General features: G+C 42.9%; 1 protein-coding gene across 3 annotated transcripts; it reads right to left on the reverse strand.

Moving 5' to 3' along the window:
- Positions 1 to 3,513: 3,513 nt before the first annotated feature.
- Positions 3,514 to 92,377, reverse strand: TSPAN5 (tetraspanin 5). Of its 3 annotated transcripts, XM_026109163.2 has the most exons (9): positions 91,878 to 92,377; positions 45,784 to 45,898; positions 27,165 to 27,215; positions 17,498 to 17,644; positions 15,503 to 15,673; positions 13,401 to 13,526; positions 9,620 to 9,667; positions 9,381 to 9,497; positions 3,514 to 8,810 (listed from the first exon to the last, which is right to left on the reverse strand). In XM_026109163.2, exons 2-9 carry the CDS (start codon positions 45,784 to 45,786, stop codon positions 8,745 to 8,747), a joined length of 729 nt encoding a protein of 242 aa, XP_025964948.1. In that variant the 5' UTR covers positions 45,787 to 45,898; positions 91,878 to 92,377; the 3' UTR covers positions 3,514 to 8,744. The 3 variants fall into 3 exon arrangements, with proteins under 3 accessions (XP_025964948.1, XP_025964941.1, XP_064366579.1); XM_026109156.2 differs by lacking the exon at positions 45,784 to 45,898; XM_064510509.1 differs by lacking the exons at positions 17,498 to 17,644; positions 45,784 to 45,898.
- Positions 92,378 to 107,256: the final 14,879 nt, after the last annotated feature.

The raw sequence follows: 107,256 nt of genomic DNA on the forward strand, positions 1-107,256 counted from the left end.
TTAAAGCAAATTGAGCACTCCCAGGGCCAAGCTGTCGGCCTCCGAAGTCCCAGGCTCCTTGCTTATCAGCAGAAGAGGCATTCCCAGAAATCAAGCACCCATGCAACCCCAAGCCCCATGGTCACAAACCACTGCTGTTGACCTGATGAGCTAAGATATTCCCAGAGTCACTTCCCAGCCTCATGAAACCATGGGCTATCCCACCTGACACTCAGAGGGGAAGATGCCAGTCATGACAGAGAACAGAGGTTGCATATGAAAAGAAATTAGAGACCTTTCTCATGTAGCTGGAGTTTAAAAGCTCCTGAGACGGCACCAAAATCCAGCAGATGCTACAGAAATATTCCTACAGCAGATCAGATCCCAAGTCCATTTAATCCAGTGCCAGAAACCAACTGGCAACAGTACAGTCAGAGGAAAAAAAAAGAAGCAGCAGCCTCCAGTATTAACTGTACAATAGTCTCTTATTTAAAAAGAAATCCAAGAGATATTTGCTAATAACAGTGCAATAACGCCACAGACTGCAGAGCTGTAGATGCAGACCGGGACCTGGCAACGTTGGGTTGCGCGAGGGGGCAGAACCCCGGCCCGCTGAACGCGCCCAGCGCGCCTCAGCCACAGGTCGCACTGGGGCCACGTGAGCCCAAGTTTTCCGAAGCATGGAGATAATTTCCATCGATTTCAATAGTTTCCAAAACACATTTGAAAGACAACTGCCTGATAACTTACCTGATTCTGGAGTGAGACACTCTATTCCCTTTGACACCAGTATAAACTGCAAGTGTTGGCATGAGCTGACGGTAACGGAAAAATCATGACAATTTCTATTCATCTGGTTATCTAACTGAACCGCAGGTTAAGCATTAGGCATATCCTTATCATTAAATTTTTATTAGGGATACCACAGTCACAGCAAGCGCATACAAAGGTCAACCCTCATATCCTTTTACCTTCAGGTGGTTTATACGGGTGGAGTATCGGGTGACCTACACTTCTAGATTAAATCTGTGCTAAGCCTTTACACAGAAGGAAAGTCTGTATAGGGGTAAAGATGTTTTTTTGTCATTAGAAGGAGATAACTGAAGAGACTGAATCCATCCACACAAATGCTCTGCTGCTCTGAGGCATGCTGAAGCCTGCAGGTTGTTTCTATGCTGCTGGTAAATCTGAGCCTCTTAATGCCGTTTCTCTTATTTCTTCCACAGATCTAGGGACTTCATTATCACATGCATTTCACCATCCACTCGGCTGAAGTCAGCTGAACTGAAGTCGCTGACAATATTTCTGATTAGATGTTTAGTAGATTGATTACATCTAAGCAAAGCTTGAAATCTGCTGCTCAGGTCATTTTTGTGACCAAGATGCTAGACATCGGCCCTTCTCATTTGCCTGTTACTGCAGCAAAGCAAACCAAAACGGATTGCAGCTGCCACACTGCATTGGGCAGAAAGGGCAGGCAGTACCTGGCTGCTGTTTCATTTACTTACATCTGTATGACCTCCATGAGATCCAACATCTCACCAGTCGGGAAGAAAGCACGCACATATCTGCTTACACTTCCTAATGTGGAAATACGATGAAAAATTGCGCTTTGGATAAGGCACAAATCCCAGTACAGGTTTTGGATTCACAGGACCCAACTGGTTCAAATCAGACCACGAGACCCAGTAAGGGTCATTTATTTCACAGGTCCCCAAAACGTTAACTAGCTACAATTCCAAGAAACAATACTCAAGCTTTGTGTACAGAATACAGACAGCTGTCCCCAGTCTCCACTTCCACTGTGAAAACTGTTTATCCAAGTCTCTCACGTTTTGCATGTTAAAAAGAATTGGGCACTGCCCTACACTGTGCTTTTTGGTTGATTTTCATTCGCCTCACTCAAAAGGCCTCCACATTTGCATTCTTATTTTGCCAAAAGTCTTTTCCATATCTGGAGATAAATATACACACTTGAAATACGTGAAAGGCCTCTGACCTCTAGTTTGCATGGAGATGTGCTTTTAAGTTTGTCAAGGAGGCGTTTTGTGGACAAAAAGAGTAGCAAAAACGGAGAGGTGCAGTTAACATGAGGCTTCTAAGCAGATCTCAGCTTGAGGGGGAAAATTAGCTGTAAGCGACACAAAGTCTGCACTTTGTTTCCACAGGGAAAACAAGGGGAGGTTCAGAGTGAGAGGCAAAGCAGCATCATTCAAGTCGGCTTTTCTGCAGACTTGCATACCAACCAGACAGGCTGGAGTCTGACCAAAACCAAAACCAGCATAAGCCCAGGTTTCTGCACAATACACACTGCTCATCGGTGCCCCAGGAAGAACGGGGCACGTGTTTGCTTGCAATAGGACCAGAAAAGAGCATTTACACTTGGGCAGTATGTGACCTGTCATGCCCAGAAGTTGTCACAAGAGGAACCATCATGGTCACTTGACACAATTCACCTTGACACTCTGCTCACACCAAACTAATGAACAAAACCAGGAAAAACAGCTCACTGGCTCCCAAGAGTTCAGAAACACTATTTCTTGGTGAAACTCCTGGGAAACGGCTTTTCTGCAGCTGTGCTGGCCAGCACAGAGCTACAGGCTCGTGCTCCACACGTGCTCCTGACCAAGCTGGGTGCTTCAGGGCTGCTCCAACGGAGGTGAACTTTTCCCCTCTTCCACTGTGGGAAGGAAGGTGACAACTACTGTGGGTGGAATCAAACCAGGGCACCAACCTCCAGAAAGCATTTAAAACCCCCTTCCAAGTGGTACGGCCATCTCGCTTTTCCAAGTGCCTAATGCTAATTATGGATACTACTTAGGGCAAAATAGTGCAGACGGCTGAAATACTGTATTTTAGAAATACTGAATTGGATTGGCTCCCTCTAAAGTTTAAAATACTGAAAAACGTGCTTTTTCTCCTCTGAATAAGCAGCGCTGGACACCAGCAAGTTTACCCCATTTTTATCTGAGCAATAAAACTAGCCAGCTCACATGGTTTCTGTTTAAAGACACGTCAGCCTTAGAAAAGTGAACTTCCTACCTCCCTTTACAAAAGCTTAATTAAAGCACGGCAAATCGTTATATTCCCTTTGCGCTGCTCCCTGCAGAGAAGCAACTTCTGAACACTCGGAGGTCACTAAACTGCTGAGGCCGAGCGCTCAACAGCTGGACTACGCGGCAGCCCAAGGAGCATCGGCGACCTGTGGGAAACAAGCAGACAGAGCACGTTCGTTAGCCACGGGCTTCCCCAGCAGCTCGCAGCACGCGTGGGAGCTCCTCACACGTAGATGGACTCGTCTCATATTAGCTTATTATTTACACTTAAGGGCAGCTTCGGCAGCCTGGAAGCGCGTTTGGTGACTGAATTAGAACGCAGGTCTCTACACCGTACGCAAGAGGCTTTGGGATCTCCCTCCACCTCGCCACCACCCCGTCGTTAGCTTTTGAGGGACTTTCCGGGGAGGAATTTCACCTGCACGTAACTTTGTACCTTTAATACGAAGTGCTACATCAAGAGTACGCATTCACAAGATAATATTTCACACAATTTTATTTATAAAATTGTAATTATCTAACAAATTGCATATAAAATGATTTACTTCAAGTAAATACAGAATACTGCACAACTATTAAAACTATTGTATTGTCCATCGTAAATGTATTAAAACATTCCTAAAAAATGCATCTATTAAAAAACAAAAACCCAAGAACACAAGTAGCATGACCAAGACCACTTTCAATAGCTTAAAATGAATTACCAGGAAGTTGCATTAACTTCCCAAGTATACTCCAGTTACATCCATTGAGATCAGCATGTGATACAATACCACAGTCTAATGCTAAAGATGACACGTATAAGTAATACATATGCACCTGATCTATGCTCTTCTTCTAGATTGAAGATGACCAGTCTGAAATCAGACAACTAAAGCTCAAGTCAAACTCTACTGGCATGCAGTTCTGTTATAGCAATACTTTCAATCAGTAAGTGTAGTTGGCTTTTACAATCAATTTTACAACTGATTTAAAAAAAGGAACACAAGAGAATACATTCGTATAAAAAGGAATGATACACAAAAGGTAAATATCGACACCTTTCCTTATGCCCTGGGATGATTCAAGGACAGAGATCCGCTTGGAACGGATCTGGAGCATACTTACCGAGAGGAGTTTGAGCCGCAAAACCCAACCCCAATCTCCCCAAAGCGCAAGGTAATATCAGATCCATCTCTACTATGTACACAGTGAAGATGAACGTACGTACACATGGAGCTTATTCTTAACGGGTTCGTATTGCAGAAACACAAAAGACAACCAGTAGTGCCGCACTGCTGAGCACCTGCTTGGTGCCCACTGCCAGTCGCAACACCTATTTTTATACTGTATGTTAACTGCGAAAGATGTTATTTTCCCCCAAATGGCAAAACTGGTCGGTAACAGATCTAACTGAGGAAACAATATGAACAGGGTTTTTTGTTGTTGTTTACTTTAAACGGTTTCATGACCAAGGAGACTCAAGTACAGATAGCTGAGAAAGTTTCAGTGAGAGAAACCAAGCGGGATGGGGGAACCGGAGCCCTCACAGCTCCCGACGCTGCCGAGACCCAGTCTCCTGCCTACGCACGCGCAGGGCTGCCGTCACCGTGCGCCCAGGAGGCGCAGGCACAGCAAGAAGGGCAACGGACTTCAAAATCCGCACGAGAGTTTCTCCTGCGATCATTGTCAATGAGAAGCAATTTTACCCTGGGCACAGCTGAAGGAGTAAAAACACAGATGAACGTTCAGGACAGTAGCAATTCTTAGCACCATGTTTAGTCCTGCCGCAAGTGCTGGCAACCTCCCCTGGCAGGTAGGGAGTGCTGATGCGGGCCCTACGCTTTACAGTCCAACGCTTTTCCTAATGCTAAGTAGACAGCGAAGGAAAAGGGCAAGGGAGGTCCTGCTGCTACCCCAAGCCCCAGGGGAGAGCTGGGGTGTTACCTTCTGCAGGTGCCAGCTGTAAGTCGGCTGGGGAGACACTAGATGGCAGGCGATTAAAGCACTCCTGGCTCACCCCTGCGGCGAGGTAGAGCCCAAACGACCGGCCCGGCCCGATGAACGCTGATGGGCAAACTCTCACACTGGACGTCTTTCATATCGCTATAAACACTGTGAGGGTGAAGAGCAGTCATGTGCAAGAATCGTTTCATTTGCATGCTAGTATTTACATTTCAGACACTATTTACACACCAGAATGACAGCTAGCCCCTCTCTCCACGGGGGCAGAGGGCTTTGAGGGCAGAGCACACTTGAGCAACCATCGCCACAGCTTACAGCTCTGAGGGTCACGGTCCAAGTTAGGGATGTCGAAGCAGAGATCTCTGCTGCTACTGAAACAGACACTCGCACACAGAAATTCAAACGTTTGCCCATTAGGCTATCCCAAAAAAATAAGAAAAGGCTAACAGTAAGAAAGGCCTGCGAACACGGAGATAATTTGGAAACCGAAGCAGCAAGGACCGCGATGCTTTTCTGAAGGGCTCGGTGGGGGATTTGGAAGTGGCTTCAGGAGCATGGCCGCCACTGAAGCTTTCAGACCGCCAGTCGGCAACACCACCTCACATACATATTGCCCAGCCAATGCAGCTCTCCCGCTCCGCGACAGGCCAGGAGCCCGACGATGCATTTCTGAACAACTCCTGCACTTCAAAGATAGTTCAACCGACCTCTACATGCGTGTCTACCCTACCGCCTCCTACGGCAGGCTAGAAATCGCCCAGAAGTTACAGCGCCTGCCGTATCTTATTGCTTTAGAAAATGAGCCTGCATAGCCAGCAGTTGTGCTCTGGCTGCAGCCCATCCGAAATTTTCGCAGTTTTCTGGAAGAAAGTGTGTTTGCATTTGGTAGGCTCTGGGGATAACGCATCAACTTCCAGGGCCTCCCACGAGGAGGTGTCCAACCTGGACACCTCAGCTGCCGAGTAGATGGGGCGTTTCTAAGAGCACGTTACCCAGCCTGTCGACAAAAACGTGGGGTTGAGAGGTGCAATACAGGCAGCTAACCCTGAACATTCAGTTTGCATCCATCACAAACAATTATGAGAAATGAGAAAAATAAGAGTATCTTTGGGGAGGAGGGATATTAGCATCTGCAGCAGTGAAGACAAGCTCTAGAAAAATATAAGTCCTTATTTAGTGGTTTTCATAAGAACAGTCAGTCTTTCTGGGACTCAGCAGAAGGGTTGCACATTTGTGTGTACACCTGCAAGTAGTGAGAACAAGATTTCCTCACCTCCGAGAGCATCTGCCTTCCTATCAGCCTGACCCTGCCTACGGCGTTTCCAGCGGACTGGAACTAGAGAGCAGCGCGACAAGACAAGAGGCCGATGCAGAGCAACTGCAGAAATTCAAGTAGTAAAACAGAAGTTACCTTCAGAAGCCCATGGCAGCAACAGCAGCATTCGAGATCAGTGGCAACAAGGAAAGTTTCTGTAAAGCAGGCTTTTTCTTTTCCTCCAATTCAAAGTGCTGGGTCACAAACAAACAAGGCTCTCGGGTGGCGGGGCTGCTTCCTGAACCCTGGTTCCCTGATATCTCCCCACACCATTCATAGGAGAGCAGCGATGATCTGCCTGTCCTGCTGCTATCAGGAAAACTGCGTGCCCCCTCTGTGGGGGCGAGGGGGGAAAGCAAACACCAGCAAGTCCTCAGGCTGAGGAGTGGCTAAGAAAAACATAACACTGCGGTGAGGTGGAACCAACTTTATTAAGGACAGTGAGTTATAATTGCTTTCAAAGGCTTTTAAAAAAAAATCGCTCTGAGTCACGGCTGGCCTTTAACAGCAGATACCAAAGGATATGGAGGCTGCCTGATTCACAGGCAGCAGGGGAGTTAACCAGGGGAGGATGAGGTAACGCTCAAAGCCAGGAGGGCGATGGGACGATCTGCGGCATCCGTGGGACGCCAACACGCCTACCACCGGCCTTCGGAGGGGAAACACACGGCCGACTAGAGCACAGAAAGGCAGAACGTGGAAAGGTATACAAACTCGCGTGTTTACGAGTCAATGCATTCGTTTCCTCCACTCCACATACTTCATCTTAGGAAGCTCGACCCACAAAGACGTTAAACTTCTCACAAAAGGGTGCTACGCACCCTTTAGCCCCGTCCGACCAAAGCAGGAGCCAGCAGCTCACAGCTTTCAGGACTGGTTCGACCGACACTCAGAAGGGTCCTACGATAAGCAAGATTTATACAAAGTGCAATAAAACTACCCAAGCCACGGTTAGGTGCGTATGTTCGTTTTTTGTAAAGAAGAATGGACTGCAAACTCTAAGCTGGATGGAGTCTGATCTAATTCTTCTTCCGCTATTTGTGCTTTATTCCAAATTCTACCGTCTTTTGTCCAATTCAAAAGGGACTGTGCCTTGGTTGATCCTGATCCAAACATCTGGTTTAAAACTTTTATTCCATTGCTTCAGAAAGCTTTTTGTTGCATTTAGAGCAACGAAAGGGAGACATACACTTAGCGAGGATTTTTTCACTGAAGGTAGGTAATCATTTACTCTGGCAAAAGCTGTTCTCTCCAACTTCCAAGGGAAGGGGATATGATCTTTCCATAATCGCATGCATTAACCAATAATTAAGTTGGGATTAGACTGTTATTAAAACATATCCACAAATTTAAAGCACTGGAGTGTCACAGATTCTTACTCCACAGCTCATGCAAGTAAGAAGAATTTAAGGAAAGAAAAAAAAAGACAGACCAAAGCCTCAGCTAGGAACAGACCAAGGCAATACTTTTAAAGAAGTTTTGCACAAGTATATCAAAATACTAATATTAGTGAGATCCCCAAATACATTAGGTTACACTAAATTCCAGAGAAACCAAAGATTTAGCCATATCAGATATATATGTTTTGTTTTTGTTAAGTTAATATATAGTTCATTCTTTGAATAACATTATTCACTTGGACCCAACATCCACACTGCTTTCATACATTTTATACAGTTATATCCCATTTTTGCCTTAAGAGGCTGATACCCTAAGGTATGGCAGCAACCAAAGGCTCTGCAACCCTTGTTTGTCAAATATAAAACTCCTTTCCCTTCATACAAGGGTGGAGAAAGGAAGATGTTGATAAAATTAGGCAATTCTCCCTGCGAGTTTGCCCGTTCCAACCTCAAAGTACTACAGAGAGACGGTCGGAAGCTTGTGTAAAAAAAGTTTTCCCTTGTTTTAAAAACAATTTCATTTACTGTACAATAGATGCATAGAAAGTTGCTTCCTGCTTAATGGGTTTAGGCCAGTAGCTATCTTTAGCTGTGAAAACAAGATTGTTCCTTTACAGAGTGGTGAAGAGAGAGACCATCTCAGGAATATTTGGCAGCTATCAGGAGCTCATGACACAAAGAATAAACAGCATATCCACAAACTACAATGCAACTCTGTCCCACTGAATACACCAATTTTAAAAAGTGTCCACATGTTACTCGGGATCAAGAATACAGTAGAGATTCACAGCTCAACAGCTTTCAAACTGGTGGTTTAAAACAAAAAAATTGTCAGTGAGCAGCAGATTTTAAGAGAGCCCACTCTTCTCTCCCCCACCCCACCCAAGAAACATGAGTTCACTGCAATGTCAGGAACTTAAGACTCGAGACTACTTGGGAGAGAAGGCTTCCCTGTCACCCATGTCCATACAGCTTGGTGTCGGAGCGACACACTGGAGGTTTCAGAGGGTTTCAGTTGTCCAGTGTCTTGTTGTGGTTATTTCAGCAGTTTTACCAGCTGGCTCTGACAGCCTCAATGTCACTAACCAAATTCTGGGCTAAGCATATCCCAAATATCTGCAAGAGACAACAGTTTATTCATTTGGAGCATTGGACAAAGGCCTTTTTATACAGGCAAACTCCTTAGGTTATACAGAACTTTGATATAAAAGCCAGAAAAAGGAAGTTAAGAAATTAAATTAACAATAAGCATTAGCAAAAGAAAAAGTACAGAAATACTCCTGTAACACAGGTATTTTTCATAGTGGAACTAGGTTCCAAGAAACTGAACAGTTCTAGAATTGTTTTACGAAAGCAACCGTAGAGGCTTTTTGCTGCTCATTTATGCTCCCCAAGAAATAATAGCTCTGTTCATCCTTAAAATCCCTACCTAGCCTCAATTTAACACAGAGCATAATTTTTGACTTCTGGACAGTTGAAAAATTATCCCCTTACAGACACAATGAGATACCCTTTTAACACAAAACAAGTATCATGCGTTTAGCTCACCTCTTTAAACTCATTGACTGTATTTCTAAAGCTAAACTGACAGCGTATTTCCAAGTCTCACAGTCCCTCCCGCCACCTATGGGTTTTATCTACCTGTTGTTTGCCTATGTAACTCGTTACAGGGAACGCGAGGTTTACCTGCAGTAACGCTATCCCAATGAATATACCAGCAACTATGGTAAGATTGTCCTGCAGCCATTTCTCAAACTGTGGGACACAGCCTTTAGTGTAGATAACAATCTGCTGATCAACTTCCTGCCAGGCACAAGAGGGAAGAAAACAGAGATAATTATGTTCAACTATTCCACCAGTAGAATAACTTGCTCTTGCAAAAGGGATTCAGATCTTTAAGATATCGCATTAAAAGAAATACTTACTGGTTTTTGCCTTGCATCGTAGCCACACTGAGTGTTAATAACATCTTCCTAGGAGAGAGAGCAAGAGAGTAAGGGAGAGAGGCAGGTGAGTGAAGAGAAACATCTCCAGAACATCCTCTCCCAGCTCTCCAGGGTTGGGCTTGTGGGTTGTAGGACAATCATCCCAACTTGGGTCGCCATATTACTTTTTAGAAATTCCTCCCTCCCTCTCCCATTCGGTGCCATTGATCATTTGCAGCAAACAAAAGCACATATTCACAAAACATTCTCAGCTCTCAGGGCAGGACACCAAAAAATCCAGCCCTCCACTTGGGTAAATGCCATGTTCCAGATACAAACAGCAGGAAGCCAAAAAGGGACTAGGGAACATCTATTCTGAACAAAAGAACTTTCTGCTGAAAAGGTTTTGTCTGAGGATGCATACGCCAAGACTACCGTTAACATTTTTCAGGGTTCAGTCTGTGCAGCATGAAACAACACAAAAAGGTGAGAAAGGGCAGTTCCGCTGCAGTTCCTGTAAGTTCTTCCAGAGGATGAACACAGAAATACATACAGTACTTGGTTCCCTCCCAAAGACTAAAGAGGAAAAAGAAGAGATGGGAATACATTTTCCTACTGCCTATTCTTTCTCACAGGAGCTCGATATCTACGGGGAACGAGTTTCCTCCTACTGCTTCTGATTTAGCACTCAAAGCACAGGAAATAATACAGGCTACAGCAGATTTTCCCCAGTGAATAAGCACTACCCAACAGCAACATTTCCAGACTTTTTTTTTTTCCTGAAGCTGTTTTTATCCCATATACACAGTTATTCAGGGCAATAAAATGAAGCAACTACTTGAACGACGGCTGCCCAGCCTGCACCCCTGCAATCCTCAGGTTTCTGAGAAAGCTCGTATGAGGAGAAAAAAAAAACGCCTCCAAATTCCAACAACGCAGCCATCTTCAGACTCTCTTCTGGACATTTTAACTATGAAACACCCCCACTGGTTTCTCACAGAAAGAAAGTCAGCCTGGTCACGTATTTGAGAGTGAAAGGGGAACAATGATGGTGCACTGGCCTGCAGGAAGCATAACTGTGCCTGCTGCGTGTGCCCCACCACGTGCCCAGGCTACCACCCCAGGACTAGAGATTCATATTTTAGTTAGTCATTAATACTTCTTGACTCCTGAGAGTTTGGGTGTTGGACATAAAGGCAGCAAAATATTAAGTTACTGGCTCACATACTAGCAATGTGCAGGAGAAGGAACTACTCAAAGAAGTCAGAAAACAAGCCAATCTTAGCCAGGTGTACTGAACATTACAAATTAATCAAATTGTGAAGTGAGAAAGCCATCTAGCAGACTGATTTGAAATGGCAGCCATATGAAAAAAATATATCTCCTCCTCTCTGCAGTTAAGGTGCCCTGTTTTCCCACTTTGCAGGAAGTGCAGCAACACGTATCATGCTGCTGCGTCACCGCTTCTGCTGGCTGCATGCTGTCAGTTTCCAAAGTTGGATTCCCTCAACAGACCTTCGACATTTGAATAACTTGCATCTTTTAATGAGACAAATGCTCCTATTCCAGGATCTGGACTAGCAGAGCCACCCACTTCAAGACTGTAAAAGCAGGTAAGAGTCCAATAGATGGAGTTCGGCTTTCTCCTTTGTGCTAAATGACAACTTGCCTTATTAACAAGGCCTTCTGCTTTTAACCTTAGGATTTGTTAACTGAAAGAAAGTATGAAGAACAAAGTGGAAATAAACCAATCTTCCTACGCAAGAACCAATTTTCCTCTATGGGAGAATTTGGGACATTTTAACTTGCTAAACTACAGCAAGGTCAACTACAGGACTCCAAATTCGTTTCAAAGGAGACTTAAGCTTTTCCCTTAGTGATTTAAGTCATACTAAAAGCAAGTCCCATTCGAGAATGCATCCACATAGCTTTTTGCATCAGTCCAACACTGCATGCTAACTCAAATGGGGCAACTGCACGCAGTCTGAATCCACAGTCATCGGACAGTTACTCCTAGGGTCCACCCAGCCCACTGACAAAGGACAAACATCGTTATTGCAAAGGGACTGGTCGTGGACCTTCACTGTACCAGTGGCCCGAGTGAAAAGGTTTGTTATGTAAGTTATATTTCTAGGCCTCTCTTCCCGGTGCTAGAAGGGATCTGTGGATTGTCTGCTGCCCGTTAGCATCCAGCTACCTTTCAAAACACTGACCACACTAACTGTAGCGCTCATGTCACAGATTGGCTGGGCAGCTGCATATGTTCTGCTTTCACAGGGAAAAAACCCTGTGCATATCACTGCAATTGAACCAGATGCAGCTTGGTTACAGTTATATTCCTGACTTTTAGTATGGAGAGAGTCTTTATCTTCAAAGTGATTCAGTGTTGCATCCCTACAAGAAACAGGAATGAGATTTATCTTTCAATTTCTAGTTACTGCATCTTCCCCCAGAAAATGCATAACCATACACACACAAAGACGCAGAGATAAGTTTAGCATGGATTACATATTTATAGGATTACCTTATACTGCTGTCACTGGTTTGGTTTTATAACAAGTATATTTTTAAAACTGGGTTATGACCACCTCTCTGTGTGGGTGGGTGGGCTGATGGGCAAAAGGCGGGGGGAATCCTAAGCGCAATGTAATGCCTAGGCCTAACCTACTTTCCAGTTTGTTTTAATATCTTGTTAAAAAAAACAGCGATGTTTCTGAGGAAGATTCAAAGTGCTGTGAAGACACGTTCACTGCAGGGGAACCAGAACGCAGCTTATGGAAATGGCAGTGCTTCGTCAGGGGATGGGGAGGGGGGCAAGAATAGTGACTGACACTGGGAGCGGAGACCGAGTGGCATTAACAAGGCCAGAAGCACCTTAAGTGCAAGCTGGCAACCCGCCTAACTTGAGTCATTGCTACAGACTCGTACATTCAAAGAACCAGAAGTCACTCCAGGTAGAAAAAAGCCACAGCTGAACTACTAGATAATACAAACACTCACAGGCTGCTGCTTTTAAAGTACATGAAAGTCAAATGTATGAAGCTAGCCACATAAGTCTCTGTGCACACACCTGTCCCTATTCACTGTCAGTAAACTGCTTCCCTACACTTTACCCTTCCTTCTTGATTACTTCTGTACTAATAAGATATGACTACAGCATCTTCTGCTTGATGATCCAGAACTATAACTATTTAAAAAGATATGAAACTTGGCTTTAAAAAGCTGTTCCCTCAAATGATTTCTGAACTGTCAAGCTTGATCTCAGGTGACTGTGGAACAAGTAGCAACTTTAAAGCAGGATAAAAAATGCAACTATTTCCATACTTATCTCAAAATTCTAGTGTAAACATACATCAGGTCTTCAGGGCACAGACTCTCATTTATTACCATATCTACAACAAACTGGGTCAGCCTGGCTGCGGTCTCTGGACACCACATTAAATAATGAGTAATACCTGCTTTAGACTGTTTGATCTTGCAGTTGCTGTTCTTTAAGGCAGGGAATGAAACACCCTAATGATATCCAATTGAAAGCTCATATCCTTCAAGTCATTAAGGGCTTCTGCTTTTTATACTTGCTAGAATTAATAAATACGTTCAGCCAAGCCAGTAGCTTAAGTTGGCTCACGATTTTGGCTGACTGCAGGAAGCTGAGACGCAAGTTGAAAAAAAATAGACAGGGGAAAAGGCCAAAATCATGCATGACTTCCAGAAGATACTCTTATATAGCAATTTAGAATGAGACCAGCAGACCCATCCTATCCTCTTGACTGTCACTTACGGCAGGGTCCTTCGTGCAGCAAGAGAACGGCACACCACAGCGCTCTCGACTCGCGTTGGAATCGGTGCAGTTGAAGTAAATGTTAAGGTTCCAGTCATCAGCTCCAAAAGCCCCGCAGCACTGCCACTAGAACAAAGAAAGGAGAGCACATTGACTGCCAGGAGGAACAAATCTCAGCACCAACAACATGCATCGCTGCTGCCAGTTTGCATCTAGCTTTCCAAAAAGAACTTCAGATTCCCTCTGGTTTCATTGGAGCTATACTTTAAGAAAGGAGCACTCCAAACCTGTAAGCGGTTCTTCGATTACTAGAGTTATGTTCACACCCTGCAATGCTGCTCTTTGGAGAAAAACACATGGAGTGAGCTGATAAGCTTTAACAGCACTGCACAGAGTTGCACAGGCCCACAAGCTCAGGCTCTAGCGATAGTATACCCGGGAGTATGATATTCTGCCCAGTCTAAAGGTTCCTGGGTTCTCAACAAAGCTAAATAGCGCAGAGTGTTGCGCTGACATAGCAGTTACATTTACCATTTCAGGGGAATCTTCGCCTGTCCATGTATTATTATACAGTATGAACACTGTTTCCTGCACATCAACACATTACGCAAATAACATCTCCTTTACTGTAAGCAGGCAGGAGTCTTCAAAACTTGAAGTGAGAAGGTAAATACCCCAAGTAACTGAGTCTCCAGTAAAACATGGTGAATACAAGAAGAATGGACTGGATGTCAATGGAGCATTGGTGGTTTATACCACCTCAGGCTCCAGCCCAATGAATCCATCTATGCCAAAAAGCAAATAAACAAACCACCACCAAAAAAACCCAACATGTTTAAAAGGTGTTGCAAGGACTTGCAATCCTCTCTCTGTAGATGTAGCACTGTTTCTTCGGCAATACCTGAAACATGCTGTCTTCAAGCATTATCCCCCGCTAGCTAAAAAAGGTAGCTTGCTCTCCAGACTCGCACTGCCCCGGACTTATCTGCCAAGACTACTAATCCAGTTAGGAGAGCAAGTTTTATTATGTGGTGCCAGTCTACTACTAAATTGGATTGTGGCCTTTTGGTTACATACACATGGACCGCTACTTTCAGACTGTGGTGACCTCAGGCATTCTCCAAGATGGAACAGATCCAAACCCAGCGCAGAGATCTGCATCCTGTTATTTACTCACATTCACTGTCGTTTTTCCCCCAGGCATACAGAAGTAGATCACGCGTCAAATAAAATCAATATATTTGCAGAACGTACAAAAATTAATAGGTTTTCAACCAGGAGCACTTAGCCAGCTAGCTACACAGCGCCAAATTCAAAGAGGAGTTCACAGACACAGGCCAAAAGAGAGTACTGAAAGCAGAAAGTACTGGCAAAATAATTTGTGTATGAAAGCCTGTTTAGGACCCCTTTACCTACTGCTAAGTTAAAGATTTTCACAGGCATGCACATCTCTAGCTTCACCTTTTCTCCGCTAAAGTGCGGGCACAGTATCATTTAGAGATTTCTTATAAGAACTTGTGGCCCAGTTCCAGCTGGGTTGACTGCATTAAGTCCTCTTAAAAATCCCGCCATGCATCTCTGCCACTCTGCAGTGGGGTTTAGCACCTCACCTCTAACATTGCTAAAGAGATGTGAGCATCCATCTCAGAACTAAATAACTTTCCACCAAGCTTAGAAAAAGGTATTCTACAGATGTGATAGCTCCCGCAATAAAATATTTTGGAAGAGCCCCCTTAAAAGCCCTAAAATATCTTTAGTCATGCATATGGAATATGCGCCAACAACCTGAACACAAGACCGATGACAACAAATAGTAGATTTGACACTATCTCTAAATGCCTTCAAGAATAAGTCGGCCCTACTCTCTACTATAATTATTTCTCCCAATTATACACCAATAAATAAATGACCTGTTACAAGTACTGTGTTTGTAGAAGTTCTGTGAAAAGAAAAAAGGGTTTAGAGATATATATATATATTCTACAGTATCATGTTCTAGAATATTTCTGTTGTACCTTGAAGAAACCAGACAGATGGGAAGTAAAAATAGAGTATGTATTTCTTTAAAGCAAGCATAAAAATACACACGCTGTCCAACTTACGTATTCCTGTGTAAAGTCTATGAGGTTTTGCAAATCAATGTCATCTCGGTATGCTCTGATGTTGTTGTTTATAAAGAAATACAGTTGGTCCTTGATCCAGTCTTTGAAAACAAATGCTAAAACACCGGCAGTAAGCTCCAGGAAGAAAATAATTCCAAGGAACACAGAAAACTGAAGAAAAAGAAAAGGTTAGAATTATTTTGCTTTAAGGGCAAAGGAAATTTTAAATTAAAAAAATACACCATTTTTAACTAGACCTGTAGTACTGGATTCTTAATTTTATTCTGTCTAACAAATAATAAAAGGCCAACAAATTCAAATTTGGCACCTGCAGTAGGACACTTCACTGGAATTCCCAAAGAGGCCCAAGAGATTTCACTGTAAACTTCATTGGAGATGGCTACTTGCCATGTGGAGGGCCCTCTGAAAATCCTCGCATTTCTATATAGAGACATTTTCAAAGGCACAGAACAGCTTACAATGCCAACAAAATGCTTTAAATGACTTTTTCGTTAGCCATCCTTATTGGTAAAGCGTCGCCTGAGCATGGAAAGCAAAAATTGGTAACAGCAGAAATTAATGACCAAGTCAGAGTGGAATGTCTGTGGAATGACTCACATCCACATTAAAACCAAATGAGGTTATGATTAATGCAAATGCAATGGATGCCAAAGGCATTACTAATGATCTGCCACTTTCTCTAAGTATCTCCAGTGAGGCTACACAGCGTTTTAAAACACAGAGGGGTTCTACTATATTGGAGCTCCAGCTCTTTTGCAACTGCGCCTTTGAGTTTCATTTAATATGCTCTCTGTGTTTGTTCAGATGCATTTTTAATTTTTCTTGCAGCTGCTGTATAGGAAGCTATTTCTGGTACAGCAGATGGGTTCATTTTAGGCAAGCCGAGAGAAAGAAGGAAGAGAAGAAAAGAAGTGTTACAATAGCTTTTCTTCTTTCTCCTTTATTTTCTTTTCAAGCAAGACAAGAGCAAGCCAGAACCATCCCAAGCTGCTTTACAAATGCCTCATGAACAGTAACTATCAGTTGGCTCTTCCCCCTATACAACACTTGCCTTTGGGAGCCAAATATGTCATCTAAAGGCAATTGTTTCACTGGAAGCCTTTTTGTGTATATATTAACAGTTAATGGCTATGACGACAGGTTAACACTACCCAGGCTGTGCCCATCTCTGGAAGTGGGTGTATGAGTGGGGGGAGGAACCCTGAATTTATAATAAATCCTAAATTTATGTAAAATGGAACATGATACCGTTACTCTCAGAAGGGGTTCCACAAGATCAAGCCAGGCTGTTTAGCTAAAGGGGTTCTGGGTACTGGGGTATTTTTGTATATCAGCACTTCCTTCTTCAACTCAGCCCAGAGCTCAAGGAGACAACTCCGATCTATTTTCTCTCCCTATCCCAGGCACAGTCTGCACCCTCTCACCCATCGGTGCTGACACTAAGCAATGAAGCCTTGTTCAGTTAGCTAGAGAGGACAGAGGCGAGGACACTGGCAAGCAACCCCCTCCATAAGGCAGCCCTATCTCCTCTGTACCATGAGGGGCCCTTGCACGCTAGAAGTCACGTGCGTCACATTCAATGGTGTATTTGTATTCCTCCACATTTCACAGGCAGCTCATTACAAGCTCAAAGTTCAATACGCAGATTCTCAACAGAAGTTTCTCTCCTTCGGTGACAGGAAGGCAAAATATCAAGCTATATCCATATGAAAAGTAGTAGTTCCACATTATGATTCCTACCATAATATTATTTTTCAGCCTTAAAAACAGAACTAGTACAGCTCTTCACTGTCTCTGCTGCTTTAAGTGTCAATAGCTGAACAAAAGCGATTGAGAGAACAGTACTCTCCCATCAGATAACATCTCTCTCTCTCCCCAAAAGAGATTTTAAAGTCTTTACACAGGTAAGCAGGAACACAGGATATGATTTATGCTACATAAGCGATGAACTCCACAGTTGCAAAGGCTACTTACAAACTTGAGCAGAAAGGTATTTTCTCGCAAGGCTCCAATGCATCCTGCAAATCCCAGAATGAACATAACTCCTCCTACCACTAGGAAGAGCCAAACTGGATCAAAGCCTCCCAGGTCGGTGATGGAGGAGATATTGGACAGCACTCCCTGGGAAAGAAACAATGCCAAGGCATAACAGATGTGTCCAGCTTTCTGTTCTGCAATTCCCACTTGCATTTTTCTTTTTGAAAAGGTAGATGTCTACAGCAATAAGCACTCATCAGTACAGCAAGAAAACACAATTAATAAAATCTTGGCATCCATAAAGAGATAAAAAGGGCCATTATGTACAAAATTTGCTGAGCCAACACATGCAATGAACAACAAAACGTGCTTAGAGAGTCCTTTGCAAGAAAGCCACAGGGTGTTTTGCTGCATCTGTACTTATAAGAATTATTCTGTCAGAAAGTCAGAGTAGACATTTGAAAAAAATTTAACTCTATTTTCTTACTTATGCAGGGATATATTTTGGGTATCATATACATCGCTTATGTAAGCGCACAGTTACAAACGCTATGACAGAAAAGTCAATAGCTAGAACAGCATCTTTAATTTAGCATTTATGCTCAGTATTTACAATGACTGACAGAAATAAGCAGCAAGCTCCTAGGTTAAGAGCAGCATCTTGCAACGACAAATTTTATGTCAAATTTTGACAAATTACATACCTGGCTGACTCGAACTTCAGTCACCTACAGCGCCAACAACTCATATAAACAGGGGATAGCTACCAACTCAATAGTTAACAGGAAAAGTTTGAAAATAGTATCAAGTCTCCTAGTAGGAGAGAAGGCAGGTCAAGGCCTTATCTTGGGAGACGACTTGCCATAGCTTAGGTGAGGCCTTTCCTACGCTGCGTTTTAGACACGACAACCAGCACAGAACGCTTGTAATGCTGTTAGCCCTGTGAGGCAGAGCTTTGGTTGTGATGCCAGTAAATCCTGAGCAGCTAGTTTATTTTTGAACACATTTTAACCAGAGTTTAGCTGATGTTGAACAGATGGGTCATGGCAAGGAGCAAATACAAAGTCTTCCTTATTCCAGTGAGCTTGCACAGAACAGTTACAATTTCCCAAAGCCTATTGGCAGTAAGAAAGCTGAAGTTTCGCTGTTTCTTTATTCACTCCCCTAGTGCCATAGGTCAAAGCAAAGCACTGTAGCAGACATTTTTCCATGGGTTCCCTCAAAAAGCCTGATCCCAGACTGAGTGCATTGCGTTACTGCTTTGCCTAACTCCTGAACGAAGCTGTGGCTCCTAAAGCAACAATACAGACCTTCACCTCTACCGCTCCTTATTTGCAGATTTATTCTCACATTCTTCAGCCTTTTCTTTTTCCCTGTTCATATCCCCTTTGCTTTTTTGAAATTTTCCCCAAACAGCAATAATTTTGAAGGCAGTTACCACAGCTTCATTTCCAAAAGTTGTTACAGTCATGTTTTAACAGCTGACTCTGTTCATGACTATGGCTTTAAGAGCTGAGATTTTTTTTATATTCAATTTAGACCATCTGTAGCATGTAAATACTCACATAGTCAAAGTCTCTATTATGGCACTCCCCATAGTCAGCAATTATTTCCATGATTTCCCAAACAAAGAAAATCAACCCTGAGAAAACAGTAAATACAAAACTTGAGGAAGGTTTTCATTTCTGAGGACAACGATAGGCTGCGTAAAATGTGCACAAGTTTCTCCGAAGCACACCGCAAGGAGCCTTGGAAAAGGCCAGCACGCTAAAGGTAGGAGTTAGGAGGAATGCAACCCAAACCCAAAGTACAAACAAGAAACCAATAGCATGAATGACAGTCTCAAGCCAGATTTCCCTTCCTCCTCCTACAGGAGGCTATTGCCTGACAGATGGGCATGGGGAAAAAAATAAAAATCACATTCATCCCTTTCCTCCTACAGTACATACAGTACTAGTCTTATTGTCATTCATTAAAAAGACAAAAATAGATGAAAGGCATGATACAACAAAACGCTGCTACGAGTCAGTGCTGCTATCAAAGCAGACTGACTGGCGTGCGCCCATTTCGAAGAAACTAGTCATGGGGTGGTACAAGCCAAGCTGGAATGAAGATTTATCAGCCATTAACACTTAAATTAACTTGCGGGGAATGTTTCCACTACTTTTGCTTCACTGCATATGCCACAGAAAAGAAAGCAAAGACACAACTTTCTGGCTAAGAATGAAAAGCATCAAAATAAACAAACAAGATCTAACACACAAATCACCAAAAAAGTCACAGCCTTAGATATATGCAAGTCAGGAAACATGAGCTCTGCCCTAAGAGAAAACGGCTGCTATAACGACATCTAACCAAGTTTTGAAATCATTTCAGCGTTCTCCTTCAATGCTTACAGATGCTGTAAGATCACAGGAAATTTTGCCTTAAAGCATAAACTACTATGTCTCTTTTAACATTAGCTCATCTTAGAATTAATGTACTTTAGTGTATCAAAGCAGTCCCTGGAGAAATGATACTGCCTTTGTATTATGATTATTTTACTGAAAATAAAAATTAAAGAAAATCCAGCAGTACGAAGCGTCATTTAAGTCTCTTTCTAAGCAACTTTGTGTTGCTTAAAAAAAAAAACCCACACACACACAGTACGTTTAATCAAGTTTTTTGCAGATGGTCCAAGTCAAATTTAACTCTCACTTGTGTACATGGCTCTTAACAGAACAGTCTTAACAGAGACGAGTTCGTGAGAAGTACACTAACTCTGCACTCTGTCACACTCCCATTAAAGTCAGCGGCAAAACATTTTAGTGAACCAGTTGTATTTACACTCTCTTTCTGACCTTTACGAACATGTCTCTTCCCCACTCACTTGATTTTCTAGTACTGCCAGGCTCTTACCACCCTGGCATTGCCACCTGCTGACCAGTTACCCAGCAAGTGTCACTCACCTAATCTCTGGTCTATATAATAACATATAATATATCCTGACAGGGCAAAGCACATAGTGTTTAATTCTAGTTTGCGCTCTTCTGTGTGCTCTCTGCATATGAATCCCAACTTATCAGTATCGTGGACAGAGACATCTCAGGATATACAGTTGTCAGAGGGGCTTTGGCAATAAAATGGTAGCTAGCAGCAGGAACGACAGACACCGACAATGCTCCGCAGTTACAGCTGTAAATGCACAGAGTTATTCTGCTAGAAGATTACTGCTTACTACTGAAATATAGTCCAGTTATCTCCCAGTCTCATCTTTTTCTGGACACTTACAAATAAGCTATCTGCAGAGAAACAGCAGTGTAGTACTTTAAAGCAAAGCCTATTTTGCTTCAAGCAGCAGGGCAATTACTGAGGAATATTCTTTCATGCTATACTGCTAAACAGAACTAAATATACAGCCCTGTAGGCACATACTTTTCCTACCCAGCATGGGTTTCTAAAGTGCCTGCTACCACAGTATTCAGGCATTTTTTCAGTTGTAATGGCTTATTTCTGGGAAAAGTTTGGCAGAGACATACAGCAGCCTGGTAATGGCCCATTCTGCCTTCATCCCATCTTTAGCCAGAAGCAGAAGGGCCTGTTTCCAGGGGTGCTAGAGCAGGGGATCAGGAATCTCCCATTCTGACGTTGCCTCTTCCAGTGGCATGCTCTGAATCCTCACACCTAACACCCAGCCACATTAGATATGGTGACTCTTTGCCAACTGATCTGTCACAGGAGCACAAAACCTGAGCAAACATTTGTAGAGCCTTTAAAGTTGTGCTTTCTACAAAGCCAAAGCTACATTTCTGGGGTACCTGTGCATCCCTTGCCTGGTAATTCAGGCATATGCATAATCTTTATTTGGCAGTAAACAGTTTGTTTCTACAGGGCTACATACTCTAATACTTTTCTTCTCCTAATGGCATCGGTCCAGGGCTCTGCTGCAGTCCCACAAGGAGAGCTAGTAGGACGTGTCCCCTGGCCAGTCTCCAGCTCATCTGTTTGCTCTGTTCCCCCACACCCTCCACTGCCTGCAGTATGTTAGAGCACCCGAGTTATTATTTAAACTTTTCATCCACCCCAAGTCAAAATTTGTCTCGGGCAATGAAGGAACAAAAGCATCACCCATAACTGAACTAAAACCAATAACAGTGAAGTTGTGAAGAAAGTCCCTTTACTTTTGAAACATGCTTGATTTCCATCACAAGGATATGATGGGGTATGCATCCAAATGGAAGGGCTGACCTCATATTCCTACCCCACCCCAAATTCAGGAGAGGGAGTCAAGCGAAACAGCAGGACTCATGCTTTTCTCCAACAAATGGGTGGGGGAAGAGGCGTTGGCGGTGTCTCCCGCCACACCAAGCAGCACAGGATAACCGAGCCAGGCCCACCAGAGGTCCCACAGAACTGTAGTCTCCTCATTACAGCACGAGAGCAGAGGCAGGGAGGGGGGGAGATGGGTCAAAACAGAGGCCTGAGTCCAGCGATGGATGTTGTCACACCATTTTTTTCAGTGGCCAGAACCCTGCATACTACAAAGCTGTACTTCACGCACAGCTCAAGAGAGAGCAAGGCAACGGAAAAACACAGGTCTTCGAAAGCAGTTACTTGAGAAGGCTCCTCCTGACATTACAGCTGCACAAGTGCTTGCCTTGAGCCCATTGAGAAAGAATAAGGAAACAACAGCTATTCAGAAAAGCAAGAAAGGTGCACCGCTCATCCTCTCTCCATCCTGGGCTAAGACCAGCAGGACAATCTGTAGTGTTTTCCAAAGGCAGCTCTCTAAACTGCAGCTCCCATCTTTGGTACAGCTACATCAGCATTTCAGCTCAGATTCAGGGAGTCCTTTTGAAGGGAATTCTCTCAGTCATCCCCACAAGCTGTATTTCGGTTCACATCAGGGGACTTCGATGCCATGTCCCTCCTACCGGTTCACACTACTTGCCTTCAGCAGGCATGGCCTTTGCACACTGGGACCAGAAACTTACTGGATGCCAACATGGACATCTTCGTTGCAGCAGCACCTCAGCGTTGAGGTGAGGTGCTTATGAGGCAGGAACCCAACTGATTTGTGTAAGGAGGCCAAAGAAAAGGGAGTCACAAGTTGGTTAGCACAGTAGGGAGATTTCTGGCATAGGCAGACTGTAGTTGCAGGCAGTGCAGAAGTCACTGCCACATTCAGGTCTCAGAAACACCCCTGTAAGTCTGTCAGACTGCTGCTGGGAATGACTGACTTCATAAGCACAATAGCATACTACAAGGCAGGAGAATGGGGCTTCAAACAAAAACACTACACAGCAGCAGTTTTGAAAAGACAACCACATAGTGAAAATCCAAGGTATCTGGAGTCAGAGGCCTCCTGGGAGGACTGCTGTGGTGGGGGACACAGAGGTGATACAACTGTGGAGGCCTGGGGAGACCAACCCACAGGAGTGCAGGCAGGAGAACAGAGCCCCACTTGCCATTCTCCATGGCAAGCAATGACATCCCAAATGGCCATTAAAAAGTAAAAGAAGAAACCAGTGATAGTAGAATAGGAGAATCAGAAGAAACCAGAAGAAAAAAATCACACAAGAAAACCCCGCAATGTGAAAAACCCTCTCTGGGAGGGCCATGGGACTCTGCAGCTTCCCCATGCTGTGCATGGGAGCAAGCGCGGGGGCCAGAACAATAGTCACTGAAACATGCCAAATTACTGCCATTCCAGAATTTTGTCTCTGCAAGACAGAAACTAGGTGGGGGATGTTTACAAAACTTGCTTCCTTGATTTTTGTTGGTTTTGCATTTCCCACAGCAAACAGCAAAAGTGGCAGCAGTTTATTTTCCAAGTATCTCATAAAGGAGAAGAACTAGCCTAGCTTACTTGTTATGGGAAAGCACAGTTTAATAGCTGAACAGCTGACATAAATATAGACAAGTTATAATTACATTTCTGTATTTTTCAGGATTAATGATTACTAGGGTGCTGGAACACTGGTAACATGATTTAAAAGCCTGTTCAGACAATGTATCTTTATGCACTGAAATTTAAATTTAGTGTACTTGGCAGTATTTATACCACACTCGCTCTTCCTCAGTCCTGTAAAATCCACATGCAGGGTGCAGGGAAGAAGCTAGAGACATGCTTTGAACATCCTTTGGCTTGCAGGGACCCCCAGGATAGGCACAGCCTTCTCTTGCCAGCAATTAGTTTTTAAGAGAGCTATGCAGCAGAAATGCATGTGCATTTCTGGCATTTCGTGGTGGAGTGGCTAGGGCATAGCTCCTGCTTGATGTTTGCCACTGACAGACAGTAGAAGTAGTATGAATTCTTTCCTGGAAAAAAACCTGATAGTTTTAACTTCAGGTTGGGGCAGACAAAAACTTATAAACAAATTAAGTCTAATCAACAAATTTTGCACAGACCTGCAGATTATTTTTTCCCCACCCACCTCTGTCTTTACCTCCTACTTAAAACACTCTAAAATCCCAAGCTCTTTCCTTCTAAAACCACCCTCTCCCTGGACAGTCTTTTAGGGTCTCAGAAGACAAAACAGCAATTTATCACTTGCTGTCCCTATGCTTGCATGCAAATCTGCTGCAGTGAGTGAGAGGAACAGCAAGCCTGCAAGCCCCAAGGACCGGCTGGAGTCATACCACAAACACTCCTCCGGAGCCCTGAGACCGCATTATCTAATATACATAACCAAGGAAGGAAGTAGGCTTTTGGAGTAAATTTAGTTTATTTTTTAAAAGTCATTACAGAACTTGCTTGAAGTTGAGAAAGCCAGCAAGATATAATTACCACAAAGCTTTTGCCCCCGCCCCCCAGCTACTCAAAGGTAGCATTAGCTGCTCGGGCTTGGTCCGGCCTCTCTCCGCGTTACCAGTGCTCACTGTTAGTGCTCGCAACAATCAGCTGCTTGTTGAGGAGGTTTTCTCTGCTACGAGCCCCTTTAGTGTGCCGGAAAACACAGCCAAACTGTGAGTTATACAGTGAGCCCATGTACACATGGTTTTGTCCCTCCTCTGAGCGTGCCCCCGCCCCAGCTCCGTTTCAGGATCCTGGCAGGGAATGCTAATTCCCCAGGTTTTGTGCAGGCCTGGCTGAGCGGCTGCCAGGCCCATCCTACTGACGGGCTGACAAATGTGCTCTCCTGCCCACCCCACCCCCGAGGCCATAAGGAAGGTCACAGGACTGTATAGTGAGCTTGTTTCTTTAAAACAATGTTTAAAAGATGATGGTTCAAACTAGTCAAGAGGGGAAAAAGAGAAAAGATAAAGAGAAGCCAGCCAAACTCAAAAATCTACCCCAAACAGTTCTCCACCAGCAGCAAATGAGACTCCTGTAAAATGTGGATGACTTCAGTGCATCTTGCATTTTTTAAATTTGGTCTTACACACTGTCTTTCTATCTTTTAAAGATTCTGTGCAGCAGCAAAAATATATACAAGTTGATAGCTGGGGTATAATGCAACACAGCTGGATAAAAAGCCAAATGATTCAAGAGGGAAGTAAACTTAAGTCCTCCCCACCCCCAAATAAGGTCACAGTCAAGAACTCTCTCTGATGACCCTTTCCTGCACAAAACTCACAGAAGTCGCAGCCCTGGAGCCTCGGGCTTCCCTGGCGTGGCCCTCGCCACCCACCCAGCTGCCGCAGGGGCTGGGAGCCAGCTGCCCCCCTCCCCGACATCTGGCCGCAGAGCATCTGGGGCTCGCTCCCGCGGCCTGCGGCTTCGTGCCATTGCCTATCCCCCTCCCCGAGGGCAGAGAAAAACAAAGGTCTCTAATTAGCTTGTCACAAGTCCATGTTTCCACAATTTCTGCTACAAAAAACTAAACAAACAAAAAAGAACAAGCCTCTCTGCACTCCTGCGCTTTCTGCACTGGTGCTTTACAGCTCAGCTGTATCTACACTGCATTGTGGCTGATACACCCACAGAGTAAAATAGTCTGCACTAAGTGCCACAGGACACAACCGTTACAACACTTAAAGAAGTTAGGGAGCGATGCTTATTTCCAGGGAAGGCCCTGCACTTTAAAACAGCATTTTATTTATTTATTCCTATATAAAAACCTACTACACACAGAGCTTGAGTGAATGCATATTAATCTGTCGTAGGTGGTTTTGCCTGCTTGTCTTAAAAACAATGTTACATCTACTCCCACTTGCAGGATCCGATTAAAAATGGTTTAAGATGACATGATAACAAATGCCCAGATCTGAAGTAAAAACATGAGCTTTGGCTTCTGGCTACTAACCATTATGAACTGAATACGTTTCTCATAGGAAAGACTGGCTCCCCTTTCACATAGAGGAAATATATTAAATCCTAACAAACCATCATTCTGCCAGAACACCCATTGGCTATAGGACTGGTATATTTTAAACTTCAAACTAGACTATAGCCATCTTCCCTTTATCGACTCATTCACTCTAAAGAATTATTTGTGCTGCCTATTGAAACAATACAAAATTGTTAAAACCCTCTCTGGGAAGCCACACTGAGATGGAGTAAGTAATTATTTGGGGCTTAGGTAAAAGCTCTGCAAGTACACTCAGAAAATTAGACATGTTTTAGGTTTTTGTGATACCCAAAAAACCCACAGCACCTCCTTCCAAGCCTATTCAAGCCAATACGAGTATCATGTGGTCTGTGTACATACAGAAAAAATACATACATCTGTATGTGTGTATATATGCACAATCAATTAATATCCTTGTACTAGCACTGAGGATTACTATTTGTAATTATCCACATACAACAGTGACAGAACAGTTAGAGTGTTCTGAGCTAACAACTTACTCCTAAAACAGGAAAATTTGCCCTCAATTCAAGTGGCAACACTCCAACGCTTCCAGTGTTTTACTTTGTTCTGCTGCAAGCACCAGTTACTACGCCTGAAGCGAACATAACAGCATTTTGGAACTTGCAGAGTGTTTTCCATCAAAATGGAAAGAAACCCTTACCATTTTTCTTTTTAATAAACAACACAAAAGGAAACCCTGGCTTTCATTTTAGCTGTTGCCTTTTAGTGAGCCAAGCTTTTCATCCAGTAGCCCAACACACACTGACTTGTTTTGTATATTCCAGCTTGGTATTTTATCTTCTTCCCAACTTCTGCAGCAAGCAAACTAAAAATTAGGCTCTGGTTCACCCGGGGGGTTTTCTGCCTTCCTTTTCTTGTAATTTCTAGGTTGATTTCACAATCTCCTAACAGAGAACATTCTGGTGGACAATTTTATTTGCATAAGAAAAAGTTATTTTGTCAGCCTCAGATCTGGGGGATTTTGCGGGGGGGGGGGGGGGGGGGGGGAGATGGTATTTTAGGAGAAACAGCAATTAGCAGGCTATGTTCAGACAACCCAGCTAGGGCGGCTCGCTCCGGGGAAGCGGCCTCTGGGAGGTGGAGGCTCCCTCCCGATTCCCGGGACACGTGCGGTGGAGCCGCACCGCCAGCCCTGCCTTGGGGCAAGCAGTCTAGTGCCTGGGCTGCAGTCTGAGCGCGCACCGACGGAAATGGCTGCTTTACGTGCAAGTGTCAGCCAGGACTTCTTGCCAAAGCATTCTTGGGCAAGGCGCCAAGGATCTTCCTCGAGGTGGGCCAAGCCAAGGCTTTACTCGACAGTGAAGCCCGACTTTGTTTCGGTAGAAACTGCCTGTGCAGAGGGAGATTTTAGTGCTATATTCACTTACCTTTTCATTCCATGCCCACAATCCAATCCCAAGAAATGCTATGCCAAGGAACTGTAATAGAGAGAAAAAGAAATGAGTATGAACTATGAATTTATGGATGCAAGTGCTTTTTTTTTTCTTCCCTTCTTCCAGTTTTGGGGGGGCTTGCTGCGAGTTTGGCAATATGCACATAGCTGTTCATTTCATAATTCAATTACTAGAATTGGGGTCTTTTACAAACTTGCACAGCTCAGACTGGGATGTTCCACATACAAATACATCAATGTTGCCACCGTTCCAGCAATGATGCTGTGCGGGTGATGGATAACGTAACAGCAACACGCTGTTTTGCCGTTGTATTATCCACCACTCGCACACAACCGTCCTTGCGCCTCTCTCCTGGGCCACTCATTAAGAAAAACTGATTAAAAGAAAGTACTAAATACACATTTACTATCAGTTTGGGTAGTGTTGTCCACATGAATCAAGAAAGCTGTTTAAACATAACGTAACCCAGGAGTTCTGCAGAAAATCCTGTTTTAAAAGAATCAGTAAGAAATTTAAAAAAAAACACTAAAGCCAACATTTTATAGCTTTTTGTTCCTGAACATTTCTGTACTTCAGGAAGGATGTTACAGTCTCCAGTGCTTGCTTTCTCTGAGGTGACTGAGATGAGCATCAAACTGAAAAGACAGTGTCTCCCTGCCATGACAGAAATGGGAACGGTCCCTAGATTTTTGTTACACCCGTTTTCCTCTATTCCACTCAAAAACTGAGGTGCGTTATTCCCCCCCGGTTAGCACACGCAAGCCCATGCTAAGGGCCTGCGAAACAAGAGCAGCAGGCTGACCAAGCACCTCCTCTCCCAACGCTGCAGCACCAGGCCTGCCCAATGTTTAAAAAACCCACATACATTTTTCAGCATCTCTGTCCTACTTCAATAAAGCTTGCTTTTCTGGAATATTGTGAAAGGCTCCTCTTGAAAAAAACCTAAGCTCGGCATTTAAGGATAGCAGACACCACGGCAGCTTCCAGAGAGCTCCGTAAAGCAGACAGGGAAAAGTACAACTCTAAAGGTCCAGCTGTCCATCTTCCATGCCTGTTTTTTTAATTCCTAAGTGCTGGCTAAAAAGCCAACACACACACTCTAATTTGAGGGCATGTAATGGCATGTTGCTCAAACATCACATTCTGGTTTGCCTTGTGGTTTCTCCACAACGCAGCACACATTCGTTTTGGCACATAGCACATTTTCTTTTAAGATCTGTGTAAACAGTTAAGTATCCTAATGATTTTCTTTTGCAAAAGAGGCCAGAAGTGTTTTTCTATGGTGAGGTGGGAGGAGGAAGGAATGACAACTTAAAAAGCTTTCCCAGAAATGATTTCAGCAGCTTCAAAGCAGGATTCCTACTTCCTTTTACACATGTAGAGTGGCAATTTTAGCTTTACACCACAAGTAGTTTTATAAGCCATAGCTCAGTAATAAAAAGGAATATACAGTTCTTCACTAGGTTAAAAAAAATTGTATTATCAAATACTTCGGACGCAAACTTCATAGACTTACAATCATCAGCCAGTGCCCTCTGCTGATACCCGTATGTTGACAGGTTTTTGCTTTTCTAAAACATCTTCAGCTAAGGAAGCAGTATTGTTGGCCTTACAGACACTTGATGCTAATGAAAAAAATCAACAGGAATTGTGCATGCAGAAATCCAGGCTAAAATGGCTATACATAGTTATTTTAAAGACACATGCTTGCATTGCATTTTACAAAAATCCCACACACAAAGGAAAAGGCAGTATCATAACATGCACTTCCAGAGGGGGCACAGACAGACCCGAAGTCAGCTGGCTGTATACAATAAATACAAGCATCTTAAAAAAACACCCACAATATCCACCCCCATCACCGCCCCTCACACACACCCCAAACAAAAATGCAACTTAGAGTCTCTTGTAATACATACATCCTCTGGAAAAACAGATAGGTGGTTTTTTTCCTCCCAAGAATGCCTCCGATTAAAATAGCTAAGTTACCAACAGTGCATTTTTAGACATACTTTTTCCATTTTAACCTGAGGGAAAATGCTTTAAACATTAAGTCTTGTCTGGTTTAAAGACTGGTCCAAGTGCTCTTGAGCCCAGTAAAAATCACCAAAATAGGTCTATCACCATGAGGCAAAAAACACAGTGGCAAGACACCTACACCACAAATAATTATTACTGCTTTCTCAATATCCACTCAGAGGCCGACTCAGACAACTGAGCCAGGAGCCAAAGCTCAGACAACGCCCAGCCCTAACACACGCCTGTTGAAATGCCTCAGCACAAAGCCCAGGCCCTTCGTGGAAAGTCAGGCTGCTAGAGAGCCCTGAAGGAGCAAAGAAGTCGTCCTCCAGGAGGAAGCAGACAAGCGGCGTCTCCAACACAGGTGCCCAAAACACACCACCTCAACCCCCATGCTAGCTGCTTCCACAAAATCGATTCTGTGACCTGTAGAAGAGAGAACCATCAATGCCTAACGCAGGAGCGCCCAAAAAGGGCCAAACACGTCCCCAGCAACAAAACATTAGTCTTCAGAACACCGGCACTGGACATCGCTTCCTCCCCAGTATCACCAACACCCTGCTCTCCGCCACACCTCTTTGAAAACGAGATGTATACAGGACACACTTTTAGCAAGGTACTACTCAAAAACTTACTGAAAGCTCAAGTGACAGCATAGAGAGTGAAAGCAGAGAACACCCCCACCTCCATCTCCCACCGTCTCCTTCCCTGCACCTGCGCCCTGTTGCAGCCCAGTACCCCAAAGCTCCTCCTGTCCCTCATACCCCTGCCACTTCCTTGCATGAGGGTGCTTTCCCAGCAGAGCAAAGCACAGCACATACTGCCCAGCCAGCTCATCCAGCAGCTTAGCTGTGCTAACTGGGAAGGAAAACGTCCTTTTTGATTTGAAGAGTCATGACTGCAAATTTAAACCATATCACAAGCCCGCGTTCTTCAAAGGGAATCATCACAAGCTGGGCTGTATTATATATGAGATTCAAGCCTAGATGGAAAACCAGAACTGCTACTCAAGAAAGTCTGCTATTCCGGCAGCCTTAACTGTCCATAAATTATGAGAGATGGATTTGAAAATACAGTCTCCTGTGATACGCCAAGTAAGCCAAAAAAGGTCATCATAACTGTGTCAAGACTGCTCTTTTTCTATGGTTTTATAGCTTGCCAGAGAAGTGTGTGTAATTCTTCTGACTGGAACGACTATCTGAAACTTGAGATAAAGTTGTACGAGTTTCCAAGTCACCTTCAGATAAACGCAGTAAAGCCTTTTGCAGTAACAGGCTTTCTTCCTTTCTTAGGCAACCAAAGGCAGCAAGAAAAAAAGAACAGGAATGGGGGGGGGGGGGGGAAGCTAGATAATTATAAAAATCCATAAGCTGCATTTGAAAGTGGCAATTTTTTTTTTATTTAGAGAGAGGTATAAGACATGTTTTGTGAATAGCTTAATGTAGTTTTCAACAGAATGAGCAGGGAAAACTAGAACAAAAGTTTGAGCATGTGTACATATGTAACTTATAGCTATATACACCAGCTGCAAATCTGGCCCAAATCCATTAGCTTTATTAAATTTAATCCAGTTGAGTGTCCTGATCCTTCACCAGAAGTTGAGGCTTTGTAATGGTAAGATATTACCTCATTAGGTGTGCAAGGTGAGTTACAGTCGACCATAAGGGTATCGAGCCAGACTGAGCCCATCTCAACTTACGGATTGAGAAGTGAGATGGTAGTACACTAAACTGAAGCACCTAAACCACTGGGATTGTCAAGCTTCTAGAAAGCCTATCAAGAAAAAAAAAAAAAAAAAACAGAGCAGCATGTAATTCTTTCAGTCCTCTGAGAGGCTGAGAAAATCAGTTCTGTCTTCTCCATGCCTCAAAATGGAAAACTATCTAGTTGCCTTTCAAGCCTGAAACAGAACAAATGAATGAAACAGAATGAAGGGAATGAATTTCTGAATGAAACAGGAACAAGGAACAAGACCTATTTAGAAGAAAAGGATCAGGGTGGACTCATGAACTCTTTGCCACAGGACGCTGTGGCAATCAAAAGTTAACGGTATTCAGAAAAAGGATTAGATTAATGGAGGATCCATAGCTATTGAACAGTGATTTTGATACAACTTCTGGCTCAGGAAGCTTTTAAACCACTGATGACTGGGAGAAAATAACCAGGAGGAGATCACTCTGAATGCTTTGTTGGTTTAACTCCTCTTTCCCGAGATAACCTCTACGGGCATTAGTTGAGACAAAATACAGAGGTAGGTAGACCACCGACCTAACTCCCTACAGTCATCCTTGGCCCACACTTGGGCAAGCACAGCCTCCTGTGAGGATGAAGCACATAGGAATGCTGTAAGTAAATAATCCCCAGTGACAGAAGAGAGATGCTCACTAGGAAACATACGCTTCTCACCAGGATTAACTCTGGAATTTGCTGGCAATTATGAAAAAAACTTTCAGGGAGGCTAAAAAAGTAGAAAGCACTTTGCAGAAATCTCACTGCAGTTCTGCTACTAGAACCAAAAGTAAAACAGCATGCATACCCTGCAATTTTGCAATCCCGTGGCTATCTCCGAGAAAGTCCTGTTCTGCTTCCTTTTAACCAGAAAGAAAAACCCTTCACAGCCTAAGCACATGGGGAGAGGAGGAGATGCATACACATCTTCTCAATTAAGTCTCAGTAATTTCATTTAAACCCATTAAATTATTCCAATGAGTAATAGAAAGGTGGAAGTTTGCCTTATTTTCCACAAAACACTTCGGAGGAAGACAGGCTCAGTTCTCCACAGACATCTAGTAAGACAATTTAGCCTGACTATAGTTGGTCACTTGACTTTTTTTTTAAACAAGGTGCAGAAGAATATTTCAACATTCCTCCAGAGTATCCAGCAGCACAAAAAACTTGCATAGTAGTACTTCAACCATAAGCTTTCTGCCCATAAACAAACACGTATGTATGCAAATTCTTCTTCTGTAGAGGTCATACGTTTTTAAGAATAAAATGTGCAGTAATACTTGTATTGGTTCCTGCCTTGTAAGGGTTACACACACTTTTCAGCAGTAGATTGATCAAGAGGTGTTTCAAGCTGCACACCTCCTATCCCCAGTCTTGCTTGCAACAAGGAAAAGGATTCTTTGTTGCTGGGGATACATGGTTATACAGAATAGTATTTCATTTGAAGGGTAAATAGTAATGCAAATATTAGATACAATTTGAGAGAGACAGATAAGTTTAACTGTAGAGTTACCAGATGTTACTTCACACACTGTATTTTTCAGTTCAGCTGAAATTAAGTAACTTGACACCAGTTTTCAACGAAAAGTACGACAGCTGCAGCCAAGCAGCAAGAGGCTGGTTAACCTACTAGGCACATACACCAGGGTATGTCCATGTGGGACTACATTATTAAAGGGTTATGTGAGAAGGAACCATAGTGCAGCTGCTTAACTTTCACCTTCACTGCAGCAGTATGAACGCACCGTACCAGAAACGTGCCAAAGTTGTGAAAGGTCAGGAAAATAGCCATGGATACACAGTGTGCAAATTCCCCATCTGCCTTTGCTTTGGGCTGCTGCAGGAACTCTGTCCGGTCTTTAGCAAAGAGACCATCAGGATTACTACAGTAAGTTTAGCATTTCTTCCTTGGCAATATCCCATATGTTATTCACAGAACAAGATTTCCTTCTGCATAACTCAAACCAGCACAGAGGGAGCGAGCAAAGTATGGTATTTCACTGATAAACACCACAGTGATCAGGACAATATGAACAGCAATATTTCACGTCCTGACGTACAGTCAGGAAAACACAGGACTTCTGAGCTTTGTACATATATAAAGCAGCACTGACAAGCTCCTCATTGACTAAAACCCCAGCAATTTCTCCTCCTAAGCAGTTCCTCTGCAGCCATCTGTGCTCAGATTCACCTATAGATACGTAAAAGGCTGAGTACTAACTGCTTTCTTTAAAGTATTTTATACCAAACCAGACTTCTTGCTGTTTGACCCAGGGCGACAAGGAGGTTAACGCTTGTGTCAGAGCATTGAGTTTCTTTAAATAGCCCTGGCAGAGAAAGGATACCAAAAATGAAAATTAAACAGTCACATGCAGCTGCTTTCTTCCCTTGATGCCACCGCAGCATACCTTGCTCTAAAGCAGGCCACTTAATGTTCTTTCCAACACAAGTGAGCAGGGCACCCTCGGACAGGCCAGCTCAGCTGCCTCCTTTCTAAAGGCTAAAAGACCTCAAATCTATTCTCCTTTTATGTGTAATTTTTAAAAATATTAAAATGTGCTCTGCAGATAACTGTCTCCCTAATACCTGTTCCCTCCCAAAGAAAATGTACACATGCAGGAGAAAAAAATCCCAGTTTTCACACATTTTTTGCTCAGCTGAATCAGACCTAACTGATTTTACAGTCATCCACAGTGGAAAAACAGATCTGAGAACGCAATGAGAAAATCTGTCAGTTCCAACTTGCAGGGCTCTTAGCTTGATGCATTCAAATGAAAAAATAAGCATGTACAACCCCAATTTTCAATGTAAATGCTGTTATTGTACCTTTCCGTTTCACTAGCATGTATTTTTCTGTTCTGTTTTACAAGCTAGAGAATATACCTTTTTTCAAATGTACAGTCAGTTGCCATTATTTTTCTTATTGCCTTCTCCATTCTTTTTAATTACAAAAAGCAAGACATCTGCTTTCTGTTACAGTTGCTCTATGTATTTGTTTTATTGCTTTCTGGTGGTGCAATTGTAAGGACTGCCAACCAGTTTGGAGCAAGAGTCCCTAAAGGCTGAAGTCCCCCTCCTCTTGTCCACAGAATTTGATATATTGGAAAACAGGAAAAGGAGGATGAATTAGACCCAATTTCCCTGCTCTAACTTTTGAGTAACAACTCCTCTCAAACCTAAAGTTTAACTCTTTCCAAGTTCGCAATATTATACTCTCCAAACTCAGGTCCTACTACAGAAAATATTTTAAACGGATTTTTAGCAGGTTTATTTTTTTAAAGTACAGTACTTATACATAGCACTTGTTCCCTGTTAGCCTTCGTTTCACTGCCCTCTTGGTCTCCTCCTGAGTCCTCGACTCCATGCAGGCAGACCGAGAAACGCTGCTCCATGGGCCTTTTCCCGGCTTCCCTCCTGAGCTAGCCTAAGCGCTCAGCCTCCCTCCGCTTTTCCTCTCCCGTCTCGTTCTCCCATCAGTACCACCTCCATCTCTGGCTCAGTCCCCTCCGCTGCAGCTTCTCTGTCTGCAGTCAGCTTCTATTTTTAAAACACTCAAAAATTATGTAAGCGGTGTTCGAGCAGCATACAAACACAGCTCCGTTGACTATAGGCTTAAAACACAACCACGTGCAGCAGCAAAGTAGAAAATAAGAAAGACTGAAAACAACTCTGCACCCCATACCACTATGCCAATCATTTGTGTTTGCCCTGGCCAAACAGCTAAGACAGTAAGTCAGAACTGTAACTTCCCATTCCCACCTGCGAGGAAGAAAAAGCAGGAAGGCAAAGGAAGGATGCTCTGCTTCAAGCTGGCAGGAGACTAAAGCGTCTGGAAGCAGTGCTGCGGATGGGTAACTTTCCAGGCCTGCCTTGTTGCCTAGGGCTAGCAGGTTGCTGGCCCAGGGGACAGGACAGCAGGACCTCCTCGGGCTGCTCTTCCTGCTGCTGTCCGGCCGACTTAACTCCAGCCTGCCATGCCTGGGCTGGCGGCCGCTCGGGTACAACCCACCAGAACTCTTACTGATGCTCCTTTTGCTGGAGGTTCAAATGTTTAAAACAAGAACAAAAAACAAACAAAAAAGCCCCGAATCTGTGATCAGCAGACCATACACAAAATCCTCGATATGAAACTCATGTACAAACACGCATTCATCTCAACCTCAGGCAGAGAAGTATTAACATCTAATTCAGGTATTTGATATGGCAAATAAGGGATTGAGGTAGGGTTTTTTCCCCTTAGCAACAAGTAGGCAATTACATTGCCTATACAGCTGATTTAGATAGCAGAGGACACAAAGAGCACAGAGCTAGGAAACACAAACAGGTAGGCACTTTTCAGTACTGCGGGATACTCTGAACACTCAGCGATTCCTTTGGGAACCTGGCCTCAGGCCCCACTGTGCTAGCGGCCCAAGGAGGGGGAGTCCCAAATCCTCTATTCCCAGCCACCCCGTTGCCACATCCCCAGCTGTTGCAACAGGCAGTGCTCAAAGCCCCAACTACTAACAGGAAGCAAACGCACATTGAGGAGGAGGGAGACGAGAAGTGCCTGAAGCAATCTGGATGGCAAGGCACGCTAAGTGAACAACTCCAGCTTTACAAGTAAACTTGGGTCAAACAGTTTAATCTTGCTCTCCTTGTATTGAAAAAACAGCTAGCACAGAAAACAGCAACAGTGAACAACTAACCAACCTGCAAGCTCTTGCAGAACCTCTTCCAGCAAAGGCTGCAACAGCTTCTTACCTGAACCTAATGCTCCTTCCTAGTTCATGTTCAGGGGTCTTACTGAGGAAGATGCTCAAAGCCCTTTACAAAGAAGCTGGTGTTACACACATGAAGAAATTAAGGTAAGAAGTGAGTCACTGCAATTTAATACTGTGCCAGAAGCCAAGCACAGGCACCCAAAATCCTATGCCTATTGTGTAGCCTATCCATTGATCACATCTCTCCCCAGGTCAAATCCAACTCAGAATAGTAAATTCTAATGCCAAATACCCATATATATCGCACAGGGGAATTATGAGAAACTTCTGATACTGGCTGCGCTGCATGTTGGGGGCAGGGGGGAGGGCAAAGAGAAGGGGGTGCTAGAGGTGTTGTGGTAGATTTAATAAGATTTGTTTGACCACCTAGCAGCTGTTTACTATACAAAGATGAGGCCAAAGGCATACAGAGACCATGGCTAGTTTGTCAACCCAAACAAAAGCATAACTGCAGAAGTCATACCAGTTGTGTGTGTGAGCATGTTTGTACATCCCTCTGTTTAAGAGAAATGGGGGGGGGAAATGATTTGACAGCTATCATAAAATTACTTTGATATCCAGATGTGCAAAGTCCCATTCTGTTTTACCCCAGCCAAATTACAAGAGACATGTTCAAATCCTGGATGAATTTCTCCACTGTTCTGCACCATGTAGTCCTTGCAACAAAGAGAAACATCCTGTTGGTGGTGTTTCTAGCCTCTGTCAACCTCAGCTTTTCCTGTGTACTACGCTCACTGCACAGAAGTAAAAAGTTCAGATTTAATACAGCTTGGTGGACCATTTACTGCAGCTTTCACAGGCCCCAGATGGTCCGTGGACCAGAGCTTTGAAAAACTCGATTCTAGACAATAAGGCAATTGAACCCTGCATCTTCTCTTGCGGTGCATCACTTCTCACCAAACCTACAAGCTACTTCATGTGCCCCCAGTGCACACCATACAAGTTTTTGCAACAAAATAAGCCAAATTTTTACTTTGTGACAGCATTAAAGCAATGCTTTGTTAGCTCTTTTTATACTACAAGGTGTCTTTCTAATTGCCAGTTAAAGCAAAATTTACAGAAGCAGCCACCAATTTGTCATTTCTGCAATAGCATTACTTGGCAGGGGAGAAAGCAAACAAAATTATCATTTCTTTTCAAATAGAAGCAATGTGGTACAAAAAGGAGACAATAAATGGCCACAACACTCTTCACCTGACAGTTTATTCCCAGGCAAGAGTTCTGCAGTTTGGCAGTGAATAAAAGCAGCTATAAAACAGCTGCTTGCCTAAATGAAACAGACTGCTGACCCTTTGTCTCCTTTCTAGACAGCATCAGAAGCACCTCCGTTATCTGTCACTCTGAGCAGAGGATGCAGGGCTTCACTAAACATGGAGACAGAAACACTCCTTGCTTCCACAAAGGTGCCCCTTAATGGAATACAGCAGACTGGGGAGGTTTCACTGCTGACACCCTTGCTGGACTTGCAAGGCTATCACTACATTTAATTTGAGGAGAGTAAACTTGCTTTAAAAATAAATGCACCAAAGGAACAGAACTATGTAATATTGTACAATTTCTAGTCCACTCTGACAGAGCCTAATTTTCCTTATATAATTTCAGCTTGACCAACGGTATGAACAATATCACCTAGGTCACATAAAAGCTTCGTATGCTAAATGCAAACTTTGTTCCTAATTTATTCTCCCTCTGAACTACATATTTCAGTAAACTAATTCCTGATGATGGCATTCACTGTACCTTTGCCTACTGTTACATTTTTCCAGTTTGCACGAGCGCTAATAGCTAATCCCTCCTGCTGACACATACCACTAAAACAAGCTTTAGAAAAATCTCTATGAGGGATGTGGAAACTTAGGGGTAGCACATACAGATGGCTCACTAAGAGAAAATCTATGAAAAGGAACTGTCGCTGCCTTGCTAAGAGCCTTCTGCTGCATAGCTGTGCTCTTGCAGTCAGCCAGCGACCAAGGTGGCGTCCTGGTATTGCAAAGACAACTTGCAAGGGAGCGTGCACGTGCCAACCAGACAGCAATCTCATTTTCTCCCTTATCTGTAAAGGCAAAGCTGCTGCTGGTAACAGTATTTGCAGATAGTCATTAGCAAGGAGGACAGTACCACAAGATTATTCTCTAAGGCAGGCTTGGAAACACTGAAATGATCTTAAAAATAAAGTCATTGTATCATGCTTTAGCTTCCAAACAGGATCCCACAGAGAAAAAAATGCAGAGAGAACTGAACTGGATTTTACTCCCTGCATTCACCCACCATTCCAGCTCAGGGCCAGAGTGCAGCTCCTCCTTCTGCAGGAGAAGTATTTTCTTACTTCCTGCTCAGCCTGAGGGCTTTCAAGGTGCAAGGTATATAAGCAGCATAAAGCAGCTAGTTAAGAGTAAAAATATGAATTCTGGGTAAGTTTTTGTGCCCAGCTGGACATTGTTATAAGAGAAGAGAAAAGAAACCACTTCGTTTTTAGTGCTGGCTGTCAGCACTGGAACAGTTTTAAACGATTTTAACTGTTTCTCAGGGAAGGGCCATCCTACACAACCTCAAAGCAGGAACCTCTGCAGTCCACAGACTCTCAACACAAGCCTCCTGGGTGAACACACCGCATTTGACTTGATCAGTTCAAAGATAACATGACTATGGAGAACTGTCTAAGAGTCCTGCAGGATCTTGTTGGAATGCTGCTGCTTTGGGCACGTTACGCAACAGCGACAGGTCCGGGCACAAAACCTGAGTAGCACAGACCTCTGTCAGACAGACTCTGCCTCCTGACCACCTTCGATGGTGGCCTGCTCACCACTAACATTAAAATAAAGGGTACAAAGAGATCAAGCAAAGCATGCTCTAACTACCCGTGATGGAAGGAAAGGCACACAACATTTTCTCCTCCACGCTGTTCAAAGGTTTAACCTCCTTAAGGAGTGACTACAGACTCCTGGTAACAGGTTACTGTAATGATGCATCTACTAGACAGCAAAGCTGGTGTGCCTCAGCTGCTAACCAGACACATCCAATTCCAGCTAAAAACACCAATGTAGAAAAGGTAACCTGGTAGAAATGGGGTAAAAGCTTGAGCTCAAGCATAAAGGAGAATGCATGCAGCAGCAAACTGCCGAAGCAAGTTCAACACCTCCGGGCTTGCACTGCAGTTTGAATCCAAGTTAGCATGCATTTCGCACAACAGGGCAGGCCTAGCACTACATGGAAAAAACAGCCTATTATTTGAAACACATTACTGAAGTTTTACGCAAGGCCAATGATGTCAGAGTTTTACTTTCCAGCCACTAACCAGGACAAACACACAGCAACAGGAGAGGAGACCTGAGGTAGCGACTTACTTTCCTAGAGAAGAATTTAGAGGGGAAACTGTTCTTAACTTCTCCAGCTTTCAGCCCTGCTTCTGTTTAAGAGCAAGCATATTTGGAAGCCACTTCTAAATGCTCAAGTAGTAAATGCAAACAAAACAAAAAGTTAACGAGCAAGGAAAAGCAATCTCAAACATTTTATCTGTTTCTCAATAATTTCATCTACTGACCTCTTTCTGAAAAAGAATGGAGCTATTTGTATGATGACTAACGCACTCAGAAAAATCCAGAAAGCTCTGCTTGCCTTCCTTCAGCACAAGCATTCTGCTTCCTTTTCAAAATGGATCAGACTGGAAAGCTTCCCTGCTAATCTGTGCTGTAGCTCATCAGCTACAAGGACGTAAGAAACTTTTCAGAGCATCATTATCTTCCTTTAATTGCATTTTCATATTTTTAGATATTTCTTCACTTGAACTAAAACTCCAGACAGGAAGAAACTTGAAATTTGGTCCTCCCCTGACACATGTACGCCACAATTAAGTCTGCGTTGGGCTACATAGAGAATGAGTGGGAGAGAAAGGGTCGTCTTCAGCTTTACACAGTAGTACCACCTGTCACCATGACTGGGGAGCTCCCCGCAAGAACCCTGCACCCATACTTCGTGTCCTTTCCCTCACGTAGTAAAGGAAGGTGACCACACACTGGAGCAGTAGGAGGGCTGAACATATGGGGGACACAGATGGAATGGAGTTTAACAATCCAAACACGATATCATATACTTCAGAAGGAAGAAAATATCTGCTATAAGTCAAAAACTTATTCATTGGAAACACAACAGAAAACAGCTTTGGATTTACATGCATCAGTCTGTGAAGCACCAAGCTGACTGGATATGGGAAAGTCAAAATACGATTTTTAGGACATTTAGTTTAGTAAAACATTCTCAGAAAGAATGTAATAGTTTTCTGTAAGTTTCCCACAATCCCATACATCTGTACAGATCCGCAATGGTCAACACCAGTAAGTGTCCAGTACAGCTGCAACCTGCTAAATGACTGCCCTCTTCTTCTACATGTCACATCAGCGCTGGCATTGGCAGGGTCCAACTGCACAAGTCAGAACATACATTACGACTCCCATACAAGACCCCACTGTGCTCCAACAATACTCAGCAGTGAATCTGGGTTCTCAAGATATTTGTATATGGACCCATAATGCTTTTTCAGCATTGCTGGGCCTGGTAGTAAAGACTGCAGGTTCATTGACTATACTTTGGCCTAAACAATGCAAAAGAGAAGAAACCCCAGTGAGTACGCGCTTAAACACAAATGTGTAGACAAGCCCATGCAAGGTCTTGTATCTCTGAGGCCTTTTTTTTTTTTTAAACTGGGCAACACATCTTTGCCAGGCCGTTGTGCAATTGTTAGGTGTGGGTCTTACTTGTTCCTCTAAATGTTACATCTTGGAATTGGCAGTTGTTCTCTCTTGATTTATTTAGGATTAGATTTTTCATTCAGATTATACCCAACCTGGATCTGATTCATCAGCACTGGTAGATCACCTGCCTTGTTCCATATGAACAGCAGGTGGAGAGTTTTCTAGGATGGGGCCCATAGTTGCTTTGCCACAAAAGCAAAGTCACTCTTGGAGCCACTCAGTAATTTCAACCTTCACTTGAACAGCTGTTGCGTTCCCAACACACACACACAAGCACAATACGCTGTGTTTCCAGCTTCAGGTGGGGTTTCTCAGCATGTGCCATTTACATGCATCCCATAAAATCACAAATTAATTCCATGGCATTTGGTACAGTGCTGCTCCCTATTCATACAGAAAGCATGAAAGGAGCCCAGTGTAACGTAACATTGCATTCTTGGCAGTGACAGGCTGCACTCGCATGACCTCGGCTCGCTTTCTGCCACTGCCAGAGGGCAGAGAACAACTGCAGGGTGGTGTGGCAGTTCCTCTATCTTGAGGCCCAAAATCAGGCAATTATACTGTACAGCAGTCACCCTCAGGGCATTAAAAAGAGAGAAGGGGGAACAGCATGTGTGAGGAATGAGAGACATCACCAGTAGCTTTCAGGTTTTGCTTCAGTTAAGACAGCAACTGGAACTACTATCTCTCATCCCAGTCAGAGCAGAAGAAAAGAGTACAAGTGACATGTACCAAACTAAGGAAAGGGGTTGCCTCACTGGCCTGCCCCACAGTCAATATATATGATGTTTATATAAGGATGCAGGACAACAGATCTAATCACATCGCTTCCACGCTGTCAGTTTAGTCTATCACTGACTCGTTCAGCGCTCCTACTCTTGACTCTCCTACACAACTGCTGACAAGTTGCATATCTCCAAGGAAGCGCTGCAGAACTTACAAGCCCCATCTCATAAAATTAGCCCCTGCACTCCCAGCCACCTAACACGCAAACAAAGAGCTTATGATCAGACACGAGGCCGTGTGGAGGCTGGAGCTGCGAAAGCAGCAGCAGCAAGAGAAAACCCACACTCTACAATATTTCCAGTGACTAAGAGAGACATTGGTTTTGGCTGCTGGTTAAGCCAACTGTCTGCTCCCATGAGATGCTGCATCAATTATCAGTCTAGAGGTGTACAGTAAAATAGAACTAAAGGAAACGTTTGAAGAAAAAGTATATTAATAATGTTGGTGAATATGAGGGAGAAATTTGGAATCATAGAAGTTCTCTACATAGAACATGTACAATCAGGATATATAAATACACTGAACTCTGGCACAGTTCTCTAAAGTCTCCCTTTTGACTTCAAGCAGCAGCCAAGAGCTACTGAAAGCTTCTGAAAATCCTCCCAATAATTACTAACTTGCATAGTACCTGACTTAAAAGAACCATTTTATTAACACAAATATAGTTAAGCTGAGAAGCAGCAAGAAAAACATGATGGCAAACAAGAAGGTTTTTCTTTATTCAGAAACCATCACGAAATCACTAAGATAAAAATAGTAGCATTGCATTTGAAGTCACATTGCTGCATCTCTTCTTTAAAAATATTTAAGTCAAATTTTGTCAGAACACTTACCAGCCTTACCGAATCTTCTGCTTTGTCACAATAATCTGTAAGCAATCCGTTTTGCAAATGAAATGGTTTCACCTCCATCTCAATATAGCTATCTGTATTTTTGCATTCTCTCACAGAATGCAACTGTTAAGAAAAACTTACTGACCTGATATCTCCCTGCAAAATTAACATATCTTACAGATCACACTTCTTTCGGTGGGCTGGGGGGGAGCCAGACTATATCATGTTTCCCTTCGTCTCATCAGTTCAAAGATTCCCTTAATTCTCAGCTTCCATTAAATATGAAGTAATAACTTGATCCAGTTCAAGTCAAAGAATATACTCAAATATGCTTATTAAGTAAAATCCATTTCTTCCTCAACACAGCTTCACTGATCAGTTTGAGACATACCTGAACTGAAACCCTGGTGCCCTTCCTTCTTCTGTCCTATGCATCAACAATAGCCATGGGAGCAAACCCAAAAGCCCCTAAGCTCCCAGGCAGCTTGTCCCACACACTGCAACAAACAGCATAAAGAAAAAGTGGGTTTTAGCTACTTCGCTGTATTGCTATGCAGCCTTTACATAAATTAGGGCTAAAACTCACTGAAAGTTTATGACAAAACAGCAGGACAGTTGCTCTGTAGGTCAATCTCAACTGACACAAGCGATACAATTAAGAGCTCAACTTAAGCTCTGGGATATACTTTCCACTTAATTCACTCTTCCAAATCCCGTCACCAAGGACTTTCTGGGTATCCAGCCATTCTACTATTCTGGAGATGCACAGGAAATACAATAATACAGATAAAATCATGCATGTTTACTTATGTATATATATGTACACATGCACACACACACTACAAAGACACACTTGTAATTTTGGACAAAAGTTTTAAGAGATATTAGCATTAGCGTTAAGAGATATTAGAGATATTTTCTTTTTCTTTTTCAAAGTGTATTTTCATAGGTCTGAGTCTCTTCTAATATCTACAGTGAAATTAAAAGGGTTTTTTTTTCTAAGCTCAATGAACTTGAAAATGATCCAGTTCAAGATGACTCCTTGGAATTACTCTCAACAACAGCTATTCTTAGCACATACTCACAACATGCAACATAAGCCGCACAATAAGCATCCGGATAAGTTCTCATTAGCAAGATGTCTCCTTTCACAGTAGAAATTAAGGTACCACCCTATCATAACCTGCAAAACGTAACCTGAAAATACCACTGAAAAAGATAACACTTGTTTTAGAAGTTGAGAGATGGCCTATGCACAGCAAGGGGTTTCTACACTGAGCCAGCTCACAAGCTTGGCCCCGTTCATCAACAAATGATGCACCTTTTTTCCACACCTAAGGTAGAATTCCCTTGCCAAAATGCAAGGCACCCATGGGCAACCTAGACGCTATGGGCTCCAGCTGCTGCTCCAAAAGAGCATAAATTTGCTACAAATCTTGCATGATAACTGCTAGTGCCACAGAGGTCTCTTGGGTGCCCTTGCTTTTCTGAGAGGGTGCATTTAGTATTCTGCATTAGCAATCAATGCCTTCTAGATTTCACATGCAGTGCCATCCATTTGATATTTTAGAAATAAAAAAATAAAAATGCCCCTCAATTGTGCTACGATTTTGGCTTTTTGATTTTTGCCCTGAATTTGCAGATTAGTAACTGGTTTTATTATTTACTTTTTAAAAAAGGCAAAGACAGACTATGTCAACTGCTGAACTAGTAACATATTTATGTTATAAAGCTTGACACAGTTTAACCACTAGTCTCTCATCTATTCCTCCCACACCATTAAGAAAGGGTACCAAGAAACAGTGCTTTTAACAGAATTACACAAGTTGTCACTACTTCACATTATAGCAAGATAGTTATTTGTAATGGCTTTGAATTAATAAGGCTACTGCCATTCATCTTCCATAGGGAGAAAATTCCTTATGGAAGTAATAGGTTGGTGCCATTATAGCAAGAAAAAAAACCCACCACACCTCACACACTCCCCCCCAAAAAAACCCCAAAAGCCCAATAGACAGATTATGACAATATGATCTTTCTATATATTTTAGGAGACCTGGAAAATCATTTTGAAAGCATAGTATTTGTCCAGAAAAGTTAAAGTTTAAATCCCAACTCCTATATATATTTCATTATATATCATTGCTTTATTCCGTGACTGAAACTGGTCCCTCTAACAAGCCCCCTTACCAAGCTAAAGCCAAGGTTCCCGTAAGACTGACATGCGAGGCAGAGGGGAACACTAGAAGACAAGGAGCACAGTGTCTAATCGATTCATGTTTGGCTGAATGAAGAACAGAACTCAAAATAAACCTATTTCATATTCCCTTGTTCCATTTAGTATTTAAAACACTTCACTCAGCATTCAAAACTATTACGTATTGGTATTAATTTGTAATCCTTTTCATTACTAAAACTTCAGCTGTCTACTAAAATTCAGCTAACTGGAGATTAGGCCAATAAATCGCAAACATATTTCCCTCCCAAATAAGATTAGCACAGGCAACTCAATGTTATAGTTGTAATAATATAAGAAATAAACCTCAGCCTAGGATTATTTTCTTTTCTGTAAGCCCTAAGTAGAAAATTTATTCAACACAAACCAGCATAGTGAGTTCTGTTGTTCTCCTTTCCTTTTTATGGTCAGGTACAGACTTCCAGGATCAAGGCTGGAGTTTTTTCTGCTCCCAAGCTGTTGTTTTAAAACACTTGTTCTAGTTTTCACTGTGGCGTGAAAGGCAGAAGACAGCAACGGTGGTAACTCTGCACATTTGTATCTGTATCCCGCACTCCGGCTCCCACACCCCAACCCAGTGGGGTCTACTCACGCAGAGATATATGGCTATACACGTGCAGCTCAAAACACAACTTCTGGACAGAGCCTACGCTGTGTGTAAGAAAAGTTAAGGGTTCAGTACTGTTAAATGACTAAGTGCTTAGAACTGCACTCACACTGTTTAAATCCATACTATGTCAAATTAACTTAAAATAACTTTGGAAGATGAAAGCACAAAAAGAGAATTGCAACATATGGAAACTGTTGCATGTTTAGCAAAATTGAATTTTGGCAGCAGTGCAACTCTGCAGTTGCTGATAAAAAGCTTAGAGACTGAACAACAAGGTACTGTTTTCTTCACCTTTCACTGACCTTAAAATAAAACAACTGCAAAAACATATATATGCCGCTTTTTTTTTTTTTTTTTTTAAGCAGTAATAATCTGAACCAGGAACTTTTATTAGTATTTCCTAGGGTCATGAACTTTCATTGACCTACTAGACTGGTTGCCATGTAGTGTCAATAATCTGGTGATTAAAGGTCTCTATATTAAGTCCAACAGACACGACAGACCATGACAGCTCAATGATCCACTTATTATAATCTGGTGCAAGATACTTCTATAAATTAACATTTCCTCACTTCAAGTTAGTCTTCAAATTTATGAAGGGATTTGGAAACAAGACTGAAACAACTGAAGCTATAGAAGTGTAACTAAGAGACAAGCGACTGTTGTGGTGATCCTCTCATCTCAAGAAGCAGCACGACCGTCCGTATATAAATTGTGAAATCAAACATCAAGGGTGCCTGCAAAGTAGTAGCCGGCAGAAGGGGTCACGAGACAGCGGTTGCAACGCTCCAGGTCTCCACAGTTTCACCACTGACCTGCGACAAGACCCCGAACAGGTCACGTCCCCTCCCCGCCTCAGTGTTTCCTACCATCTTTTGTCTTGTCTAAATAGACTGCATTCTTCACGACACGGCTGGTCTCAAATCTGATGCTCCAGCACAACACCGTCTCTCATGCAGGGGTGAAAGAGCAGCTTCCCAGGCTCTGGAAGGGTGAAACATTACTGGAACATCAGTTTCTTAATGTTAAATTAAACAAGACTGTATTTGGGCTTTTATAACAAGGTATTGCTGGATTGCTACCGCTAACATTTTTAATACTGAACATAAAAAAATAGCTTCCAAACAGTATTTCCAAAGGTTTCGTTTCAGCAATACTGCTAATACTCATTTGGTTTTAGCTACATAGTATTATGAGCAGAGAAATAAATTCCATTGTTTGATCGATTTTCAGAAGACTAAAAGATGATATTGAGGAGGGAGAAAGATGAATGTAGTTGTAATGGAGTGGCACTGTTGTCATACAATAAAGATTTAGAAAAAACTCAGAGGAGATAAGAGATGCACTGGCCCATCTTGTGTGCCACTAGAAAATAAACCTAACACTAGCCTCAAACCACCTGACAGACTTCCATCAGCATCAGGATGTTAAAGGCTGTTTTGATACCTTTTAGTCACAAGCAGACAGCTATACCTTAAAAGATGTAACTACCTTGCTGACAGGTCTTTCCCCTCCCACCCCTTAATACAAGCCTGAAAGACAAACAAAGACAAAGAACAGAAATGAAAGATAAAGCAAAGTAAAAGAACATGAAAAGCCAAGTAAGGGAGGGTCCCATGACTTGTGCTGTCTAGTTCTTTTTCCCCTTGCCTGTCCTGAAGACAGTGCATTGAGGATCTGCACTATGAAGCCCCATCATGTCATGGAGGGCCCCAAGAGAGCAGAAGCATTGAACATGGCTGCTGCAAGCTGCACGTCCCTGCCCCTGCCGGAGTACTCCAAAGTACTGACCAGACTGAGGACTAAGCCTGGTGGTATTTCGCATCAGAAATACATTTAAAAATAAGTAATCATTTAAAAACACACACACCAGGGAACTCCAAGCTGGTAGGAGCAGAGATCATAGATGAGACTCAGACAAGCCATTGAGAAGATACCAGCAACAACATAAAAATAGGAAAGAATTAAAAATTCTGTAGAGGCTCCTGTTAACGTTTCTCTCTGTGGCTACCCATTACCTTGTCTGTTCCAGATTTACTCATCTGTTTTGCATGTCCACCCAGTTCTCAGAAGGGAAATCCCACTATGAAGTGAGACTTGGAAGGAAACACCCATTCTGAGGCAGCAGCTTTCTTCCATTCCAGTTTACCATTGCACATTGCATTTACTGCACCAGAATATTTTGAAACAAAACAGAAACTTGATGTGCCTTTAGGCAGCAGCTAGCTTTAATCTGCTTCTCTAGAGACACCAGAAAAGCATTTAATGACCATCCCATGCCCTGCAACATGACATCCTGTGAATTTTCTGTTCAGTGACAGAATGTCCTGTCTTCAATGTCCTCTGACATTATCACTAACAACAGAGACTGCAAAACATATCTACCTAGAACATTTCATGTGAATTATCTGCGCTAAATGGCTATCACTAATTTCATGCCATTTTAGCAGAATATTTGTCATGCAGTCACAGTAATTACTGTATTATATAAAGTGTCCCTGGCCTATGGTCTGGCTTCCTTTACTTTGGGGGGGGGGGGGGAATAGAGTTCTTTTATTTGGTGGGGGTAATGAAAAAGGAGAAGGAGGGGTTTTTAAACAGAAGGATTTTTAAAAACTTCATTTTTCATTCCAGAACAGTGCCTTCTTTTACCTAAATAAATTTACCACTTCCTCTAACGAGAGGACAACAAATATTGGCAATTATAACATCAAAATCAGCAGGGTATTTAAAGCATATCGGATATTTGAAATCAGACTCAGTAGTCTTAAACACTTCAAAAGGCAGTATTTCCTTAAGTAATCTTACATTTTTCTTCAGGAGTCCTTTAAGGTTCTTTTTTTTTTTTTTTTTTTTTTGAAAAGTCATTAAAAAAGAAAAAAGGAGAGATGAAATGGCATTTTTAACTGCTGCTGTTCTTCAGCTTACAGAGTAGATCAGAATCAAAATACAGGCTCCTGATGACCAGCTCTACCATGTTTGTCCTTGCTCCCCTTGAAAAGGAAATAGAATAACCATTTCTTCAGATATCTAATCAAATTTCCAATATCAGTGATGGCTCTGGAACAAACTAAATGGTGAACAGCAGCTTCTTTTCCTTTCTAAGGAAAAGAAACATTACAGACAAAAAAATATCTGACAGCTGTCTCTATATTCCTTTTTTTTTTTAAACATAAAAACTGATATTTGTCAGAAAGACTATTCTTTTCATCCCATGCACCAAGACTATATCTCCATTATGCACTTTAGTTACACTTACAAGACACCCACTGCATTTTGATTAAAAAGAGTTTCCTCAAGGACATAGGCACTGCAGCTGTGCAATCTGCACTTGAAACTATTTTGATTAATGTTAACATACAAAGTAAAAATCCTAATTCTACAGCAATATCCACCCACAAGTTCTCCTGTGCTTGTGTTGGGCCCCATTATCTCCAGCAAGACTAATTATGAGTGTTTTGCAGGAATCTGAATTATGACACCCTTATAGTCAAGTTTGAGAGAAGTGGTCTTAGGGAAGCTACTACAAGGGCAGTGTGGAATGGGAAGAAGAAAAACAACAGAAAAAAAGAAAAAACCTTATTCCACAGGTAATTATCAGTCCTTCACTGCCAAAATGAAAGGATGTGACAAGCAAGTTTCCACAGAGGCCTGCAATATATCCAGTGCTATTCAATATTTTTGTTAACAACTAGGAAAAGGGAAAACAGCATGTTTATTAAGTTTTCATATGGCGTTTAGGATGAGACTTCAAGCTTAGCTTAACAGAGTACAGAGATCTTGACAGAATGAAGCAAGCCATTCAGTGGAGACAACGTGCAAGCAGCTATGCAAGCGCACACAATCAAGTAAAATAGTACCGCGCAGAAAATAGAGTACATGGCAATTCCTTAGAAAAGGATCTAATACGGGATTGCTCAAATAGCTGATGCTTGTTAAGACTTTCATTGCAAGTAAATTCTGCCCAGGTCCCACATATATAATGTTTCCATACATCTGTGGAAGATCCCCCTTTTCCCACTATTTTCTCACTGCAGGGCAGCCACAGCAAAGCACTGCTACGATTTCACCACGAGAACTGTGTGCCTCTCTGACAAACCTAGAGTCACACACTGCTTCCTTACTGAACGGATATCGGTAAAAATAATGGGTTTTTTAAATCACTTTAAGGATAAGAAAATGAAAAAAGAGTAACTGATCTAAAGGCCTGTGGTAAATCATAAGCTTAGCAACAGTAAAAAGCTGTTGCAAAAAAGGCAAGCTTTAGGCAGGAGTTTGTAAAGGAAACAATATAGCCTGCAAAATACAGACAGTAACCCTTATACTATATTCAGCCCTTGTAAGGCTTAGCTCAGTGTTGCATCTAGTTTTGGGTACTAAACCTCTAGAAAGGCATGGATCGTTTAGAGTATCTAAACAAGAAAAATGATTGCTGGCTTACAAAGCATGGCTGAAAAAAGAAAAAGTGGCTATTACAAAAAAGGTTTGCTTATGGGGACTAAGGCCAAAAAGGCCTCTGGCATTTCAGCCTTCCTTATGTTGCCCGTTACTAGGTTGCCTCCCCACTCAGCAACCGAGTCACATTTTCTCTGAACTTTTTCTCACTACTAGCATACTTGTAGAAGCCTTTTAGTTAACCTTCATGCCCTAGCTTGTTTTAGCTTCAATTACACTTCGGCTTTTTTGATAGCATCCCTAAGTGTGCACTCAATGCCTTTATACTCCCTTCTGTCTTGCCTGCCCTCGATTCTATTTCTTTTATGCTCTTTTACGCTTTTTACATTTTAGTTCACTAAAACTCTTTACTTAGCCAAACATACCATGCCCTGAACTTCTTAGCCCTCCCGCACAGTGAGATGATTTGTTTCTGACCTTTCAAGAAGCTTTCTTTAAAGATCTCATCAGTCCCAAAAAACATTAATTCTTTTGTTAATACTTTTAGATGTTAAAGAAATTGATAATGCTTCAAAGTCCTTTTCGCATCTTTCTGAACTTCAAGTAAGGAGTTCAGACAGGGTTACAAAATTCTGGAATGGCAAATACTGCGAAAAAAAGGGAAAATAAATTATAACGCAAGTTCGTATAGACCACCTTACAAATGATCATTGTAATTATTTTGCCATCTCTCATCCATCTCCTACACCTTCAATGAATAGACATTCTTTGCTTTCGAGTTAAAAGCTTTTTTCCTGTTGCAAAAGCAAGTTGCACGTATTGAAAGTTCTAGGGCTGAGACAAAACAGTGCAAAGCAGACAGACTAGTGTAAGACCCCAAATTTAGGTATACACGCTACTATTATCCTTCATGCCTCAACACTTGCAGTACTATCTTTTAAAGTTGTATTTTTTCCTCACTACAAAAAAAATTTTTTTTACCATGTTTCAATCTATCAGAAAGCTGACAATCCTACTTTTGTCCACAGGCTGGAAAGGGAGCTAGTTCACTTCTCCAAGCCAGCATTTTCTGGACTATGTAAGTGCCTTTGTCCTCAGACTGCAACAGACAATAGATCCATTTAAGAACCATGTGCACTGAAGGCCCACAATTGTTATATAGATTTTCATGGTCTGTAAATCACAGCCCAACTACCTGCCACTTATAAGCTTTTTCTCATGAACCTTGTACCTTTCACACAATTCAATGGTCGAGAATGGAAGAAACACTAGTTCAGTTTGCCTTGTAGTAGCACAGACTTTTTAAAAGGGATCTGACTCCCAAGAAAAAGAGACAAAAGCTGCACCAATGGGAAAAATGTGAGAGAATATGCTACTGCAAAATGCTGACAAACGTCCCACTCATCACAGCAATATCAACAGTTTAAACTCTAGCTCTTTTCAGCTATCCCCAAAAAATGATTAACAAAACAGCCTTAACTTTTCAGGAGCACACAAGATACACAAATATTTTTGTCAAAATTTATTGGCAACATATCACTGTTTTGTGTCATAATTCCTTTCTTTTGCATATATTCTCCACAACCATTAGAGAAGTTACATCACAACAAGTCACATATAAGTTAACCAGAGGGAAATAGAAGATAATCTGCAAGTATGACAGTTGCCTGCTACAATTACACTTGTAACAATGTTCAGGATTTTTTCTTTCACTCAAATGAAAGAGATCATTTGTAAAGAAAAAAACATTACCTCCTCTGGTCCAAGACCAAAGCAAAGCAGGTTGAAAAAAATCCAAGAAAAAAGTGTTGAGGCATTTCTGTGATATAAATCAATAAAAATATATATATACACACCCATACATAGACATGCATGAATTATTCTAGCAGAGGTTAGGTTTTTTCAACACGTATGAATGAACTTGTAACAACCTTTGAATACTGGAAATAACAGAACCTTTCCAGACATGATTTATTGCTCAAGTGCCTGCTAAGCAGAAGGTGCTTCCCCCTCCTTCCCAGACTATTCCAGAGAAAGAAATAAAATACAAATTGATAGAAGCTTCTATCTGACCCATAATCTTCACCCCAGAAACAAATGCATCTCCCTCTTCTCCATAGGAACGTCAGTGAGGTTTCTACCTATGGAAAAAAACACCACTGGAGTTTTGTTCCTGCAGGGCTGATTTGTCACCACCATTCAGGTGCTTTGGATTAACAAGGGGCAATGCCACTTGAAGCCCTCACAGCCTTTTCTCAGATCTCAATACTACGGAAAATCCTCAAAATACAGAGCCACCAACTTTTCAGGCTGTTTACGGGCCTCATAATATTTGTTTTTCCACAAAGCTCCAGCTACTAGTAACTTGTTATTCATTACCTGAAATTCTCAGTTTTGTTTGGCTCATTAGTTTTCACAAGCACAGAAGAAAAAAATCAAATAATTATTAGTCCAAAATTCTCTCAAGATCAGCTTAAATTATGATTCTAAAAATCAAGCCTTGTATTTTGGAGCCTTAGGATTTTTCAACATTTGAACTGTCAATGCTAGGAATCCCCTTGCTACGACTGTATTTTATCAGTCCATCTTCCTGGAGAGCCAATTTGTTTATTCACAGATAAAGAAGCATTCTAGTCCTGCTTAAAAGGTCGACCTTGCCTTGAACTTGTGTAGCACATCTTAGGAACAGCAAACACACTGTGAATACAAGTAATGCCTGTCTCAGCCTCACAAAGCTCTTCATGGGATATATATAACTCAAAACTTAATAAGCATACACATAGCATAATACTATGTGTAATGTATTAGACAATGAGGGAAGACATGTAATTTCCATTTGGGGTTAAAAGGTAGTTGACGTGAAAGCTACATTAGTAGAAAGCTCACGTCTCCAAGTTCTGGGAGGAGGCTCCTGGGTGGGAACGCAATAGGATCACTAGAGATCAACCAAGTCTTGCAGCAGGCTCCATAAGCTGACTGGGAAGAGTGATGATGATTTCTGCTGATCAGAGGTGTCCTAGTCCCAGCCACAGATCTCACAGAGTAAATATAAATCAAAACACAACACTGACTCTGAACAAACAAATAATCCCACAGTAATTTGGGAGTGCTTTACAGTGAAGAACCAAAACAAATACTGAGTGCTCTCAAAACAAATAATCAACAAATATTTGTATATTCTCACAGATATAAACTATGTGCTTTTGTGACTTGTTGTGAACACACCATACTTAAGCAAATTACAGAATGACCAATTGATTAAAGAGAACAAGATGTATCTCATTTCTGAATGGGCTTCGTATAAGATGCACACCACAAAAGCTACTACAAGATTCTTACTGCAAAAGTTACATATTCATTTGTCCAGGTACCTGCCAGTTCCCTGTACACAAGAGGGACAGGGTTGAGAACCTGGAGTCATCCTAATAGGCCGAAATTAAGTAGGACGTCAGAGAAAAGGTCAGGAGCAGCTCTCCATTATAAGCGGAATGCAGTTATTTATACCAATGGTTTAGAAACGTTGATTTTGACTATCTTGGAATATCATTGAACAGCAATACTCAGTAAAATTCAGTAAAAACTACCAGTCCTGACAATAAATTGGGGGGGGGAGGGAGGGGAGGAGAAGAGAAAAATACTGAAGAACAGGGAAAAAATGCCATAAAAAAGTGATGGTAGCTCTAAGACTGAAGTCTCACTGCCATCCAACAGATTAGATTTTAATTCATAAGTCTGTATATTAAGCATCTACTGTAAGTCATACTGCTTTTAGTAAATGCAGGGAAAATAAAGAGCGAGACTACAAGGTACCTACAGCACTGGGGGGTGAGGAAAGAAGTCATAGAGGCAGATGAACAGAGGAGGTGAGGCCATCAGGAGACAAACCACAGCTGTATGACCAGGAGCTCTGAACTAAGAAGGAACTCTATGCCAATCAGCAAGCATTTGGAGGGCTTCAAGGATAACCACCTACTGGTCACCTGTATTAAAAGCAGCTATGTTGTCTTACATGCGTAAGCAAACAAGAAACCCTACTGCTACCAGTTGCTGCCAATGCTGATTCAGAACGATGCCACAGTATATACAGTCTGATTATCAGCTATCAGGAAGAGACCATTTGAAGTGAGCTAAGTGTTTAAATGAAAACCAAGGATAACATAAGAGTATATTCTGAAGTTTTAGAGCAAGATGTATTACAGCTATAAAAGACAATATTTTAATATGTTGCAAGAGTCCAGATTTCTTAACAAAAAGCTTCCCTTCCTGACTGAGATACCAACAGGTTTCTTTGATGGTAATCATGAAAGGTATCACCACAGGGCAATCAAGAGCTCAGCAACCTGGACACTTGCCTGGCATACTACTGACTCTGCTCAATTCCTCAGTGTGAGCCAGGGGCTGGATTTGATCTCTTCTGCAGACAGAGAAAAAAAACAAACCAAGCTACCAGCTATCCAAGAAATATCACATTGGAACAAAGAGGAATTTAGGGGAATGCTTTCTCCTAAAAAAGCAGGAATTTTTGGTGACCTGCAACAAACTGGCATTTCTCAATTAAGAGCTCAGGAAATTCATTGAGCTGAAGAAGGAAGGTATTCCTTAATCTATTACTACTAAAATGTTTTAATTGGTAACCTATATATAACAGCTTTATCTACAAAGAGCACCTCCCCCCCGCCTCAAAACCCCAGAATATTTTCCCCATCTGTGCTCCCACAGGTGGATGCACGGTTTCCAAGATCCTTGCCTGGATGGATACAGCCCTGGCAAGCAGAAGCCTTTGATCGGCTTCCAGCTGACTGCTGGAGAGGATTTGTTTAGGGCTCATGCTGTTGTACAACAGCATGAAAGAAGGTTACTCTGTCTATAGGCTCACATGACAGACTCTCAAGACGGTCTCATTTTCAGAGGGTAATGACCTAGCTAACACAAGCTCCCTCCCTCTACTCTTTTGCCACTCTGAGCTGCTCTGGCTATAAGAAGTTTTCTTGTAACTTACATGAGTAAAATTGTCAAGGGCAGATTGACTCAGCTACCGCTGAGGATGAAGTGTGATGTCCCAAAGGGACACAATGTTAGTACTTCTCCAGCTGAGCAACTGTAGTGGCATTTACTGAAGTACTTTTGCTGCTGTATTTCCTATAATTACTTCTTCAAACCCTAATCTGTTTTGATTGGTATAGGTCCATGGCTAGCAAGGAAGCTATCAATGCTTCCTTTGGGGAAAGCAGGGATACAGCTTCACACAAAGAGACCTTTAAGTAAGAAGCACACTTTGCAGACAAATTGGCTACCACTCAATATACACTTCTATTTCTGGTTAGCATCACTGAAAATATTGTTAGTAGAATTCTGTCCCTTCCCTCTTCAGTATCTCCTTAATCTCAGTCAGCCTGCTTAACCAGGCCTGTATCTAAATCCCTGCCCTGCATATTAACTTAGCTAGAAAAAGCAGGAATCAGCCACAAACACAATACAAGTAACAAGCTAGAAAATACTTCTCTCTCCCTTCCCTCTTTAAGATCACACCAGTCAAGGAGCAACCTGTAGCTTGTATCTAGTTGGCAAATTGCCCTTCTAATACCAAAAGCAGATGGGTTACAAGTTACCAGATACTGAAGGGATTACCTTGGGGACTAGGGGGGAGGGTATACAAAAAGAATAAAAAAACCTGACATTGTTGTTAAACCCATCCCTGAAACTCAACACAAGACAGCTGTCCTCGCCGACAGGCATTTCATCTTGATGCAGGATTAGTTGGGGGAAGAGAGGGCCAGCGGTGGTTCCAAGACCATAGTGCTGATGCCTCAGAAGTGGCTGTCCAGCTAGCTCGGGCTCCTAAAAAAACCTCTTTCATAATTCTGCAGAACTTCCTACTCTGCTGAAGAGTCATGCAAGCAGCCACCAAGATGACAGCTGAACAAGTAGGGGTAAAATCGTGGATGAAAGTCAGCAGTTCCCGGAAAACAGATCTGAATTCTGTACTCTGTTCCTCCAAGTCAGACTCCAGGACAAGAAGCAGTAACCAATTTCTTAGGGGAATGTTAATCCCTTCAGACAAAGGTTGGAAGGAGTAAAACATACCGAGAATCCAAGGAGGCAAAGAAAAGAAAGTGACCCAGAAAGAGGTAGGTGTAAGAGAGAGGTGACACTTTCAGCTTTATTTCACTTGACCAGTCAAAAACACCCACCATTTGTGCCTTTTGTTGAGAGCAAGGGAAGTCTGCAGAGAGGGCAAGGGGAGTGCAAAAAAAAAAAAACAAAAAAAAAACAAAAAAAACCAAAAAAAAAACAACCTAGCCCAAAGAACAAATTCATCTGAGAGTTTATGTGAGGCTAAACTAGATCCTGACGCTATTTATGAAATAGAGGAAGAGTTAAGTGACTGGCTACTTATGAGTAATTATCACAACTATTATAAAAAGATTTGTTAAGAGAATTCTGGCTGTTACATAATTATCCTATGGGTCACCATCTGTCTTTAAGTCTTCATAAAACTAAACATATGCTGTGTTCACCAATGCTGTAGTAGATTCACAGTCTCATCTTGCTTACGCGCTGCAATGTGAAGTCTATTCATATCACTGGGAACATGTCAGAGCCAAACACCAAACACACACAGTGCTCAGTCTCCAGTAGTTTCTGTTCAACGGCAGGCCGATTCCTCAGGTGTTCGACTAAACGGTGTAGACCTCTCACTAACTCAACACACACAGTTTATGTCCATTGCTTTGCTGCAGGTTTCCTTTGGCAACAGTTATGATCTGAGGTGTTAATAGATGCTTCAGTCAGTCTTAGCTTGCCTCCCCCCTTTTTCTTTTTTAATTCAAGAGGAAGATTACTTGGACCTTTAACAGCCCTAAGAGTTCCTGGCTATAAAACGGCATCCTCCAAGGCAGGGCTCCTACCATAGCACTTCTGCACAAGGTATTACTTCTGAGGACTCCCAACATCGTTCATACTCACAGGGTTATATAATTTATTCCCCCTACCCCAATTGCACATGTGGGCCAAAGGGTTTCAAAACTGTTAGAGGAAAAGGAGGAAGAGAGCCAATAGACATATGCAGCATGTTACTTCCTCTGTATTATTGCCAGCAGATCAGCAAAAGTTTGAAGATTACTATTTAATGGGCTTGGTGGTAAAAGGATTATCACACAGAAAAGCTGTCTGTCAGCCCACTGCTGGGGGATGGTATAGCAGTGACTTTGCATGATTCTACATACCCTAAATATCCCAAACAGTTTTAAGTAGGCACAGATGATGCCAGCTGTTTACACGTGCCTTGCTGCTTTAGGCTACCAGTGTTAAAAACAAAAACACGCCACCACCACACACACAAACTGCATGGAAGAGCTGGCTCCAGAGCTCTCCAGGTGCAAGATAGCTTATGATAAAAAAGTGAAACAGAACCCTTTACTTCTGCATAGTTTGTACTTCAAGCAGTCAGCACTGGATGATATACCAAAACATCAAGCTAACTAGTGCTGTTAACAAAGAAAGTTCAACCCAAACTGTGTTTTATCAAATAAAGCCAAACCTTTGCAATAAGTCTATGTTTATCCAAAAGAGTTGACACAGTTTGCCACAGCTGCGAGAAGCTGACACAGCCATGACCTCGTACAGTTACGAGACAATTATCTCAAGCGGGCTGCCCCTCTTTCCAAGCGCTTGTGGAAAGAGGAAGCGTCTCAGAAACTATATGACCAAAGTCATCAGATTTCATTAAAATAAAATTGCAGAATGTCCATTTTTAATGGATGATGGCAATTAAAGACACTGCCAGACAAAAAATAATCTTAATTAAAAATGAATTGTGGACTGGACACTACATTTGAATCATTAACATATGTTAGAGACTGAGAAGAAATTCCCCAAATTAAAGTCACAGAAAAGCTGCTATAGGTCTTTATGCAAAAATGCATAATACAATGCACCAAAATCATATAAGTGAGAATAAACAACAGTAAGTTGACTCCAACACCGGACACTTCACGCAAGAGTTAAGAAACTCATCTTATGCAGAGCCACGCATACTGGTATTGAGCAAAGTATCTTTACAAGCCATCAACTTCAAGTGCGAGAAGTACACAGTGCTTAGTCTGTGCAACCACATATATTATTAAAGTATTTTTGAAAGTAGCATTCCACTCAGCCTAGAAGGAAGGACGCAGTACGTGCAGGAACAGCACCCAGCATGTTTTGTTCTGTAGGAACAAAAGGAAGCCACAAGTGCACAACCCAAGGACACAAGAGGAGCTGTCTGGGCACTGAGCCTGCGCAGTAGGTGGGCGAGCATGGCGCTCTCCAGCTTGCAGTACTGGTAGCCATCCAACACTGGGTAATTCAAAGCATTACAGTTTCTGTTACTTGCACCAGGAGGCCTAAGACCCTAGAGTGCTCAGCTCACCATCCTGCCTTCCCTGCTGCAGCAGAGGACGCCTCGCTGGGTCAGATACAAGCTGGGTCCCCAGAAGTGCTACAGAGCAGCTTTGTTCACCCTCCCCAGGCTCCCAGCTATGGAGATGAGCTCCTCCATGGCACTCCCCAGACACCAGCCCAGTTAAACCAGTTTGGGCTCTGCACAGAGACACCAGGCCCCTGAGAACCATTACTCTCGGGGCACAGGGCAGGGACTAACTGATCAGTTTGCTATCAGGAAGTGAGATACTTCCGTGGGATGCTTCTGACAGATCTCCACCAACTATTTCTCTCTCTTCCCAACCCCAAGCAAGCCTGTAGCTGTTTCACATTTCACCACTTCAAGAGTGAGTAAAGAAGAATGTGGGAGTAATGGAAGTAGTCTTTCAAATCCTCTCCATCCTTCAGCATTCCCTCCTCTGAGCTCTTCAATATCTAAAGACAAAGTACTCAAACAGGGTTTCATCATCTAAACTGGTAATAAATTAAGTGTCTATGGTTCCATCAATAGTTCTGAGATACTTATGGGGAGGGCAGGGTGCGCAGGGAGAGACAAGAGAGCAATAGGTGCATTTCCAGTGCACCCAGTCAACTGATTCACAGTGTTACATCTTTAACAAGTTAGATGCAAAGTAAAAATCTAGAGTATTTTTAGCTCTGTAACCTAAAGGGCTAAGGTAACTCCACTTGCAGATCAGCTGCCTACTTAACAGTCAAACCTAGACAAGACTATCTACAAACTTGACACCCTATTTTTCAAGCATCTTTGCTAGTAAGGTTAACTTTTCCCAAGCTTATTCATTTCTGGAAATGCATCATTTCTAAGATAAATTATGAATGGCCCTTCCCCCCCCAAAAAACACTTAAAATACATCTGTAACTATATACTACAAGTTCTTTATACAGAAATGATACCAGTGATTAAAGTTTTAGCTTTCAACCTGTTTCCACACTAAAAATAAGAACTCAAAAGATACCTCATATTAACATCCCTTTTGCTTCCTAACTGAAATAAGAACCACAGTAGTACACATTCCACTCAGAGCAACAGGCAATTTCTACTTAGAGTATAATATGCAGCACAAAACCATGTGAAAAAGTTTTTCCAATTAATGAACGATCAGTGGTGGCAACTCACTGAACTGGAGTTTTTCAAATAACATCCCCTACTTTACAAATAATATTCCTTGTAGGCTCCATTCTCAGTTACGATCACACTGACTTCCCGTGAAGCAAAGTCTCTGGAACAGAAACTGCTCTGTGAGAAGAGGAATTTGGGAACACCTATTCCTCTAACACCGTAATTTCCCTTCAACTCTACAGTTGATACAAAGATCTACCATTAGCCTACAGCTTTTTAGTTCTTAAATAGTACCCCTCTTTTTGGTTACTTGTTCTTCAGATTTACTTTGCCTTCAATTTTTGAGTTTCAAATGTGAGAATTTCTGCACTGCTTAACCTGTTTTTCTGCCACTTCACTCACACCGTATTCTACAGAAAGACTTTCTTTCCAGAGCACATCCTTAAAGCCCACCTTCGCCTTTCACTGTGCATTACATAAACACCTATTACAGTGCAATAAAGACTGTACAATAGCCAACACACTTTTCTTACATAGCAGGCAAAGCAGGGAGTTAGACTGGCTCTAAATTTACCCCTCATATTAAACTCATACGTCACACTGGAAATACTGCAGAAAGCTGCCTTTCCAAAATAAGGTGGTATATAAGTACATTGTTATTATCAGGCAACTCTCACCCAGGATGTTGTTTGATCAAGTTAAATTGTATAGTTGTAATTATCCAGTATATCATTTTAGTGAAGCCTTGTCTAAACCAAGAGTTAGGCATTCTGCTGTAAGCTTTTTTTTTAATAAACAAAAAATGTCATGCATCTATTATATACTTTAAAAAGCTAGATCTTCAGTGCCGATACATACTCTATCCTGATCAATAAGCAAAGGACTGGAGCTCAGCAACATTTCCAATGCATGAATAAAACCATTCCCAGTAAGCAAATATTAAGGAACAATACTCAGATTCAGCAACAAATCCATTGTTAAAAAGGCATTATTTCTGTATCACAAGCTGCTATAAATATATTTTGATCAGCATCTGTTTGTTGATCTTCAAATTGCATGATCTGGAGGGAAGCAAAGCAAAGAGGGAAAACAGTTGCTTTGAAGCAGGAGCCAAGACAAATGACTGCTTTGAATCTCAGTGCTTGCAGAAGGTTTTTAAAGCACTCACCTAAATCTACTGTTCTGTCATCAATGTAAAATATAAGCTCCCAGTAGTCCTAGTGTCAGTGCGTCTCCCACTACAAAACAACTTCTAGCAGACTCAAAACTACAGCCTCTGGGAGCAAACGTTAACATAGGAAGGTCTCACTCCAGCTGATCAGGGCAACCTATTCACGAGGAAAGGAAACAAGAGTACCCAGCCTTTTTACATGCAGGCAGCTCTTCTATGTGAAAAACAAGTTTCACCACACAGCGCTTCTCAAGTAGTGCTGCTTCTTTCCTTGAGGACTGCCAAAGGTGTGAGCAGCTAAAAATGGTTAGAAAGGGTGACAGGAGAGCTTTGCAGATAAAGAAAAAAATATAACTCACCAAATCTGAAGAGGAACACAAGATCATGGATGAACCATTAACTAAAGAATATAACAAAAAACTTCCATCTCCTGCTTCAAGAGCATAGGGTCCTACTTCACGCCAAGCCCTTGCAGGAAGAGGACAATGCTTGAAGTTGATGAAGGAAGTGTCGAAGAGGAACAACTCATGAATGAGCACAGGCAAAACATCAACCACCTTATTCCCGAAGCACAGTCAGAACGCAAAAAGTTGTACAGCATCACTGGCAGGTTTGGGTGCCCCCATCCCATTCAAAGAACAAATAAAGATGGTGGTGTGGTTGTGCACCAGGTATATAGAGCTTCCCTTGGCAAATGTTCACATATCTACTTCATGCATTGCATACTTTATCAGAACAAATGAGGTAAAAAAAATATAGTATTGCTGCTCAAGAACCAGCATCAACTTTCCAAGTTCCTAGCAGACTCCCACATTGAATTTGTCAAAAATTGTGCCAACTGAACACTGGATGGGTGCATCTCCAAGTGCAACTCTCATTTGCCTTTTTCAGGGTGGCAGATGGACTCTAATGATCTAAGATTTTGCCTGAGAATGAAAGACATATAATTCTCTACTACTACATCAATTTCTTTCTTACTGTTAAAAAGCTATTATTCATCATGGCTGTGTGCATCAATAATGTCATCTCTACACTCTGGTAAATTTAAAACATCACTTCTCTCTTCCCAGCAATGCAGCTCACCAAGTACAGTGTGGGAGAGCAATAGGATGGACCTTCCTTCCCTACCCCATTCAGTACATAAGCACTAGTCACTGTACAAGCAAAAGGAAAGGAAAAAAATCAAGTCGTACTGAAACACTAAACCTCCCCCCCCCCCTACACACACACACACACACGAAAACCCACAAGCCACACACATTGCTCTGCAGGTCAATAACTGAACTCTCCTAACTATTTCTAAAGTACAAAGTAAAAATGCAGGTCACATTTGAGGAGCTCAGCGTTGGTCTACAACCCATTTTGAAGTGCAGAGATTTACACGGTATGGAGAACTACTGATCTACTGAAATGAAGCAAGCAACAAAAGAAAAACTCAAGGAATACTCATTGTATAATTGCACTAATATACAGCAATTTACTCAAGAGGAAAAAAGATTATGTAGTCCTGCAGCAAGCAACTTGCATTAAATGGAGAGAAAAAAAAAAACCACACCAAGGACAAGCGGGAACTACAGCTCTGATAGTTAAAAAGCAGCTGAAGCAAAATAGATTTAGTACTTCCATTAGAAACACAACCTTCAATAAGCTTGTCAAACATCCACCAATTATCACATTTGCCCACAAAAGCAGCCTTTTTAAGTTTCTACCATTTCAAATTCATTACACCATTGCATTTAGCTTGCAAGCAGAAAGCCATGACAGCAATACAGACTAGTCCCACTATGTTCGTTTACAGCTGATCTTGGTTTTCTTTCAAAGGTCACATGCCCGCTCTGCACAGGGTTTGGTCCATGGTTATGCAAATGATTTTTAATCAGCAACAGGCCTGGCTTAAGCCTCAGACCTTCCCTCCATTGCTCATTCCTGCTCCACCCTGGGACAGAGGTTGCTGTCTCCTTGAATTACACCAGCTGAAGTCCTTAACTGTTCTCTAAACTGGAACTGTGGCTAAATTTGAGAGAGACGTACAAGCAAAGCAAGTCCAGCGAACAGCCACAAAAAGCTTAAGGGACTGGAACATCTCATATGAGGAGAGGCTGAGAAAGCTGGAACTGTTTAGTCTGGAAAAGAGAAGGCTCAGCAGGGCAGGGGGGGAGGTCTTAGCTACACTTATAAATATCCGATAGAAGGGTATACAGAGTAGAGTCAGACTCTTCCTACTGGTGCCCCATTACAGGAGAAGAGGCAACAGGCACAAACTGAAACACAAGAAATTCAGCTCAACCACAAGAAAACACTTTTTCACTGTGAGGGTGATCAAACACTGGAGCAGGTTGCCTAGAGAAGTTGTGGAGTCTCCATCCTTGGAGACAGTCAAAAGTTGTCTGGACACAGTCCTGGGCTCTAGCTGATCCTGCCTGAGCAGAGCGGGGGTTGGACCAGGTGATCTCCAGAGCTGCCTTTCAACCTCAGCTATTCTGTGATTCTGTGGAAAAAAAGCTTTAAGTATCTGTTGTGCAACCTATATCATTTCACCATTTCAGTTTAGAGCACAGTCAAACAGTTATGCCAGTACAGTTAACAGGGTCACCCTACCAGCAGGTAGTAAATGAGCGCAGCAAGGAAAAGGATAACAACTTTTTACCAGATCTGCCACTGAGGCAGCCGGTCACTTCATACTGCACATAGGAACCCAACTCACAGGAATTTTTCCAGAAGTAAGGCTGCTCCTCAAAACAGATTACGAATCACTGAAGAGGGCAGAATTTGATGTTCTTCTCTATGAGTTACTGACTGTAATTCAGGTATCTTCTGCAAGCTCTGCATAACAGTATCACCACATGAAGATTTACAGTTTCGGAGCCCTAATAACTCAGTGCTTTGAATTAAAGCAGCAGACATCATTCATGCCTCACTGCTGTCCTGTAGATCTGTTCTAGAGGGAATAGAAAACACTTGACAGCGATCCAGGTACAACACGTCAGCACTTTGCACACACAGCACTTTGCACAACTAAGGTTTTGGTAAACAGATCAAAGGCATTGGTGCAGAAGAAAGAATTGGCACATTTGGGAAGAGTCATTCTCTGCCTCTCCCACCACCATGAGGTCTCAATCCCTTCAAGGCGCTGGAGGCAACCTCAATGAGGAAAGTCTTTCCCAGGTCCTACTGCTCCATGCAACTCAATCCATGCCAGACACCACGAACCCTACAGCTGTTGCAGGAATATGTTCCAACATCATCTGTGCCAGTTTAGATCAACCTGGGGCAGCTGCAGCAGGCTGCTGCTTGACACTCACTGCTCTTTTAGGTGACTGACAGTTTTGTTTCCTCAGGGCATCTGCTTTCCAAAAGACTAGATAACAGCCGATTTTAGTAGCAGTAAGAAGTTTTAAGAGACATCAGAAAGTCTCTGTGATTATTCTAGAACACACTCTTCCACATTTCCAAATGTCCAGCTGGCTCCCCCATGGTCCGGAAGGATGCAGGCAAGGATCACAGCTCATGGAAATAGCCTGCAGAAGTTCATTTTGGTTTTCCTTACCACGCTACAGCAGGTAACACATGGGAGCCAACTTATAGCATAACCACTAAGTAAAATGACATTTGGAGAGACTACTTCTTTAGGTAGACATGTTCCTCTTCCTGCTCAAAGATGTAGCCCAGATCTTCAAGGAAGAACTTCTAGAAAGAAGTATTTGGATAACATTTCCTGAGCTCATATCATTAAACACATGATGAGAAGTATACTGAAATTAAATTCAGTGGTCACTTTCGTGTAAGTGCGAAGTAGCCCAATATTGCCTCAGAGCTGCTCCGAGATTTACATTGCACTGTGGAACAGCTAGGATGACTCTACAACACTCAAAGCAACAACTCCTCTGCAGATTTTTGGCTTTCGTTAGAAGAATTGATTTGGATAACAACAACCAGATGTTCTATTTATGTAATGAACTCTTAAAACATTTCCATGCATATTTTCACAACAGTACAGATCCTGCCCTAAGTGCACATTTAGCTGTTCCATAGCAAGCACAGTGTGCCTGTACTTAAATTCACATGCACAATCAAATCCTGCTATACATAGGCACTCCAAACTACTGAGCTTTTACGCTTGCATACAAAAGCCCAGAGAGCAGCAAAGGATGTGCAGGGCATGTGTGATAAAGAAGAAACTCCACACTAAGTAATAGTAAAGAAATGAAGGGGTAAAGACCCAAAAGTTTGGGAAGCTTAATGGAGACAGAAGTTGAGGTCCTATGTACAATTCTGTCACTTCACAACCTCCTTCCACCTTCTCTCAAGAGCATCCAGGAGAAAGGCACCAGAAGCAAGCATAGGATTTGGGTTGTTATTTTAAGATTTTAGAAGAAAACAGCTTGCAACAATGTTAACTGCTGTACCTATGGAACAGAGACTCTTACTGTGGACATAGCATGCTGCAAAATTTGCTACAGCCACTGCTTACAGGCTTTAACTTAATGCTGGCTGGAATAGCAAGAAACACCCTCCCTGCCAGATGCTCGGCCTCTCCATTTTTGCTGTTTCAGCCAGTGTATCCACAGTGCTAACAACTGAATAGGCAAGGCAGAGAATTCTCCCCAATATTCTCCTACTGTCAGCAGAGGAACAGCAACCTAAATCAGCAGCTTCTCGTGAATAGTTTGTTCATTCACGTGCTGAATATTGATTACACAAAGGGACAATTCAGCACTAGCCAACTGGCTTGGTTCATGTCATCGACGTTTTGCACTGTTTTGTCCACCTAGCCATTTAGAGAGATCTCGGACACACAGGTTTTCCCTCCACCCCACCAGTCCCCTAGAGCTGAAAAACTACTTGGAATGTTTTAATTGCGCGACAGCTGAGGACTTTTTCCATTTTCTGCTGAAATCCAAAGTTGCTTGCTCTCTGAGCAGCAAGTCCAACCACTGAATCTTGCTGTTGAGAAAGCTTTATTTCACTTACATAAAATCAGCCTACAAGATCAACAGTTCCACTGGCACACAACTCTCACAAGAGGTTGAGATTATATCAAGTACAGCTGCTTTTATAAGAACTTGCATCAATCACTTGGAGTATTTCTAAAAATAATGCTTTTATTTTCCAAGTGTGGTTTCAATTTGACCATATTCACTGGTAACCAGTGAAAAGGTGCAGTGGCAGTATGTACTCTCAATACAGAAAAGTTTGCATGGGAAGAGCACAAAGATTTGTAGCCTCTTTCATGACTAGGATTCAGCTGTCTTCTCAGTCAAGCACAGGTCAAAACAGATACTCACCAAAAAGCAGTTGGTGGCGGTATTGAATATTCAGAGCAATGACAGAATCATCTCTTTTCTTTCCACTAGCCAAAACCACTTGATTAACTACCATGACCATCTGGCCTAGAAATAGAGCTGATGCAGAGGAGCCCACCATGCGATTCATTTACAGAACTTAACATACAGAGTCTGAACCTCTGCTTGCCCCAAGAAGAGCTTTTTATTGGGAAAAATCATTTTTCTTCACAAGGGATGTTCTGCCTTAGAAACCTATCAGAAAGAGATACTTTGGATATCTTGACTTTGTTAGGCATCATGAAGATGACTGTACTGCCGCTTTCCCAAAACACAACAGGAAAATTTAGGAATACAGAAAAAAATCTGACAGCTCAGACTTCCAGCCCATCCTTTGAAGATCAGGGCCTTTCAACCCCAGAACCCTGTACAAGAACACTTCTCGTACACAGAGTCTCAAATTCACTTAACAGCCTTCATTTAAACAGGGATGTGTACACAAAGTGCCCAAGGTGACTTACGGACACTTAGAGAAGTGGTCAGAACTTCACAGGGCCACACGTGAACACTGGTGCACATCACACGCCCAGAGCTGTGACTACACGTGCTCAGAGCAAGGCTCAAAGCTCTGCGGTTCACCACCTTCTCACCCCGAGCAGCTGTAACAGTCAGCACTTGCTGAGGCAGCATCTATAAAGGAGCAACTCCCCTTCTTAGCACAACTCAGAAGAGCTGCCTCCTGCCTCCAGCAACAGCCCAGTATCACAGGCTGGTGGCTTTATGACCTAGAGGCCTGGCCACTGTTAGCAGAACCTGCTTCTAGACTGTTTTGAGATGTACTCGGTTGGGACTTCACTCTGTCATGAGACTCCCTTCACCCCCAGTCCTTGCACTGGGGGCACAGTTTTATTACACATTTTAAATAAAAATGTAAAGTTTTGAAATAAAGTAAACCTTTCACAAGATTTTCATCAAAGTCCTACATGTGCCTGCAGTGCACTTAACTATCAGCAGGTGCTCAGGCTTTTGAAAGCTACAAGCCATTGGGAAGGCAGTAAGCATGCATTACATCCACATTACTGCCAAGTAGGTCAAGGAATTAGCTCTGCCAGACTCCAAAACTGAAAGCAGTAACAAACAAAACAAGCTCCATTCCCTAGCACATCCCCTTGTGCTGCTCACCTTTCTAGGAGGTGACCTGCCACACTGCTACTGCAAACTACCTCTCCTTGCCTTAGGAGCAGGGCTGAATAAAGCAGTGTAATATAAAAAGCTCTGGCAGGGAATCATGGAGATGCATGGATCGTATCTCATCCCTCCACCATTCCCTTCTCAGTGCCTACAGGCTAAGAGGAAAGGAAAAAGATCAGAAGAACAGCTATTAAGACTTGCAATAGCAGGCAGAAAGAAATGAAACAAAGTCACAAAGATACAAACAATCTACTTATCTTCTTGAGCACCTCCCTGCACGTGGGGGAAGAAATATCCACCCCTGGCAAGCCCCAGCCCCAGAGCCATGCAAACCACACAGCTTGCCGCACACAACTCAGGCATCAACAACATAATGAAGAGATTTATACCACACACTAGATGCTCAGCTCTTCAAGCTGTTCAGAACCAACAGAACGTGTCTCAAATTACAAAAGATTCAGCTTTAAGTTATCTGCACCGTAGATCAGTGGTTCCTAGATGGTTTGCAAGGCCACAGTGCAGGAAGACAAACCAAAGGGGAGCCACACAGTGCTTTCAAAGCAAGGAACCCGTCCCTCCATCACACACTGCCAAAAGCTCTCAGATGCCCATTATGCTTCTCCTCCCATTTGAATATTCTCAAAACTCTGCATTACTCTACCATCATCATTGGTTATTCAGCAAGTTCAGCTAGTGAGCTACTTTCTGTTGAGTTTGCTTTTACCGCTCAGTGCAAGATTGAGCATTACCATTCCCAAAGCCATTCATTCCCCTTGCCACAGCATCAAAATTAACATTGCAACATTTACTCTTATTCCTTTTAATGCAGCAACAATGAAGAAAGTGGGCTAAAATATAAGAAAAGCAGCATGGCAGATCACCAAGAATATTTAAATTAAAAAAAATCTACCTACCCTACTAATATAAATACCATCTCCAGAAGTTCACTCTAACGCTAAAATTTGCATTACTATTGCCATTCCAGACAATTCATAATAGAGCACTTCTATGAATATGCATCTGCATAGCGCTCAACAAGGATGATGGAAACAAACGACTATTAGTTACTCATTCAGTTTCTTTGAGGAGGCCTTGAATGGGAGTGTATGTACTAGTTTTACCAGATAAGACATTACAATATAGTTATTCCTACTGAATATAAATATACTAGAGTTGCACAGCACTGTGTAACACACCCTTGTGCCATTTTGGTTAACAAAGATGTTTTGAAAAAAGCTTTTTCGCCTTTAAAGCCTTCCACCTACAAAAAACAATGCTTCAGACAGGCAGCAGTCTCCATACAATAGCTGTTCTCTACTACACCAGGGCATCTGTTTCCTAGGAAACAGACAAAAAAGGACAAAAAGTATTTAGCATGTTAAATATGCAAATAAACTAGGTCATACCAGTCATATTTCACTTACTGGAACAAAGAATCCACAACTTATATTTTGGAGTACATGACTAGTTTTTCAGTAACTGCCCAAAACTAAATAATCTTTATTTTTCCACAGGCACCTCTAAAGCACACTGCTTTTTAAGAATAAATGCAAGATTAGCAGGGCAGGACTTTATTTATAGCACAGAAATGCATGTTTTAATGCCAAAAAATATTCTTAATGAAACTGTATTCTAACTAGCTGTATGTTTGCACACTCCTTCAACCTTACCAAATTCTAGCAAAGCGTTAACAACAGTAAGTCACACCAAACCAAAGCCTATTATTCTAGTCCAAGACCTTACCAAATATCCTGCAAGTTTCCAGTGTACTTGTCTAGCCCATAAGCGTACTCTGGTTTTGGACTAATTGCCTTCTGAACACACAGACCAGGCCAAGCCTCGCTGCAGTAGGAAGTAGAAGAAACAGAAGCGAGCAAACTAGCCTTTGAACAATACTTTTTGATGACCAGAAAGTAATATAAGCCGTTGTTTCCCAAGCTTCCATGGCAAAAAAAAAATGGAAGGATTCCAAGCAAGGGTGAAAGCTCAGTCTCAATAAAGGAAAAACAATCATAACCCCTATTCTTCCCTAAAGAGCTCCCATAGTCCCACTGACTTCACAGGAAATTTTATTTCAAAGAAAAAAAAAAAAAAAAAATCAAGCTGCACAAGCACAAGAAAAGATTAATAATTTGCTCTTCATTCTTACACTTGAAACAATATTAAAACAATATTCCAGGTCAGAAGAAGCAGCACAAATATTTATATTATTACATACAGCACCTGCACTAGGCTAGTACAGTCAGCCCAAGCCAGGTGTCACAAAAATCACAATCTCACAGTCAGCCTGTTTGAAAGCATGGCAATCACTTAGCACAATATTAAAAGAACAAAGCATCCTATGTTGTGAAAGGACCATGCAAGCAAGCTTAAAAACTGTCAGCTGAATCATACCAGTATCATTTTACAGAATAATGAATTCTACGCTGCAGCTATGCTCTCCCTCTCCGACACCGAGCTACTGCCGAAAGAGTCTCTTCAGCTCCTATTACATACAGAGCGGTAGCAAAGTTGCACTGGCCACAACTGAAGGTGGGAAGACCACTGCTTGAATAAAGGCTGCTTGCTGCATCACTTCTGCCGGCTCTGCAAACCTCACGGTGACAGGGGGCAACTACAGTCGACCAAGTACTTCAGGTACTGTGCCTATTTGCTGATTTTCCAGCCCACAGAAGAGGCTAGCATGAAATTCAAAGGCAGCTGCCCTCATGAACTCTTGCAGTCTATTTTGTTAGCTATCATATTAAAAAGGAAGAGGATGAAGATACGTTGCTCAATCTTCTTCCTCACCTTCAAAGGATAACACAAGCATAAAGGTATGCCAAAAATTCAGGGAAGTGTTATTTACTTGATCAGGGAAGGACGGGGAGGAACTTTACACAAAAGCCAATTTTCTGAAACCACAATAACAGTCAAGCAACACAAAAATGCATTCAATGATAGCTTCAGAACTAAAAAAGAAGTTAGCACCATCAGCTGACAGAAATACCCGTTCTCCAAACTATATTTCATCATCAATATTCTGTTAGAAAATTCTTTTAGTCTTGATTAGTGTACCCAGTTCCCAGCCACAGGACCTTCAAGCCCTCCTACAGTCAAAGTTACCAGTCCTCAGCAATCTGAGTATCTCGCCACACACTGGACTCTTTCTACCAAAATATTTTTCATAAGACTTATACTTGGGCTTATCAGAATTAAACACAAGTTTCTATTCCTTCACATCACCACCATCAGCAAACCAGTATACAGAATATTTCTTATTCTCCCCACGGTGAAGGTTTACTGTTTAAAAAAAGAAGAGCCCACAGTCAACGCAGTTAATACAATAAATTTGAACAATTTTATGTATCCTTGCCTTTTAACTATTAACAGTTAGAACAGTTACAGCCTTAATGCTTTCCTCTGACCAGAGGAGTCTTTGAATCTACCTGCATATGAGGAAGTCCTAACAAAACTGAAGCAAGAAATAGAAAGAAAAAAAAAGAGGAAAAAAGGGAAAAAGCTTAGCCTTACTTCTGGTTAAGGGAACAGGTTAGAGGTCAAGCTCTGCATATTACTTGCAACCGCAGCTCTTCAGAATAGCAACTCTTATTCAGCCCAAGCACCAGCTGGCAAGTTCACATCCCAGGCCAGCCATGGCTGGTACTGCCTGGGATGGGTTACCAGGGAAGAGCCACCAGGCACTACGGAAGTACTCTGCCGCTGCTCCTCCAAAAGGATGCTGCATGGACGGTCGCTCTCCCACTCATCCAGCTGTACATGCAGGGGAAACTCAGGATGTCAACCTACAGGACTATTCATCCAGCACCTGCTACCAGCGCTAAGTTTACTGAAGAAGAAAAACGCCACACATTTTTCAGCGTGTGCGTTGTTTGATTTGTTTGCTGTCATGTAACAGGCTACTTGCACAACGTTCCTCTTTTACCTCACCACCAAGGTACCTTTCAGGTTTGTCAGCATGATAAAAGGACCAGTGAGATCAAGTCCCTTCCCGCCTACTTCCTTCTCTCCAAAACTATAAAATCAATTATATAAATCAAAACATTTGCATCATATTAAGAGTTTGGTTTATTTTTTTTTTTTTTTAAGTTGCAGCAATAAAATCTGAAGGAATATGGAAGATATATCAATATAAATGCATTTAACCTCTATCTCTGTATAGATATATTGATAAATATCTCTGTATGTAGGTATATATTTTTGTGTGAGCATCTGTGTATTTAACCATATCATTATATAGCTATAAAACTTATGGATTAAAAGGTTTTCCTAATCTTAGGCAGGTTTTATTTTTAGACTTTCCCAGAGCAGAAAATTATTAATTATGACAAAACAAGACAGCCAGCGTATTAATTCAGGAGGCTTATTTGAATTACTGCTAATATATGTTCATTGCTTCCAGATTCAGAGAATTAGACACAGTAGGAAACACAATAATAGCTTGATCCCGAACACGACTCGGAGCCATTTAGCGAATCCTCCCACCTTCCCAGCGGACAAAGAGTCGCCAGCTCGATTACAGTCCTCTGCACCTTCCCTAGCAACAGGATAATTCTATTTTGACCAGTGGTTGTGGAATATAAATTTCAATCGCCATAAGAAGTGAAATCTGCTCTAAAAGTCTACTTCACTTGTTAAAAGTTAAAGGCCAAAAACAGTACTGCAAAATAACTTTTTTTTTTTTTTTTTAATAAAAGACAGTTCACCTATGGGATTGGGTGGAAGAAAAAAAAAAGGCAGCACTTTTCTCACTGGTCTTGGAAGAGTGTTCACAGGAATGTCAGGTTTAGAGAAGTGGACTTTTTGACCCTGTTTGCCTTTACAAGTATCACATATGAAAACTGCAAATGAAAATCAGTGGGTGTTAACCCCATTTCTCCCGCAGGTACCTCACTACTGGGTGCATTTGTGATAGGCATCACTGAAGACACTAGAGATACTAAGGAAGCAAAGCAAACCAAGCCCCAAGGAGCAGCTGCCCCATTAGCTGGCAGCCTGGCTAGGCTGTTGTTTCATTAAGCAGCAAGGAAGCAGTTAAAGCATTCAGCAGTTGATTCCAGAGGTATTTTGTTCAAAGACATTAAAATAAATCTGATTATGAAGGTAGTAATGGCATTTTGTTCTTGTTAAGTCCAATTGGCAGACAGAACAGCAATTCCATGGTTAGTCCCATATTATTTACAAATATTACTACATGCTTATACTATTTGCATTACTACAATACTTTTAAACAAATTTAAAACCAGGGAAATTTTTTCAAAAAAGCACACACATGACTTAAACCTATGACTAACATTCAACATAGACTTGAGTACGCTATATTATCAATGAGAAATTCTTATCAGCCTCCGTCAGCCTGAAGCCACTTTTGATGACAACAGCTTACAGTGCATTTGAAAGTTTCAGCAAACTCTTTCTTCTAACCTAAGTCTTTGCAAGTTAGGACACTGCTTCCACAGGCTGTGCCACTGATTCCAAATCAGGCTGTTTAAGTGTTTGAAGTCTATCCTTGCCAAACTAAGGCCTAAATAACTTTACAAGAAAGGATTCAGTGGCAGTTCTGACTGGGAATTTGATGGCTACACTTAACTTCATTAAAGACAGCGCTCTGGAAAAATTTTGTCATGACTCTTCCCTTCAGGGCCTGCTCAAAAAATCCAGATGATCAGACTGATACTCTTATTAAATGTCAAGAGTTGTCCAGCCAGAACATAAGCTCACATTAGATGTTGGGGGGGGGTTCACTCATCTTGAAAAAAGTTCAGCATCATCATGAAAATGAAACAGTTAGAAAAGCATTTGTGGCTTAACATGCTCTGAAGAATAAAAACAGGATGTGAAATCCACACACAGAGGTATCAGTACATGCATGCTCAAATTATGTTTTTTATACCATTTTCCAAGAGTCTGATTAAATCAGAAAGATGGCTGTATTGCTGAGGAGACTTGCATTTGATGCCAAGATGCATCTACATCAAAGGAAAACCACTGAATCATTGCACAAATCGTGGGGAACCTCCATATCCACAGTTTAGAGAACAGTGATGGGATGAGGAGAGGGCCAGGCTAACCCTGCATTGAGAACTAGCTGACAAGCACCTAAAAGGAAATACAAAGGAGCAGCTCAAGTCTTACACAATTTTCAGGGACTAAAGATAAACCATTTACTTTTCCTTAGGCCCGCCTTCCAATTCTGATAACACTCTTAAGAGAAACCCATCATAAGAGCCACAAACACAAAAGGACGCAAATCTAAAAATAATGACTTTCCACTATGTGGAAAGAATGATTTTTCAAGGAAGAAGGGGGAGGAAAGAACCAAACAAAACATTAGTCAGTTTATTTTTGTACACAAAGAAATTAACTTTTAGCTGGAGGCTTGAAATTCATACTCCAGCTAAAACACGTAGTAAGACTAGCCAAAGTTTGAGTAGTCAGCCTGGCAGACCACACAGAAGAACATTCAGCCCCACTGGCCTGGCCCAAACACAGAAGCCCATATAAGCCAAACCAGGCTGCGACTGCTGGAGCAGGGACAAAGGGGAGAAAGGTAGGCATGCTTATTAAAAAGAATTTTAAAAAAATCATGCTCAAGTATATTGACCAAAGAACATCTGCACTTGCTATGTCAGAAGAACACAGGGAAGGCAGGGGGGACCCACAGAAAACACACACAAACCTCCATCAGGAAGTCTACAGGGTCAGTATTGCCCCCCCAACAAACAAATCCCTCCCCCTCACTTCAAGCTGGAGTTCCCTTACAGGAAAACTACAAGATCCAAGGCCTTAAAAATAAAAAGCCACTGGAGAAAAGGCTCTGCTCGCTGGGAGCCTGTGCCCCCACTATCATGCATACAATGGCAACACAATGGTTCTGCTGTTTGCAGCACTCGGCATGCCTCCATCGGGAGGCTAGAGCAGGAATTTGTCCTGTATCTTCAAGTAGCCATAAAAAGCACAAAAATAGTCCCTCTTCTTCAGGCAGTATAAAAGGAAAGACCTGAGCTGATGAAACCCACGTTGCTAATTTTTTTTTTCTCATACAAACTGCTCAGTCACCCAAGTACATAAAACATTTGGATTGACTGGATTGCTGCTCCCATTCAGCCCCGTGGTAAAAGACAGTGAGCGATTTAAAATGCAGAGGAAACTCCTGCGAAAAAGAAGAAAGTCAAGTGAAGATGATGTAGAAGGTCTGATCTGCCACTGCAGTGTCAGCCAAGAGTGGCCACAGGAGACCTTTGTATTTTAATTTATGCTCTCCCTGTCAGGCTGAGGAGCAGCAGCTGCTGCAGCGAGAGCAGAGCAGACAGGAGGGCAGTCCTTATGCCTGCTACCCTGTGAAGAGAAAAAAGATAGCAGGAAAAAATTTCCCCAGCAGGGACCCCTCACTGCAAGAACAGATCCTGGCTGGCAGGAGCAAAAGCTATCTTCTTCAGTGTGCCTCCACAGTATTAGTATGGAGCAGAAGTGGAAAAACAACTAGAAAAAAAACCAAAAATATATATATGTATAAAAACATTTTCAATTACATTGCTTACATTGGATCCTGTTAGTGCTACTAAGAACCACACTTTCTAGCAATTACACCTTTGGGATTACACCTAGTTACAAGTATGAAACCCAACTTGCAGAATGGGGTTTTTCTCAGTAATTCAGAACGTACCATACCGAAGCTCAGGGCATCACGCAGAACACAGTAACACAACAAGCACTGAGGGGGGCCGGAGAGGGAACAACTCCTTGATGTTTTCTTGGCAGCAACAATAAACCTTTTACTTCACACACAAAAAAGGGGGCGGAAGAACTTAGGAAAACCAAAGCTATCAGCCAAATAAAATTGCCTTTAAAGCCCTAAGTGTTTGTTCCATTGTCCAAGTTTTCATTAAAGCCGTTCTAAAATAGAACCCCATACAGCAAATAAAACAGATCTCAGGATGAAGAGCTACCAAACTGTTTTCTCAGGCCTATATATACAGTTTTTGTTTTATGTTTTTTTTAAGTAAAGACTTCCTATAGGAACAAGAATTTGGATTAAAAAAAGTTGTTTACATGGAAATCTGGTTCCCAATGGGATCGGACCATGAATCTGGGCCCTGGGAAGAAAAATTTACAAAGGCAGTTAAAAGTACTCATTTATTTTAGTAACACAAAAACTCTTAGAACCCTGTAAGCCTAGTGTATTAGCTTAAATCTGAAGCATACCTTCTGCCTATATACTGACGAACAACTTTAAAAGATCCAATTTTTTTGTCCAGAAGCATACCTTCAGGTAATCTAGCCCACTTTACTTCTTGTCTTCTATTAGCTCAGCCAGTGAGGAGCCACCTACACCACTTGTGTTCTTTCCCCTTACCATGAATATTATTCAAGTAAACAAAAAAAAAAAATCACTATTTACATCAGAGGTCAAATGCTGTGGTATAATGCAAGATGACTTTATAAATTTGCCTTGATTAAAGAGTCTGCTTTGGCTACAGTACAACCTTAGGGATGTCATGCTTATACAATAATTTCCACAGTCCTGTCTGGCCAACAAGTCACCCTACATACTCCCAACACAACACTGGTCTCTGCTTCAGAGACATCTCAGGCAGCATTCTCCCAGAAGTCACAGACTTTAGGACCCTCTCAGGGCCCAGAGTAGCGACGAGCTTTCCGCCTTTCTCAGAACACCTGTACCATGTTATCTGGTAGTTGAGGATGTGTTGCTAGACTCGCTACTTGCTAAGGTAACAAGTAGATAGATACCTTAGTAACACAGAAAACACATACAAACTTCAAGCACAAGCATGACTGTGCTCTTTCTGCTCAAGAAGATGTATTTAAACAAAATAGCTTCTACCTAAAGGTTCTGCTCCAGAACAGCAGAGCTAAACAAGACCATAATGAATTCTAGCATGCGGGTTAAACAAGATATCAAGAACTTCTGCGTAACAATTGAGTTTGAAACAGTGCTCAAGAAAGGGAATTTGTACTACTCAAACAAGACTACAACATGACTGCTGACATATCTGAAATAGCCAGAGGGCTTAAAACTAATACATGGTAGACATTCAGCTTAGTTCCTTCAAAAAAAAAAGATAGGTACAACAGTTGAGCTTTAACATACTGCTAGAGTTTTCTTGAAAAGTAATAGAAGGGAAAAATCCAATGATTCTTCCTGAGAATGCCCTTCAAAATATCTGTTCATCACAGATTTCTCATCTCCCAGACACTGTTACACTGTTCTAGTATTAAATAAGTATCCCCCGTAACCAGTGGCAGAATAAAATAAGAATGATTGGGGGCAGGGGGGAGGTTAGGCTTGCTTGTTTCTTCCTTTTGGGTGACAGGAGGACAAAAAGATAAAAAAGGACCCAACTGTGGGCAACTGCAATCCCACATAAAAACTGCTAACAGAAAGACTATTTATTACCAAGGTACAAGAGCAGGTATTTCTCTGCTATTAAATATGGCACGGAGTGAAAATGGTTAATTCATAGTAATTAGAGGAGCTGTGTAAAGATCCAAGTAGGTCACCATCTGGAGACTTACAGCTCCTTTTCCCAGAAGCAAGCTTTTTGGTCTGCGACATCCAGCTGCAGTTCCCTTGGACTAGTACACTTGCTTGGTTTTGCATGCTTCCTACAGTCGTAATTCAACCATTGGAACTACTGAGAAGGAGGAACACATCTAAGATTTGTTTCTTCATGTTATTGTGTTGCAAAGGGTGGGGGGAAAAGAGGAAATGTTTCAAACTGCATTTTTCAGATGCAGGATTTTCACAGTCATTTCACAGAAGGTAAATTACATGTACATGACAGTTAATGGACCTCAAGCTGAAGAAGGCAGTACTAAACACTTACGGGAATTTGCCTCTGCTAAAAGTAACCCAAAACTAATAGGGAAAGGTACAACTGATAACTGGATGTCGCATATGTTACAAAGTTAGAGCTTCAGGGGGCAAATGGAAATCCATACAAAGAAAAATCCATCCAGGGATACTAAATACAAAGATCCTAACTCTGGCTCTAAAAGGCTAAGGGTTCAGAGCATACTCCCTAGGAATTACCACTACCTGCTTGCCTAGTTCTTATACTTTTCACCAGGTATTTACCACCGGCCACTGTTCAAAGGCTATTTACCTAAATGGACCTTTTGTCTGGGCCAGTATGATCACTCCTACGTTCCCTCTTTTGCATTTTTGAAAAGGTTCTTCGAGGAGTACCTTCACAGTGTTGCCTTATTTCAGTTCCCTTCTAGATCAGGAAGCGCTTCGACCCAAAAGTAATGGCAAAGCTGCAGGGGAAAGAAAGGGGAGCTCAACTAGAGCACCTGGCAGCAGACCACCTATAAAGTTTCAAAAACAACTGTTCTGCCCAGCCCTGCACAAGTTTTCTTTTTTGTATTGTACCTAAAGCCAAGAATTTGCCCTTTAATTTTACATGTGCAATGCCCCCTTTGGGGGGCAAACCAGTTTAATAAACATAACTATAATAATATACAAAAGAATTAAATCATGCCTTTAATTTCAATTCAGGTAAAGTAATGTAACTTCTTCAAAATTTCAGAGTAACCTGTAATAAAGCACAAAATGAATTCCAACATTCACTTTGAAACTTCAGGCATTTAGGCCATTACTTCTTTTGCTCCCAGTTTCTTTATTGATGATTATGGTCTGCTACAACTGCTTCACAAACACACACTTTCATAACCTCACCATGTTCTCATTCTCAACACTGAGCACTCGTTTTGAAGTTTCCTAATAGTTAGAGATCACAAAGTCCAAACCACTGGCATTATCTCAGGTTAAGTCAGAAAGAGCTCATATTAGACACTTCTACATTCACCCTGAAGCTCAAGGGGGGGGGGGGGGGGGGGAAGCATACCTTTACCACCCTACAGTAAAGTACAACAGAAATACCATCCCAGGCAAACTCATATTGGGTAATACTAGACATTTGTATTAATAGTTTAGTTTCCAAACCAATAACTTTTAGAGTAACTGCAGCTCTTCAGATTTCAACATACCTTTCACCATTTGGGCTTTCCTACTCAGTCCAGGGCTGATTGAAGGTATTACTGATAAACTAGCACTTGAAGGTTAAAGCCCCCGTGAACAATATGGAAGTGACAATGTATCCACAGGCTTAAGGTGAAATATTCTCAAGGGACAACACATCCCTCAGTCTACAGCACTTGTTTCAGACACTGGCCTGTCCACAGAAATGGCCAATGCTGCCAAATGCCAATTGCAAGAGTGGTGTTTGACATGGGCAGCTTTCACATAAGCCACACAGTTTCAACCGCTGCCAGTGGTTTCAGCAGCAAAATGGCCAAGTGAGTTTCCACAGTCACATCCTCCTCTGAGGGGACTCCTTTTCCTCACATGTCACTGTTTGCCAGCCCCCCCAGTTGGTCTACGAAGACATTACTTTACACTGCAGGCTGGGATGCAAACTGTTTAAGCTGCTTTTGCTGGCAAGGATACCATCTCCAACTGCCCACTCAGACTAAAAAGTAAGACTCCCAAACTACCTTTAGATTACCTGGGACTCCAGCTGGAAATGAAAAGAAGATTCAAGAAGATGCCTTTTTAGCACAGCTTTCTTGCTGTGCAGAACACAGGCCATAACTGTTTTAAAAGTGTCTTGTTTTGGGGTTTTTTTAGGTTGCCAACACACACAACATTAATGGAAATCAGGACCACATAACTGATCTTCAAAGAAACACTTTTTCAATTCCTTACCATTAAAACCCATCTTCAGCTTGTTTAATGGAGTTGTAGCTGCATTGATATATTGTGTCTTCAGAGGAGAAGAGGATTCTTTCCTCCAGGGAATTCCCTTGTACTGAACCCAGGTAAAAGGCAAGCCTCAGCACATCTCCTCCAAAACTCTGGAGCACTTTTTGGCTCTGTAGGTTAATTTTAGCTGTTACATTTGAAGGCGCGTGACATCAGCAGATTAAGGATTCAGTGCAGTAGCTCAAAAGTTTTTGAACTCTTTTGGTGGTATGAATAATCTAAAAAGAACGAATGTTAATTTTGCCTTTTTTAAGGCTATCAGTAAGAATCAGCTTTACATTTCTTTAAAACTTAAAGGTAAAAGGAAGGGTTGTGTTTGTTGTTCATTTTTAACAGTATTGAAACCCTTGGTATTAGCACAGACTATAACTATCTACTTACATTGAGGTACCAAATACTACTGGAAAGACCTGACAGTAGAAATAAGATACAATATTCATCAAGTTCTGCATTTAGATAGACATTTTTCCATTTCCTCTATCAATCACTGAAGCACAACACACAAATATAACCAGTCCAACATGTTCGGTTTGCATTCAACTACGAACTGATTTACAGGCTTGATTTATATACATAGCTTCTTTTATACTTTGTTTACAGAAATTCTTTTCTCTGCCACACTAGCTTATTCGATGAGAGACCACTAGTAATAGCCGGATGTATTTCATGCAGAAGCCATTATCTTTAGCCTAAGAGGCTGTTAAAGTTCAGAAGCCATTACTAAAGTGTGGTGATTTCATATGTGGCTAATGGTAGACCACATGAGTAGTGGTACTTAACAGATAGGGATTAGTAGCATCCATTGGACACAGATTTATCATTAAGTTGCTATTACATACGTGCCTAGCAAAAACAAGACTCAGTACTCAAAATGATACAGTACTATGAACCACTAGTTATAGAAAGCACCAGTGGCTACCAGCTCGCTGTCCAGACGAGTGGGAAGGCACATGGCTTTCCATGGCTGATCAGTCAGCACTAGTTTCTCTAAGCTATTTCATACAAGCACACCACTACTATAAAAACAGAGAGAACACAATCACAACAGTCAGCTGTGGATGACCCCTGCATGCTTCAGCAGCTACATTCTCTCAGTGCTAAAAGTATTTGATTCACATGTAGCTCCTATTATTCAGGGAAAGCATTCATTTAAAGGTTCAAAATTGTCAGATAGGATAACTGCTGAGACACAGGCCAGCAGACATGCTGCCTGATAGGCTCTGTTGTTCTTGGCCATCGCCTCTTGGTTGGACTGCAGAGTATTGCCCTTTTTGTCAGCTCTTAGCTCTTTAGATGGACTGAAGTAATGGCTCTAGCTCTTTTGAAAGTCTTTCCAGTGTTTTCTGGGGGGATGTCACTGGGTGCTCCCTCCCTCCCTCTTTTTTTTTTTTTTTTTTGAAGACATTGCTTGAAAACCAAGGGCCTAACTATGCAGCTGTCACCAAGTGATTCCCACTGAAGTCAACAGGAGCTGCTCCTAGCTCATACGCAGAGACCTGTAACAAGGCACCAAGCATTTACAGTGCTGAAAGCCTTTGTGCTGTATACCCTAAGTGGATGAAGACAAGCTATGCAGGGGGTTCATTCAAAATTAATACATCAGTAAGTGGATGAGAGAGAGGGAAGGCACTTAATAATTGATCCACGATTTGTTTTCTGTGAATTCTGAAACATCTTTATGTACACGTTTGTTTTGGTTTGTTCTGTGTGTTTATTTTTTTTAAAGCTAGAGAGTTTTTAAACTAGAATAAAGTTCTATTAAGAAAATAGAATGGAATAATGAGTCAGAGCTCCCTAAATGGCACTTAGATATCAATAACTACAGAAAGATATCTACCTAGCAGGCAACATGGAGAGATGGAATAGAAAATGAGGCAGGTTTTTATTCAGTCAAAACATGACAACCTTATGACTTTTAGAACGTTCCATTCTCAAAGTAAAATACCTCCTGTTTTGTGAACAAGACATAGCATATTCCACGCCCCTACTCTTTCACAGAAAAGCTAGAAGTTTCCCTTCTCACCATCAGCAAATACATTTATACAGAAGTCCAATCCCATCCCACAATGGAGACAAAGTCCACCCTTCCACCTGATCAGCTCCTCCAAACTCCTCAAGTTAGGAGTCTAATCCTGCTCACATGAACAGCTTTGACAGCACAGCTACACCAAAATTGCTCTACATTGCTCTGGCTTTGTAAGTGCAGCCTGCAGTCATTTTAAGGATAGGTTGCACTGGCAGATTGGCGCAAGACAGTCATTTAGCATAAATGTGAATCTGACCTCAAAGCACTACAGAGATTTACATAAATAACAGTACTTTCTGAAGCTCCGATAGGTCTCCAAAGATACAAAAACATCACACCAACTCTCAACTTAAAATACATAGGACTTTCCAGTATACTTCTAAAAAGCATAGGAGCAGCAACCACCACCACCCTCATTTCATTCCACTCTTGTACTTCAGCCTTGAGTAACATCGAGACCCTGAGCTTCAGGGCAGCAAGCTCTGGTTCAAAAGGAGTTCACAGCAGGTCCCTCATTTTGAGCTATGGTTCAAAAAGAAGTCACAGGAGGCCCCTCAGATCTTTGCTGACTATGCCAGTCTTTCACATAGTCCCATCCATTCCACCTCACCATGGCGCTACACGGATCCTACATGGCTCACCCCTGCAGCAATTATCTATGAAGCAAAAACAGTGAAACTCATTACACTAGAGACAGATCTGCATGTACAGTTTTGATATTAATTGGCCTTATAGCTGGACACATCAACTAAAAGAGTATTATCTATGCAGGTGTTATCTGGGAGGTCTTGCACTGACACTGAGGCCGGCTGTTTCAAAAGGAGATGTTTATGCATTCCATCGAAAAAAGGCGCATGCTGTTTATGGAGTAAAGCTGTTTCTCAAGTAGGAACAAGGGCCTTAGAAAAGCATATAAAAAAGCTGTGGATGATCTTTACTCCTCCTTGCCACTCTTGTGGAGGGGTGGCAAAACTCCAGTGACAGAGTCAACGAGCTGCACCTATATAAAGCCTGCTCAGAGCATCGCAGTGAATGCACAGGGGTGGCTGCGGGCAAACAGACTACAGACCTCAGGCTGGGCTTTCAATTCCAGACCAAAGGAGTAAAAAACGGGCACAAAGTTAGACACAAAAAGGTCTACCTTGGGGAATGCTACAGAGAGAACAGCCTCTTATTGCAAACTCAGGTAGAACACAAACTGAAAGGAGGGCAAAAATAACAAGAACCAGGTATTTAGAAAAGGCATGGTAGTTTATCCAGGCAGTAATCATCTGCTGTTGATTTAAAAACACAAGTAGCAGTGGAGCTGCATCTATCATTGCTGTCATTTACTAAGGATGACATTTAAAATATATATGAAATACTGGATGAGAAATCCCACCTACATACAAGGCTCTGACGTTGAGAAAGAAAGGAAAAAGCTGCTGTTGCTCACAGCTGCCCATTTACCTCCACCACATGTTAGCACCTCTACGGGAACAACTGGTAGGGACATGGAAATGGGAGATACCTGGCGGGGGGGAGAAGGGAGGGAGAGAAGAGCACCTCCAACAGAAGACAGGAGTGGTCAGATGGGAACAGCAACTCCTCCACTTCCTTAACTAAAGGATTTTGCAACAGTGGCAGGAACGGCTTCATTATCAGTTGCATCAAAATTGCGATTGGTTTTCTTTCCTATGCAAAGCTATCAACTACATCAGCTCAGAAACTGCTTCCTCTGCAGGGAATGAGAGGGGTTTAGGAAAAGGGAAGGAGGAGACCAGAGAGTAGCCAGGATGTAAACCATGTGAAATGCAATTGGCTTGTGTTCATGAGTCAAACACACTAGGTACTAGCACAGAAAAGATTTTGCATGACAAAAATTTGATTCAGATGCCACTCTGAACCTTTAGGCTATCCATGCAGGGCTCTGCCTACTTTCAAAACAACAGAACACTGTAAGAGGAATGAGAACACTTATATGGAAAAGATAACTGTTTTTAAATCACAGTCAGTCCTGCTTTGCTGAAGTAGGAACATCATTAGTGGCATTCCTAAGTCCTGCACCACCAGCAGAACAGTGGAATGCAGTCAGAGGAAAATCAGTGCAAAATTACTTTCTCTCCACGTAACAGCAGTTAGACATGTTTCCAGTCTTTCCAAGTGCTGCTTCTAGGCAAATAAGTCAATGAGAACTTATGCTGTAGCAAGTAAGGAATTAGAAATTGTGTGTGCATAGGTATATTAAAAAAATGTACACACACACACAAATGAAAATCTCTAAACGTTTACTAACCACTGTTTGCAACCAAGCCATTAAAAGGATACTCGGGGATCGATAATCATGGCAAACACGCTATGTGCTGCAGATGCTTTGCCACTTCTTCCAGAAGACCACTCCAATGGGGCATTTTATTATGGAGGGTGGTATGGTCTTTGGAACGTGTATGGGGAAAAAAGAGAAACCAGAGAGGTAGATGAAGTTGTGCACTCACTTAAGTTCACAGTTAGCACACATTACAATAAGCTTGGTAGACTAGCACTGCTCTTTCTTTCTCCAACATCACAGAGCAATTAGGAGAAAACAGAATAGCCATATATCTTCCTAAAGTAGAGCAGGATCAAAGTGCACTGGAGGAGCATCCTAAGCAGCACGTAAGTCTACGTAACAGTCTTCACTGGACTGAGCTGAGCATTAATAAAGCATCATGTCCGATGTCTCTGCATATTCCACAGTTCAAACCCACTTAGCTTATTAGAGTTGAAACAGACTGCACTTGCATGATCTCCTTAAATTGATCTATACAGGGAAAGAAAGAGGCGGCCCTACCACCTTACCATACTTCGCTCTCGCAGCTAAACAGCAAGCTGATAGGAACTGATCCCAACAAGACACAGTTCTCGGTCAGATTTGGTTACTGACTGGTTTAAGCCCATTGACAAGTCAGCTGTACTAACATTTGGTTCTGCAGTCTTGCACCAGCTCCAGCCATTTGCTGCCCCCTGCTCTCATGCCGACACCAGAATTTGCAAGGCAGCACAGCAAAACCAGTTGTGAAAAAACTACCATAACCAAGGCAGAAAGTGGCCCAGCTATAGAAACAGGTCCTCTCACCCATTAAGAGAGAAAAAAATGGGGTTAGACTATTGAGAAAGCATCAAGACTTCTCCTTCCCCTGGACGTCCAGGGAAAGACAGAAAAAAAGACAATGTTGGTTATAACAAGCAATATTGGTAAGAACTAGATCTTAGTCATTTATTAACTGTAACTATACTTTTAAATATATACAAACATTCTTTCCATCTAAATCATACAGCTGAATTTTCACACAGAAACAAATGATATAACTCCTCAGAGAACAGGCTAATTTGGGGATTGTTGTTCTTCCCTTTTACCATAATTGTTACTGGACTGACTCTGAATTCACACATACTTCTTTAGACTCATACCCAGGTAAGTTGGCAATCAGTAAGAGCTTCTATGAAATCCTCTTTTACCCACAGCAGAAAGGAGCCCTTCCAGTTGTATATTTCAGTGACAAAAAATAATTAAAGAAAATCCTTATTTTGTACACATCTGAACACCTCAATATACTCCCAGCTGAGTCTGGCCAAGGAGACTGGCCAACCCACATGTGTCTTCCTAATTAGCCAGGAGAACCCAATTTTGGCAATTGCTGCCTTTTCTAAATTCTCTCCTGTAGCCTGAAACACTGTAACCATGTGACATTGCAAAGCGCATACTATGCAAACCTAAGAAGGATTTCTCCTGAGGTGTCACACAACTAATCTGAGCATGGTATGATGTAAGAAAACTTCTGCCACACATCATCTGTGATCTTTTATCTCAGTGTCTCTGCTTTTATATACAAAACATTTACAGCACATCGGAGGTTCTTTTTACCACAGCTGGTGAGAAAACAGAAGACAAGAAGAGATGCAACTCAGCAAGAGGGAAACGTGGAGAACCTACTCTCAGAAAGCTTAATGTACTCCCAGCACACACGTACATAAAACGAAGGTGTCCAGACAGGCCGACAGGGAGAACCTGTGAAGCAGGCTATGACAAAATGACCAATACTAGGTGGGTATGCTAGCTGTGACACCCTGCACCATTCGGCAGCTTCCTTCCTTTGGGGAAGGGAGCTTGGCTGAAAGAGTCTGCCCTCTTGACACAGAAAAAGGGAATCCTGACATAAAATGATGTTCCATGTCACAGAAAATTTGCCCCTAAATCAAAGTGAGTAAAGCTGGACTCCAGCTAAACAGAAGTCATTAATGGTAGGAAATGCCCAGTAGGCTGAATTATTGCAAGTATCCTTGCAATCTCACTATTTCTATCACATTCATTACGCTGTGCCAGCAGCACAAGCTACTGGGCCTATGACAACAGATACACGCAGGTTTTAACTCACTAACAATGTATTCAGCAAAAACAAAAGACAAGAAGCCTCTATGAACCCCAAATATTTCATCTATCTAAAGGCATCCAGCCTCCCTTTAGTTCTTTCAATACAATACTACAAAGAAGCACCAAACACCTTTCCGCATAATTTCACTTGCCTATTGAGAGGGAGGAGGACATATTTAGGCAGAGAAGCTCCTACAATCCTTTGATTTCCACACAAGTAGTTTGCTGTTGAAAAAACAAGAAGGCAAGAGGTACAGAGCATGTGTACAAATGAATTTTCATAGTATGTATTTGCCTCACTGCAAAAAGAAAAAATAAATCCTCCACCACCATACATCAAGAACTTCACTTGAAATGATTTTCAATATTATTTGATGCAATGGAGCCTTCACTAGGAGCAGAGGGATTTTCAAAGCCTGGAAGAGGCATATTGATTTTTCCCAGTTCTGTGGGAAATTGACAGTTCATTCATAAGATCCTGTGTATGTGCTGAAATACTTATTCTAAACGCTGTCCAGAGGAAAGTGACTGGAAAGTTGAAACACTAGCTGAAGAATGTGTGATGTGGAGATTGATGTGTACTAAAAAACAAATAGAATAAAATAAAAATAAAAGCCACTGCTGCTACTCACCTCATTTATTTTATACAGCTAAAGGAGTAGGATCTGTTTCCAGCACCCTCACAAGCCAGGCCATCTGGAGGTTATACGAGATCACACCGAGTCGAGTTTGATACCAAATCAAGCACCCCGACTTTCTTTAAGCCTCAGTGTGTTTGTGATATTTTTAAATGTGAGCATAAGGAAAGGGCTGTACTGCTGCAGATCTTTGTGTATGTTGCAAAACCAGCTCTACGCAGGGCAGTGATCCAACAGTGACATCCACCCACGCTGACCCTTATGCTTGTACAAAGTCCTACTGAAATCAGTGGAAATCTGTACCCATTATGATCCATGACAGGATTTTTTTTTGGCAGTAGTAGCAAAAGAATCATAAAAATGGGATTTTTTCCAAACTCACAGAATAGAACAATGGAAAAGAAATAATTAAACCTCAAACCAGTAACGAACAGTCTATGTTTCCTGAACTTTTTGCTGTAGGACAGTAACGGAACACAATTCAGTACATCAGTAAAAAAGAATAACCTTTCTTGGTTTAATTCTTATATTGCATTGCATCAACATTTTCATATTTCTTAGTAAGAAAATTAGATAGAAACTTGTGCAAAACTACAAATTCACTATGAAATGCTAGCTAATGAAAAAGTCAGCTATTCTAAGAAGTTTTAAAAACATATTACTATATGGGAAGGCACTTTCATGGTTAATGTTGACAGTCACTTCAGTGTCATCACTAATAGAGCTTTGTTACCACATCGGCCCTTCAGCTCCTTGCTCTTGCCTATACCAATAAAACAATTACGGTTCTATTGACCAGCCACTACTCATTCATTTGAGAGGCGTGCTGCATATTTGGGGCAATGCAAAGTAAAAAGGCCAGTTCTGCCCTGTAGCATTATACTTTAAGACTGCCCTACCTTGCAGAGTTTGGCTGCAAGATTTCTTTGGGTTAAAAATTATTCTCTCATCTCCAGTTTTAAGTGGAAGCAAAACATAGCATTTAAAATATTTAGAGCATACATTCATGAGTTACTGGCCTTGGTTAATGGAGTACAAACTGTTAGAGTATTTAGACTGAATATTTAATGACAAATCAGCTGCTCGCTCCAAATTTTAAGTTGTAGCCTCAGTGCCAAATACATTTTATAAGGCATTTTCAGCAAGAAATACATCTGTAGGAATGGGGTCTGGAACAAAATATCCTACAAATGTTGTTTCACTAACTGCAAGCTCAAGTTTCTTTTCCCTTACTAATCATCAATTACTTGTGTCTTACAGAGTTTAAGGAATAAAGAAATTAAAGCTTGCTGAAAAGTACTTCAGGATTACTGTAATCTATGGATCTAGGTCTTAGCAAATGTTCTTTAAGAACAGGGTATATACATACTTTCAAGTTCTTCTCCACTGAATATAACAAAAGAGTTCCTTACATCATGCTTCTTCCCACTCCCCACGTGGAAAAAAAAATTTTCCATTTGAAAATTACCCTAAATCTATTGAACTACCTGATGCAGGTAAGTTCTTTTAAAAAGCATGTTTTCTGGATTTCCATCTCGAAAAAAAAATTCTTCCGCAGCACAGCTCATGTTTGCTTTCCCAGCATGCCTATTGTATCATATGTAGTAGTTGAGTATGTACACATAATAAATACATCAGCAAGCAGCCCATCATAAAAGGCTGTCTTTACTGAATAAAGATAGTATGCACGCTTTCAAATCCAGTGTTACGGAACGTGAATCTATTGCCTTTATTATGAAAACATTATCAAGACACAACAAAGTAGACAGGACTAGGACCACAATGATATGTATTTATATATAAAAACATCCACAGTTTCACTCACAGAAACAGTCTATAAAGGTTGGGGCTGCCTATACTCAGGCTCCTGTTGACACACACGAGCACTTGTCTCACTGTGACTCTATAAAGATTCCAAATTTACTCTTGAAACTCTTAAATAGTGAGTTTCACTTGGTGGCACAGCTGTGATAGTAGAATCAAGGTGGGAAAATAGTAAATATATTTACCAAATTCATAGTACTTCTCTTCTCCTGTGAGTAGGCTGCATTTAATAGTTCCAATAACATTAATTTGAAGTATGTGGAAATCCGACATGAGAAGTTGTGGAATTAATCATAATTATTTTTTTCTAGTACTTAGTCTTTTCCCCTTACCCTTGTTCAAACTTTTATAAAGTAGAAACATCAAATAGGTTAAAATAATAAAATATTTATAAATACCTAGTTTTGGGAAACCAAATACTTCAGAGAAAGGAAACAGTTTCATCCATGCTACCCATCTAATTCTTTTTGCATAACCAGTGCTACAATTCTATGGGGAAGGCAGGGAAAAGAAAAATTTTATTTGACGAATGACCCCTACAAACGTGAAGCAAAGCCACCGTAGCCAGCAGTTACTCCAGTTTCACATGCCTTTAAAAAATTGGGGCTATGTCTGCTGAAACAGACACTGAGGAATTCAGGAATCCCAAGCTCACACTGTAGCTAGTTCATCAATACGCACTATGCACATCACCACCTTTTAACATTACGAAACAGTTACCCACTTTCCCCAAGATGAACATTGTTCTGCTTGCGGCAGGACCACTTGTGAAATGCTCTCCAAGCTATCTCAGTGTTATTAAAAATAAATAAATAAATACTCTGATCACAAAGGGGGCAGAGGAAATGATCAGAATGTCTTCTCACTTCCACTGAAAGGATATCTTCCCAATGTAATTTTTTTAAAAAGACCAAATGCTACCCAATGCATTTGAGGATTGCACAGAACAAGTCTCACAACAACAATTTTTATTTTCATTTAACAGTGGCAAGGGAAGAATTATATAACCAAAACTTCCTTCTCTGATATCTGAAAACCAACTGCCATTGGAAAATTATTTTCTGTCCCTTTGAGAGCAAACTATCAACAACGTACAAAATTCAACAAACAATATATTTGTTGTCCCTCCCTCAAAGGCCAGTGCACTTTTCCAACACTTTTCCCATAACATATTTACATAATCTTATCCAGTTTTCTTTCTGCTATCTTCCTGTAATTCAGGAGACTATTTAAATTCGCATATGGTTACCATCAAAACCAGCAGATGCATAGCAAATTAAAACACAAATTATGACTTGTAATATGCTGATGCATCATAATTGCAGCATACCTCACAACTTAAAGTGAATCATCAAGACAAAGCAAAGGTTTCTGAGGTGTCAATGTATTCTATACATCTTTTCTATTCGGCTAGGGTCAGAGGAATCAAGTTTAGTTTAACTCTGAATTTAAATGTACAGTATTTATTCATAATTTCTATCAACTACAGTAAAGGACAGAGAGGGAATTGGAACATTTATTCCTAGAACCATAAGTCAGCACAAAACTGTCATGTATAAAAGAGAGAAAGAAGGGGAAATAGTTCCTGCCTTTTTGGGAAGCAGAGTGGCTTACTTGTGCATTATGTTTGCATTATACCTTTGACATCATTCTACATGGAAGTCTAAAAGATGGGATGGGGTGGTGTGTGTTTGCTTTTTTAGCTACAGAAAAGTGCTCTCTATTACCTTATATTATGCATTCAGCTCTCATCTAAAGCAGAGTATATTACAGTTTACCTAGACAAAGACCTAAGGGCTCATTTTAAAAAAAAAAGTGAAAAACAAAAAACTATTACACCAGCCTAGAAGGGCAGTGAACATAATGAGGTGCTTTCACACAGACACTATGCTAGTCAGGTTAAAGCATAGGCATGTGCCCTAACGAGCAATAAGCAGGAGTGACAACTGAACAACTGAAAGAGAAACATAATATTAAGTTCTAACTCTTTATTTAAATTCATTTGTGCCTATTTGGTCTCAGTACCTAAGTCTCAGTTCAGTAAATTCAGTTACGTTTCTTTAGGGGAAAAAATAACAGACCAGCAAAAAAACAAAATTAGCTGAAAGATTTGACAATTTATGTCATCTGTATTCCAAGAGATATAAAGCCTCCATTTTTTTTCGTAATGTCTTCAGTTTAAAAAGCACGGACAGTCAATCCCAACAATTTCAGTAGGTCTATAGTATTCCTCTACTCAAGGCATGGACAATTTTTTTCTCAGAACCATTAATCTTTCAATTTAGTTCCATCCATTTTCAAAGTCTGTTGTTTTATGATGCAGAATAGAAAATATTTTTGCATTTGTTTATACCAAAATTTTAAAAGAATGCATTAAAACCAACATATAATAAAGCCTGGGCAGAAGTTTTAACAAACATGTACTATATATCTAAGTGTTCGCAAGATCCCTGGAGGATATGATGGGGTTAATACAATGACCTCTTTACCATTTCAATCTATTTACAATGACTTACACTAGTGGCTATTTTTGATTATCACTCTCTGTGCAAAGCCAACCAAACTTGTATTTGCATTTACAGCTTTTCTGGTCTGGTTTCATAATAGAATATTGAGCAGTTTGCTATTAACTCAATAAAAACAACTTTAAAATATATTCTGTGAGAGTCAGTGCGTACATTTTCACTCCAACTCATGAGAGATGGTAATAAATGTAGGCTTCCTCATAAAAAGGTAACAATATTCTGAAGAAATGACTGAACTAGACAACAGTAACTCCAAGCTCTTATAACGCGTTTTTTGTTTGTGGCTCTCCAGAAGTTTAGCCAAGGACACGAATGAGATGATTAGCATTTTGCAGAACAGGAAATCGGTAAGCAAGGGCCACACAACAAGCAAATGGCAGAGTGGGCGATGTACTCAGGTCTTCAGATTACCATTCCAGCAGTCTAAAGCCATGTGGTCTAGCAAGATATCCTTTAACCCATTCAGTTACAACAGAGGAACATTTGCCATCATGCAAAAGCTGCGCTGTGCAAGCCTCAACAACACATGAAGAAGAAAGCAACCAGCCACAAAGTACCTAAAGCATACTGCTTCCCCACTTCCACCATCCACACAGTCAGTCTTCAGAGAATAAAGTGCTTATGTATATTTTATCATTAACTCCCTCCTCTAGTCCAAAGGCATGCCACACAAGTCTTCCTCACCCTACTCTTGTTTCCCAACACCATAGGCTCGTGGGAATAAAAAACAGGCAGGCAAAGAAAACCATGGCCAACTTGACCCTTAAAAACTGAGCTAATAATACAACAAGAACAGCTGTCACAGGGTCAGAATAAAGTCTGCAATAGCTCATCACCATAGGTCTACTTCTGCCAAATTAGCATTGAAATCAAGGTCCATGACTGTAGCCAATTTTGCTCTAGCAGTTTAACTTTCTTGATGAGAGAAGGGTATTTCATTATAAAAGTGCCACTAATCAAAACTGCTATCTTCCAGAACATCCTCCCCAGACACCTTTACTTTCCAGGAACACAGACACAAGGTTAGCCACAAACACCTGTTAGCCACATAACCATCTTCCTCTATTTTCACCAGGGTGATAAAGGTAATCACAAACCTCAATGCTGGCTTCTCTCCTTCCCTCTTCACCACCTTCATCCATAGCAAAATTGTTTCCAGCTGACCTTATTGGCCAAAGACAACAGCAAACCAAGTCTGTACTCAACTTGCTTTCAAAGCCCTCAAAACACATCCACCCCACCTGGCTTTGTGTGTGTTTGCCATTGCTAAATGGCACATCTCGCTGGAAGAGGGGCTTGTACACGTGAGTGCCTTCCTCCAACTCCAGCACCATGTACAGTGGGGAGACTCAGTCATTTACACCTGCGGGTGAACACTCACCCCCTCCCCGCGCTGTCCTCGAGTTTGGAAAACGCAACAAAAACCACTTGCTTCTCTTTCAAGCCCCACACGCGGAGAAGATGCTAGAAACGCTGCCATATGCGGGCTACATTTCGCTACGCAGCTCTGCCCAGCGCGGGAATGGTGCAGCACGACCCGGCGCAGGCAGGAGACCAAGCAGCACAGCCGAGCGCCGCTGCAGCCGCCCGGCCGAGCCTCCCGCGGGCTCCCGCTGCGCGGAGGGGGGGAGCGCTGTCCCCTGCCTCCTCCATCCCAAACACCGCTGCTGCTGCACCGCGGGGTCGTAGCTAATCCCCGTAAGCCCCCTGCACGCACGCACTCGGCATTGTGTAACCGCCCCCCGAAACGGCACCGCTCTGGGAACTTGAGCTGTGATTTTTTTTTTTTTTTTTTTTTTTTTTTACTATGAAAACACACAGATCGATTCATCCTCCGAGGCCTGGGTGCCTGGCTGCTCCCTCCCCCACCGCAAAGGACAACCGGGGGGGAAGAGGGGGGAAACCCTCCTCACACCTACAACAAAAGCAATGAGGAGGGCCGCACGCGAAGAGGAACGGGCAGTTTGGAGAGGCGCAGCAATGCACCCCGCAAACTTGCCGGCGGAAAGGCTCCGGCAGCAGGGGAGCCCCCCCCGCCCGCGGCCACTCAACGGCCGCGCAACGGCCGCGCAGGGCCCGGGCTCCGCTTTCACAGCTCCCTCAACGCTCGCCGCCGGTCGTGCCCAGCCCGGGAGCGGCGGGGAGGCTGCGGCGAGGGGGAGGAGGAGGAGGAGGAGGGAAATGGGGGGGAAGGAGAAGCGAGGAAGGCGCCGTGCGACCGGCCCACTTACCCAGAAAATGACATTGAAGCCAAATATGAAATATTTGATGCAACAACTGACTTCAGGCCCCTTGTAGTGCTTCCCGGACATCCTCCGCGCTCATGAAGACACTCTGCTCGCAGCCAGGGTGAGAAGCAAAGGTGGGGGGGGAAGAAAACAAAAAAAAAAGGGGGGGGGAGATAAAATACCCCGGGCGGGGGGGCTGGGAGCGGCGCGGCGGGCAGGGCTCACGCCGCGGGGAGATGCGGCAGCAGCGGCGCGGCGGGTCGGCTCCGACTTGCCGGGCGCCGGGGATGGCCGGCGAGCAGCTCCCACCTCCTTCTCCTCCTCCTTTCCCGCATGGAGGAGGCCGCGGCGACTCGCAGCCCGAGGGAGGGAGGGAGGGAGGGAGGGAGGGAGCCGGCGGGGCGCAGGCACGGGGCTCGCCGCTGCCGCCGGCACTGCCGTGCCGAGGCCGCCAGGCGCCCCGAGCCCTCGCGCAAAAGACTCCCGCCCCGCCCCGCCCCGCCCCGCCCCCACAGCGCCAACGGCCGCCGCCGCGCGCGCCCGGCCCGGCCCGGCCCCGCCCCGCGGGTGGGGACGGCCCCGCCACTCGCCGCCGCCTGATTGGCACCGCGCCCCGCCAATCCGGCGCGGCGGCCGCCCGCCTCCGGCGCCCCCCCCCTCCACCAACCCCCCACCCCCCACCCCACCGGTCCGAGCCGGCCCGGCGGTGGGGCCGCCCCGAAACGGCTCCCCCGGGGGACTGACAGCGAGGCGGGGGTGGTTGTGCCCGGCGGCCTCCGTCTGCGGCGGCGCGGGCGGGGGGCGGCCTGGCCGCTGCCGCCGTTACGTAGCGGGGGGCGGCGGGCCCCGGCGGAGGGCGTGTGGGGCTGCTCGCCCACCCCGAGCTGGGGGGTGGAGGGGACCCCAGGGGGGCTCGGTGTTGGGGCAGCGCTGAGGTAAATGCAGTCGGTTTTCTAAAGAAATGCCAGTGAAAAATAATGGTAACCGGCGAGCTCGTGCCTTTCTTCCCCCCCCCCCCCTTTTTTAACGGATCTGTAAGTCCATCTCTAAGGGTTGAGGTGACCCTGCTGCTGCTGCTGCTCCCTCCGCGGAGTCGCCCCTGGGGGAAGCGGCCGGGCACCGGGAGCGGGGACAGCGGGCCGGTGCCTCCCGGTGTAGCCGGGTGGCAAAGCCGGGAAAGCAGCGTGGGGTTAGGTTGGCGCTGGTAAGGGAAAGGAGTGAGCCCCAAACTGCGCTGGGGCGGTCGTCCAGAGGAAGGCCGCCTTCATGTCAGCTGCCACCTGAGCGTGTACACGCTACGCATGCAGGGACGTGTGCACAGCTATTTTACGGCGTTTTCTGGCGTTTCTGTGGATGGAACAGACTCTGAATTTATACTGAACCCATAAAGTTGGGTGGCTTAGTTATGTTCATATGCTGTTTGGCGTTCAGGGGCCGCACAATCTGGAATTAACCTGCCTCCCATTTCTTTGCTGAAAGATATCATTTCAGTGTTTCAAGTCTTCAGAGTTTCCTGGTCCAGCTGTCCAGCTTCCAAAAGAAGGAAGTCTTCTCCCCCATGGCAAATTACATCTGTAATTTCCATTTCCGCAAGGATGCGAGATAACACGCTTCAACAGTATGGTTTTGTTAGAACTACAAAAGGTAGTCCTTGGTTCAGGATCACTTTGTGTTAGTTCTGGGGCCTTGAACATGAGTTTTTTTGACAGAGAAAGAAACATTTCTCTGTCAAGGCTCCTAGATGTTTGGAATGTGAGAAAAAGCATCTGCTGAAAATTGATTCATGAAAAGAGAAGAAGCAACATATTTAAGTATGAATGATATGATAATGTACCATACACCTGTGCAACTTAACTATGCCTCTGTATTTTACCATCTGACTATTATCCCTGGGAATATTGTCAGAGGAGTATTATTAGCGCTGTATCTTTGTGAGGCCATCCATAGGAAAAACACAGAAAAGAGCAAACAATAACGCATAGTTTCTGTACCAAAAAGTAAAAGCATATCGCCACTTACAGTATGGCATGGTAATAGTGTATTATAGTAAGGTGCTGTTTTTACAAGTGATTTCAAATATTGATGACAACCTGTACAAACATTTAGTAAATTACTGTCACAACACCCTACTAACACCACACGTTGGCACCCTTTAGCATTTCTAATGCTTTGCAGGCAATAGGAAAATAACGCATAATAGTATTTATCACAATTCATTCAGTAACAATCTGCAATAATTTACCTACCCGTCCATTCCGTCCCAATCAGCAACTCAACTTTGAAAAAAAGATGCAACCTACATCAATTATAGCATCATACTACATGACTTTATTTGTGCTCTCGATCTAGAATAGCATTATTAGTGAAAAATGTCATTTTAAAGTCAAAAGCATTTCACATTGTCCCATCTGATCAGTTTAAGATGAATTGAGGACTTCCAGAGTTAATGCTTAGACTGCTCACTTGGAGAGGGTACTGACCACAGAACTGTGGTCTTTTTAATTCACTTTGTGTATACAGCTCCTGTTCAGCCTCAAAAATGAGCAACCAGCAGCAAAGGCAGGAGAAGAGCTTGGATACAGGTAACTGATCTCTCTGAGTGCCAGCTGGAGCACTGTACCTGCAGCAGCCTTTTGGGTTTACAAACACATTTTGTCTCCCATCCCAAACAAACAGGAATAAAAAAAAGAAAATCCTTTGGCTTTGTGCTGTTGCTTGTGGATCACTTCTTGCATGGTTTGGCCACCTGTATCTGAAAGCCGAGCGAGCTGACTATGGCAGCGCTTTAAATTCATGGTTAGTTACCAGTCAATGCTGAGCTCCAGTGTGACATTTTGGCACAAAAGCCTGAGGCAGTACTGAGCAGGAGTGAGTAGATAATACTACCTTTCCTTGCAGTATTGGTGAGACAGTTACTCAAGTACGGTTACTTTATAATTCATATGACTAGTCACAGGAGTACTAATAAACGATATTTTAATGACGGATGTTTCTAGTAGCATAGTGCTTCCTAATACTAGACGATGTTTTGATTTACTACTTACTCAGGAGAAAAAGTTCCATCTGAATGATTAAATCTGCCTGTAAGATCTAGATTTCAACAGAGTTCTTCTGACCAAAGATGGACCAAGTCTCATGGTGGTAAGTGCAGGAAGTCTGAGACATTCGTATCTTAAAAGGGATGTTGTTGCAGACTCTGAAATTCTTACTACCTGCAGAGTAAAGGGCTCTCATCCCGATGCCTCAGTTTGATCTTCTCTCAGATCCAGTACCTCTGTCTTTGTGCCAAATCCTGGTTTTTGGTCTATGAATTCTTTGACATTTTCCAGGGAAAAAGAAATGCAAGTCTGAGTGAGTCAGGATGAGAAGTGGCTAAGTAGCATACTGAAGACTGTAGCTCCATGAGCCATCGCATTGCTAATCTAAACACATGCCGCATTGAGTGAGATAGAGAGTTGCAGTCCAAGCAAAGTTCAATGGCTGTGTCCCTAAGTATAGTTATTATCTGAACGCTACTATTTGAGTTGAAATTCATATGATAGCAATACTTTTTTTTGCACAGGTAAGCAGTAGAGCTTTCTGCTCTACAGGTAAACATAATGATGTTTATGAAGTCAGAGATACTATCTCCAGAATATTTTTCCGTCTACTTATCATATTAGCTCTTAATACTATTTGTGTTTATTTGGTATATTTCCAACCCTGAAAACACTTTGTTTTCTACTTAGCAAACCAGTGACCACTGATGAGGGAAGCTTTTTTAGGTTTAACAGTAGTCCTGAGAGATGTGTTTCACAGGACCAAACACAGTGTTGACATAAGCGATATTCACCTCAGAGGAACTGCATGCATTTATCCCAGCCATGAATGAGACTTCAGCTTTCCACAAGAGTGACTCAAATCTTTTCAATTCATTCACAAATACAATTACAGTTACGGCTAACACCGGTGAGTGACTTTTTTGTGAGCGTTGAACTGCTCTTTCAGCATGAAACTCAGCCTCTCAGTAGTGGGTAATAATATCCTCTTGTAAAACCAATCCAGTATCATCATAACCTGGTAACAACAACGTTGTTATTAGGATGATTCACAAAGCATTAAGCATTTGTCTATACATCTACAGAGTTAGAGACCAGAATCTGAAGCTCAGGCATGCAAAATAATAACCAGTTCCTCAAGACAACATATACCCTGAGCCTTAATTTTCTTGTGCAAATACAGCCCTGGCTCATTTCTGGGTACAAAATTCTGTACTTTTGGTGTAAGGATCTATTGTTTTGCTCTTAAAGCAAGAATAACAGTCTAAAGAAACTGCAGGGGTACACAATATCAAAAGTAGAGGGGTATTTACAAAATTCATACAGTGTACAAGACCAGCAGTTATATTCACTGCAGCTCCAACGAGGATTTGGCGGGTTTTGGAACAAAGATAATGAGAGCTTCTAACCGGGACACAAAATACTTAAAGAGAACTACCAAGTATCAACAATAACGGTCACAAAATCTACTCAGCTGAGCTCTACCGCTTGCGGTCTGCAAACTAGTTCGTTCAAAAGAGCCCAGATTTTGAAATTGTTTCCTTTTCAAGCACAGATTTTTGCTTCAATACATCTGAGGGTTCTGGTGTAATTCTTAAAGGCTCTCTGCCCTAAAAGGGCAACCAACATCCATTCTGTGGTGGAGCACCAGATGATTTATTTAAGTTAAGGTCCTTTAGGTTTTCAAGGCCCTCCGAATTTCTGTCAGTCATTCTCTATCAAATAACGCAGGACACCCTCGCTTCACAGCTCAGAGGTATAACATATGGTGTTTACTCTGTAATAGCACTCAGGAGAGTGAGGATTTCCTCTGAGTATGTTTGCAATGGTGATGAGATCTTCAGAAAACCCACCATTTTAGGTAATCTTAGAGGATGTTTCCCTCCAAAGGTTTCTTTTACTCAACCCTTAAGCCAGTTGAGCTTCCCCTCTCCCTCCTCCCGCACAGATATTATCTTCTTTGGGACCATAGACCCTACGTGTCCAAGTGAGGCTCCTTCAGAAGTCAGTCTGGTAGCTCTCTCCAGGCAGAGCTGTGAAAACAATCAGAAGGCCCTGGAGCAGAAGCAGGAGGTCAGGCTGAGGAAGTGCAAGACTGTAAATCTGGGGGCTGTAGGGTTTTAATGCAAATTGCAGCCAGAGCAATGGGAGAAGAGGTTAGCCAACCAGCCCAGCTTAGAGTCCAGCTTTTAAGAAAGCTTTCAGCTTTAATCCAGTCAAGCTAGAAGCTATTGAAGTGGAGCTTTGGCCAGCCCAGTCAGCAATTCAACCCCCAACTCTCTGTGCAGACAGAGCCTTAGATCACCTTGCTAGAAATACAGTGGGACGACCTCCATTTTAAACCGAAATAATGCTTTTTCCATTGTTTTCTGACGCAAATAGCCGCAGACATGCTATGTGTTGAAGGAACTCTTTGTCATCATGGAGCAAGATCGTGTTTGCTCATCCAAACTATGGCAATAGCTGTGGCAAAAGAGCTGCCCTCTTTGCTGCTACATCGGTGATTACTGCCTGCTACACTATATGACAGTGCATATCCAGGAAATTTAAGAGTCTATTAGGGCTGTGCAAGGCTTCTCTGTGTGAGCTGATAATCCCAAAGGAACTAAGTTGGATCGTTCATATGCTTGACCCAATTTCCTCACACTTCTGTCTCCAGTTTTTCATACATATCATCTTTATTCACATCTGACAACAGTTACCACATAGCAGGATGAAAGATACCACAGTTTCCTTTACCTTTAGTATTAAGTTTTGATTACTCAGATATTACAGGAAGACATCTGCCAGCAAACAGAGCACTTTTAATAGAGAGAGATGATGAACATGTTCTACAGCTATATGCTGTACAGCTTATATCAATGGACCTGCTTGAGAACAAAGTAAATAACATACATTATTTAAACATTCCCAAAAGGCGTAAAATAGCAGTATTACAATCTTTACAAAACCATGCCATGTCGTCAAGGACTTTGTACCTCCCGTCGTGTCGTGGGAGGAACATGCCCTGCCTGCGGTACTGCTACGTCTTTGGCAGATAGTCCTCTCTGCTTAGCAGTAGGGTGCCAGCTGTGAAAGGATCAAGCAGCGGAAGGCAAGACTCGAGCTGGCCGCAGAGTTGCCCTAGTTATGTGGGCGCTCCGGTGCCCCGAGGACTTTGAAGTGTTCAAAGCACAAGTGGGCTGGATCCAGACTTTGATTTTGGACAACTTGCCATTGCAAGGTTACATTTTATGAATAACCCACACACGTTATCCTTCAGACACCTTTAAGATGACAACACTTTAGAAAATACATAATTTACTTGTCTGTGAGCCCAATAAGTGGAAATTTCCAGGCCCTTGTGTCTTCTCTCCTGTAACATTAACAGGCCCGCAGACGAGGAGCCATCAACATGCTTGTTAAAGTGAACAAGAGTGCAGTTACTTTTGAGGTCTGTTTCTCAGAGGCTTGCAGTTTTCTCTCTCTCTCGCTGTGTGTCTGTGACACAGTGAGTTTGGATGGGTGGAGCTGGTTTCAGTTTCCTGCTGTTCTTCTACACACTGATCATACCATCAGTTTTTCTTGCTGCCGTGGCCCTTCAAGAAAATCCAAATATGAGAGACTGGTGTCCATGCCAATACTTGGAGAGGAGAAGAAAGCCCACCACAGATCTGCTTCTAAAGCCACCCCCACATGAGCATTTCACATGGAACAGATTTGTGCCTTGCTAACCCAGCACTGTTGCTCTAGTATGTGGTCCATAAACAAAATTTGTCATCATTATATAATGGCCTCCAAACCATAATACTTTGGTCACATCTTCAGCATATCATTAGTCTTCACATAAATGAAATTGTTGAAGTGCCCTAAGATTTCCAGGTCTGATGTGTTGGATTATATCGCTTTAGAGACAGACTTTCCTTGCTCCCGAAAGTGTTCAGCAGAAAATACTAATGTGGTGAAAGCAAAATGGCTAAAGTCATTTTAAAGCAAAATTGTACATCTTACTTGTTTTACACTCAAGAAAACATTTTTATATTATATCTATAAACACACAATGTGGACCTGTAAATACAAATAATGGTTCTGAAATACATCAAGAGACTGAAAAGGAAACAAAACAAGCCACATTAGCCCTCTCCTTTGAGAAAACCTCATACTTCATCTATTTTTTTTGTCTGCCTTTCAGGCAGCAAGCATCTGCCTTTGGAAGGAGGCCTGCTTGCTCTGTGTAACGTGTCAGCCTCCAGCCATCAGGAAAGGTGCCATTTTTCACCCAGAAGTAGTAACCTTTTGAAAAGTCTAACTGACCAAAACAGTTTGGACAAGGAAAGCTAATTTCGTTCAGGAGGGACGTTTCTGCCCCAGTTCACAGTGCCCAGAAATGTCAGTTTCCAACAGATTTGCAAATTTTACCTCTACCAAATTCTCCAGACCAAGATATGTTGCCTGCTACGTCCTGACTTCTCAGGACTTTATTAGGTTATGTCCCAGTCTGAGTGATGAGCTGTTAAATGTGTCACACTTGCACATATACCTATGAAGCAAAAGACTCAATGAAAGCTGTATTACATGTGTAACTGAATGAAAAAAAAGAACAGGCAGAAGGAGCTCTCTCTTTTGCATTTGTCTTGCAAAATATACATCGTTTTCGTAGATGTGAGCCCAGCTCTTCTAGCATGAAAAGTTGGAACTATTCATCGCAACGGTAATGCCCCTAAAAGCATAAGCTGTTTAAAAACGTGAAGTTGCAAAGGGCGGGCAGAGAGCTCACAACAAGCGCATTGTTCTGCTCTGAGACGGGACCAGAAACCGCCAGCCGGACAAAGACGAGTCCCAGCCGTCTAGTGGCAAACGGCACCGGGGCGCAGCACGGCCCAAGCCTGCTTTCCGCAGGGAGGTGACAGGGATTCCCCGCGCTCCGTGGAGGCACACAGGAGCATTTCACCTAATCCTTCCCAAATTCGGGTAGCTGCAGGACTTGGGAGCAGTGGGGTGTCTAGGGAGCGAGCTCAGGCGCGTGGGAGCCAGCTGCCAAGTTAGGAGACAGGCTGGCAGGGGACATCACCACACCAAACGCAAGGTCGGCTTTTGCTAGGCTGGGACCAGGGAGGCTCAAGGAGTTTTTTTCAGAATATAGCTATGTCCCTGGGAGCTTGCGCTTGCCACCCTGCCTGCTTCTGTACAGCAGCATTCAGGGGAAAATGGGGCAATTTTCCTCCCAGTTCCTTAGCAGAGAAGAGCGTGTCTGCAGGAGAGGCACAACAGAGTGGAGCAACACGCTCGGGTCCTGTTTCAGAGCAGGGAGAGAGATGTGCAAGCCAAGGAGGGTGTGAAGATTGAAAGTAGAAGGATGCAATCAAACAGCTATACAAAGCAAGCCATATGCTTAGTCGAAGCTGGGATAAAACTGTTACCTTCCAAATTTGAGAGTGCACTGTGTTTTGTATTTTTGGTATGGTTACAAATACACACAAAAACCTAACAGTTGGCAGGGCCTAAAGAGATATCAAAATAGTAAAACATGCAGTATTTTGAGGGAAAAGTTAAAAACATACATGCACATGCCTGAATACCTCTAGGCATTCAGCCCAGTACACCAAAGCTCCCATTGTAAAAGCGATGCCCATGCTTTGAAGCCTACGCCTCCTTGAAAGCGGGCACATGCAAATTCTGTGGGTTCAGCTCACTTTGGCACAGTAACCTAAGCAACCTGGACATTAAGTGACCATTAGTTTCAATGTGAATCGAAACCACTGTAAGAACAAATCCAATTATCCGTTTGCCCAACTATAGGTTCAAGTGCTTCACACATAACATCCAAGTCTAAAGACACTAGCGATAGTTAACTTATGGAGCAACAGACAGATATTAAATTTCTTGTAACTACATTTTTACTCCAAGTTGTTTTGATCACTACAGAATTCTCTAGAAATATCAAATTTTGTCCAAAGCACATCCTGTCCTTGGCTTACATACGCACAAAAGTGCACGGCGAGTCGCGCTCAGCTACAAAGAACAGGTCAAACTACAGTCACAGCTACGCCACGCATTGCCAGGTAAACATGGAGCAGTTCTGCAAAATGCCAAGAAGTTACTTTGTGCTGTAACCGAAAATTTTTGCAACTGAGAACAAAGTTGTTCTGAGCAGTTAAAGCAGCATGAACCGATTTTGATGTGCGCACTTGTTCTTTATCAGAACACACAGTGCTGGAGGGAGTACAGAGGGTGACGCTTCCCTCCAGCTAGAGGATTTTCCAGAGTCAGCTCCGCCAGCATTGCTTCCTGACAGCCACTAGCATGGCAAAGAAATACAGCTGTTTCCTACTAGTGATATCAGCTACTATATCTCAAGCTCGTACTTCTATTTGCGTAATGTTTCTGTCACCTATGATGAATAGCTGAAAAAGCAGGGGGGGAAGACATCTGGTTGCTACTTTTAAGTGATGTGTGTCATTGACTCTCTGACCAAAAACTGGAAAGTAGATAGGGATGCAAATTCATCACGAATATTTCACCAGAGTCCTGTCCTAAGGAGCATTTGCCCAGGGGGAGGTTGCGTCTCCCAAACGAGGAGTTACACTCAGATTTCGTCCGGCCTTCAGCAGACGTGCCCTCTCCCCGGTCTAAAGGGGAAACTAACTGCCCAGAGCCTGCAAAGCAGCGTTCCTCAGCGGGGTGGCCATCTCCTGCCGTCCAGCTCTGCCCCCTTTTTCCACTGGGGGATCACATCTGACATTCATGTCGGATCCTGCGCCACAGGCAGTAGAGGGAATTAGGGAGCAGGAGACCTCTGCTTTTTGCATCCTTGTTTTACCCCCTGGGCAGCTGAGGCAACAGGTGGGTTTTAAAGGACTTTCTCACAGCGTCCCAGGAAATCAGTGGCCAGGTTCGAAGCAAAGTCTTGAGGCCTGAAGCCTCTGCCTGCTCCTGGGCTCAGCAGTCAGGAAGATGCCAGGGCAGGATGCTAGACAAGAGCATCCTCCTTCCAAACATCTAAGCCTGCCTCTTCATTTTTCCAAGTGAAGAAGGCCTCACCTTAGGGATGGGTTAGTATCTGAATATGCATTGCCCTGCTCTACATTTCAGCGGTCATTGAAAAACAGGGCTATTTTGCAAAGACCTGAAACTTGAGCTTAAAAGCTGATGACTTAAGAGACAGCAAGGAGCGCAACAGAATTTCCTTGGGCAGAAGATATGTAAACAGCACCTCCTTTGGTTTGTAAAGCACATGCTGAGGTCAGGGTGGGGTGGTCTGGCAGTGGGGACAAGCATTCGTGACCCCGCAGCCATTTGGGGCTGTCTGCACTCAGAGCCCTGCTGCTGTCTCCCTTCCCACAGCACTGCAGGTTGCCCGCTATGCTCGGCAAACACTCTCCTGCAGCTATTTTTGAAGCAGCTCCTTAGAGCAGATGTCCTTGCACCCGTCTCTTCCCCTCTGCATAAATAACACTTTGCCTCATGCTCCTGCCATCCTTTTGAACCTTCCCACCGGTGATTGCCACTGTCGCCTTCTTGGCAGTGGTGCTCTGGGACACGGGTTGCCTTCATGCCCTCCTGAGTGCTAGCTACACAGATTTTTTTCCTTCTGGCCTTGTTTCTCCCCCTTCCCAGGATTAGTCCCTCTTTTGTCCCTTCCCAGCTCTCTCCCACTCCTCTCCTGCGGACTCCTGGAAGCGCTGCTAACACCACAAGTCTCCTAGAAACTTCCTTTTGGCTGATGCTACCAAGGAAGAAGCCACGCATGCAATTTGGCCCTCTTGCAATTTTCCTGCAAGTATCAGCACCGCTGCTTGTCCCTGGCGTGTGACTGTTTAGGGCATCCCAGAGCCTCCCTCGGAAGGGATCCTTCTTCTTGATCACTTTGTCCTTCACTTCTCTTGGTGACACTAGCCTCAATATATGCCAGTACTTTAAAGAAACATATTCAACATGTGCAAGATGGGCTAGAGATGCATGGATGCTGGCACGTCCCCACAAACCTGACAGAACCAAACCAGTAACACCAGTAGGAACCAGGCGATCACATCACTGGCAAGGGGTGACCTGGGCTGCCCTGAACTCTCAGTCTCTCTTTAGGAACAGTCGAACATGTCACCACCAGCTCGCAGAGGACCTGCTCTGCTCTTCCCCCAGTCCCAGCCTGGACTTCTGCCTGCTGAAGAACATGCAGAAAGTAGCCTTGGCTCCAAGATACATAACTTGGAAACGTTTATTTTTAGATGTGGAATCTAGGAGAATCATCCAAACAATCGATCGGCCTGTCCAAAGACTAAAATATGTGCTGACTCTTAGAAAAACATATGAAGTAAAATATCTCCGATAGATCGGTCGGTCTAAATATTGCTAGGCGGCCTCTTTTGCGCAGGCAGGGCCCGGCTCGGTTAGCCTTGCTCCCGGGGGAGGCTGGAAGCAGCCTGCGGGTTTCAAGAGCCCTGAGCAAGAAGGGAGAGACTAAGTTACGGCTATGAAAACACCAGGCAGCCGAGGCACTGAACAAGGAATTATACAGGCCTAATAACATCACGTCTGCAAGTGAAATACCAGCTCCAAACAAACCTGTAAGAGTTTTACGACGGGGACTGAGGGCAGAGGTTTCACCACACGGCTTAGCGGGCAACGCTCCCAAAGTGCAAAGCAAAGCCAGTGTGCAGAGCAAAGGGTTTAACACAAGAGAAAAAAGCTTTTTCCCCTGTAGCAAAGGCCCTTTGTACAGTCACCAGTCACACCACCAGAAGCCGAAACAAGGGAGCGTAGTTTATAAAATGCAGCGTCTCAGAGACGATCCTCGTGGTGTAATGGCATTGCTGAACGGCCACCTCGGTCACGGACAAGGACTCTGCGAGGCCAGGCAACGCTTCAGCGATTCCTAACACCACTCAGATTTGCTTCTTTCTAGGTGACTGAAGCATTATCGGACCATCCTTTCCACTCCTCCTCTTTGCCTGACGCCTCCGAGAGCAAGGTCCTACGCACTTGGATATCTACAGGAGCTTTGCCACTGGTGGCAAGGTGCTTATGAACAGACCATGACGTAGCGAGGGGGCTTAAATAGGAATCAAAAGATTCGGACTTTTTTTTGTTTGCGTGCATGTGTGCGTGTATATATATATGTATATAAAAGCATGTAGTCTCTCAATGGCTGTGCTCCCCCTAATGCTGGGAAGGAAAATAGCCTTCTGCTCAGCGCTGCCTACAAGGAGGTCCAGAGATGCTCCACACACAGACCCCCTTCCACACCCGTGGGGGTCTTCAGCAGCGTCTAACACCTCACAGCACGGCTCACCCAACGGAGCAAACCGGGAGCGCCGCGTTACCTGGGAGGCACACCTCTGCCAAGCTATCACACAGCTGGTGTTTTGGCATGCAAAACTGATCTCAGGTGGGATTTCAGAAAGATGTCACTAGCCCAAATGCTCAGTAACTAGGAGGAAGACTTCAACTGTTGCCCTGCCCAACAGAAGAAAAAAAAAGTCGAAAGCAACGCGACGCAAAGCCGGAGATACGTGCTGACAAGGTTACAGACACTTGGCATGTCAAAAACCACACAAAAAACACGAAAGCAAGCACAATGCCAGAGCAAAACAGGATTTAAGTAGCAGAGGCCAAGCGACTTCGAACATCCCTGGCACCGCAGTGCCTCCCTGCCGGGGGCTGGGCCCTGGAAACGCCTCCGGGGCCGACCAAGCACCAGCAGAGCTGGCTATGGGTCATTTCTTTCTTCACCGTACTGCCAAACCCCGAGCCTCGGCCTCCGGACACCTTCTGAGCCCTGCTGCCACCAGCCGAGGGGAAAAACCAGTGCTGTTTTAGTTCACTTTAAACCAGTGAAAGCTGATTATTGCTTAACCAGCCTAATCCATGCCTGCTCTGGAAACACAGAAGGGAAGAGCGCGTGTGCTCGCTTTCACAGCGCAGGAAAGGGTAGAGCAGGAGGGGGCTCACGTGGAAACACAGCTGTGCAACAGTGCCGTCAACCGTGCTATCGGCACCCCTGCGCTGCAGAGCACGCGCACATTAAAAAAAAAATCTTGCACATCAGAAGCAGTAAATTTCAAAAGCAGCAGCCAGCAGAAAATCGTGGAAACTTGCTCCAGCAATTGCACTCAAAGGGTGGGCAAGACACGTCATGTTGGCTGCATCAAGCCGTCGGTGACAGATGTACTCTGACACCGGAGCCTCTTCCTTCCCATTTAGGTGTATTAACCATTTGAGTAATGGCTTCCTCCCACATACCTCTTTTCTGTCTCCATCAGTGCATGGTGCTCTGGCAAGCGGACGGAGCAGGAGATGCGCTCGCCTCCCTCCTCGGCTCACGGAGCAGCTCCGGCCACGCTCCAAGCAACGCCGTCTCCCTGCTGCTGCTCGAGGCCCACGTCCATCTGAAGCTGGTTCATAGGTCTATATAACCCCTGAATGAGAAATCTGTTATTATATTTAAGCCTGGCAGGCTTAAATTCAGTGTAAGGAACCAGCAGCTCTGCGGATTCAGCCTCGGACACCTGGCACGGGTGGTGGCACCTCTCCCATCGCAGCCGAGGCCTACAGGGAGCAACTCTCAGAAAAGCATCACCCAGGTGGGGCTGGAAGGGGCTGTGTTTTGTCTCGGTTCTTGCCAAGGGCCAAGGAGAGGCTTTCGCAGGCTTGTGAACCCAAGAAGTGGTCCAGGAGAGGAGGAAGGGGCAGCCTGATGCCTGAGCAAGGCTATCCTGCTGCCGGAGCCGTGCTCCTCCCCGGACACCAGCGTCTCCTACCCCTCTGCAGCGCAGCTGCTTTACTCCTGTCAGCAGGGGCCCCCCAAGTGGTTTTAACTGCATGAAGCGACTGGTTGGCACCCCAAGGAGCTTTGCTCAGCGCAGCTCACGCTGAAGCTGCATGCAGCTCCATCCTCTACAGGCAACGAACTACCACCTGCTAAGAACAGCGCTTTTTTCCCCAGCCACACGGGCACCCCCAAAGCAGAGAGCAGGAAGCACGTCCTTCCTCTTCGGGAAGTCTGTCTGAAGCCATGGAACGTACGTCGCTATAATCTTCTTTTCCTGCAGCCGTTTCCTATGACAGATATACATCTGCCGAGGGCCACTGTAGCAGGATGGATCCCACAGGCTGCGTGGGGAGGAAAAACCTTGGTCTTGTGATTTCATGTCCCTTTTCTATTGCCTTTCCATGGGCACAACCGAGTTTTAACATAACTGGCTGCAGGAAGAAAGTTACAAGCTCATCCGCTCCCACTGCACCCGTGCCTGAGTACCGTATTTTGTGCGTTCCCGAAGTCCCTCCTCAGCAGCAGCAAGCAGGCCTAATCGCGTCTCGGCAGCACTGCAGAGCAACAACAAGCAGCGCGCTTCGGGCGCAAGCCCTCCAGAAAGGGCCCCTTAAAAGAACATTTGCTGGCACCCTCAGGGGCACCTGGCAGCACAGGAACAGTTCAGGTATCTTTATAAGGACAGTGAGTGTGGAGTCAAAAAATCCACGGCCTGACTCGCAGCGCCGGAAAGGCCACAAACCCAGTATCCACGAGTCTTTCCCCTGCGGCCAGCTCCCACACGAGCGCTGCAGCTCCCGCAGCCGTGCCCACGGGACTTCCCCCGTCTCACGTTTCTGTGCAGAAAGATGCCTCGCTCCCCTTTGAACCTCGGTTCCTGCTACCCAGGGCTGAGCCGGCACCGTGACTCAGCAGCAGCCGCGCTCCATTTTCACACTTGGTTTCTGAATTTAGCCCGCGCAGCAGCTTATGGTTTGCCCTTACGTTGCAGGTCTCCTCTTCTAAGAAACTTTGTCTAAAGCAGACACTAATCTCAGCCCACGCGCAACATCTAAGCCCGTAACACCAGCGCAGTTGCTCGAATTAAATTTGAGGACTGAAATAAAGTGCAAACTGCTAGTATATCTATAAGTCTAAATTTCCCCCATTCTTTTTTTAAAGGAAAGTAGATTATAGCTGAGACTTTGTCATTTGAATTTATCTACTATCAATTCTTGAAAGATTTATATCTCTTTACTCTTAGAAAGTAAAAGGTTTGTATGAAAAAAACAAGCCATTATAAGAAGTTAAATGCTTGAGATAAATATATATTTAACTTCAAGAAAAGCTTTTGCTAATAGATGACAGTAGAGATGTGTGAAAGTTAGTTTCATGGAGGCAAAAAAAGATATTCATTAAGCTGCCCTTATTGGTAAAACTTGTCCGTCAGCAAAAAACAATTGGTTTTGGAAGTATTTCTGTCTGAGTAAATATGTCTGGGAAGAAGTTATAGTGAAGTTTTATTTCAGGAGACAACCCAATACAAAGTTTGACATGACTTTTTTGGAAGAGAAGAATTGAACAATTCTACGTAGGAGAATTACAGCAATCACACCAG

This window comes from Dromaius novaehollandiae, chromosome 4 (assembly GCF_036370855.1).
Source record: "Dromaius novaehollandiae isolate bDroNov1 chromosome 4, bDroNov1.hap1, whole genome shotgun sequence".
Taxonomy (NCBI): Eukaryota; Metazoa; Chordata; class Aves; order Casuariiformes; family Dromaiidae; genus Dromaius; species Dromaius novaehollandiae.

Coding starts and splice junctions, on each gene's coding strand:
- TSPAN5 (XM_026109156.2), bottom strand. CDS start 91,958: ATGTCCGGGAAGCACTACAAGGGGCCTGAAGTCAGTTGTTGCATCAAA. Junction 9,668..13,400: donor GCTGCACGAAGGACCCTGCC/GTAAGTGACAGT, acceptor TCTCTCTCCTAG/GAAGATGTTATTAACACTCA. Junction 8,811..9,380: donor TTGGGATAGCGTTACTGCAG/GTAAACCTCGCG, acceptor TGTCTCTTGCAG/ATATTTGGGATATGCTTAGC.